Genomic DNA, 133787 nt, shown 5'->3' with positions numbered 1-133787 from the left:
TACCAGAGAAACCCTGTCTCAAACAAAACAAAACAAACAAACTGAAAGAATTGTCTACAGTTTTCAGAATAATATGCTACGTAGTTTTGCATACCATAGGTATGACATAGGCTGTACCATCTAGATTTGTGTACATTCATTCAGGATGTTTGCACAATAATGAAAATAAATAATTGTTTCCCAGACCATATCCCTGAGTGACTGGCACATCACAGAAAGACTACACAGGGCAGGGGCAGGAGATGGCTCAGGGGTTGAGAGTACTGGCTACGCTTGAAGAGGAGCAAGGTCAGACTCCAGCACCCATATGGAGGCTAACAGCTCTCTTCTGGCCTCCCATGGCGCTGCACACACATGCTGCACAGACATACACATAGGCAAAACCGTTCTACACACATAGAAAGGAGTACCCAGAGTGACCTGTGTAGACAATCAATGCTCAGAATTCATGGCTTGCTATTACTTTACACTTTTCCCAGCCTCTTTTTGTTATTGTTGTTTGTCTGTTTTTGAGACAGAGTCTCACTATGAGGGCCTGGTTAGCCTGGAATTTGCTATGTAGATCTGAATGGTATAGAATTTGCAGCAATCCTCCTGCCTCTGCCACATAAATACTGAGATTAAAGACATGTAGCATTTACTCTAGTTTCTTTTTTTTTTTCCCCTTAGGATTTATTTTTGTATTCTGAAGTATGTCTGTACAAGCGGGTCTGTGTGTTAGAGCATGCGTGAGCCAGATTGCCTGGAGCTGGAGTTAGGCAGTTAGGAGTTCTGGGAATTAAACTCAGCTCTTCTGCAAGAACAATGAGTGTTGGCTTTGTTGTTATTATTGTTTGTTTGTTTGTTTTTGACACAGAATTTCTGTGTGTAGTCCTGGCTGTTCTGGAGCTCGCTCTGTAGACTAGGCTGGCCTAGAACTCACAGAGATCATCCTGCCTCTGCCTCCCGAGTGCTAGGATTAAAGGGGTGCACCACTATGCTCGGCCTCTTTTACTATTTTAAGATTTATTTTTATTACTTGTATACGTGCATGTGTATGTCTGCAGATGTTCTTGGATCCTTTGGAGCTGGAGTTAAAGGCAGTTGCGAGTCACCAAACTGGGTGCTGGGAATCTAACTCAGGTCCTCTCCCAGAGCAGCACATGCTCTTAACCACTGAGCCATCTTCCAGCCCTTCCACTCGCCCTTCCACCCTGTTTTCTCTCACTCTCACGTGCTTCAGGAGGTCAGGTCTGCTGATCAGAATAGAGGGACAGCGATAGCAACTGAAGGGCTGTTTAAAGGTTGCATCTGAAGACTAGCTGGGCTTGTGGTCATGGAGAAGTAATGCCAAGCCTGTTTCACTTACTGTGAGTGTGGTGCTTTTATGATGACCCCTTGTGGTGATGGGAGAGGCACAGGACCAATGCTGGCACACAGTCCACACTCAGCACAGAATGGTCAATGTGTGGTAATGTGGACATAGTCACTTTAGACCCAACAGCCACCCAGAAATGTAGGCAAGGCTCTTGAGACCAAGAGGGACTCGAAAAGACTTTAAGGAGCCAATGCAATGGCCCATGTATGTGATGCCTGCACTTGAGAGGTAGAGGCAGGAGGATTGCTGCAAATTTGAGGTCAGCCTTGTCCATATGCTAGGCTGGGTGTACTGGCACAGGTCTGTAGTTCCAGCACTTAGGGGGCAGAATGGAGGCGGGGGATCTCCCACTAGTTTGAGGCTAGCCTGTTATACATAGTTCCAGTCATGTAGGCTTATTTAAAAAAAATAAATAAATGAAAGAGTATAAAACCCAATGAGGGAGCGAGTTAGGCAGACACACAGAGGCAGAGAGGTAGTTCTTCAGAGGCAGCTCTCCCCAGCTGCTTTTGTTTCTACACAGCTCCCCAAAGAGTCTTAATGAGCCCCAGTACAGAACCCAGATGGTCTCCATGCTCATAGTTCACGCTTATGCTCATTTCTAAGTAAATCACAATAGCCCCAGAGATAGAATATTCTTTTATAAATTAAATTAAATGTACACGTATTGGGGGACTTGTGCTACAGACAGCATGTGCTTGAAGTCAAAAGACAACTCTAGAGTCAGTTCTCTCCTCTCTCTCTCTCTCTTTATTTTTTTAGGGGTTTTCAAGAAAGGGTTTCTCTGTATAGCCTTGGTTATACTGGAGCTCACTCTATAGACCAAGCTAGAATTCAGAGACATCCACCTGCCTCTGCCTCTCAAGGCATGTGCCACCAGTGCCTGGCTTCTCCTTTAAGTGGGTTCTGGGGATCAAGTGCAGCTCATCCGACTTGGGATCAAGCGCCTTTATCCCCTGAGCCACCTTGCTGCCTCCCCTTTCTTTCTTTTTCTCTTTATCCAGGTGGCACACACCTTTAATCCCAGCATTTAGGAGGCAGAGGCAGGAAGATCTCTGTGAGTTTCAGACAAGACTGGTCTACAGAGTGAGTCCCAGACCAGTAAGGGCTACATGGTGAGACACTGTCCCCTCAAAAAAGGCAAACAGATACAAAACAACAACAAAAAAAAGATGTATTTATATATATGGGTGTTTTTGCTTGTATTATGTATGTGTACTATATGTGTGCCTGCTGCCAGGGAGGCCAGAAGAAGGCATAGGCGCCTCTGGAACTAGAGTTATTGATGCCTGATGGTCATGTGGGTGCTGGGAATTGAACTCTGTGGGTGTTCTTAACCCAGGAACCATCTTCCAGCACCCTCCTTTTTTGTTGTTGTTGTTGTTTGTTTGTTTTTTGAGACAGGGTTTCTCTGTGTAGCCCTGGTTATCCCGAACTCTCTTTGTAGACCAGTCTGGCCTTGAACTCAGAGACCTACCTGACTCTGCCTCCCAAGTGCTGGGATTAAAAGGTTTGAGCCACTGGGCATGGTGGCATCCTGGACTTTCCCCAGATGTTCACCCCTAAGCCTCCCAACCATTCCTGACTGTACATCTGGGCCCATGTGTCTCTCTGGTAACTAGAGACCCTCAGTCTTCTGCTGGTGCCCGAGTCCTCCTGAACTTACAGTCCATGGGAGTCTACTCCTGGTCTGCTGTGGAGGACATGTGTCCTAAACCAGCCAGGTAGCTTTGGCTGTCCTGCACTCGCTTTGTAGACCAGGCTGGCCTCGAACTCACAGCGATCTGCCTGTCTCTGCCTCCCGAGTGCTGGGATTAAATGCGTGCACCACCACCACCCAGTAAGACTCTTACTTAGTGGTAGAGCTCTATTTTTTCTCCATGAGATCCTTTTAGTCAGGCCACTGGAAGGTCCTCACTCCAGCTGGCATCCCTGAGTCAGAATCTGAGAGAGAAGGTGGCTGTCATGACATTTACTTGGACATAACTTCAGGAACCACACTCTGATCATTTAAAACATATTTTTTTAGATGTAATTATTTTATTTTTATCTATAAGAACATTTTGCCCACGTTTGTATGTATATCATGCGGTGTTGGCTCTGTTTTTTAATAATTAAACTTTATTATACAACCCAGCTAGCTTACACAGAAGGAAAAAAGGTTAAAGGGACAAAAGAGTGAACCTTCTGGTATCCGGGTCCTTAGGTGTTTCTCTGGCCCGTGTGTTGGTCCAGCCTGTCCGCTGCTCTACAGGCACTCAAGCCCGGGCTGAACCTGTTGTTCTCTCCTCCCCACCTGTCTGAGTCATGTGGGAAGGGCGGTCTCCTTCTCCTGTTGAGGGTCCATTAGAAAAACAACAGCCCAAGTGGGGTTCCCAGGTCTGTTTCCTGAATTCTAGGCCCAGGATAGCTCCACTCAGTCTGTCACAAGGTATTTATGGGGTGCTCCAAGGGTAAAGCCCATCAAGACTGTTTTCACCTGTGACAAAGCTTAATCTTTTCCACATATCCCCCTTCTCTTTTAAAAAAATTAAGAACTATATACACACATATACATATATACATAATTATCAGGTATTAAGTATATAACCAAGTCTTTTTATACTTGTTAACTTGAGAGAAAGTATTTTACTATCTTATCAAAGAGAGTACTTCTTTTTTTATGAGAAATTGTAATTATTAATCTATAAATGTGTTTTTAATTTTTAAACTAAAGCTTTTAGTAACACTGTGATTATTTAGTTTTTAATCTCATTAGAGACTTAAGAAGGAAAATCTATCTAATAAAGGAAGTGTTGGTGAGCAACTTCTAAGTTGCATAGGACAGAGAGAGCAGACTGCTTGGACAGTTACCGGACTTTTTTTTTTTTAATTGGGGTAATCAGTTTTTAGCCTTATCGGCCCAAAACATCTAACAAACTGTTTCTTGAAGCAGGAAATTTGACGGTCTGGTCTATCTAGTCTCTTTAAAGCTGGACAGTCAACTTTTTAGCATCACTGTTGATCATTGTAGACAGTCAGTCTGTCATCAGCAGTAGAGATAAGAGCAGTTTTTTAGTCTAGTGACCACTTTGTCACCCACGTCTCTTGAAGCCCCCATCTTCAATGATGTAAATGGAGAAGCGGCCAGGAGCGGATGTCTCTCTCTGTCAGGAAAGCCCTCATCCTTAAATGTCATATTTTGTGGATCTCTGAAGAGTTTGAAGACCAACTCTATCTATTTTTATGGTTATCAATCTATTTTTTGGAAGACATATACAAGAAATTAAACAACCCTGTTTTATGACAAAGTAAGTTAGTATCTAGTAGGATTTTTATATAACTAAATACCAACTTTTATCTCTGATCTTTTTGAACAGATTATTAATAGTTTTTTTATAAGACATTAGTGGTACATGAATAATACATTAAATAAACATTGAACAAAATGAACTTAAGTTTTTAACATACAATATATAATATTTTGTCAACATATAACATACAATACATAAGGAAAAAATGAATGACAATATATAATTTAACTTCTTATCAATGTGAAGCAAAAGTTGAAGTCTTAAATTTTTATCAATTAAAAGTCTTAAATTTTTATTAATTTATAATACCAATGTAGGATTTTTGGAGTTAGTAGATTTAATAATCTACCTTTTATTTTAAAAACCTGTATCTTTTCTTTTTTTTCCTTTTTTTTAATATTAAAAGGGATAGAAAGTAAGAGAGAAAGAAAGATAGAAGAAAGAAATCTTTAAATGAACTTTTATTAATTGTAACTAACCCTGTTAGGCAAAAATGAGCATTGGTAACCCACCAAAAACACCCATCTCACCTACTGGGAATGGGGGCATCGTGTTTTTAAAATTACTTTATGAGCCGGGCGTGGTGGCGCATGCCTTTAATCCCAGCACTCGGGAGGCAGAGGCAGGCGGATCGCTGTGAGTTCGAGGCCAGCCTGGTCTACAAAGTGAGTCCAGGATGGCCAAGGCTACACAGAGAAACCCTGTCTCAATAAATAAATAAATAAATAAATAAAATAAAATTACTTTATGTTGTTTAGGAGAAACATTTTTATCAGGTACCTTAGAAAAATAATATATTGGCCAAGCACTGGAAAAGCTAGCTGGTTTTGTCCAGTCTTTTTGGGATCGATCTTTTTGGCTAGCCGATTTATTGTTAATATGTATGCAATTTTTGGAAGAAGCAGTAGTGCCAGAGGCAGAAGTTCGATCTTTATAATTGTCTTGTTTTTTTGTTTTGAAAGTAAGCAGACTTTTGAAATCATTAGTACAGGTATGTTTATATATAATTTTTTAAGGAAACATCAGTTGAGGCACCTTGCTCGAGGTGCCAGAGGCATGTTTTTTGGGTTAAATCACCCATGTTGTCTGTTTTGTTTTTAGCATTGTCCTGTTTTTTGTAAATAATACAGGGCTCTACCTGTATATTTACCAACAGGACAGAAGAGGGCATTAGTTTTTTAAGCTGTAAGAAACAATGACAAGTTGTTAAGAACCAGGTAGTTCTTAAGATTTACTTGTTATATGGTCAGCTCTAATTTTTATAAGTTTAGTTGGTAGTCATATTTTTTTACTTTTTGTGGAAACATATGCATACCCACGACCCCATCTCAAAACTACTGTAGGTTTTTATTTTATATTTGACAAGTCTTTGTAGAATATTGGTTGTTTCAACTTTTTAGTTTTTTTTTATCACTCAATGTTTCTCTGTAGCTGACGTCTCTTTATCATTTATATTAAGAAAATTTAGAGTCAACAAAGCATTATTTAATCTGTCTCTGGGTGTCTTTACTCTTTTTTTTTGTTTAATAAGCATTTTTTTTTAAGGTACGATTAGTTCTTTTCACAACTGTTTGTTTTGTGGGGTTGTGAGGTATACCAGTAACATGTTTTATATTATAATACATAAAGAAGTTTTTTATCTTAAGGGACACATATGCAGGAGCATTGTCAGTCTTAATTTGTACAGGTATTTCCATAAATGCCATTATTTCCAGCAAATGAGTAATCACACAGTCAGCCCTTTCAGAACTTACGGCAGTTGTCCATTGAAAACTTGAATATGTATCGATGGTATGATGCACCTACTTCATTTTTCAAAATTCTGCAAAATGAAACACATCTATCTGCCAAATTTTATTTCTTTTGTTACTTCTAGGGTTAATTTCAGCAGGTAATGGCAGTTGACTATATAAGGAACATGTAGGACACTTATTAATTATTTTTCTGGCTTGTTGTCAAGTGATAGAGAATCTTTTTTTTAACCCCTTACCATTGACATGATGTTTTTTATGAAATTTTGAGGCTTTGAATACATTACCTATCAATAGTTTGTCGATCTCTTTATTTTTTTGTGTCAATGGGCCTGGTAAACCTGTATGGGATTGAATATGAGTAATATACAAGGGATAATTTTTGGTTTTGATGACCTGTTGCAGTTCTATAAATAAGGTAGTCAGTTTTGTGTTCTTAGGAGTAAATTTAACAGATTTTATATGTAAAACAACTCTTTCAGCATATTGAGAGTCAGTAATTAGATTTAGAGATTCAGAGAAATCTAACAATACCATAAAGATTATATATAATTTTGATTTTTGAACTGATGTAAATGGACTTTTTATCACCTTAGTTATTTTTTCAGATTTATAACCAACCATACCTGATTTATTTGTATCAGTGAAAAAGGTGGGTGTCCCTGAGATTGGTGACCTCTTTACAATATTTGGAAGGATCCAAATAGTTTTTTTATAAATTGTATACATTTGTTTTTTGGGTATCTATTGTTAATGTCTCTTAAATAGTTACTACAAGCTTTTTGTCAATCATCATTAATTACCCATAATGACATAATCTCAGAATTAGTAAGAGGCACTACAATTTTTGCTGGGTCCATCCCTGACAGTTGGTGCAACCTTATTTCTTTCTTTGTAATCAATTTAGAAATTTTTTCTATGTATGTTTTAAATTTTTTGTTTTGTTTATTTGTCAGGAATATCCATTTTATGATCCTGTCTTTTTTTTTGTATAAGAAGCCCAGTAGGAGAATGTTTTGAAGGCAAAATAATCAGAATGTAACCAAGTTCAGGATCAATTTTATCTACATATGTCTTTTGAAGTTTTTGTTCTACCAGAATTAACTCTTTTTTTGTCTCAGCGGTTAGACATCTAGGACTGTTTAAATCTGAATCCCCTGGTAATGTTTGAAACAAGTTACTTAACTCATAGGTAGCTAACCCAATTGTAGGCCTTAACCAGTTAATATTTTTCAATAATCTTTGAAAGTCATTAAGAGTTTGTAATTGATCTGTACCTTTTGTGGTCGAATTTTTTGTTTAGTTATTTTATAGCCTAAATAGGTAATTGAATCTCTTCTTTGTATTTTTTTCACAGCAATCTGTAATCCCCAGCATGGTAGAATTTTTTGTGCTTTTTGAAACATTTTTTTTTACAACACTAGGATCAGAATCAGCTAGCAGAATATCATCCATGTAGCCGGGCGTGGTGGCTCACGCCTTTAATCCCACTCGGGAGGCAGAGGCAGGCAGATCACTGTGAGTTCGAGGTCAGCCTGGTCTACAAAGTGAGTCCAGGATGGCCAAGGCTACACAGATAAACCCTGTCTCAAAAAACCAAAAAAAAAAAAAAAAAAAAAGAATATCATCCATGTAATGGTATATGATTGATTGAGGAAACTGTCTACGAATTATTTTTAAAGGTTGTTGCACAAAATACTGGCATAAAGTTGGGCTATTTAACATTTCCTGTGGAAGTACCTTTCAATGATAATCTCTTTATTGGAGAATTACTGTTTAGAGTAGGTACTGAGAAAGCAAACCTTTTTTTGTCCTTTTCATGTAGAGGTATGGTGAAAAAACAATCTTTTAAATTAATTGTAATTATATGTCAAGACCTAGGTAGCAAGGAAGGCAAAGGAATTTCAGGTTGAAGCGAACTCATGGGTTGAATCACCTTGTTTATGGCCCTCAAATCTGTTATCATTTTTTATCTACTTGATTTTTTTTTTTTTTTTTTTTTTACCACAAACACAGGGGAATTCCAGGGACTGGAAGATTCTTTGATGTGTTGAGCCCCTAGCTGTTTTTTTGCTAAACTGTGAAGCGCCTGTAATTTTTTTTTTGTTAAGGGCCACTGCTCCTGTCATACAGGTCTGTTTGAAATCTATTTTAGGGGCAAGGCGGTTGGTATCTTAGCAGTGGCCCCTCTTATAAATTTTGACACTCTAAACCTGAAGAGTTCTGAGGTTGGACAATGGGCATAGCTTGTGGTTGCCCCTGATCACTTACATGAATCTCTTTTCCAGAAGCAGGTACCAATTCACCCATAGTTTCAACCTTGTTTATTTCAGTATTTGTAGGAATAGTAATCTGAGTACCCCATTGTTGTAAGAGGTCTCTTCCCCATAGATTTATGGGAATGTCAGCCACATAGGGTTTCAGCCTCTCTATCTGTCTGTCTGGTCTCACACACTCAAGCCACTGTACACTTTGTTTTATTTGAGATAACTTATCAATTTCTATACTTTTTGTATAAACCTTTTTAAGTGGCCAATTTTGGTTCCAAGACTTTCAGCAAATGATGGAGACATCAGCTCCACTGTCTACCAAGCCTTTTATTTTAACACCATTTAATTGTATAATTAACTTAGGTCTCTGATCATTAATTACTGTTTGTCAGAACACACGTGTCCCTGTGCTTTCGAATGCACTAGTCCTTACACTGGATCGGCTTTGTCCTTAATGTAAGGAAACAGTAGGAGTTGAGCAATTCTATCCTGGCATCGATTTTCATCTCTTTTTTCACACATGCCATGATTTTTATTTCCTCTTTAGAATCTTTATCTGTAATACTGGGATGCACAATAAAACCATGAGAAGTCAGCCCATTTTTTTCCAGAACCACTTCTACTGTGCCTGAAGGCAAAGGTCCGAAAACACCAGTATTTAATTTGTAACATTCAACCTGGGGAGATAGAGTAAGAGACACATTTGAAGCCAGATCCAAGGCTGCACTGCCTTCAGTAGCATGTATTAGATCACTAACACTCAGTTCCCGTTTTTTCTGTGGGTTTGTCACTTCTTGACTGGCCAAAGGAATTCGGCTGGCATTATTTACGGGGCTTGAGCTGATGGCCCCCTCCTGCAGTATTTTTGTCAGCAGGATATTGCCTTGTGTATTTTTTTTAGACTGACAATCTCGAGACCAATGTTTCTCTTTTTTACAGCGACTACAGTACCCTGGGAGTCTTGGTACCTCATTACCATCATAACCAGAACCTCCTTGTTCTCTCTTATGAGTTACATTTTTTCCTGGGTTATTGCATCTTCTATCTCTACAGTTTCTTTGCACATGACCAATTTTATCACAATTGAAGCACCAAGTATTATGATATCTGGGCTCTCTGGCTCAAGCTTGTCCCACAATATTATTTTGATACTCCTGAGAGTTGATATTAACTGTCTCTTTTACCCAGTCATCTAGTGGAGTGCCTTTTTTTTTTTTTAATGGTCTAAGCACCCTCTTACATTCAGTATTTGTATTCTCATAAGCCATGATAAGTTTTAATGCCTGTTTGTTGTCAGAATCTGGCATCACCTTATCCATAGCCGATCCTAATCTCTGCAAAAATTCTGTAAAGGGCTCCAGAGGTCCTTGGAACACTTTAGTAAATGGAATGGTTGTTTTCCCAGATTCTTCTATCAGCTCCCAAGCTTTCAAGGCTGCCTTACGACATTGTTCAATCACTCTATCTTTAGCTTGAATCTGTTCCCTAATGTTAGTAGATTGTCCTTTACCAAGCAATTGATCTCTATTAATATTTATTCCCTGTGTCGTATTTTTTTATTTTATTTTTATAGTCTCTGTTCACTACCATGATAACCACTGTAACTGTTGTGCTGCTTCCAATACCGCTGAAACTAAATTTTTTCAATCTTGAGGAACAAGTCTATTCTGAGTGGCCCAGCTGTTTAACATTTGTTTAATGAAGGTAGAGTGCATACCATATTTGACGACGGATTTCTTAAAATGTTTTAAATCTATCATGTCTACAGGACGCCAGGCCATTTCGTCATAACCCTCAGCACCATTTTGCGCGGGGACATGTCTTACAGTGACTGGAAAAGCTGAAGGTGTCTGGGCGACTGTGGAGGTGTCCTCCACTGGGACATTTATTTCCAAAGACCTTTTGGTCGGTCTGGCTTCTTTCGCCTTTAGTTTTTAACCTTTTTCATCCTTTTTAACCAAAGGTGCCTTCTGCTTTTCCAGCCCTTCCAGTTTTTTTTTTTTTTTTTTTTTTTTTTTTTTTTTTTTTTTTGCATTTTTCCCATTTGTTCAGTCAAGTCAGTAATTCTTTCTAAAAGGATAGAGATTATTGACTCTTCCGGTTTTTTTTTTTTTTTTTTTTTTTTTTTTTTTTGGCTTTCCAGTCTCTCTATTTTCTGTCCTTTATCACTCCCAATTATCAAAAATTTTATCCGCTTTCCCATCCCTTCATTTTCTTTCCTCAGCCTTTTTATCTGTCCAGTCAAATCTGTAATCTTTTCTAAAAGAATAGAACTTACTGACCCTTCCAGCTTTTCTATGTCATTAGCCTTTTTTCTAATCTTTCTAAGCATGAAATATTGTAATAAAAGGACAATGAAAAAACAGAGAATTCCCTCTAAGTATAAGGCAGGAAAGAGTTTTGCAATAGCAGTTGCAATTTTGTTGGTATCCTGAAACAGCATTTCTGTACCTTCGAATACTGAATCTTCCCTCATACCATTAGGGACTGCGGAACCCATTGGGCCCCACGTTGAGCGCCAGATGTTGGCTCTGTTTTTTAATAATTAAACTTTATTATACAACCCAACTAGCTTACACAAGAAGGAAAAAAGGTTAAAGGGACAAAAGAGTGAACCTTCCTGTATCCGTTCCATGGGACGGGTCCTTAGGTGTCTCTCTGGCCCGCGTGCTGGTGCAGCCTGTCCGCTGCTCCACAAGCGCTCAAGCCCGGGCTGAACCTGTTGTTCTCTCCTCCCCACCTGTCTGAGTCATGTGGGAAGGGCGGTCTCCTTCTCCCGTTGAGGGTCCATTAGAAAAACAATAGCCCAGTTGGGGTTCCCAGGTCCGCTTCCTGAATTCCAGGCCCAGGATGGCTCCACTCAGTCTGTCACAAGGTATTCATGGGGTGCCCCAAGGGTAAAGCCTGCCAAGATTGCTTCCACCTGTGACAAAGCTTAATCTTTCCCACAATGCGGATGCCTGGGGAAGTCAGAAGGTACCAGATGATCTGGAACTTGAGATCTGAAGCTACAGGTGGTTGTGAGCCACCTTGTGGGTTCTGGAACCAAACTCAGCTCCTCTAGAAAAACAACAAATGCTGTTCACCTCTGAGCCTTTGTCCAGCCCAGTCAAAACAGTCTGGTCCTTTATGCCATACTCTATTTGTTAGAAACGAGTCAACTGTTATAAAATGTTAAGTCTGGGGCTGGAGAGCACTGGCTGCTCTTCCAAAGGTCCTGAGTTCAATTCCCAGCAACCACATAATGGCTCACAACCATCTATAATAAGATCTGGTGTCCTCTTCTGGCCTGCAAGTGTTAAATAAATAAATCTTTTTTTAAAAAAAGATGTTAAATTTGACATCTTGAAAAGAAGGATCTAGAGCAGGGCCAAGCGTGGTGGTGCACACCTGTAAGCACTGGGGTGGCAGAGGCAGACGGCATCACTGTGCGTTCGAGGCCAACCTGGTCCACAAAGGGAGTTCCAGGACAGCCAGGGCTATTACACAGAGAAACTCTATCTCAGGGGGCAAGGGGTGGGGAAGAGAAAAAAAGAAAAGAAGGATCTAAAAAACATTGTGAGGGGTTGGGATGTAGCTAACACACAAGAAGCTCTGGGTTAGAGTTCATCACCTGCAAAAATTAAAATAAAAGGGTTAGGGCTGGGGGGCTGGGAGTATTGGCACACACCTTTAGTCCCAGCACTTGGGAGGCAGAGGCAGGCAGATTGCTGTGACTTTGAGGCCAGCCTGGTCTACAAAGTGACTCCAAGACAGCCAAGGCTACACAGAGAAACTCTGTCTTGAAAAAACAAACAAACAAACAAACAAACAAAAACAAACAAACAAACAAAAGAGCCGGGTGTGGTAGCGCACATCTGTAAGCCCAGCACTTGGGAGGCAGAGGCAGGTGGCTCACTGTGAGTTTGAGGCCAGCCTAGTCTATAAAGTGAGTCCAGAACATCCAAATCTACACAGAGAAATTGTCTTAAAAAAAAAACACACAAACAAAAACAAAAAACAAACAAAAACAAACAAACAAACAAACAAAAAAGGCACACATTTAGGCAACATGGCTCACTCTCTGAGATCTGAGCACCTGGGGGCCTGGGCCAGAAGGTTCCTCATGAATCTAGCCTGCCCAGCCTGGGATACCATCTCAGAGAAAAGGAAGGAAGGAAGGGAAGGAGGGAAGGAGAGAGGAAGAAGAAAGGAAAGAAAAAGGAGGAAGGATGGAAGGAGGAAGAAAAGGAAGAAGAAAAGGATAAGTATGTAGGCATTATCATTTTTTAAAAAGATTTATTATGTATAGTGTTTTGTCCGCATGTACGCCTGCCCACCAGGAGAGGGCACCAGATCTCATTATAGATGGCTGTAAGACACAATGTGGTTTCTGGGAATTGAACTCAGGATCTTTGGAAGAGCAGCCAGTCCTCTTAGCCTCTGAGCCATCTCTCCAGCTTTGCGTCTTTTTTTTTTTTTTTTTTTTTAATTTTTTAAAAAATATATGTGAGTGCTTTATCTGCATAACTACCTGCAGGCCAGAAGAGGGCATCACATTATAGATGGTTGTGAGCCACCATGTGGTTGCTGTGAATTGAACTCAGGACCACTGGAAAAACAAACAGTGCTCTTAACCACTGAGCCATATCTGCAGCCTTCTGGGCATCATCTTTAAGGCTCACTCTTACCTAAGTTTATAGCAACCTATAGATGGGCGTGTGTGCTCTGAAACCTTTTCTAGGCTTGAAGGGCATGCTCTGTGGCAGAGTTCACCTTTCAAAGTAGAAGCTGGAAATTCTAGTCATACGCCACCTCCTCTTCCCGGTGAAGTATGTGCTCAGCCAGCGGACAACGTCCAACCCAGAGAGCCGGTGATGCTGGGAACAGCGCTAGGGAGACCCAGAAGGAATATCCCCCGGTGGATCCCACCTTAAGAAAACTGAGCTCCTGAGGCACAGGGCCCTGGTGCTGCATATCTTACTGAGTGTCCTGCCTGGGGGCGGGGCATAGTGTTGGTGGGGGCAGAGCTGCCCATCTTGCAGCTGTTCTGGGATGTGAAGTATTTCTAAAACTCCTTTCCAGAGGGAGACACAACAGTATCTCCCCTTCTCCACCAAAGTTCACTCTGGGGAACCAGGTGAGTTTATTGGGCTTTCTTACTGAGAACAGGTAAGGGGCTACTTACAGCAGTGTGGGTGCTGCTTCTCCTAGCAGGGATGAAGGCTGCATAGATGGAGCCTCCTCCCTTAGTCTTTCTTGGCCTCCTCCCTTAGTCTTTCGTAGCCTATACTCTGGACCAAAGCACTTAAAGCCTCATTACATACGCTCAGTAGTCGGGAGCGGTTGGGTGGCCAGGTTAGGGTCTTGTGACTCCCCTTACCCCACCAGGAGGGGATGTAAGGATCAACGAGGCCAGCTGGGACAATTCTTCTGCAAAGGAGGACAGCTGGACTGCGTGAAACATTTAGGATCCTTCCTGGTCATGTAGCCTGAGCCCTGTCCCTCAGTGGCCCACACTGTTGCCTGAACTTAAAGCTCCTGGTTTGTCCCTGATGCTTACTGCTTCTAAAAATGTATTTATTGTTTAATTACATGTTGCAGGGTAAAGGTGGGAGGGGAGAAGGCGTGTGTGACAGTCAGACAACCTTGGGTGTCAGTCCTGGTGCCACCACTTTAGGTTTTTACATGGATTCCTACAGTCTAAACTTAGGCCGTCAGGCTGTGTGGCAAGCACTGTTACATGCTCACATGGCCCTACTAGCTGACCTGGCCTTTACATGCTGACCTGGCCCCTATGTGCTCACCTGGCCCCTACATGCTTACCTGGCCCCTACGTGCTCACCTGACCCCTACGTGCTGACCTGGCCCCTATGTGTTCACATGGCCCCACATGCTGACCTGGCCCCTACGTACTCACATGGCCCTACATGCTGACCTGACCCTACGTACTCACATGGCCCCACATGCTGACCTGGCCCCTATGTGCTCATCTGGCTCCTACGTGCTCACCTGGCCACTACTGGTGTAGTCTTGGCTCATCTGTCCTGAAGGACTTGACTCTCATCAGCCTCCCTTCATCTGGCAGCACACTTTGCTTCCCAAGGGACAGTGCTTTTGTGCCTGGGGAGCTTGGCAGGTGCTGATCAACCTGTCTGGGATTTCCCCTGTACTCTTTCTGATATGGCACTCCTGCTAATTACTCTCAGCTTCCCACCTGTTTGTTGTATTAGGAATGGAACCAGGGCCTTGGATGTGCCAAGTGGCCCGTTGTCACTGAATTACACCCCCAGACTACTCCTGCTTCATTCAATGAATTAGTTAATCTGAGATAGGGTCTCACTATCTGTCTCAGCCTGGCCTAGAACTTGTTATATATAGGTCAGGCTTGTTTTAAACTGGAGTTGCTCCTGGCTCAGTCTCCTGAGTGCTAGGATTATGGTATACAAGACAATGCATGGTGTAGTTTGCTGTATCTTATTTTGTGTCAGTTTTTGAGACAGGGTCTATAGCCCAATCTGGCATGTGTTCACTACGTACCTGAGGATAGCCTTGGCCTTCCAAATGCTGGCATTATAGGCTCGTGCCCCCACAGCTAGTTTATGTGGTACTGGTGATTGAACTCAGGGCTTTGTTCACGCTCGGTGAGCACTCTACCAAGTGAACTACACCCCAGCCCAGTTTATTTATTTATTTATTTTTTTGGTTTTTCGAGACAGGGTTTCTCTGTGTAGCCTTGGTCATTCTGGACTCACTTTGTAGATCAGGCTGGCCTCGAACTCACAGCGATCCGCTTGCCTCTGCCTCCTGAGTGCTGGGATTAAAGGTGTGCACCACCACGCCCGGCCTTCCCAGCCCAGTTTAAACATCACTTCCTGGGCTGGGATGTAGCTCAGTGTCAGAACGGAGGCCTGATGCTCAAGGCCTTGGAGTTGATCCACATCCTCAGAAAACAGGAGTTAATTCCCCAAGGAGACCCATCCCGTCCCAGCCCCGAATGAGCCCTGACTCCTGTCACACACTCTGGGTACACTGGGGTCTCCTTTGTACCGCTTTATTACCATTGTAGGCAGGAGTTGGAGGCCCTGTTTCAGGGCCTTGGCTGGGCATACGGCAGGTGCTGAGGTAAGAGAGATTCTCCATTTCACACTTAAGACCTTCCTCCCATCCCTCAAACTTTTAGTCAATTGCAAGCAACAGATAACTCTTATCTGCTCCAGGGAAACTGCGAAAGCGCTGGCGGCCCAGCGGGCTTTTATTGTCCAGCTGTGGCTCAGGGTTCAGGACGTGCAGGATCCGGGAGCCTGACAGTGTGGTCAAGATGCATTCTCTAGTTGGGTGTGGTGGCCCACACCTGTAATCCCATCACTCAGGAAGTAGAGGTGGGAGGATTATCACACATTTGAAGCAGGTCTACAGAAAGAGTTCCAGGCCAAGCATGGCTGAATAATGATACCCTGTCACAACGTTTGAACTGCAAAGACTCATTTTCTGTTCTGTTTCTTTCTTATAGTTCTGCTACTGGGCATCAGTCAGGAACTCCAGAAAGGTGAGAAAGAAAGGTAATAAACTCCAACAGCTCTAGGCCCAGGCTGTGAGCTACCACGCGCCAGCTCTGGTCTCAGTGCTTTAATCACAGCAAAAGAAACCCTAAAGCAGTGACTTTAACCACCTTTGTTTGATTTGCAGTTGTGTGGATTAGCTAGGGTCAGCTCCTTACTTCTTGGGGTCTCATGAAGGTGGCGTATACTGCGATTGTCTGTGCTAAGGGTCCAAGATGACCTCCTTGGGCAAGGGTTATTAATTCAGTGGTAAAGCATTTGTCTAGCATGAATAAGGCCCCAGGTTCAATCCTTAAACCCACTACAAACAAAACAACAATAAAGCACACCTTACTCCTAACCCCAGCTAAGTGGCTTGAAGCCAGAGTTTCTCTGTCACAATAGGTAGGTGCTGTATCTCTGAGGTGTGCCTCCAGCCCCTAGGCAGAACTCTTCACTGAAAGCATCTAGGCACAAACAGATTCAGGGAAAAGTCACAATTAGCAGATTCTGGGGCTATTAGCGTTGGGCCTGGCTAGATAGGGTACTCATCAGAAATCTGCTTTTCACTTATTTCCTTCGAGACAGGGTTTCTCTGTGTAGCCTTGGCTGGCCTTGACTCACTTTGTAGATCAGGCTGTCCTTAAACTCACAGAGATCCCCCTGCCTCTGCCTCCCTTAAAGCTGTGCATCACCACACCCGGCTTCTTCTCACTTGTTAGCTGTTTTCCTTTGTGTTGCTTTCATTCTCAGGCAGATTTCCCTACACATTGGGAAGGGTAGTCACTAAGAGCTCCAAATTTATGTCCTGATTGCCTGGGTTGGGCAACAGGCTTACTCTCAGGAATAGAGTGGGAACACTCCCCTGAACCACAAGGTGTAAGAATGAAGCAGAGATGTGGGGTGGGGGGTGGGGCAGGGCAGGGCAGGGCAGAGAACAAGAGGGTATGGAAGACTGTGTGGTGGCTCAGTACAGGAATTCCAGTACTTAGAAGCCAACATGGGCTACATAATGAATTCAAGGCCAGCCTGGGCTACATAGTGATACCCTATGTCAAAGGAAACAAAAAAATAAAAGCAAAATATAATGTGGTGGCACGTCCTCATTATCCCAGCATCTGGGAGGTAGCCCAGGGTACATGAGACTCAATCATAACCTGAAGTAAAATAAGAAAAGCATCCCAAGCCAGTCAAACATCAGGTTACTCCTAGTTAGGTGGCTAATTTTGCAGCCCTTCAAGTGTAATGGTGGCAGGGTGAGGCAGCCTTTCAAGTACAGGCGGCAGCTTACGTAAAGAAAGACCTAGAAGCTAGCTTGTGATGATTCAGGGAGCTTAAAATCCCAATGACCTGAGCTCAACCTCTGAATCTCATGGAAGAAGAGAACTCTGCAAGTTGTGCCCTGGCCTCCACATATGCCCAGGGGCATGCATGTGCCCAAATAACCGTAATAATAGTAATAAGTAAAAACAATATTTAACACTTGGGAGGCAGAGGCAGATGGATCTCTGTGAGTTCGAGGCCTGCCTGGTCTACAAAGTGAGTCCAGGATAGCCAAGGCTACACAGAGAAACCCTGTCTCAAAACAAAACAAAACAAAACAGAACAATATTTAAAAAGAAAATAATTGGGAGCATGGGGTCAGATTTTTCCAAGACTGCTTGATAGATCGCCTGAGACATGCTCGTGTATTTCCTGTCTTGAGAGTTAAGTGAATTACTGAACACAGAGATTTAGGAGAAATCTACCTAATTCTCTTTGGCATTAAATTAACACTAAGGTACTGGGGTTGGTGTTCCCTGTCCAATAAATTTAAAAAGAAAAAAATGCCGGACGTGGTGGCGCATGCCTTTAATTCCAGCACTTGGGAGGCAGAGGCAGGCAGATCGCTGTGGGTTCAAGGCCAGCCTGGACTACAAAGTGAGTCCAGGACAGTCAAGACTACACAGAGAGACCCTGTCTCGAAAAACCAAAAAAAGAAAAGAAAAGAGGAAAAAAAAAAAAAAAAAAAGGGAGAGGGATGGCGTGTCTTCCACCTAGTGGCCAGCATGGGTTACTGCACTATAAAGTTGGCCCACTTTCATCATGGTTGACCTGGAGAGTGCTCAAAGCAGGATGTATGGTCTTTGTACTTAAGGCTGGGTGTACGCAGAGACTCTGAGGTAGCATGGTTTCACATGTGGGTGGATGCTAACTAACCTAGACCACAGGGCCCTGTGGGCACAGACCAGGTATATGAACGCTGACTGGTTCCGGAGCCTGAGCTCCTTGCTACTGCCTCTGGGAGACCTTCCTGGGCCACTGGAGCCGTGGGCAGGAGCTCTGTCTGATGCTCATCTGCTGTGTGTGGCCCTAGGCTAGTGAATTCCACATGTGGTCTTAAAAAGAATGCTGAAAGTAGGCGGGGTATGGTAATGCACGCCTTTAATCCCAATATCAGGAAGCAGAGGCAGATGGATGGATGTCTGTGAGTCTGAGGCCAGGCTGGTCTACATAGCAACAGCCAGTTTTGCTGTGGCTGTTTTGTTTTAATGCTGGAAGGAAGAGTGCCCTCTATTAGGGGACTGGGCCCCTGGTACAACTTCCGGGATGCCATCAGAGCCACCAGCTTTAAGGGACAGTAACACTCAGGACAGATAAGAAGTGGGACAACTGGGGCCTTTATACACCAAAGGGAAGAACACCAACCATTTTGGCTAAAAACTTGTGCCAATCCCTTCATCCCACTTCTGAGTGGAGGAGTGCACTCGCCAAGTGACACAGAGTCTCTACAGCAGCTTTATTTGGGATAACCTTCAAGGAGAAAGGCATACTCATCCAACAGCACAAAGGCTCCGTTGTGACGGATTTGAATAAAGGACTACTGAATAGCACTAAAAAATGAACTTCTCGCGGTGGCGCACGCCTTTAATCCCAGCACTTGGGAGGCAGAGGCAAGCGATCTCCGAGTTTGAGGCCAGCTTGGTCTACAGAGTAAGTTCCAGGATAGACAGGGCTACATAGTGAGACCCTGTCCTGAAAAAAACAAATCAAACAGCCAAACAAAACTTCTCACATACACAACAACATGGATGAAACTGGATGTGGTGGCACAGGCCTATTGTCCAGGAACAAGGGAGGTAGAGGCAGGAGGATCAGCAGTTTAGAGCTAGCCTTTCAAGTCTGAGACCAGCCTGGGCTACATGAAACAAACTAGAAAACAAAACCTCAAAAGTTATACAGACCAGACGTTCATTTCTCAGTCTTCTCACACTCCAGGCTGTTAGTGTTTGCAATTTTCAAGTGTGTGAGCTCCCAAAGGGCAAGAGTGAGCTGCTTCTGGGGTTTTCACACCAGCAGTGCTGAACATGCAGCTGGAGACTCCTGAAACTAGACAAAGAAGTCTTACAGGACAAGGGCTCATGTCCTTTGTGGGCCCAATCATGACCTTACCCTTCACTTCCTTACCTGTCATCTTTACTAATTCTGACAGACTGGGATGCATAGAGTTCTAAGAAGACCGTTAAGGTGGCCCACAGTTGGGAAGCCAAAAGCTGAGAGCCTACTCTCAGAGTTAAAAGCCTCTCACAGCAGGCTAGGGGTGGTGTGCTGCAGTGAGCTGGGGCTGGGGCTGTGTGGCTGGCCCACCTGCATCAGTTTCCAAGGCTGTAGTTACGTGCTTCCCCCGTCACTTCTGAGCCATGGAAAAGGCTCTCTCAAGGACCACAAGGTCTATGAGAAATTCTGTGGAAACTACAATAGCTCTTTAAAGCGAGCAAGAAAAGGACACTTGTCTTTAAGCAATGCCACCCAACCACTCACATAACCAGACCTTAAGACACAGCATCCTGACATGAGGTTAATGGAGAGCTACCCTGAAGGGCATGCCCTGGAGAGAGCCTTATGGACACAGCTTTCAGCCTGGCCTCCCCGCAGTCCTCCACTCGGAAGTTAGATCGAGTATCTCAAGAATAAACGGGGCCCTGTGTAAAAGACTGGGCTGGGCTTAGGGCACCAGGGAGACTTTTCCTGGGGTGAGATCACTACTGAGGGCACTGGGGCTGACTGTGTAGAGATATCTATCATAGTAATGTCAACATGGCTGTAAACCCCAGGGCTGAGGCAACAGCCTGCCTCATGGAAGAAATTCTTGGATGGCAGAGTGACCAAAGGACAAATGGTTAAGCTCTATCCCGTCCCTATATGTATCCAACAGCATTAACAAGTGACGCCATTTTATCTCCATGACAAGGAGTGTCAGGGTACTTCCTGGAAGTTATGTGAAAAACCCACTCCTAGTTGTGTCCCAGTGGATTCCCAGGACACAGAACAGCAGTAGGGAACAGTCAGCTCAGGGCCTGGGGACCCTTTTCTTTGCTGTGGAACCTGCACCACTTCTACATTCCTCCTCAGGGCCCCCTGGCTCCTGGGTCCCTCAGAATTTCCTTGAAGATGACAAAGGAAGGACAGCACCACAGCGACCTGGGTGGGACAGCCCACTACACAAGGGTGCAAAACTAGTCAGGTACCCTTTGCATAGGTGGGCAGGAGGCAGTTTGTCAGGACACAGAATCATCAAGGAACATAGCAGGTGGGAGGCTTTCTCGTATGACCCTGGGCAGAGCACCTCTTGATGAAGGGCAAAGGTCCCCTTTGGTGCTTCCCAGGATTCCACTGGGCACTTAGGTCTCCTTAAGCCCCAGCTGCTGTAAACACCTAGCACCACTTGGGAACTGGAGAGAGGAACAGCAGAGATGGCAGTGCTCTGCCAGGAGACATTACGGTTGGCAGGATCTATATCAGGCAAGCCTGCACATTTGAGGTTCGGAGAGTGACACAGTAGCGCCAAGTTTCTACAGGCAGCCACTCCTGTCTGCTGTGTGCTGTCCTGGCAAAGCCTCCAGGAAAGCTCCAGTTTCCCAGGGGTGGCAGGAAGGTGCTCCCAACTGACCTTGAGAGGAAACACAGACACCAGGAGTGCAACACAGACACCAGGAGTGCAGCACATCCACCCAGAGGGGTTGGGAAGGCTAACCACTAAACCACCACCTCAGGTCTTCTCAAAGCCCTGTCCCCTGTCATGACCTGTAGGGCCACGCTAACGAGGAAGGGCAGGAGGAGTTTCATCTGGGCCCAGTCAAAGGCTGGCTGCAGCCCAGTCTGGTCCCATGCCTCCATATTCTTCTGATATAAGAAAGGAGAAGGAGGGGGCCAAGGGTCACTGGGAGCTGTGGCTGTCCCAACAGGGCTGACCAGGCACAAACACTTCTAGTCTTCCACTGTGCTTGAGTCCTTTGGAGTGGATTGGGTTTGCACTGCCATCTGGCTCGTGGGTGACACCACTGTTTTGGGTGACCTGTGATTTGGGAAGAAGGAAGACACACGGTGAGTGTGTGTGGCATGCCTGTGACAGTACACCCAGGAGCTTGTTCTAAAGGCACTACGGTTTTCCTCCTATATTGGGACAATGAGCAGGGTGACACCCCTTCAGTGAGGGCTACCAAATGCTAGGGTGTTGTCCCACTTCAGCCTCTTGTTAATTCTGCACAGCAGGAGCAGCGACCTCATTTCACATACAAAGCCGGACTTCAAAACAAATGACTTAAAATGTTGCCTTAGAAATTTGTGAAATTTAGGATACACAAAGGAGAAAAACAACCCATGATTTTTCTATTTGTTTCCCAGAACTTGGCTTGTTTTATTTTATATGATGATCCTAAGTTGCACTTACTTTTCTTTTTTTTTTTGTTTTTGCTTTTATTTTGCTTTGTTTTGTTTTTTTGAGACAGGGTTTCTCTGTGTAGCCTTGGCTGCCCAAGACTCACTTTGTAGACCAGGCTGGCCTCGAACTCACAGTGATCTGCCTGCCTCTGCCTCCCGAGTGCTGGGATTAAAGGTGTGCGCCACCATGCCCGGCTGCATTTACTTTTCGTCAACCATAATTTCCTTTGTGTGTGTGTAGGTCAGAGGATGGCCCTGGGGGTCATTCCTTAGTGCTTCACATCTTTTAGACACAAGGTTCTGTGTCATCCTCCCCACTCCCACCCCTGATTGGCCTAGAACTTGCTAAGTAGGCTACATGGGCTGGCCAATGAGCTCCAGGGATCCCCCTTTCTGCCTTTCCAGTGCTGGGATTACAAGCATATAACCCCACATCTGGCTTTATTTTTGTTTGTGTTTTTGAGACAGATTTGCAAGTTGTCCAGGTTGACTTGAATTCCTGATCCTCCTGCCTCTACCTCCCAACTGCTGGGATCACAGGTGTTTACCATGCCTGACTGTTTGGCTCCCGACTTTTTTTTTAGACACGGTTTCTCTGTGTAGCCGTGACTGCTGGAACTTACTCTGTAGACCAACCTGGGCTTGTACTCAGAGATCCAGCTGCCTCTGCCTCTTTTTCCCCCCTTCTTTTTCAATTTTCAGAGACAGGATCTCATGAACCCATATTGACATCCAATTCCCTACAGGGTCAAGGCTGGCCTTAAACTTCTGGTTCTCCTGACTTCACTTCTCAAGAGCTGGGATTACAGGCACCTGCCATCCAGCCCACATTATTTCTTTAAAACCATTCTGTGGGCTGGAGAGATGGCTCAGAGGCTAAGAAGATTGGCTGCTCTTCCAAAGGTCCTGAGTTCAATTCCCAGCAGCCACATGGTGATGTACAGCCATCTGTATAGTAAGACCCATTTCTTTTCTTTGGTGTGCATGTGCACATGCAGACAGAACATTGTATATGCACATAAAGAAATAAAAAGCAACAAACAAAAAATCATCCTGCTTATACAAAGTAAGGTTATTTTGTTGTTGTTGTTGTTTTTCTGAGACAGGGTTTCTCTGTGTAGCCTTGGCTGTCCTCGACTCAGTTTGTAGACCAGGCGGCCTCGAATTCACAGCAATCCACCTACCTCTGCCTCCTGAGTGCTGGGATTAAAGGCGTGCACCACCATGCCTGGCTGCAAAGTATATTTTTTATGTGTTTGTTTTTAGACAGGGTCACATCTGACTCAGGCTAGCCTTTAGCTTGTTATGTAGCTGAGGATGATACTAAGTATTGATTCTTCTGTCTCCATCTCTCACATGCCAGGATTATAGGCATGCACCAACATGCTTGGCAAAGTATGCTAACAACAAACAAACAACAAACAACAACAAAGGCAGGGTCTCACTGTGTAGCCCTGACTGGAATTGTGGGCTAGGCTAGTGCTGAACTCCCAGAGATCAGTCTGCATCTGCCTCCTGAGTGCCTGGTGAAAAATAAGATTTTTTGTTGTTGTTGGTTTTGTTTGTTTGTTTGTTTGTTTTCCGAGACAGGGTTTCGAAAAATAAGATTTTAACTGCTAAAGTGGTGCATGTCTTTAATCCTAGCACCTGGGAGGCAGAGGCAGGTGGATTGTTATGAGTTTGAAGCCAGCCTGGACTAAAAAGTGAGTCCAGGACAGCCAAGGCTACAAACCTTGTCTCGCAAAACAAAACAAAAGAAAACAAAAACAAACAAACAAAAAACACCAAAACCCCCAACAACAACAGAAAAAACTAAAAACAGTAACAGAAAAAAACCCCAAACTAACCATCCAACCAATCAACCAACCAACCAACAACCCATCCTTCCCCTGCTTCCCTCCTCCCAAAAAAAAAAAAAACCAAACAGAGAAAAGAAAATAATTTAATTGTTAAGTTTCCAAGACTGAGGGCCTCTACTACAAAGTTCACTCTGCCCATAGGGTCCTGTTGTCCCTGAAAGATTCTCGCCTCTGTAGCTTCTCTACAGTGGAAAGTGACTCTTCTGACTCTAACCCACCGCTGGAGACCTGACACTGTCTGACAATATGGATGCTTGGTCTGCTTCCATGTCTACAAAAGGGCTCAGTGCACTAGGGACATTACTCTTGGTTCCTATTGTGGCCTGCACATAATATGAGCAAATATTTGTTTGAGAAAGTCTCATTATATGGCCCGGGGTGGACTAGAACTTACCTAGCTGAACCTGGCCTCAAGTGTGCTACAATTCTAGGAAAGAGCCACTGTGCTCAGCTTATGCATCTGTTGGCTGAGTGAACAATTATCTTTGGGGCTGGAACATTTATCTTTGGCTTAGAGGCTAAGCATGTGTTCCGCTCTTGCAGAGAACCCATGTCTGGTGGGCTCACCAATGACTATACCTCAAATTCCAGGGGATTTGATACCTTCTTATGGTGTGCATTCATACACACACTCACATACACACATACACGTACACAAACATACATATATACAATTAAAAATATAGTAAAAAGAAAATGTATCTTTTTTTAAATGGAGGAAATGTTTTCTTTTTAAATATTTATTTATTATGTATACAGTGTTGTGTCTCCACGTACACCTGCAGGCCAGAAGATTAGAGATGGTTGTGAGCCACCATGTGGTTGTTGTGAATTGAACTCAGGACCTCTGGAGGAGCAGTCAGAGCTCTTAACCTCTGAGCCACCTCTCCAGCCCCCAGGAAAATGTATCCTAACAGTAAACTTATTACAGCACACCTCAGCTGCTGACGCTGCTCCTTACTCCATGTAGTAGTAGGAGAGAAAATGAACAGCTGGGGACCAAAAGGGTGCAAACTCTTGTTTAACCTGGAGTTAGGGCCCCAATAAATTGTAGTTTTAAAGAAATAGTAGAGGCTGGACGAGATTTATCGATTCCCAAAGGTCACAATAGTAAACAAACACACACACACAAAGTATCAGCTCTGTCTCCCTTCCATCCAGACTTGCCTGGCTTGTTACATGGCTTATGCTGGCTTCCATTTCTCAGTCTTTCTTTTTAGCTTCCCAAATACTGGGCATGCGTGCGTGCGTGCGTGCGTGCGTGCGTGTGTGCGTGCGACTGTGAGCGGACAACACAAATTTAAAGTCTGAATAGCTCCTAAATTCTGGCTGGCTCCAGACTGTAGAAATTAAACTGCTCAAGTGTGTTGAAACACTGAGCACAATGGTGGCACTCACCAATTCCCTTGTGAGGGCTGTCACAGCTCTTTTTCTGACAGGATCTCATGCATCCCAGACTGGCCTCAAAATTGCATTATTTGAGGGTAATCTTGGACTTCTGGTCCTCCTTCCAATCCCTAAGTGCTAGCATTACAGGTATGTACTACCACACCCAAAGCAGCTTTTATTGGCACGTTGCCTGTTTAGTGTCTGCTGCCAGAGCGTAAGGAGTGAGAGCAGGACTTGGTCTGCTTTGTCCAGAATTTGGGTGTTACATCGCATCTGACAGTAAGCTGAGGAGGGAGTGCCTGCACACACTGCTGATTGAAAAAGAGGCCTCAAAAAAATAAAATAAAAAATAAAAAAAAAGAAAAAGAGGCCTCGGGCCAGGTGTGGTGGCACATGCCTTTAATCCCAGCACTTGGGAGGTGGAGGCCCGCCTAGTCTATGAAGCAAGTCCAGGACAGCCAAGGCTACACAGAGAAGCCCCTGTCTGGAAAAACAAAAGACAAAAACAAAAAACAAACAAACAAAAAACCCCAAAACCCAAACAAACAAACAAACAAACAAAAAACCGAAAAGGAAAGAAAGAAAACGAGGCCTTAGACCAGCTGGGAAAACCACACTTCCCTACTCAGGCTGCTGCAGGCCAGGAAATCCAGGCATTCTTTGAAACCACAAAGCAAATCATCTCTGCATCTCTACTGAAACTTTCAGTATAGCCAGTCCAAATGCTAGGAGAAAGCTGTCCCTAACCAAGGGAACCCGGGATGGAGAAAAGGCTCCTGCATTCCATTTAAGCAGGGAACTACCTGACTCAGAACCCCAGACTCCTGCTGGAGACTCATCAACTTCAAAGGATGTTACTCACTGGTTCTTGTGTTTGAAGCCACTGACGTGAGCTTGGTACTGTTCTATGGAGTTCAGCACTATTTTACACGTCTTGCAGGGATAGCCTTTCCCAGCTGAAACACAGCAAAAGGAAGAGAGCTGGTTACCAGCAGGAGGGATGGAGGAGCGCTGCTTAGCACAGAGCATGCAGAGAACTCCTGCGGACTGATGGCTGGTCTGAGCAGCCCTGATGGAATCCCCGAGGCCTGCTGTTCTAGAGGCAAGACTGCGGCAGGGTGGGCGGGCTGAGTGGAGAACACAGCTCAGTGGTAGAGGATTTGCTTAATACGCACTCTGAATTTCATGTCCAGCATTGAAACCAAGGCAATAATAATGATAATAAATCACAGGAAACACCTACACAAAGCTGGCTTTCCATTGTCTTTTTTGTTTCTTTTTCTTTTTCTTTTTTTGGGGAGAGGATTAAAGGCGTGTGTCTGGTTTTTTTTTTTTTTTTTTTTTTTTTTTGGAGACAGGGTCTATGTAGTCTTGGCTGTCCTGAAGCTTGTTATGTAGACAAGGCTAGCCTCACACTCACAGAAATCTACCTGACTCTATCTCCTTAGTACTGAGTTAAAGGCATGTGCCACCCTGCCTGGCTTCCACAGTATTTTGAAAACCAAGAGCAGCAACAACAGTATAGGCTTGCAGTGGCACACAACTCTGCCGCTGAGCGTGGCCTTCTGTAGATGTTAGCATTACATGTGCTGCTTGTTCCCTGCATCCTCTCAGCACAGGCCCTACCATGCAGTCCAGACAGCCCTTGACCTTGAGATCGCTTGGCTTCAGCTTCCCGAGTGTTGGGTTACAGTGCACAGCACCAAGCCTGGGTTGGGTTACAGTGCACAGCACCAAGCCTGGGTTGGGTTACAGTGCACAGCACCAAGCCTGGGTTGGGTTACAGTGCACAGCACCAAGCCTGGGTTGCAAACCTTGCTTTAGAAGATGAAAGAAATCTACTCCTCAACTTGAGGCCTTAATTGTTACTCACAATAGGGTTAATTTTGATTCATTGATATAGAAATTTTAAAAAAGATTTATTTATTTAATTCATTATGTATATAGTGCTCTGCCTGCCAGTACAGCTGCAGACCAGAAGAGGGCACCAGACCTCATTATAGATGGCTGTGAGCCACCATGTACTTGCTGGGAATTGAACTCAGGACCTCTGGAGGAGCAGTCAGTGCTCTTAACCTCTGAGCCATCCCTCCAGCTCCGATACAGAATTTTGTATATTGATACAAAGTAGGTTTGATTTTTATACATTAAAATAAAATTCAAATTTAATATTATCTTCACGTATTACATTTCTACTCTATTATGAGGTATTGTACGTATACAACTCAATTCCTACATGGTTGCTATTGTAGACTGTTTAGGATAATTAAGTAATACAAGCCAATTGTTGATCTATTATAGTCCTATCAAGTATAAAAATATACATGCTAGGTTTAATAAATATGATTCTATAGGTAGATATGGTAAAATAGTTACATAAGGTCTTCAAAAATCTCAGAGACCTACAAAATATGACATTTAAAAATATTTTTATTATTTTAAGAATTCTTTTTTTTTTTTTTTTTTTTTTTTTTTTTTTTGGTTTCTTCGAGACAGGGTTCTCTGTGTAGCCTTGGCCATCCTGGACTCACTTTGTAGACCAGGCTGGCCTCGAACTCACAGCGATCCGCCTGCCTCTGCCTCCCGAGTGCTGGGATTAAAGGCGTGCGCCACCACGCCCGGCCACTTAAGAATTCTTTAACAATAAAACAGATTAACTCCTGAAGCACCCAGCCTCCATAAAAAAGATGATGAACATTAAAGAACCTCCTTGTGGAAATGGCTTTGAGTGTGACAAAACAGCCACTGGACAAAAATGTCCTTGTTTCTCCCAAAGACAGAATTCTGCCTAAAATGGCCAAGCTTATATACAGACAAAGTCGACGGCCAGCCTCTGCCAAGACAGGGTAAACAAGTCTTCAATAGTTCCTACTTCACAAATATGTCTGTCTGGGCCAAAAGGCTAAAGATGATGCTCCAACATTATAGAGAGTTTTAGGTGATTAGTCAGACAACAAACTGTCTCTGTCTTTTTTTCATTTTGGAAGCTGCTAACCTGCACTTCCCTTTTACTCAGGGAGTTAAATTCATCCCTTCTCAAGTTTTTTATGGGGTTCAAGACCAGATAGTTAATTTTAGTTTTGTTTTTTGTTTTTTGAGACAGGTTCTCTCTGTGTAGCCTTGGCTGTCCTGGACTTGCTTTGTAGACCAGGCTGGCCTCAAACTCACAAAGATCCACCTGCCTCTGCCTCCCAAGTGCTGGGATTAAAGCAGTGGGCTACCACGCCTGGCACAGATAGTTAATTTTAAAATTAAACAGTTGTTTAGAAATTAAAAAGATACTTTTAAATCTAGACAGATACTTTTAGGTTAATAGGTTTAAACTTTAATAGATGTTGATTTAGGTTCAAAACTTTAGATTTACCAAGATAAAATAGATAATATTTTCTACAAGGCTGCCAAATTCATTTTGATTAAAAATTATGTATGTAGGTCTTACCTATTGGTTTTCATAATTTTTCACAATTGTACTTACTGTATATAAAAAATGGCCTTTTTTATTTAGACAGAAAAGGGGAGATGTTGGGGGATGGCCTGATGTATTTTGATGCTAATTACTACTTGCTACCTGTGTGACCCACCTTTTGCTCAATAAAAAGCCATCCCACCTGGGCAGGGCAAAGGAGATAGGTGAGGCTAGGAGAGAGAGGAATTCTGGGAAGAAGAAGAGAGACCACCACAAGGAGGAAGAAGAAAGGATGGCCAGGAGGAGAAAGAGACACCTGAAGGGAAGAGAGAGGAAAACCGCCATGGGTTAGATAGAGGAAAAACACATGGCCTGTGTGGATAGAGAATCCGACCCAGATAAAGAACATTAACAAGTATTTGGGGCTGGGCGTGGTGGCACACGCCTTTAATCCCAGCACTTGGGAGGCAGAGGCAGGCAATCACTGTGAGTTCGAGGCCAGCCTGGTCTACCAAGCAAGTCTAGAATAGGCAAGGATACACAGAGAAACCCTGTCTCAAAAAAACAAAAAAAGTAAAAAAAAAAAAAAAAAAAAAAAAAAAACCAAGTATTTGGGATTATGGATGGGAGGTAACTTGATAAAAGTTATTAGAAACAGATGGCATGGGATTGAGGCAGGGATCCCATGCCTGCCCGCCACAGGAGGTAGTTTAGAGGATTGATATCTGCCCTGCCCCAGGTTAACTAAGGCTATTTTAAAATATAACAAGTGTCTGTGTCTTAACTGATCACTAGCCGGGCCTACAGATAATACAGGTAATACAAATAATTTTAAAAACAATAGCACACACCTGGGTAGTCCAGGGAACTCTAGTGCTCAGTCCCTGGTCCAGTTCTGCCTGTGAGCTGGGCCTTCTTACCTGGTAAGTCAGAGACAGCAGGGTCCGCCAGCCGCCCATAGTGCGCCATGAGTTTGAGCTTCGTCTCCTGCTTCCTGTGTCTCTTGCCCATATAATGTTGTTGAGCCATGGCAGGGTCGTTGAATGTTGAGTGGCAGAGGCTGCAGAATTTGTCTGGGTCTAGCATCTCTCTATTCTGGTGCAAGGCTAAGGTGGAGGCCACAAGGAAAGGTATTGTAAGGTGTTTCAACAAAGCTGTGGTGAGAGAGTCCAAACAGAAACAATGAAGAGACAACCCAGAAGGTACCAGACTTTTGAGTATACTTGAAGTGAAAGAGGCAGTGTCACCCATTATACTTGGAGATGTGGCACTGGCTGTAAGCTCTCTAATTGGAAAGGTGGTGAGATCCGCGTGAGTACAATGGACAACTATTTGTTTGACATTGTTAGGCACATGAGCCCTAATGTTTTCACACTCTGAAGAGGCTCTGAACTTGTGCTATCCAGTTGCCAAATTGTAACAGGCCAGGTGTGCATACTTGCAATCTCTTTGCCCTCAGAAATCCTTGGAATTTCAAAGTGTTAAGAAATGTGACTATTTCATTTCCATCCTCAAAACACCTCAGTTACAGAGCTGAAGTAGAGACAGGCAAGCAGAGTAAGAATGCTTTTTATGGGCTGGAGAGATGGCTCAGAGGTTAAGAGCACTGGCTGTTCTTCTAAAGGTCGTGAGTTCAATTCCCGCCAACCACATGGTGGCTCACAACCATCTATACATGAGGTCTGATGTGTTCTTCTGACACTCAAGCAGAAAGTGAATAAATAATAACTAAATATATATATAAAAAAGAAAGATTTACTAAAAAAAAAAGGATTCCTTTTATTATGTATTTGTTTGTTTTTGTTATTTGAGAAAGGGTCTCGCTATGTAGTTCTCTGGATGCACTAAAATTTAAGATATAAATGCATCTGGGATTAAAGTGTGCGCCACCACACACTGAAGTCTAGGTAATGAGAGAGGGAGATGGCAGTAACAATCACACATTTTGTATATACATTTTCTTTTAGGGCTCAGAAGCACTCCAATGCAGTAGCATCATTTTGCCACATTAAAGAGAAGACTGAAGCTTAGACAGTAAAACTGATTTGCTCAAGATCATCAAGTTAGTGGGAGAACCCTGAACTGTGTGGCCCTGCCACATCGTTTTATGCAGCAAGTAGATCTGAAGGCCAGTACTGATGCTTTGCTCTTCAGGAAATGCTCCTGACTCTGCTCAAAGAAGCCAATCGGTCAAGGGTTAAAGAGTTGGCTCAGCAGTTAGTTAAGAATGCCTCCTGTAGCCGGGAGGTGGTGGCGCACGCCTTTAATCCCAGCACTCGGGAAGCAGAGGCAAGCGGATCGCTGTGAGTTCGAGGCCAGCCTGGTCTACAAAGTGAGCCCAGGACAGCCAAGGCTACACAGAGAGACCCTGTCTCGGGGAGCGGGGGGGGGGACGGGGGAGGGGGCAGAAGAATGCCTCCTGTTCTTCCAGAGGATCTGAGCTCAATTCCCAGCATCCTTGTCAGGTGGCTCACAAATGCCTTCAACTTCAGTTTCAGGGGCATCCACTGGTTGCGGATGCGTGTGCATGTGTGCACGCGCGCGCACACACACACACACACACACACACACACACACACACACACACGCTTTAAAAAAGGAACACTAGAAGCCGGGCGTGGTGGCGCACGCCTTTAATCCCAGCACTCGGGAGGCAGAGGCAGGCGGATCGCTGTGAGTTCGAGGCCAGCCTGGTCTACAAAGTGAGTCCAGGATGGCCAAGGCTACACAGAGAAACCCTGCCTCAAAAAACAAAAAAAAAAAAAAAAAAAGGAAAACTAATCTTTTCTTAAAAAAAGAAACCAGCCAGTCAGAGGCTGGTGTGTGTGTGTGCATGCGCATCTCCCACAGGTCATCATGGGTGCTGATGCTGACTGTTAGCCATGACTCGCTAACAGTTCATATGGTCAGTTGGAATGGTATTGACCTAGCAGCCACTACTGCAGACAAAAACCTGACCCAGTCCCAGCTGTGGGAGACGGGTGGGGTTGGGGTCGGCAGAGCTCACGGAGGATGGTGTCTACATCCTCCTCCATCTCTTACCAGTTCCATTGGACCCTGAGGATCTGTAGCCAGCCAGACAACATTCACTAGTCACACTTTCTCTGGCCACGGGCTTTGTTTCAGCAAGTCATTCAGAAAGTGAAGTACATGTAAAATAGTTTATGAAAATCGTCAGTCTGTGGGATTGAGTGAGAAAACAGATGACAAAACTTTGTATTTCCTTTTTCTTTCTTTCTTTCTTTTTTTTTTTTTTTTTTCCTTTCTGAGACAGGGTTTCTCTGTGTAGCCCTGGCTGTCCTGGGCTCACTTTATAGACCAGGCTGGCCTCAAACTCAGAGATCTGACTGTCTCTGCCTCTTGAGTGCTAGGATTAAAGGTGTGCGCCACCACGCCCAGCTTGTCTACTCTATTCTTACAAACTAAAGAAAAAGGGAGAGAAAAACATAAGAATTCAAAATTAGAAGAACCATTAAGTGTTTTGTATGATGGTTAAATTATGTACAAAAACTCTGTGATACCCTGGGGGGATGTGTTTTTCCTTTATGTGTAGGTTAGTGTACATGGAGCAGGGTCTAGAGAAGCCAGAGCGAGGGATCCTCTGGAGCTAAGGTTCCCAGGGGTTGTGAGCTGCCCCCATGGGCGCTGGGAACCAAACTTGGGACCTCTGCAAGAGGAGCACACACTTGTAACTGCTGAGCCATTTCTGTAGCCCCAACATGAGGAAATGTTATTAAATGAAGAAATATATATGGAGGTTGAATATATTATGTAATATGGTCATGTCAGTGTTTTTGTGTAATCTGTATAAATATACTAGAGTTTTAAATTGTCACACACACATACATATACATTCACACATAGATACATGTATGTCAGCATGTCATGTAACATAGACATATTTATTTGCTTTTTTTTTGGAGACAGGGTTTCTTGGTGTAGCCCTGGCTGTCCTGGAACTTGCTATGTAGACCAGGCTGGCCTCGAATTCACAGAGATCTGCCTGCCTCTGCCTCCCAAGTGCTGGGCTTAAAGGTGTGCACCACCACTGCCCTGCAACAGTGCCCCCTTATAAGTCAGACTTGGGTGGCATTTTACTTGCTTCTTTGAATGTTTTGCACATTGGGATTGGAATTATTCACATATGTGCATCACTTTTACAGAAACAGAAATTATGTATTGTATGTACATATGCGGATTCAACCTGGATGAACATAAAACAAATATAAAACAAGCAGATATAGACATACACATACTATACAGGTTTATAAGAATAATAGGATGTTAAAGGTTAATAGCACTTAACTTGGAATGGTAAAATTATGGAAATTCCTTTTCAATTTATCTAGTTTTCTACAGCATGCTTGTTTCACTTTTACATTAGGTAAATGCTTAACTTCAGGAACAGAGTTATAATAAACTCACAAAGTATTATGGACATATCTTTAAATTATAAGGCTTAATGAAAAGTAACAGCAGAATACAAATGTTTGATGCACTAATTGCAACACAGATTTCCATGTGGCAAAGGCTCAAAGTGAGTATGGGAATAGCTTATGGTTTAGAGCAGAAGGACTGGGAGAAGGCGTGAGCCACAGAATCCTCCCACTTGTGGGAAGGTAAGCCGTGACATTTTAAAGTCAGTTCTTAAGATACGTTTCCTTGGCCTAATGCTTTGTGTTCTATTGTTATTAGTGGCACGCACTTCTGACAAAATGAATCAATACTCATCTAAGTCAGTAAATCAACCATAAGCAAGGTCAACGCTATGCTCTAGAGCAGTGACTCTCACCTTGTGGGCTGAGACTCCTTTGGGTGTCAAATGGCCCTTCCACAGGGGTCACTTAAGACCATCAGAAAACACAGATATTTACATTATGACTCATAACAGTAGAAAATTAGTTATGAAGTAGCAATGAAAATAGTTGTAAGGTTGGGGTCTCCACGGCATGAGGATCTACACTAAAGGGTCTCAGCATTACAAAGGCTGAGACCCACTGCTCTAGATATGCCTTCCTGACTACTGGCTGCATTTATGAGGAGTTCCAATCACACTTGGTGACAATAATGATGATAACTGTTGTTTACTGACTACCTGCTAGATCCTAGATTTGGGGGGGGGTGCCCTTTATTTTTTTGGTGCCATACAGGCCAGGCTGGTGTCAAATTTGTAGCCCAAGACAGCACTGAACCCCTCACCACCCTGCCTCCACTCCCAAGTGCTGGGGCTGAAAGTGTGTGCCGCTTTATCTGCCTGTGGTTTTGTTTTGCTTTGTTTTGGTTTTTTGAGACAGGGTTTCTCTGTGTAGCCTTGGCTGTTCTGGACTTGCTTTGTAGACCAGGCTGGCCTCGAACTCACAATGATCTGCCTGCCTCTGCCTCCCACGTGCTGGGATTAAAGGTGTGTGCTACCATGCCTGGCTGCCTGTCCATGTTTTTAGTAATTGTCTTCACAAGCTCCAAGCAGGTGACACTGATGCTTTACAGGTGCAGAAATTCACACACAAACGGTAAATACAAGTGCCAGGAAGTAAATCTGTGCTGTTCTGACTTCAAAATCTATATTCTATTTCTATTGTTTCACACCATTTGGGTATGGTAAGAGGGTAAAACTTAGGGGCAGCTAAGAGCACTGGCTGCTCTTCCAGAGGACCCAGGTTAAATTACCAGCACCCACATGGCAGCTCACAACTGTCTGTAACTCCAGTTCCATGGGATCCAACACTCTTACACAAACAAACACATGCAGGTGAAATATCAATAAACATGAAATAAAAATAAAACATTAAAAAAAAAAGGGGGGGGGGTGCTGGAGAGATGGCTCAGAGGTTAAGAGCACTGTCTACTCTTCCAAAGTTCCTGAGTTCAATTCCCAGCAACCACATGGTGGCTCACAACCATCTATAATGAGATCTAGTTCCCTCTTCTGGCCTGCAGGTGTACATGTAGGCAGACTACAGTATAAATAATAAATTAGAAAAAAAAAAAGAGGGCATAACTATGAGTAGATTTTCCCATCGTATTTTCAAAACCTTCTAAACCACTATTGTGTTGTTTCAATGATGAAGTAAAACAGAAGGATCAAAAGTTCTATCAATAGTGTGGTCTTGGTCCAAAATAAAACACACACACACACACACACACACACACACACACACACACACACGCACACACACAGAGTGAAACAGAAATCAAAGACATCTCACTCTTGACTAATTGCTGTTAGTCTAGGTTAAAAACCTCAGGATGCAGGGTTAACAGGATACAAGTGAAGACAAGGTCCATGGTGACAGAATAAAGAAGGCTAATTGTGATATTGGTGCTGGGTGGATTTGCTGCAGCTGTGACAGCTTGCCAGCCTGCCCTGCTTTGAAGCCACACCCCTGCCTTTAGAACAGGCAGCTTTGGTGGGTCAAAATGAGCATAACCTGAGCCCATAAAAAAAGCTCAGGATTAGCTGCCAACTGGCAACACTTAGTAGTAGGAGCAGGTGGGCGGGGAGGAAAGGGAGATTAAGTGGGAGAGGCAAGCGACAGAATGCTCAAGGTTTGCACAGGCCTTTGGCACTCCTGAGTTATAATTACTGGTCAGGACAAAAGCTTGGGCTAAGAAACCTCTATAGAAGATCTGATAGACCCATACAAAGGAAAAAAAGTAAAGCGGACACAAGTAGGAGGCCAAATTTCAATGAAGGAGGGTCTAATATGGTGCATATGTATTTTGAGTCAGGGTCTCATGTAGCCCAGGTTGGCCTTAAACTCACTGTGGTAGCTGCCTCCACCTTCTTCTGAGTGCTGGGATTACATACAGGTGGCACCACATCTGGTTTATGCAAGGTTGGAGACGAAAGCCAGACCTTTGTGCACACCAGGGAAGCACTCTACCAACTGACTGACATCACCAACTCTTACTTGGACTTTTCAGGGCTCTCAAAAGCCTGAAAAATCTGAGGCTCCAGACTGCATTCTGAGGCCCCAGTGAGCATTCTGGAAGCACCTGGCAATGGTGCCCTGAGGACAGGAGGGGATCCCCAAAGCACTAGTCAGGAAAACCAGTACCTGCCCCCTTAGTGGACTGCTGCTTCAGCTTTAAGTTCTTTGCGTGGGTCTTCCCCAGGTAGTGCGACTGCGCCACAACAGGGGAGGAAAAGGTCATGTTACAGACGGGGCAGCAGAGGTTCTTGTCTTTGCTCCTGCTGCTCTTCTGGTTGGGAGAGAGAACACAGGTCTGAGCATGCCACTGCCCATCCAGAAAATCTCCAGTGGTTCCCCAGTGCCCACGGGCTGGTGGCCATTTAAGATCCCCTTCCCATGTTAACCACAGCATACCTGTACAGACTTCATGCCAGGCTCTATGCATAATTCCCCATTTTATTCTGCTACTTCCTTGCTTTGCTTGTGTTCTTCCTACTGTCTAGAATGTTCCTCTTCATTCCTGGCTGGCATTAATCATGTCTGCTATCAGCCACTCAATGACTGAACAACAGTCACCAAGCCCCTTCCTATGTACATATCCAGAAGACTCAACCCTGCTCCTCACCTGTGTTCCCCGAGGGCATCACTTCTACTACACCCTTGTCACCCTAAACTGACAGCATTATAGCTTAGAGGACATTTATGTGCAATGTTGGGTGTGGACAACTTATCTTTGCTTCCTGTTCTTGCACCTGCTGTGCCTAGCACACAGTTTTGAGCCCAGGGTTCCATGTGTTACTATAGCTATGCTAGAAAGTGTATTTCAATCTTCCCAAGAAAGTCTGCCCTCTGAATAAGGTGTTGCTTCAACATTTCTCAGTCTTCATACTGCAGACTTTTGTTTTTCAAGACAGGGTTTTTCTGTGTAGCTTTGGTTGTCCTGGACTCGCTTTGCAGACCAGGCTGGCCTCAAAATCACAGTGATCTGCCTGCCTCTGTCTCCCAAGTGCTGGGACTAAAGGTGTGCGCCACCACCGCCCAGCTCGCTGCAGACATTTTGTGGTTGCTGATTCCTAGCTGGGGTGGGGGCTGGGGTCTCATCTGAGGAACTGGTGTGCCTGAAGTGCAGGAGGCGAAATGACCTTGTCGTTCTGGGTGACCAGGAGGTGAGTTCTGGAAGGGACAAGCAGGCCCCTTTAACCACTGGCTACTGTAACAGGAGCAGCTGTCTGGACCGTGAGCTCTTATGGAGTGAGCATTCACTGGGGACTGAAGTTTTATCTCATGACAGTAGAGAGGCAGGATCACCTCCACTTTAGGTGTGAATTTCAGACAGGTTAAGTGACTTTGTCAAGGCTATCCATCTAAGTCAGAGCCATGTCCACTGACTTCTCACCCACGATGTGCATAATTTGTGTGCACGATTTCCACAGTTTGAAAGTCACACTACACTCAAGGAATTGGGGCTTATGTCAGCTTTTTTGTTTTGTTTTGGGGGTGGAGGGTTTTCGAGACAGGGTCTCTCTGTGTAGCCTTGGCTGTCCTAGACTCACTTTGTAGACCAGGCTGGCCTCGAACTCACAGTGATCCGCCTGCCTCTGCCTCTGCCTCCTGAGTGCTGGGGTTAAAGGCGTGTGCCACCACGCCCAGCTGGTAATTTTTATACTAATTTTGAGATTAAAAAAAAATAAATGTAATTGCCTCATAATCAGAGAGGCACTGATTTTGCTCATTTGTTCAGGTCAAATGCTAAAAGTTTGTTTTCCCCCACAGCTCAAGAAAATTAGCTTCACCTGCTTCCCTGAACCTCTGGGTGGTAAGATCTATTTCCCGACCCGCTACTGTTCAACAGGTTCTCGACCCGCTACTGTTCAACAGGTTCTCGACCCGCTACTGTTCAACAGGTTCTCGACCCGCTACTGTTCAACAGGTTCTGAGTTTGGTGCTGTTTTATAAGTGTTTTCTTGAGTTAGAAAAAATCCTAGAAGGTAGCTATATTTTTTTTTTTTAAAGACAGTTTCTCATGTAGCCCAGGCTGGCCCCAAACTTGCTATGTAGCCAAAGATAACCTTGAACTACTTATCTTGCTGCCGTCACCTTCATGTGCTTCTGTTACATGTGCACAGCACTGTGCTTGGAAGTAGTCTAGCTTCTAACAGAAGAAGAAATCAAGGCTTGGAGTTAAGAGACTTGCTGGGGTCTGCAGCCAAGTCAGTCTGAATCACAGCCCATGCTCACAGCACACCCATCTGCTTGGCAAGCAAGCAACAGTCCCAGCAAGGCCGCTGCCTTACCTGGTCTGAGTCTAGTCTCCTCACGTCCCCCTTTAGTGTCTCCATCCCGTGGATTGCTAGGTATCTCTTCACTTTGTTGGCATGTTTTTTGCTCTGCAGGAACCCAGGAGAAAGATCAAAGATAAAAAATGTCATTTCTAGCCGGGCATGGTGGCGCACCTCTTTAATCCTAGCACTTGGGAGGCAGAGGCAGGTGGATCTCTGTGAGTTCAAGGCCAGCCTGGACTACAAAGTGAGTCTAGGACAGCCAAAGCTACACAGAGAAACCTTCTCTTGAAAAACCCAAAAAAAAAAAAAAAAAAAAAAGAAAAAAAAAAAGAAAAGAAAAAAGTCATTTCTTAATCCTAGCACTTGGGAGGCAGAGGCAGGTGGATCTCTGTGAGTTCAAGGCCAGCCTGGACTACAGAGCGAGTTCCAGAGAAATCCTGCCCCGAAAAACCAAAAGAAGTAGAAGAAGAAGGAGGAGGAAGAGGAGGAGGAGGAGGAGAAAAAAAAAAGTCATTTCATAGAGAAGGTGCTCAGGCCATGCCAGATTCTCACTTGATTCATCCTCACAAAAACTTCAGAGAAAGAGAAAATGGGGGAAGGGAACCTGGGTAACTGAGTTCCTGCTGTGTGCTAGACCCTTGGCATGCTATTAAATTTAACCTTCAACACCGGGTGTGGTGGTAGCACACACTTTTAATCCCAGGAGGCAAGTGGATCACTGTGAGTTTGAGGCCAGCTTGGTCTACAAAGTGAGTCTAGGACAGCCATGGCTACACAGAAAAACCTTGTCTCAAAAAAACCAAAACTAAAATAATAAAATAAAATAAAGCCGGGCTTGGTGGTGCATGCCTTTAATCTGAGCACTCGGGAGGCAGAGGCAGGCGGATCGCTGTGAGTTCGAGGCCAGCCTGGTCTACAAAGTGAGTCCAGGAAAGCCAAGGCTACACAGAGAAACCCTGTCTCCAAAAACTTAAAAAACAAAAAGTAAATTAATTAATTAATTAATATTCGACAATCTATGAGGATACTGTGATTTTTTTTTTTTATTTTATTTTTCGAGACAGGGTTTCTCTGTGTAGCCTTGGCTGTCCTGGACTCACTATGTAGACCAGGCTGGCTTTGAATTCACAGCAATTCACCTGCCTCTGCCTCCTGAGTGCTCAGATTAAAGGCATGCACCACCATCGCCCAGCTGATACTGTGATCTTACACATGAGGAAGCAGAGGCCAAGCATAGTTAAATTTCTTGCCTATCATGAGTAAGAGTTGGATTCAAACTCAGGTCTACATAAAGCCAAAACTCATACTTCCTGCTGTATCAAGCTGTACAGAAAGATCTACATATAATGATTGTGAATTTGGATGGGAAAGATAAGATTCACAGAAAAAGTCAATCTTCAAGTCACAAGCAAACATGCATGAAAGAAGCCATCTGGTAGCTGTGGAAGAATGAGCCTTCACAGTGCAAGACAGACCCAGAAAGTAAATGCAAGGCTACAGCAGAATGGACCACTGGAGCTGGGGAGATGGCTCAGAGGTTAAGAGCACTCACTGCTCTTCTAGAGGTTCTGAGTTCAATTCCCAGCAAGCACATAGTGGCTCACAACCATTTGTAATGTGATATAATGCCCTCTTCTGGCAGGTAGGCATACATGCAAGCAGAGCACTATATAAATAATAAATAAATCTTTTTTAAAAAGAGAGAGAGAGAGAGAGAGAGAGAGAGAGAGAGAGAGAGAGAGAGAGAGAGAAAGAAATGGCCTACCTGGTAATGTGCCAGCTTCTGAGACTCAGATATCAGCATGGCGCAGCAAACTTTACACTGGGTGTTGGTGAAGAGACACTGGTTCTTCTGGATCATGTGCTCCACTACAGAGGGAAAAGAAAGCATGCAAACTGACAGATGTGACTTCAACAGCACTGTCTCTAATCTGTCTCAAACATAGGCACCAAGTAACAGGGTCCATACTAACTCATGTGCAGATCTCTATCCTTCATGTCCACCGTGCTGTGACTCACGCTATGCTTGCAAGCCACCTGCATTGTGACTTTTTGCTTGTTTGTTTGTTTTTTTGGTTTCTCGTGACAGGGTTTCTCTGTGTAACAGCTCTGGCTGCTCCAGAACTTGCTCTGTAGTCCAGGCTGTCTTGAATTCATGGAGATCCACCTGCCTCTGCCTCTGCCTCCCAAGTGCTGGGATTAAAGGCGTGTGCCACCAACACCGTGTGACTTATTTTATATAGGCCAATGTTCTTTACCTAGTCACATATCGCTGATGTGAGATTAGATTGCTCCATCCTACCCATAAATTGCCGGCTGAAGGGATCCTTCTGCCTCAGTACATGTGATGACTATCGTGCCCGTACCATCATGCACTGTAATCTTTTAAAGAAGTGTAGCTGGGGACTTATGAAGCAATTTAAAGCAGGATGTGGAGAGTTCCACCTTTAATAAAAGCACTCAAGTGGCGCAGGTGGATCTCTGAGTTCAGGGCCAGCCTAGTCTACATAGTAAGTTGCACACTGTGCAGGGCTATACAGTAAGATCCCATCTCAAATGATGACAACATCAACAACATTTTTAATGTACACTTAAACATTAGGGGAGAGATAGGTAGGTAGGAAAAGGACAGTGCTGCCCAAGACATGGGTATGCGTTCCTTATGAGATAGTTGCACAATTGAGTTAACCATTATTTAGCCGGGCGGTGGTGGCACATGCCTTTAATCCCAGCACTTGGGAAGCAGAGGCAGGAGGATCGCTGTGAGTTCGAAGCCAGCCTGGTCTACAAAGCAAGTCCAGGATAGTCAAGGCTACACAGAGAAACCCTCTCTCAAAAAACCAAAAACCAAAATAAATAAATAAATAAAAATTACTTTATTCATGCGAATGAGTATTTTGCTTTCACGCATGCCTGTGCAGCATGGAGGCCAGAAGAGGGTATTGGATCCCAGGAAAATGGAGTTAGAGATAGTTGTGAATTGCTAAGTGGGTTCTAGAAATCAAACCTGGATACTTTGCGAGAGCAGCCAATGCTTTTAACTGCTGGGCCAACTTTCCACCCCATTATGTAGCCCTAAAACTTACTATGTAGATCAGGCTGGCTTGAACTCACAGAGATCTGCTGGCTTCTGCCTGCACGTGGGATTAAAGACATGGGGCCCCAAGCCTGGCTGTAGTAACCATTTCAAGTAATTGCAGCGTGTGGAAGCAGCAATGCAATTCCTTTTCACATTTAGATGGTACCTCTCAGCCTAGTGTATACTGCCCTCCACAGAGGAAGAACACAAGCATGGGTCTGCAGTACTGAGAGCCAGTAGAGCCTAGGAAAAGCTCCCACTATGGGAAACCTTGCTGCTCTGTACAGAGTTCTAGCCGACAGGAAGGGTCTTTAGGAAGCTGGCCCAACCTAAAAATAGCACCCAGATGTGAAGGCTTTGAGTTTTAGGTATCTTCGAAAAGCTTCATCTTTACTTTTTTCCATCAGACGTGATCAAGTCAAGATGGTTAGACCAGTTGACACCCCCATCTCCCAACACCTAGGGCCTTGCGAATGCTAAGTGAGCTTTCTGCCCTTTAGCCCCAGCTCTGAGACAAAACTTGCCTCCTCTCTACCTCCCTCCCTGCTTACAAACTGGAACATGTGCTCCTTAATGCCGAGGGGTCCACTTGGTGCTCTCCTTCTTCTGAGCCAGCCAGCCAGCTAGCCAATGCAACACAGCAACACTCTTCCCCACAAGAAAATAATTTTAACAAAACAAAACAAGAAGTGAAGACAAGTTTCAAAGAAAGCATACATGTGGATATCATATCTATAATATAGAATTTGTGCCCAGATTATAAAATGGCTTATAGGGCTGGGTGTGGTGGTGCATGCCTTTAATCCCAGCACTTGGGAGGCAGAGGCAGGTGGATCTCTTTGAGTTCAAGGCCAGCCAGGTCTACAAAATGAGTCCAGGACAGCCAGTGCTACACAGAGAAATGCTGTTTCGAAAAACTAAAAACCAAAAACCAAACCCAACCCAAACAAATATAACATACCCATAATCAGAGTTCTGTTTAGCAGTAAAAGGGAACACACACTGACTTGGCAAACCCCAAAAACATGCAGAGAGAGGATAAACACAAAAGACCACATACTCTGCGGTTCTGTGTTCTTGAGATGCTGATGAAAGGAGACAGAAAGCCCATTACCTGCTGTAGCTGTGAGTGGCAATTCAATGGGAAGGACCAGAGCTGGAGATGTTCTAAAGCTGGACTGTTATAGCTATGCAGCTGTCTACTTTTACTAAGGATGTCTCGCTAGGGGCTGGTGAGATGGTTTGCTGGCTAAGCGTACTTGCCACTAAGCCTCAAGGCCTGAGTATGATCCTTAGGACCCACATGGGGGAAGGAGATTCACACACCAGGTACATGTATGCGCATGCATAGCACACACTATAAGTTCATGTAAGACAAAGATGACAAACCACGGAGTTGGAGGCTGCAGAGACAGGTAGCCATTAAGAGCATGTACTGCTCTTCCAGAGGACCTGAGTTTGGTTCACTCCCAGTGTTGGTTCACAATTGCTTCTCACCCCAGTCCCAAGGGATCCAACACATCTGTATGTACTCTGGCATGGACACATGTGTGGCCAGGAAACCATGGGAATTGGGGAAGCAAGATGTGTCTAAACCCTGGAAACACTGTCCTGAGATAAGCAGTAGGACCAACCCCCAATCCCAGCCTGCATGTCCCAGTGCCCCACCTTTGCCGCCTGCCAGGAAGTCACATAGCCTGGTAGCCAGGTTAAACTTCCTCTCCCCTTAAAAGGCCATGTATGGCAGCACCTGGAATTCCTCCTTCTGCAAATGAGACATCCCCAAGTGCCCTGCCTCCCAATGGTGTACACTCACCAGGAAAGTGGATGGAATGTAAATGTCGCAGGTATCTAAGTGTGACTACAGAACTGATGACGGGAAGGGGGACGGATAAACTGGGTTGTAACTGTTAATAGATTATGTAGCTTTTTATTAATTCTTTTTGAGTTTCACATCACCCCAGTCCCACTCACCTCCCATCCCGTCATGTCTCTTGCAACCTCTCTTCCAAAATAAGGAACACACACACACACACACACACACACACACAAAGACAGCATGGAACCACATCACATCGTGGAAGCCGTAGCGTGTCACAGCATGTCCCACAGTATATCCCTCAGTCCACACATCTTCACTTGCAAAGGTTCATTGCAGTTAAGTCACTGGTCTGGTTTGCGGCCTCTGGCTTCTGTGAAACCATCAATACTGGATCCTCACTGGGACTCTTCCCAATTATCCTGTTGCTGCCCTGTGTCATGGAGACCCTGCAGCTTTGGATCTGCAGGACAGTCCTTTCAGAGTCCCAACTGTTTGCAGATTATATAGATTTTCCGGTGGGCCAACTGAGAGCCCTGGGTCTGGGCACGGGTGGTGGCTGGGCGGATTAGTGTTCCAGATCTTCTTTATCTGTACCACCAGGGGGAGTTCTCCAACACTGCTTTGGCTAGGCCACCCATTTCAGGCACAAGCAGGAGGCAGGATCAGCTCTCTTGCTCTCCTGCCCTCAGGGCCCACTTACAGGCACCCATGATTCTACAGCCAGCTCCACTGTGCTGCCCAGTCAAGCCCAGGGTCCAATTTCCCAAGTGCTGCAGCCTGTGAGGGGCTGGCTCACCCCTGCCTTCACCATCTTGGCCAGCTCCATTGTGTTGCCCAGGTTAGGTGTGGGGCGCATTCTCCTGAGTGCTATAGTGAAGAGGCAGGGCTCACTCCCCTGCCCTCCAAGCCAACTCTCCCAGCTACTGAAGGGGGCCAAGGGGGAAGGGCATCACCCCTGCCACTTTACAGCAGACAAGTGCCATGGCCAGCTCTCCTGTGCTCACTCTCCGTGCTGGCTCATCTGCGCCCCTCCACCAGGGTGAGCTCTACTGTGCTGCTCAGGCAAGGTACAGGGCCAGTAATTATTATCCTCAAATATATGTAAGCAAATAGTTCATTAAGCAGCTGCTGTGTTCTCTGCTTCAAGGTCCAGGGCATGCTCTTCCCATCTCCTTTTAGTGTAGGCCCAGTTCTGAGGCACCCCTCTTCAGTTCTTCCCTTACATTATATGGTAACCGTTTTAGTGTCTGCCTCCTGGACTGACTGCATGCCACTCCAGGGTAAGGACAAGATCTTCATTCCTGAGGCTTTGAGGTCCAGTTGGCCCTGGGAACAGGGCAGACATTAGGGAACGTCAAATTAATGAAAGGAAAACTGGGAGGGGGGGGGCAACTTTGTACTAAACTTTTTTGAGGCAGGAGTCTTGTATAGCACAAGCTACCCTCAAACTCCTCCCACCTCCCCAGACAAGGTTTCTCTGTGTAGCCTTGACTGTTCTGGACTCCAGCTATAGATCAGAGATCCACCTGCCCCTGCCTCCTGTACTGGGATTAAAGGTGTTTGCCGCCACCACCACCCCTACCAGCACCTAGCTCAGATTTATATAGATGAAGTTGGCTTGAATTCCTGATCCTCTGTCTCTACCACCTGAGTGCTGGGAATGACATGTATGTGCTACCATATCTGGCTCAAAAAAAATGTTTAAAAGTACAAAAGAAATAGTCGCTCAGAAACGGTATATAAATTTATTCAGGAACCAGGCTTAACAGTGTTAGATTGGAGATACACTTAGAGAGATGGCTAGGTAGTTAAGAGTGCTTACTGCTTTTGTAGAGAAGCAGGGTTTGGTTCCCAACACCTACATGGTAGTTCATAATGGTAACTCTAGATTCTGGGGATGCGATGCCTTCCTCTGATATCCTTGGGTTCTTGGTATGCGCGCACATGCATGCATGCATGCACGCACGCACGCACGCACGCACGCAAGCAAGCAAGCAAAACCACCCACCACACAAAATAAAAACATATCTCCCTTAAGTATGGTCAAAATTTTCAATTTTATCCAGGACAAGCAGTTCACGACCACACCAAACATTACAGGATTAGTCAGCTCCGTCAAGCAAACCAACCAGCACAGAGATCCTGTTTCTCTGCAGCGATCTGACAGATTAGCACAGAAACCCAGATACAGGGCTTGTGCATTTGGGTTAGCACTAAGTAGCTAGCTTTGGAAAGGACCCTTTCCAGACAGATGCAGAGGCCATCTCTTCCTGCGCTCCTCTATCTCCCTTGTTAACCACTCAGTCTTGGGCGAAACAAGGCCGTCGGTTAGGTTGCAGCCCAGAAGTGAAGCCCTGCTGGGTAAACTGCTCACCACAACTTTGCATCCAATGTGAGATGAGGGGTTGGAGACAAGGCGAATACCTAGACACATTTCTCTGGCTCCCTGACCTCCTCTCTGGAATAAGGTCTTGGCAATAGAGACACAGAAGTACAGTACTGCAGGGTATGGTGGTGCAAGCCAGTAATAATGTTTACACTAACTGAGGAGGCCGAGGCTGGAGGACCCATGCAAGTTCAAGGCCAGCCTGGTCTACCAAGGAAGGAATACGGAAAGCCAGGGCACAGTCATCAAGCCCAGGAGGAAGCCGGGATTCAGAAAAAAAAACCTCCCAAAGCTCACACCTGTCATCCTCGCACTTGGAAGGGTGAGGGCAGGAGGTCCACTACGAGTTTCAGGAGTGAGGAGCATAGCAAAATAAATTTAAAAAATAAAGTAAGTTAAACAAAGCTATCCAGAACTGTAGGGTTTTGAGAGGGAAGAGAAGCAATATGCAGATGTGGAGTTAAGGACAGATGTGGAGTTAAGGACTCGTAGCTGGCTCTGCCACGGGTCAGGTGGGAAAGTCCTGTCGCTCTCCAAGAGGATAAGACCTATAATTCGTGGGAAACTGTTCTCACGTGGATGCCCTCGAAAGGAGGACGGAAAAATTCCGCACAGTAACGCGTACTGAGGTCCTGCACCCTTCACGAGAGCAAGTTCGGAGTTCGGGGACGTCGTGCGGAGGTTGGCCGGCCCCAGGGGAGTGACAGGCGGCAGGCCATCCGGCCTCGGTCCAGCCGCGATCCCCGGAGCCCCCGACTCACCTTCCTCCCTCCCCGCCGGCTGCGCACCGGACACAGCTTCCCACAGGCGGCGCGCCCTCTCGCGGTCGAAGCGCACTGCGTCCGGTTCCCGACCCTCCGGCTCCTCGGAGCTGTTGTACGGTCCGGCCCCTCCAGGGTCCGCAGCCTCCGTAGCACCAGGCGCAGCACACTCCATCTTTCCCGCAAGCCTCGCCGTTGACGAGCTGCGCATGCGGCCCTGCTACTGCGAACAGTAGGTGGGAGGGGACTTGACCCGGTCAGCAAATCTCGCGAGGTTTGGGCTCTGCAGCCCACGCTGAGGCGGAGCCCTGAGGTTCATTTTGTTTTGGTGCCACTGGAACCTTGTGATGAATGCAGTGAGTTGCAAAAACCGTGGATGTTGAGTACTACGTCAAGGCTTCTTCGTTCCTGGCAGTTCTTGGCTCAGGGCTATCATCTTTGCTCGCGGTGAGCCACTGACTGACACGTCTTCCTTTTGTTATATGTGGAGAAATTACTCCTATTTTTAAAAATAGAGAACCAAAGGCCCAAGATTCTAGAAATGCTGTGCTTAGGAGTTCGATAAAGCAGAGTAATGGCACAGGGCCTTCGTCTAAGCACGTGGGAGGTGGAGGCCGTAAGATTAGGAGCTCGAAGCCATCCAAGGCTACCCGAGACCCTGTCTAATAAGCAAAAAGTGGTTAATAGGTGAGCCAGGTGGCTCATACTTGCAATCTCAAAATTTGTGAGATTAAGTCTAGAGAAATGCCAATTTGAGGTCAGCCTAAATTACATATAGAAACTTTGTTGGGCCGGGCATGGTAGCGCACCCCTGTAATCCCAGCACACGGGAGGCAGAGGCTGACAGATCACTGTGAGTTTGAGGGCAGCCTGATCCACAAAGCGAGTCTAGGACAGCCAGGGCTAAAACAGGGCCAAAAAAGAGAAGAGTAGCCGGGTGCAGTGGCGCACACTGATAGTACCAGCACTCAGGGAGGCAGAGGCAGGCGAGTCTCTGTGAGTTCAAGCCAGCCTGATCTACAAAGCGAGTCCAGGACAGTCAAGATAACATAGAGAAACCCTGTCTGGAAAAGGGAAAAAAAAAAAAAAAAAAAAAAAAAAGGTTAAAGCTTGTAATCAAGCCGGGCGTGGTGGTGCACACCTTTAATCCCAGCACTTGGGAGGCAGAGGCAGGCGAGTTGTTTTGAGTTCGAGGCCAGCCTGGTCTAAAAAGTGAGTTCAGGACAGCCAAGGCTGTACAGAGAAACCCTGTCTCAAAAAATGAAAAAACAAAACAAAACTTGTGATCAAAGAACTGTGGAGGATGCAGGATTGTTGGGAGTTGAGGGCAAGCCTCTGCTACAATAACATCTAAAGGTAAAAAGGTAGTGTGTGGTACATGCCTGTAATCGCATCACTCTGGAGGCTGAGGCAGGATGATTGCCAGTCTGGGGGCCATAGCCATCTCAGTGTTAGCCACTTTATAGGGTCCAGATGAGGATGTTAGACCCTCTCCTTTGCCTGCAGTGTCTGATAAGTTCTTGGACCTGCTTTCCCGAATAAGATTTTTTTTTTTTTTTTCCGAGACAGGGTTTCTCTGTCCTAATAAGATTTTAATACACCATTTGTCCTTAGAGTGTCAATTCACTACAGTTAAACTTGTAGGGTAGCATCTTTTCTGTTCTCAGGAAAAAGTCATGGATCAACCTGTGCTGGTAAAGTGGTGCCAAACAGATAGTAGTTTGGGTCCACTGAGAAGTACAGTCAATTTCCACCCTCAAAATGGAGTCTCTCAAGGCGCAACACAGTCCCCTCCTCCCCCAAACTCCCACTGTTTTCCATCATAATGGAGTAAAGCAGGCCACAGACTGGTCTTACATTACTATAATATTAGGTGTCGGTTGTTGCTGTTGTTGTTGTTATTATTATTATTATTATTTTGAGACGGCCTATGTAGCCCTGATTATCATGGAACTTATGATATAGACCAGACTGTCCTTGAATTCACAAAGATCCTCCTGCTTTGCCTCCTGCGTGCTGAGACTAAGACTGAAGGTGTGCACTACCATGCCTGGCTTTAGGTATCATTTTAGGCACTAAAAGACCAAGGAAGATTGAGAAGACATTGAAGTGGCAGAAGCCTTTGACCGATGGATCTACTTTACTTGCTGACTGAGAGTTGAGTAATTTCAAAATAACCAAAGAAGCCAAAGATGCTTACTGAGATAGTGCTTATCTTCGCAAAGACATCTCAAAGGAGGAGGTTAGAGAACAGTAGACTGAGCTGGTGGGGCATCCTGTAATCCTACAATTTGGGGCATAGAGTTGGAAGGTCAGGAGTTCAAAGCCAACCTGAGATACATGAGTCACTGACTCAAAACCAGAGAAGGGCTGGATGGCTCAGCCTGGGAAGGTGCCATCACTGGGACTCGTGTATGGTATAGGCAATGCTAGCAGTTGGAGTTGCACGGACTTGGGCAAGGTTGGATGTTTCTGTGTTTGTAGCCTCTTATCCAAAGAATTAAATATCAGGTGTGACCTTTCTGGTGGCTGAGATGAGACTAGCATTGACTTACAGAAAGAAGGGTTTCTTTTCTCTCACAGTCCATAGTGGGAAGGAGGTGTGGTAACAAGTGCCCAGCCAGATCAGGACACTTAGAGATCACAGCCACTTGCAGAAGCAGAAAGTGGGGACTGGGGTCGGACAAGGCTGTAAGCGCTCAAAGCTCACCCTGAGTGATGTACTTCCTGGGGCAAAGCTCCAGCCACTCAAGGTTCTGCTACCTGCCCACCAGCTCCACCAGCTAGGGAAGGAGTGTGAGCCTGTGGGAGATGTTTCTCACTCAAACCAGGAGCTAAGGGCTCCTGCTGACTTACAAAAGAAAAAAAGTGACTTTTATTTGGAGCAAAGAAACAATATGTTTTATAGAGGGACACGTGGTTACAATTGGCAGCAGGTCACATGAGTGGAGGCACTCAGGGACCCTGGTTGCACCCCTCTGTCTTTAAAGGACAGACAGATGGCGAGGTGGCTACTGAGGGCTGTTTGGGTTGGTTTCGTGCTTTGATTGGTGGATTAGTCTATCCATTGACTTCCTAGTGCACATGTCCCTTTCCATATGTATCTGATTGTAATATGCACACCCAACTGTGCATAGGCATAAGATGGTAAATAGGGAGTTCTCCCTAAAAGCTTTCTAGATAGTCTGCTTTGCTGCACATCACCCCAAACCAGCGGAGACTGTATTGGCCCTTCTCTTCCTCATCTCTGAATACATTGGGCGCACCTTTAAATAGAAACTGTCTAAATTTGATTGTTACTGAAGTGAGGAAGCTCCTGTGAAGCCTGGTGCCTGCTGGGTGGGGGTTTTGATACTGCTGTGTATATTGGGGAGGAACATGTGGCATGCTAGTACATGCTAGTGAAGGAGCTAGGGAGCCAAGTGGAATACAGCCCTGCTTGGCTTATACTTGCTGTGTAGCTCAGGCCAGACTCAAACTTGTGGCCGTCCTCCTGTCTCAGATTATTGAGTGCTTGGACTGTTGGCGTATGCAGTCCCTCCTGGTCTTGACATCTATCTGAAGTCCTGTTCGTTACCATTTCATTTTTACTTCTCCTCCCATTTCCATATTATTACTATCATGTGTACCCATCTACCTATCTGGTCCATTAATCTATGCTTTCAAAACATACTGTTTTCAGCCGGGTGGTGGCGGCACACGCCTGTAATCCCAGCACTCGGGAGGCAGAGGCAGGTGGATCCCTGTGAGTTCGAGGCCAGCCTGGTCTACAATGCGAGTCCAGGACAGCCAAGGATACACAGAGAAACCCTATCTTGAAAAACAAAAACAAAACAAAATAAAACATACTTTTCAAGCTGGGCGTTAATCCCAGCACTTGGGAGGCAGAGGCAGGTGGATCAATGTGAGTTCAAGGCTAGCCTGGTCTACAAAGAGAGTCTAGGCCAGCCAAAGCTACACAGAGAAACCTTGTCTTGAAAAAACAAAAGCAATAACAACAACAAAAATATACTGTTTTCCATAAATTATTAACTACAGTATATATATGAACTATTTATACAGTTATATAGCTGTATAAATAAATATTTATATATACTGTTAAATGTAGTTTTTCCTAAGTTTGTGAAAATCATTTAAGAGTGATTATATTTGTTGGCTTGCTATTATTTCAGTCAGACTACCATCTCTACCACCACCATCACCTTCTTTTGTGGGGTGGGAGAAACTCGCCTACCAGTGTCTTCTCAGTTCTGGGGTTAAAGGCCTGGCTTTAGTAAGGTTTGCTAGGAGCTACAAAACTTGAGTTTTATTTGTTGTAGAATTTTACTGTATGACTATTTCATGTTTTAGTCATCTTTGTCATACTAGATATTTCTGCTGTTGCCATTTTCCTCCAAGGAAATGGGCTTCTTGGAACATTTCTTCTTCTTCTTCTTCTTCTTCTTCTTCTTCTTCTTCTTCTTCTTCTTCTTCTTCTTCCTCCCCCTCTTCCTCCTCCTTTGGTTTTTCTTTTTTGGTTTTTCGAGACAGGGTTTCTCTGTGTAGCCTTGACCATCCTGGACTCACTTTGTAGACCAGGCTGGCCTCGAACTCAAAGCGATCCGCCTGCCTCTGCCTCCCGAGTGCTGGGATTAAAGGCGTGCGCCACCACGCCCAGCTTCTCCTTTGGTTTTTCAAGACAGGGTTTCTCTGTGTAGCCTTGACTGTCCTGGGCTCACTTTGTAGACAGGTTGGCCTCAAACTCAGGGATCCACCTGCCTCTGCCTCCCACGTGCTGGGATTAAAGATGAGCACCACCACTGCCTGGCTGTGGAACGCATCTTCTTATGCACACTTGTATAAGTTTCAGTGCTTTATTTTATTTTATTTTTTAACTTTTTATTGATTCTTTGTGAATTTTGCATCCTGCACCCCAATCCACTCATCTCCCCAATCCCACTCTTCTCTCCCTTCCCTCACACTCATGGTCCATCCTTGCAACCTCCCCTACAACAGATAAGAAGTTTCAGGGTTTTTTGTTTTTTGTTTTGTTTTTTGGTTTTTCGAGGCAGGGTTTTTCTGTGTAGCCTTGGCTGTCCTGGGCTCTCTTTGTAGACCAGACTGGCCTTAAACTCACAGTGATCCTCCATCCTCTGCCTCCCGGGTGCGGGGATTAAAGGTGTGCGCCACCACGCCCGGCTCTAAATTTCAATATTTTTAAGCTGAGTTTTAGGATGCTTGATTTCCACTGAAATGAATTATCAGACATTAACATTTTACCATCTCAGAGTTTTTAAGTAGTTATGTGAAATTTTAACTTTAATGTAATTCTCAAATCACGCAAATAAAGCACCAGAGGAAGCTTGCTGTGGCAGAGCTGAATTTGAATGGTATTTGGGGACCCTATTGGCTTTCCTTGGTTTCTCTGGGCAAGTTCTAGCAAAGCACCCTGGCCAACCCCGGCCGTTCCGGGTGGTTAGTTGTCCCACAGTGCCTCGCGCCTGCGCCTGCGCGCCCCGCCCCCGCCGATTCGCGCCGCCTCCCTCCCGGGTTCTCCACTTCTTGAGTGGCGGCCGCTCGCGACCCCCAGCGTTCGAGAGGCGCTCGGCGGAGCGGCCGGGACCGTGGTGAGTATGCATCGCCCCGGCAGGCTGCGGCCGTCGGCGGCCGCCTGCTTCGCGCTCTCTGCGGGCCGAGGCCGCTCCACCGGAGGCGCACTTCGCAGCGAGTAGGCCGCTCGGCCCCGCGGGAGCCCGGGCCAGGTCGCTCTCGGCGCTTCCAGGCGTCCCTCGCGCTCAAGCCCCTGTCGTCCCCCTCCCCGCGTGGGCCGCCGTAGCCCTCCTAGGCCCGGTGCCTTCCGCACTCCGAGTCTGGGGGAGGGAGGTAGCCTAGTCGTCGCCGGCCTGGCTAACGGATCTCGGAGGACAGGCGATTAGCCCCGCCCCCCGTGTTACTATGGTTTATGGTAGTTGGTTTCACTAGTTCTTTGCCTAAGAAACCGTCCCCACTGGGTCCCTCTGTGTAGCCCTGGCTGAACTCATTGGGCACCCAAGATGGCTTCTAACTCGCCAACCTCCTGCCTCAGCCTCCTGAGAATGAGTTCCCCTGGAAATCTTCGTCATTTACCACTTACCGTTGTTCCCCTGTCGAAGATGACAGGCTGTGCGTCAGCGCCCTGTGAGAACAGAGCGTTGGTCTCCTCAGTGGTGGAGCTGGGTGTGAATCTGGACTCCTTCATGCCATTCTTCTTGCTTTAGTCATCCTATTGTATATGGGCAACGCTGAGGAAAAAGTGAACTCAATTTGTAGGATTTTGTTTGTTATGAGAGACAGTTCTTTGCAGTTGAGTCAGAATAGGTCTAATTTTGGAATCAAATGCATCGAGTGTCGTTTCCCAGCCATAGCCACTTGCACTGTTTTTTTTTTTTTTAACTGTTTATTAGAGTTCTTGAGAGCAATAACCTCTGTGTTGGGTGTAAGATACCTAGAAAAATGTTGTTGATTCCGTCAGTGATAACTATTATTGCTCAAGGTGTGTTTCAAATCTTTTATTTTTGCACGCTTGTGGTCCCACGTGGGTTTGGGCACACACCCCCAATCCCCTTTCTGTGGGTGTCTTCCTAAGCATCTCTCCACCTTATTCACAGGGGCAGGGTTTCTTGGAGCTGGTTGGTATGTCTAGTTTAGCTAGCTTCCTCAGGGATCACCCAACTCACCATCCAACTGCTGGAATTTGCCCGATGAATTCTGTTGTTAAAACATGTCTTAAACAGGCTGAGTATACGCTAGAAGTGTAGCATTTGTGTTTGTGCATGTCTGGATATGCATCCTACCCCATAGTCAAGCTCATTGCTTGGGAAAGAGAATTGGATACATTGTTTATATGTATGTATGCGTGTGTTTATAGGCATCCATTTACTTCCCTCAGTTACAAAAATAATCTTATTGTAATCAATTGATAAAGGAAGAATGTTCTATCAAGCTCCCCCTCTCCATTTTTATGCTAGAGATCAATCTCAAGAGCCTTGTGCATTTATGAGTTTTTATTTCTTGGGACAAAGTCTCACTATGACTGGTCTGGAAATTGTGTAGACCAGCCTGGTCTCAAAGTGCTGGCATTAAAGGCATGTGCCACCATGCCTGGCTTGCTTGGCTAAAATCAGTGACCTCCAAGTAGAGTGAAAATGCTATTTTGAGATAAAATGAATCTCATTGTTATGTACTTGTTTCATACTTGTTGATTTTTCTAAAGACATTTCTTCTCACTGTGATGATTAAAAACTTATTGTTGGAGCCAGTCTCATTTTTCAATTATTTTTGATAGGCTATGGTCACTTATTCTGTAGCTTCAATTAAAGTAAGTGAAGATAAGCCATTATATTTATTTTTAAATACTTTATTTTTATTTTTTATTTTAAAATTATGTGCATATGAATCACTATGGGGGTTTGTGCACATGCTGGTGAGGATGTGGATGAGCATTGCTGGTGGGAATGCAAACTTGTACAACCATTTTGGAAATCTGTCTGGTGCTATCTCAGAAAACTGGGAATAGGGCTTCCTCAAGACCCAGCTATTCCACTCCTGGGAATATACCCAGAAGATGCTCCAGCACACAACAAGGACATATGCTCAACGATGTTCATAGCTGCCTTATTCATAATAACCAGAACATGGAAACAGCCTAAGTCCCTCAGTAGAAGAATGGATAAAGAAACTGTTGTACATTTACACTATGGAATACTACTCAGCTGTTAAAAACAGGAATTCCCGAAATTTGTGGACAAATGAATGGAACTAGAAATGATCATACTGAGTGAGTTAACCCAGAAGCAGAGAGACTCACATGGTATATACTAACATAATTGGACACTAGCCCAAGGGGCATGTCCCACAAAAGTCTTCACTTACCAGGAGATTGGGATAGTTGTGAGGACATCCTGTTGGGACTCTAGGTGAGAAAAGTATGAAAGAATGGGGAAATAGAAGGATCCAGAGGGTCCTAGAAACCTACAAGAAGAACACTATGCTGGGCGGATCTGGGCCCAAGGGTTCTCTCTGCTCATGCACCAACCAAGGACAATACATGGAGTAAACATCGAACCCCTATTCAGATCTAGTCAATGGACAGGACATTCTCCACAGTAATGTGGAGAGTGGGGACTGACTCAGACATGTAACTCTGGTGCCCCATAGTTGACCACTTCCCCATGGTGGGGAGGCCTGATAGCACTCATAATAAGCAGGCTATCAAGATGAGACTTGATAGCCTATGACCATAGGTTCCCCCTCGAGTCACAGATGTAGGGGAGGGGAATAGGGTGAAAGTGGGAGGGAGGGAGGAATGGGAGGATACAAAGGATGGGATAACAATTGAGATGTAATCGGAATAAATAAATAAATTAATTAATTAAAAAATAAAATGTAAAACATCTTTTTAAAATTAAAAAAAATTATGTGCATATGAATCATGGGGGTTTGTGCTCACAGAGGCTAGAAGAGGGCATTGGACCTTTGGAACTGCTGGATGAGGGTGCTGGAAACAGAACTAGGGTCTTCCACAAAAGCAGCAAATACTTTTAATACTATCTCCTCAAACTCTATGTTGTTATAGGGTAGCTAGTGGCCAAAAGAAGAAGAAGGAAGAAAGAAGAAAGAAGAAGAGGAAGAAGAAGAAGAAACAGCAGCAGCAGCTATATATTATATGCTGGCTTTTTTAATTGGCTGATGACTGAACTTTTTTTTTTTAGATTCATTTCTTTATTATTATGTATACAGTGCTCTGCTTGCATGTACACCTGTAGGCCAGAAGAGGGCATCTGATCACATTATAGATGGTTGTGAGCCACCATGTGGTTGCTGGGAGCTGAACTCAGGACAGAAGAGCAGTCAGTGCTCTTAACCTCTGAATCATCTCTCCAGCTCTGAGCTTTTTTATTTTTATTTTTTAAACTCTTAGAAATACTATTATAACAGTAATTTTATTGTGGTCAATATCATGGAGCATGGAAATTTTTGAATTTTTATCTGTAGAATACCTATATTTCAGGCTCCTTATTGACTCCACATTTGCCAGTTTTCGTTGAAAACTCATATTGAGCCTAGTGTCTTGGCACGCAACTGTAATCCTGGCAACGGGGAAGCCAAGGAGTGTGGATCTCTCTCTTGGGTTTGAGGCTATCTTGATCTACACTTCAAGTTCCAAATCAGCCAGGGGTACATAATGAGACCCAGTTTCAAAAACAGCAGCGCATAAGCCAGGAGTGGTGATGCCTTTAACCCCAGCAAGCAAGAGGTAGAGGCAGGTGAATTTCTTGTGAGTTTGAGGCCAGCCTGGTCTACAAAGAGAGTTCCAGGCATCCAGGCCTATTACACAGAGAAACCCTCTTTTTTTTTTTTTTTAAGTTTTTGAGACAGGGCTTCTCTGTGTACCTTGGCTGTCCTGGACTTGCTTTTGTAGATGAGTCTGGCCTGGAACTCACAGCACTCCACCTGCCTCTGCCTCCTGAGTGCTGAATTAAAGGCATGCGCCACCATGCTCGATGAGAAACTCTGTCTTGAAAAACAAAGTAAAAAAACAAAAAACCTTACAGATTTTCACTAGGCATGGTGGCGCATGCCTTTAATTCCAGCACTCCAGAGGCAGAGGCAGGCAGATCTCTGTGAGTTCGAGGCCAGCCTGGTCTACAAAGCGAGTCCAGGACAACGAAGGCTACACAGAGAAACCCTGTTTGAAAAACAAAAACAAATCAAAAACAGCAACACATATTGAGTCTGTAGTGATTGTGTACTAAAGAGATATGCATTTACATGCCTTTTAGAAACTATGAGGCCAGCTTGGTCTATATAGTGAGTTCTAGAACAGCCAGAGCTATATAATAAACCCTGCCTTGAAAAAAACCCATATATGTATATGTAAATACCTATATATGTATATATATTTGGAGAGGTGGCTTGTATACTAAAAATGTATAATGCTTTTGAGGGCCACTGTTAGATTTCCATCTTCCACAATGGGTGGCTTGAAACCAGCTGTGTCTCCATCTTTCGAGGATCTAACACCCTTTTCCGACACCTGTTGGCATTTGTACTCTTGTACTTTAATGCACATGTGCATATTTAAAAATAAGAAAGTTTAAAAAGTTGTCAGGTATAGATATCATAAATTACAGAATTCAGAAAAATTACTTGTATTTGAAGATATAAATGCTATTGGCAAACTGTTCTAAATAATACAACAGAATAGGAAATGTTTATAAGTGAGATTTTCCTAGGGTCCTAATTGATTCCTCCAGGCTTCTCCTATACTAATTCCTACTTTCATGTCATATGCTTTTCTAGATGTAAAGGTTACTTCTTTGTTTTTGATGTTGTGGTGGTACCGTATCAAACCCAGAACCTTGTCGTGCCAGGTAGGCTAGTTACTGAGCTATGTCTCCAGTCCTTTACAGTGTTCTGTACACCCCCTATACACACATACCTGCCTTCAGTTAATATTCTCCTGTGTCTTGTCTTTCTGTACCTTATTCATTTATGTAACTGCTGGGGATTGAAACCAAAGCCTTTGTACATGATAATAACATGTTCTACTACTGAGCTATACCCCAGTCCTTTTAATAAAACACTTAGTAATTTAAATATCTGTTTTATGCTACTGATTCAGCAAATATTTATTTGTGCATGTGTTTAGTAGAAGTTGTTAGAGGTGGTATCATGGTAACGGAGCCAGGCATGGTGGGGCACACCTTTATTTAATTCTAGCACTTGGAAGGCAGAGGCAGGCTCTGTGAGGTCCAGGCCAGTGTGGTCTGCATAGTAAGTTTCAGGCCACCCAGAGCTATGTAGAGAGACCCTGTCTTGAAAAAAACAAAACAATAAGAAAAAAGATCATGGAATGTTGGAGTTACTTTTGGGGGTTAGAAGGTAAAAAAAAGGAAGTGCTTTACTTGTTTGGGCTAGTTACCTTCCTGAAGTTGTTTTCTCATAATAACAACGTATTTTTCAGATTTCTTATAATGACTTGACATACTCACTCATCAAATATATATTACTACTTACAATGGTGTATTAAGATATCATTGCATGCAGTGAGGTGAGCCACTGTTAACTGTGACTTAGTGTACATATGCGACTACTACCCAAATGGCTATAATACATTTTCAGCAACCCAGAAGGTTTCCTAATGTCCTTCCCAGAGGGTTTCAGTAGACCTAGGGTTTTGATTTAGATCATTAGAAGTTAGTTTTTTGCGGGTGTGGTGGCACACGCCTTTAATCCCAGCACTTAGGAGGCAGAGGCAGGCACTGTGAGTTTGAGGCTATCCTGGTCTACAAAGCGAGTCTAGGACAGCCAGGGCTACACAGAGAAACCCTATCTCGAAAAACCAAATAAATAAATAAATAAATAAAAGTTAATTTTTAAACAGCTTTATTGAGATATAATGTATATACAGTGCATCTACCTTTAGTCACCAGTTATATGTTTTATTAGTATATTCTCAGTATTGTGTAGTTATCACAATTCAGAGTATTTTAATTATTTTAAAAGAAAAATTCCACCCATTCAGTCATACCACTCTCTACTTTACTAATCCCCTACAACTCAGTCCTAAATATTTATTTATGGGTTTGTGGTCTAGGACTAGCGTCTTTCAGTTATGTTTTCAAGCTTCATATAATAAGTGTTTTATTCTTTTTTATGGTTTAGTCATACACCATTTTTTTTCATATACCTTATTTTATCAGTTAGTGGACGTTTGAATTGCTACCATGTCAGAGCACTGTTAAATATGCCTCTAGCAACATTTCTGTAGGTTTTTTTTTTTTTTTTGGTTGGTTGGTTTTTTTTTTTTTGAAAGATTTATTTATTTATTTATTATACAGTATTCTGCCTGAATGTGTGCCTGCAGGCCAGAAGAGGCCACCAGATCTCATTATAGATGGTTGTGAGCCACCATGCGGTTGCTGGGAATTGAACTCAGGACCCTTGGAAGAAGAGACTAACCTCTGAGCCATCTCTCCAGCCCCAGTTTTTTTGTTTTGTTTTGTTTTTCTGTTTGTTTGTTTTTTGGAAGGTATTTGTTTTCAGATTACAAATTTCATGTTCCTTTTTCATTAAAGCTGTACCTAATTTTGTTTTGTTTTGTTTTTTGTTTTTCTGTGTAGCTTTGACTGTCCTGGATTCGCTTTGTAGACCAGGCTGGACTCAAACTCAGGGAGATTGCCTGCCTCTACCTCCCTGAGTTCTGGGATTACAGGGGTGCACCACTGTGCCAGGCTAAGCTGTATTTAATTTTATGGTTTGGACCACAAGCTTTAATTTAGTTCTAATCTTTCTATTTCCTTATAGCTTATGCTTTGATATTTCATATTTAACATAGAATTGTTTATTATCTTAGGTGAGAAGACTCTGTCTATGGCTATATTTATGCCTTGTTCTGTTATTTGTTTAGCTCTTTGACTCATTTCATGACCACCCCTCCTACCCCCCCCCCCCACCCAGTGTTTCTCTGTGTTAGCCATGGCTGTCCTAGACTCACTTTGTAGACCAAGCTGGTCTCTAACTCACAGTGCTCCAACTGCCTCTGCCTCCCGAGTGCTGGGATGAAAGACATGCAACACCATGCCTGGCTCATTTCATGAAACTTTTGTGTAGATGTGTAGCAATGGTTTAATCTAATTTATTTTATTATTTATTTATTTATTTATTTTTGATTTTTTTCGAGACAGAGTTTCTTTGTGTAGCTTTGGCTGTCTTGGACTCACTTTATAGGCCAGGCTGGCCTTGAACTCACAGAGATATGCCTGCCTCTGCCTCCTAAGTGCTGGGATTAAAGGTGTGTGCCACCACCGCCAGGCTCTAATTTTATTTTATTTATTTTGGGAGGGTGTCTAATTTTATCTTTTTTTTTAAAAAAAATTATTTATTTATTTATTATGCATACAGTGCCTGCATGTATACCTGTAGACCAGAAGAGGACATCAGATCACATTATAGGTGGTTGTCAGCCACCGTGTGGTTGCTGGGAATTGAACTCAGGAACTCTGGAGGAACAGTCAGTGCCCTTAACCTCTGAGCCATCTCTCCAGCCCTAATTTTATCTTTTAAATGTGTACTTCCAGTTGTTGTAGTATCATTTTTTTTTTTTTTGAAGGGGAAAGACCATAGTTCACTGAATTATATTAACACCTCTATATAATTAGTTGTTAGGATAAGTAGGTGTTTTTTTTTTTTTTTAGATCTATTTCATTGGTCTATGTGTGTATTTTTGGTCAGTGCTATGATGTTTTGGTAACTGTTGCTTTCTTTGTCTATATTTTGAAATTGGAGTCTTTGAATTTTTCAAATTTGTTCTTCTTTCTTTCTTTTTTTCATGTTTTGAGACAGGGTTTCTCTGCATAGCCCCAACTGTTGTCCTGGGTTCACTTTGTAGACCAGGCTGGCCTTGAACTCACAGAGATCTGCCTGCCTCTGCCTCCCAAGTGCTGGGATCACAGTTGTGTGCCTAGCTCAAATTTGTTCTTTTACTGGTCAGTATTGTTTTATCTATTTTGGGACCCTTACATTTAGGATCAGCTTGTTTACTTCTTCAGGAAGGCTAACTAGGATTTTATTGGAGATTATATCTATATAGCAGTTGGAACATATTACCGTATTAAAGATATTTAAGTCTTCTACTTTATGAATTAGAGAGGTCTATACATTTGTGTAGATTTCCTTTAATTTCTTTTATGTACACACAGACACCTTCCACTGAGTTTAATCTCTCCTTTTAAGGACTACTGTAAATTTTTAGTTGTAAGTTTTATATGCTTTATTAAATTTACTCATAAGGATATTATTATTATTATTATTATTATTATTATTATTATTATTATTATTATTTTATATTTCAAGACAGAGTTTCTCTTTGTGGTCTTGGCTATCTAGAACTCTGTCTGTAGACCAGGCTGGACCAAGCTGGCTTCAAACCCAGAGATCCACTTCTCTCTGCCTTCTGAGTGCTGGGGTTTAAAGAGATGTGCCACCACTACTGGCTAGGATGATGATGATTTTAATGAGCTTTATTTTATTTTTCAAGATTTATTTATTATTTATACAGTATTCTACCCACATGTGTGCCTGCATGCCAGAAGAGGGCACCAGATGTCATTATAGATGGTTGCGAGCCACCATATGTTGCTGGGAATTGAACCCGGGACCTTTGGAAGAACAGACAATGCTTAATCTCTGAGCCGTCTCTCCAGCCTGGATTTTATTATTTTTGATGCTGTTAAAAGTAGAATTTAGGGAAGAAAACAAAAAAGGCTGGGTGTGGTGTCAGAGGCCTTTAATCCCAGCACTCGGGAGGCAGAGGCAGGCAGATCGCTATGAGTTCAAGTCCAGCCTGGTCTACAAAGCGAGTCCATGACAGCCAAGGCTACACAGAGAAACTCTGTTTCGGAAAACAAAACAAAACAAACAAATAACAAAGTAGAATTTAGAATATAAAGCAGTGGTTCTCAAACTGTGAGTTGTGACCTCTTTGGGGTTAATAGACCCTCTCTCAGGGTCACCACAACATGGGGGACTTTATTAGAGGGTTGTAGTATTAGGAAGGTGGAGACCCACTGATGATTCAGCACTTACTGCTCTCATAAAGGACTAAGGTGTGTTTCTCAGCATCTGTTCATAACTGCAGTTCCAGATGATCAGGCATCCTCTTCTGTTCTCTGAAGGCACTAGGCACACAATTGGTACACATAAATAATATGCAGGCAAAACACTGATACACATAAACTTAAATAAATCTTTAAGTAGTATCGTGGATGGAAAGATGTGTCAGTGGTTAACAGCATTGGCTGCTTTTCCAGAAGATACTGGTTAAATTACCAGCACTGTAACTCCAGTTTCAGGGGCCACCATCTTCTGGCCTTCAAGACACCAGGTACACAAGTGATACAGAGATACACATGCAGGTAAAACATCCATGCACGCCTGGTGGTGGTGCATGCCTTTAATCCTAGCACTTGGGACACAGAGGTAGGTGGATCTCTGAGTTTGAGGCCAGCCTGGTCTAGAGAGCAAGTTCCAGGACAGCCAAGACTGTCCTGTTTCAAAAAAACAAACCAACCAAACAGCAACAACAAAACGCATCTATACACATAAAGTAAATAACATTTTGAAACAGGAAAATTAATTTACATCTATTTATCTATTTTGTGTGTGTGTTGTGCTACAGAGGCCCAAAGACAACTTGTGGGAGTCAACCCTCTCACTATGTGTGTTCCAGTAACTGAATTCTCTCATCCTCAGGCTTGGTAACAAGTGCCTTTTCCTTGAAGGGGCAGAAAGAAAAACATAAAAAACTTAAAAAAAAAATTATGTGTGTGTGTGAATGTATTCAGTGCTGTGTGTGTGTGTCTGGTACCCAGGGAGGCTGGAAGAGAGCATCAAATTCCCTGTGGCTGGTTTACAGATGCTGTGAGGCGCTATGTATTTACTGGGGATGGACCTAAATCCTTTGGAAAAGCAGCTAGTACTACTTCCTAACCACTGGGTCATCTCTTCAGCCCTGGAAGGAATTTTATGAAAATTTAGGCTTGTTTACTGCTAGTGTATAGCACTGATTGGTTTTTATATATCGGCACTGTGTCCTACCTTGATGAGCTTTCTTATATAGTTTTTTAGTGGATCCCTTATTCTTTTTGAAGTGGTAGTTTATTTATTATTTCTAATTTTTTGTTTCTTTCCCTTAACCTACCTAGAACCTCCTGTATAATTTTTCGTGATGAAAAGCAAATGTTTTCTTTTTCTGAGGCATGACTTCACTATTTTGCTTGTGTTGCTTCCAGCTTGCATTCCTCTTGCTTCAGTAAGCTGTTATTACAGGCACGTGGCACAGCCAAAGCAGACATGCTTGTCCTGTTAATTGTCTTGAAGAGAAATAATTGAGTATTTTATCTTTAAACGTTGTGTTAGTTAGCATTTCTATTGCTGTGAAAAGACACCATGACAACTCCTGTAAACATTTCATTGGGGCTGGCTTATAGTTCTGAGATTTAGTCTATTAGCATCATGCTAGAAGCATGGTAGTGTGCAGGCAGACATGGTGCTGGAAAGGAGCTTAGACTTCTACATCTGGATCAGTAGCAGCAGGAACAGAGAGTGCTGCTGGGCCATGCTTGAGCATCTAAAACCGCAAAGCCTGCCCCCACCCCTAGTATGGCCACACCTACTCCAGCAAGGCCACACCTCCTAATAGTGCCATTCCCTACCCACAAATGTGTTGCTATCTAATTTATTACATAAATATATAAACATTAACTATGGAATTTTGGGAGATTCTGTTATCAGATTGAGTCATTGATTTTTTTTGTTGTTGTTGTTTTTGTTATTAAAATTTGGACACAGTAGTTATGTTGGCTGGGTTGGCTTCTACCTTGTGATATTTCTGCCTCTGCTTGTGATGTGCTAAGAACCACTGGACCTAATTAAGAGTATTAGTACTTTTTACATTTTTAAAAAAGGATTTCTTTATTATGTATACAATGTTCTGCCTGCATGTACACCTGCATTCCAGAAGAGGGCATCAGATCACATTATAGATGGTTGTGAGCCACCATCCAGTGGCTGGGAATTGAACTCAGGAGCTCTGGAAGAGCAGTCAGTGCTCTTAACCTCTGAGCCATCTCTCCAGCCCCAGTATTAGTACTTTTAAAAAAAGATTTTTTAGATAAATTACTACTGTATAATTGATGAAACCATTTGTATAAATTAATATATAAGGAACTGAGATAAATTTTTGTTTGTTTGTTTGTTTGTTTGTTTTTGAGACAAAGTTTCACTATGTAGCCTTGGCTGTCCTGGACTTGCTTTGTAGACCAGGCTGGCCTTGAACTCACAGTGATCTACCTGCCTCTGCTGGGATTAAAGGCGTGTGCCACCACGCCTTGCAAGAGTGAGATTTGTATATGTATGTATGGATACATATATGTCCACCTATATAGAAATCTATATAAATACATGTATATATTACTTTAAGAAATAAGTAAAAATTCTAATGTAGTAGAGAAGTTCTAAAGTCTATATTTGTTTTAAGTGTTTGTTATTTGCTTTTATATGACCAAATTGAATAACTTCTAGATTGGAAACTTTGAGTAAATTATTGAACTTGTTTCAGGCAAAAAGATGCCACGAAGAAAGAAAAAAACTAAAGATGCCTCTGAATACCAGAACTTGGAGAAGAAGGACCCGGAAAGCACCAGCTCTGTCAGTGTAAAGAAGAAGCGCAGGCTTGAGGACTTACTCATCGTGATATCTGATAGTGATGGAGAGGTCAGCACTGACATGGCATTGCAGGCCTCCAGCTAGGCCTCTTTGTCCACGAGCACTTGTTTTAACTGTACCTTCATACTAGCTTGCTGACTTCATGCAGCTCTTACTTGATTTTCTTTTGATTTTTAAGTGGAATTATGGATTATTTAAAAGAAAGTAGCCATGCTGTTTGGCTGGGGATGAATTACAGTTTTTCCTTTTTGTAATATACTAACCCAATGTGATATTTTAGGACTGTTAGAATAAATTAAGCCAAATAGAAAGTGTAATTTTTATGCATTCAGAAAGTAAAAGAAAATGTGAATGTTGCCTGGAATGGAACCCAGGCTTTGTACATGCTAGGGAGGCACGCTACTAATTGAGCCAAGAAAATTATGTTTCTGTGGAAAGGCTTCTAGGAGAGAGATTTTCTAGATTTTAAACCTTCTCCTTTAAGCTGGGTGTGATGGGGCATGCCTGTAATCCCAGCACTCAGGGAGGTAGAAGCAGTTCCAGGCCAGACACGGCTATACAGAGAGAAATCCTGTCTTAACCAAACCAACCAACCAACCAACCAAACAAACAAACAAAAAATCATGCTGTTATTTACTATTTCTCTTTCTTTTATCTTGGTGTTAGATCAGATCCAGTGACTAATGAATCAAACCATTGTGTCTTTTTTTTTTTTTCTTTTCTTTTTTGGTTTTTCGAGACAGGGTTTCTCTGTGTAGCCTTGACTACGCTGGGCTCGCTTTGTAGACCAGGCTGGCCTCTAAGTCACAGTGATCCGCCTCCCTCTGCCTCCCAAGTGCTGGGATTAAAGGTGTGCGTCACCACCTCCCAGCTACTATTGTGTCTTATATCCTTCATTTTCTCAATGGAGAAGCATTCATCTGACTATAAAGTTCAGAATCACCTTTAACTCTTGCATCTTTTTCATCCTGATTGGTCACCACACATGCTTAAGGCTTAATCTCTTAAGTGATACACAGATTTGTTTCCATTTCTATGCCTGCTCATCTGTTACGTAGATTTTTGCAGTATACTCTCTAAAATGTCTCTTCTGCTTTGTTTTTCCTTTCAACATTTCACTTCCCTTATTGCAACTATTTATTTAGATATGTATCTGTTTGTGTAGATGGGTGGGTGGGGTGTGTATGCCCCTATTCACATATATGGGAATCATAACCTGAGTATTTTGTGCTTATCACTGCAGAAAGTGTCATATTTTAAATATGAGTGTTCTTCTATTGTTTTCCTTCCTACCCATTGCTGTGTTTGCTTTACTTTCCTTTGTTTTCTTTTTAGATTTTATTTTTTTAAATTGGAAATAGATTTTTTTTTTCATACACTATATTCTGATTTTGGTTTCTGCTCCCCCAGCTCTTCTCAGATCCTCTCCAACTCCTCACCTACCCAAATCCACACCCTTTGTCTCTCATTAGAATGCAAGTTGGCATCTAAAAAATAGTAAGATAAAATAATAACAAACTGGAATAGGACAAAACAACCAGAAGAAAAGGAACCAAAGAAAAAGCCCAAGAAACACATGTAGCTTCCAAGACACATGTTCACACACAGAAATTCATAAAAACATGCACTAGAAACCATAATATATACCCAAATGACCTGTAAGGAGAAAAGGAAAATAGTGCCCAGACAAAGCATTATGAGACAGACAAGAGTACCTCCCAGGATGCCACAGAGGTTGTTTTGTGTTAGTCCTCTACTGCTAGGCGTGGGCTCTGTATACCTAGTGAGACTCAGCTGGAGGAAACTAGTTTTTCCTTTGTGAATAGTTAATTGGAAATAGCTTCTGGGTTAGGAATGGACACTTTTCCTCTGATCACTGGGACCCGATCTGGCTTATACCTGTGCAGGCCTTGTGCGCTCATCTGTATGCCTTTCCTGCTGTGTTTTAAAGGCTTTGTTTTCTTGGTGTTCCCTATCCCCTCTGGCTCTTACAGTCTTTTCTCCTCTTTTTGGGCAGGGTTCCCTGAGCTCTGAGGGAAGGGATTTTGATGAGATGGGACTGGGTGTTCCTAGGTCTCTTACTCTCTGCACATTGTCCATCATGAGTTTGTGTTTTTATTCCCATCTACTGTAGAAGGAAGCTTCTCTGATGATAGCAAGCAAGACACTGATCTTGCTGGTGTGGCCCTTTTCCTTACTTTCTGTGTGTATACCATGTGCGTGTAGGTATCTGAGAAAGCCAGGAGCGTGTGTCAGATCCCAAGTTGGCTGTTGTGAGCCACCTGATGTGGGTGCTGAGAACTAAACTGTAGAAGATCAGGAAGTACTTTCAACCACTCAGACATCTCTCTGTCCTTCTTACTCTCGCCATTTAGCGTTTGTGCATTTTAAAAAATAACTAAACGTTTCAGAGCTGGTGTGGTGGCATGTGGTGGTGCATGCCTATAATCCCAGCACTGGTGAGCTTGAAGCCACCCAGGGCAACATAGAGATGCTATCTCAAAAACAAAACAAAGAAACCCAAAACAAAACAAACGAACAAAAAATCTGTTTTAGAATATTAAGCAGTTGTTATTAGGAAAAACAGTATGATTTATTCCATATGACTTTTATATTTCCAACAATGCTTTTCAGCTGTTTTTCAGCTTTGGTATCAGTTCTGGTTTCCACTGTAGATTTTCTAAGGTCAGTTTGCTGATCTTGTGTGGTTCCATAGAACTTGTAGTTATTTCTGTGGTATTATATATATGTCACTCTTGGTAATGCCACTGTATTAAAATTTTCTTAAATGACATTTTAATTAAATTTGTGTGAATGTGCTTGTGGAGACTAGAGAACAATGTTTTGGAGTTGGCTCTCCCACCATGTGGGTTCATGGATGGAATTCAGATCATCTGGCTTGGTAGCAACCATGTTTACTTCTGAGCCATCTTGGCGGGCCCGTCATGACATTTTGTAACCTCTATTATTGGACTATGCTTTTCTGTAGGGTAGTAATTTTTTTATGTTGAATATCTATCAGTAGTGCTTAGCTTTCAGCATTTATAGAAAACCCTACATTAGGCTTTTCTTTATTTAAAAAAAAAAACACATTATTTTATATATCAACGTATTCTTGTATGAGTTTATGTTTACTACATGTCTGCAGGTGCCTGTAGAGTCCAGGTGTCAGATCCTTTGGAACTGGAGTTGCAGGCACCTGTGAGACCTGACATGGGTGCTGGGAACCAGTCTTTGGTCTTTTGTTTTTGTTTTTGGGGCTTTTTTTGGTTTTTTGAGACAGAGAGACAGAGATAGGGTTTCTCGGTGTAGCCTTGGCTGTCCTAGACTCACTTTGTAGACCAGGCTGTCCTCGAACTCATAGCGATCTGTCTGCTTCTGCCTTCTGAGTGCTGGGATTAAAGGCGTGCGCCACCATGCCTGTCTGACTTTTTCTTTCAATCTGTGCAAGAGTTGATGAATTTATTTTATGTATGCTTGTTTTTTTAAAATTTAACATAATTTCTGCATTATTAGAAGATAGAATTGGAGGAGGAGTGGATCTGGGGTGAGGGGAGGTATGGAGGGTGGGATGGACTGGGAAGAATGAAGGGAGGAGAAACTGCAGTTGGGATTATTAAAGACAAAAAAAAAAAAAAAAGATAGAAGGGCCTGGAGAGATGGCTCAGCGGTTAAGAGCACCATCTGCTCTCCCAAAGACACTGAGTTTAATTCCCAGCAACCACATAGTGGCCTATGACCGTGTGTAATGAGATCTGGTGCCCTTTTCTGGCGGGCAGGTGCACTGCGGGCAGAATACTGTATAAATAATAAACACATCTTTTAAAAAAGTTTTAAAAAAGATAGAAACACTCACACATTTTAGTGTAAAAAACAGTTCTCACTTGGAAAAGGATAAGAGTTTATACTGGAGTCATATATGTGTTATATGGCCTGGGAGCACAGATTGAAGTTACCCCAAGTTCATTGTTCCAGTGTAGTAGCAGTTTCATGGCATTTGTTTGATAACAAAGAAAGTCATATATCAAGTTCTAGAGATTTGACAGAGGTCATCAGGCTTGCATGATAAGTGCTTTACTTGCTGAGCCATCTCACTGGCTCTTTTGCCTTTTTTTTTTTTCCCTCAGAGCTGAGGACGGAACCCAGGGCCTTGTACTTGCTAGGCAAGTGCTCTATCACTGAGCTAAATCCCCAACCCCTCACTATTTGTCCTTAATTTTGTTGTATTTTTAAATATTCTTAAATATTTATTGTCAGTTTTTTCCCCAATGTTCCTCTAATCACTTTTGGTTGGATGTTGCTGGTCTACTATATTTGTTGAAAAGGTATTTCAAGTATAACACTTCCTGAATTATTATTATTATTTTTTTAAGATTTATTTATTTATTAAGTATACAGTGTTTTGCTTGCATGCCAGAAGAGGGCATCAGATCTCATTATAGATGCTTGTGAGCTACTGTGTGGTTGCTAGGAATTGAACTCAGGACCTTTGGAAGAGCAAACAGTGCTCTTGACCTCTGTGCCATCTCTCCAGCCTCGAATGTTTAACGCTGTTGTTCTGTAGTCTTAGTACTGTTTGTACATTTTGCCTTGTAATTCTTTTATTTTTAAGATTTTATTTATTTATTATGTATACAGTGCTTTGCTTGCATGTACACCTGCAGGCCAGAAGAGGGCATTAGATCACATTATAGATGGTTGTGAGTCACCATCTGGTTGCTGGTAATTGAACTCACCACTTCTGGAAGAGCAGTCAGTGCTCTTAACCTCTGAGCCAAGTCTCTAGCCCCTGTAATTCTTTAGTACCCTGCCTTTGGTTTTTTTGTTTGTTTTTGCTTTTGTAAGCTGATATCTTACATCTTAAGATATCTAACTTTCTTTCCTATTTTCCCCCCTTTCTGAGACAGGGTTTCCCTGTATAGCCTTATCTGCCTTGGAATTCACTATGTATACCAGGCTGGCCTTGAACTCACAGATGTCCACCTGCCTCTGCCTCCTGAGTGCTGGGATTAAAGATGTGTGCCATCACTGCTGGCCCAGTGTCAGTTATTTTGTTTGTTTGTCAATCTGAACATTTTAGGAATTTTTCTTTCTAGTTGCTTACCATTTACTACGGGATATGTCTGGGAATTAATTGCTCAGGCTATTAGAGAATGGTAGACACTTTTGTGATTTTTCGTTCTCTCCACCTGAAAATTTTCTTGGGAAACAAAAATATTTTGTTTCCTTCTTCAGGATCCCCAACTATACATAAATTAAATCATCTTTGCCTGTATTCTCTCTTATCTGCTTTGTCCTAGCTATTTTTTTTCCTTTCTGTTTCTCTTTTCTTTCTTTCTTTCTCTCTTTCTTTCTTTCTTTTTTTGTTATCTTGATTATTATTTGGTCTTTTTTCAGTGCTACTTATTAAGTTTTGTTTTTCTTGTTTCAAGACAGGGTCTCTCCACAGGGCTCTGGCTGTCCTGGAACTTACTGTATAGACCAGGCTGGCTTTAGATTCCTAGAGATTCACATTTTCTGCCTCTCAACTGCTACTTACTTAGTTTTGAGGTGGAGTGGGGTTGGTATATTGGTTTTTTTTTATTAACTTTGTAGAATCCTTTTACTTTCTTTCACCAACCAATCAGTGGCCAAAGAATGATTTACAGCCAGGTGTGGTGATGCATGTCTTTAATCCTAGCGCTTGGGAGGCAGAGGCAGGCATATTGCTGTGAGTTCGAGGCCAGCCTGGTCTGCAAAGAGTCCAGGACAGCTGGGGCTGTTACACAGAGAAACCCTGCCTCAAAGGGGGCGGGGGGGAGAATGTTTACAATAAATGAGTATATTGGATTGAAACACTTATTGAATCAAGTGTCTCTGATCTTGGGTGGATGTCAACTACTGTTTTGGAGATTGGCCAATTTTTATGTGATTCTGTGTATGTGATAGGTACATTTTTATTTTTATGGTTTAGGTTTTAGATCTTGCATGCTTTTTTTTTTTTAACTAAGAAAAGGATGTTCTGATGTCTTGCGTATACCATTATTAACAATCACTGATAATTCAAAGGCTTCTACTAATGAAAAGGAAATATAGAAGATATGGAGAAATTACTATTTTTAATGTCGCTTAATCTGATCGTATTTCTTGTTTACAACAGGAAACAAAAGAGGAAAACGGATTGCAGAAAATGAAGACAAAACAGTCGAACAGATCAAAATGTTTGGCTAAAAGAAAAATTGCACGTACGTTTTCATTTTTTAATTGAATTGATAAATGTTTTTATTAGGAAAAAGTAATTCTCTAGGGGTTTCTGTTTGTTCTGAATCTTTTTTAAACTTTTGCCAGTTTCTTAGTTATTTTCTGCTTGTACATTTGACTTGCTAGTGGAGGACTTTTGAAATGATAAATGTGCTCTTCATGCCTAGGACTCTTACTAGAGCCCTGGTTTCTCTGCCCACCCTTTAAAAGCTTTATTTTTGTGCTTGCTTATGTTCCTAGTACCAGACGAGGGAGTAACTCTCCTGGAACTGGAGGTACAAGTGATTTTGAGCTACTGCCTGAGTGTTGGGAACTGAACCCAGATGCAGCAAGTACTCTTAGCCATCCAGCCATCTTTCCAGCCCTCTATTCTCTTCCTTTACTATGTAGATCTTAGGTAAATTTCAGATTTCAGTTGACTTTTTTTTTTTTTTTTTTTTTTCTTCAGTAAAAGGTGTGATCTTACTCTTTTGTGTTGAGAAAAAAAAATTAAGTTTAATGTGGACTGGTCAAAATTATTAGCTTAGCTTAGATGGGTAATTTTGCCATGGGTGGTATTATTGCAGCAAAGCTGAAATCCACAGGGCTTTGTTAAGACGCAAAGCTTAAATCTGCATGTTGTCTCTGTCCAGGAATGACTGTGCTGGAACAGTACAAATGGACCATGTCATGGAAGTGGAGGCAGGAGAATCAGTTCAAAATCATCCCAAGTTACATACTGAGTGGTCCACACTGACTGTACTACATATCCGGATACATGTCCCCACTTAGGACCACAGGAAGTTGTGTTTTGATTAGAGTTAGGTGTGCAGTAGGGTGGCCGAGATGTGTGTTGATGCTAAAATAGTTTTCTCAACTTTTTGGAGAAACTTATGTAGGGAACTCTATGCTTCAGCTCTTGGACAGAAATGGGGCCAGAGGTTGGGCTTCTAGCTGGCCCATCGAAACATATTGGGTAGTCCTTGGCAAGGGCATCCTCAAGTAGTTGTACAGATGTATAGCCAGAGGCAGACGCTCAGGGTCATCCTCAGGGCTGGCCTGGACTACATCAGTCAGACCCATCTTAAAACACAACCACTCTGAAGAGTAAAGTTGTTCTGTTTAAATGTTGAACATAAAACAGTGGTGGTATTTAGTAAAAAGAGAAAAAAGCTCTATGGTTGTTTCTGTTTGTTCATTCAACAGACACTTATTGCCAGGCACTCTTATGTGCTAGAGATGCAATAATGAACAGTATAGGCTTATGTTCCAGTTAACCTAGAGTTCTTGTAACTGCTACTGATTTTGTTTTTGCTTTTCAAGACAGGGTTTGTCTGTGTAGCTTTGACTGTCCTGGAACATGTTGGCCTCAAGCTCACAGATACCTCTCTGCCTCTGCCTGTCATCTTTTTTTTGTGAGTGGGGAGGGTTAAAGACAGGGTTTAAGACAGGATAGCTTTGCCTGTCCTGAACTTGAGACCAGGCTGGCTTTGAACTCACAGTGATCCGCTTGCCTTTGCCTCCCTGAGTGCTGGGATAAAAGGCCTGCACCACCACGCCTGGCATGCTATTAACAATCTTGACCACACCTTACCTTGTATGACTTTCTTTATTAGAGTACAAATCATACTAAATGGTTTACAGTATTATCAGTTGACAGCTTAATGATTCTGTTTTTTTTTGTTTTGTTTTGTTTTTTTCCTAAATGCTAACTTGCTGTTTGTGATATTCTTTTCTTCCCTACATTTTTACAGAGATGTCAGAAGAAGAACAGTTTGCTTTGGCTCTCAAAATGAGTGAGCAGGAAGCTAGGGAGGTCAACAACCAGGAGGAGAAGGAGGAGGAGCTCTTGAGGAAAGCCATTGCTGAAAGCCTGAATGTAAATATGCTGTGTTGAAAGTTTGTGGGATTTATTAATAACGTTCTTAGTTATGTAGTGGTTGGTAGAGTTGTTTTAGAAACAAGCTGTGGCAGTGTGTGGCGTTTTTCAACTAATAACTGTATCTCAGTACTTTTTTTGTTAAAGTCTATGTTATCGAATTGCTGGTTAATCCAGTTTGAAGTATTTTGTTACTATATGAATTTGTTTCCACTCCTCAGATTTTTCAGTCAGAGACTTAAAGAATCATAGAAATTGGGCAGCCTCTGAAGGGTTGTAGGACACCAAGAGCTTCAGGGTCAGATGTTTATCTCTCTCACTTGTGAGGGCAGCAAAGAAAATGAGAGAAAGAATGGGCAGTTTTAAAAATAATCAAATAGCTGTGTGGGGCTGGTGCATGCCTGTAATCCTAACACTCAGAAGGAAAAGGTAGGAAGATTTCGGAGTTCAAGGCTGAATTCAACCTGGTCTCCGGAGTAAGTCCCAGATCAGCCAGGGCTACACAGAGAAGCCTTGTTTCAAGAAACCAAAACCAATCCAAACCAAACCAACCAACCAAACAAACAAACAAACAAACCTCAAACAATACTAAATTATGATGTGAATATATGCAGTAGAAATTATTCTAAATCATTAGGATAATTGCCAGTGGCAGATTCTGGCCCATCCTTGATTCTGTTTGCTTGTTAGCTTGTTTGTTTGAGCTGGAGTCTTTTAGAATTGAAAGGGCTGGCTTTCAACTTAGAAGTTCAAGCAGTCGCCCTACTGCATCCTTCTGAAAACTTTAGGACTACAGGCATATATCACTGTGCAAATGTATAGCTCTAATCTGAACCGTTCTTTACACTGAATATACACTCTATATTAGAAATGGTATAGTAAATAATATATAGGTATTCTTTTTACATTGGGGAATCCATTTGAATTGAGTATCTATATTTTGAAGAGGAGAAACTCCTAGGGACAATGGCCTCCCATTTTGTCCTTCCTGTGACGCTTCATATACAGCTATTTTAATAATAAACCTGGTCTGGTACGGGATCACTTGTTTCAGAGTTGCTGGTCTTCTGATGCTTCTGCTACCAGATCGCGACCTCTGGCTACTGGACCATCTTCACATTCCCATCAAGAGAACACCAAAGACTCTGGAGCCCCTGAAGGCATGTCTTCCTGTTCTGAGTCCTTCTGCTCATCAAGTATAACTATACCACAGGGCTCTTCTGCTGAGAGTAGAGACAGACATGCCCCAAGTCCCTGTTATGTTAAAGAGGTTCAAACAGAAATAGTTGAAATTTCATTAATATTCAACAAACATACTTTTATCTCCAAGGAAAAACCAACCTTTGGCTAAAGCCAGAGAAGGGCTTTTCATAACCACATTTTGTAATTCTTGGTAAGTGATAGCTTACCAAGCTGTCTTAATTTAAAAAAAAAAATTTGTCCTTAGCCCTACTTTTTCTCAAATACCTACAGGCATATGGCAGCTGGTACCTCCATCACTGTTTAAAGACTCACATATCAGTCAGGGAAACGAGGCTGAGGAAAGAAAGGAGCCCTGGGACCACAATGAAAACACTGAAGAGGAGCCGGTCTCTGGCAGCTCAGGAAGCTGGGACCAGTCAAGCCAGCCAGTGTTTGAGAATGAGAACGTTAAATGTTTTGACAGATGTACTGGCCACTTGGCTGAGCACACACAGTGTGGGAAGCCACAGGAAAGTACTGGGAGTGGTTATGCTTTTCCCAAAGCTGTCCAGGGCAGGGGGGACACATCTAGGCAATGTCTTCCTATCCCAGCAGACACCAAAGGTCTCCAGGACACTGGGGGCACTGTGCACTATTACTGGGGTATTCCATTCTGCCCTGCTGGAGTAGATCCTAATCAATATACCAACGTCATTCTCTGCCAGTTGGAGGTTTATCAGAAGAGCCTGAAGATGGCTCAGAGGCAGCTTTTTAAAAAAAGAGGGTTTGGGGAACCAGTGTTACCTAGACCTCCTTTTCTGATCCAGAATGAAAGTGGCCAAGAAGATCAGACTAGTGAAAAAAATGAAGGCATCTCAGAAGATACGGGAGATGAAGAGGGAAGGCAGGAATCTAGGGCATCTGTCTGGCACTCAAAAACCAAGGATTTTCAAAAAAGCCCAATTAAAAGCTTGAAACAGAAACTTTTGTTGGAGGAAGAACCAACAACCAGTCATGGTCAGGTAAGGGTCAGTGATGCTATAATTAAGGGTTATTTATTTACAGATAAAATAAGGATTATTTTAATTATTTTTTTGTGGTTTTCCTTTTATCTGCTTATTAAAATAATATATGCTTACTGTATAAAATGAGAAAAGTTTAAAAAAAAAAAAAAAGAAAAGAAAAGAAAGGAACTTGGGTGTGGTAGTACATTCAGGAGGCTGAGGCAGCCTGGCCAGCCTTGGCTACATTGTGAGACTTTGTATCGAAAAAGAAAAAAAAAAAAGAAAAGAAAAGAAAAGAAAATTACAGTAGTTATCTGCAAAAGGGAATTACCACCAAAAGGTAATCATCATCATTTTTATACATACAAAACACATTTTTATTTTAAGTTTTTGAGCAAAATGGAAACTCTCTGCACAAGCTTTGTTCATTTCTTTTACTTTACAATTTATCAGAGATCTTTCTCTACTTATCAGATACATATTTAAATGTTATTCCATCTTGTTCATGTATACCATATTTTCCTTTTCAAACTCTTTATTTTTAAAATGTTTTTCTATAGATGATGTTTTAAAATATTCAAGGAATGCAAATTAAAAATATATTTGTCGGGCTGGAGAGATGACTCAGCGGTTAAGAGCACCGTCTGCTCTTCCAGAGGTCCTGAGTTCAATTCTCAGCAACCACATGGTGGTTCACAACCATCTATGATGTGATCTGGTGCCCTCTTCTGTCCTGCAGGTGTACATGCAGACAGAACATTGTATATGTAATAAACAAATAAATCTTTAAAAAAAAAAAAAAAAAATATATATATATATATATATATATATTCGTCTTTTATCTACATCTTCTAGCCAGATATTTCCCCTTTCTGGATTCAGTTCACTCTACTGATCTTTAGTGTATCCTTCCATGATATCTTATATAATTTTTTTAAAATGCATATTCTTTTCCCCATTTTGTTTGACAAGTGTCAATGCAAAAAATACAGATCTCATTTTGGAAAGCATAAGCATTAGTTTACTCTGCAGCCAAATAAGATTTGCTGTGGCCTGGGAACACAGATTAGGTTACCTCAAATTCATGTTCCACCAAGCTATCTGTTTTATGAAGGGTTTATAACAACTGAACAAATAAAAGTTCTAGATCAAAATACTTTTCAAGGGGCCTAGAGAGATGACTCAGTGGTTCAGAGCGGCTGCTGCTCTCCCAGAGGGCGAGGATGTGATTCCCAGCCAGAACTGTCACTCTAGCTTCACCCAGGTGCAGAACACCTCTGTCCTCTGAGGGCACCAGCACTCAGGGTGCACATGCCACACACTGTTACATAGTTACGAATAATAAAAATAGCCGGGCGTACACCTTTAATCCCAGCACTGAGGAGGCCGAGGTAGGCAGATCTCTGTGAGTTCGGGCCAGCCTGGTCTACAAAGAATGTTAAGTCACACAGACAGGTGAGCAATAAATGGCTCCTTTGTGCTAAGAAAGTTTCATTCCAGACGTGCAACATTTACAATCTTTTCACAGTCGTGGAGGTTGTGAGTAATCAGCCGTGTAGACTGTTCAATGTAGATGTGGCTTTTTTCTGGGAACTTAGTTCCTATAGGTTCTCAGGTAGCCCCAGGCTGGCCTCAGACTTGCTAAGTAACAAGGATGTCCTTGAACTTGCGATCCTCCTGCTTCCACCTCCAGAGTACTGGGGTTACAGGCAGATGTTGTTGGGCTGTGCTGTATATAGTGCGGGGACGGCATGTGGGACTTCATGCGTGCTAGACAAGCATTGCCAACTGAGTTACATCCTTAGCTCCCTGCCTTTCATTTACTTAAATGATAGTTTACTGTATGCGTTATTTTGCCCTTTTTTATTTAGTAATTCTGAGCTCATTCTATAATGATACTCATTTGCCCTCCTCCCCTTTATTTGGAGGTATGGGATATACTGAATTGGATAAACCATAGCTTATTTAGTAGCCAACTGGTGAACATGTAAATTGTCTCTACCATTTTTTATCCCAAGTAGGACTGTATTATTACCCTGAACAGAGAGCATTTCATCTACATGGGAGATATTTGGAGGATATTTTCTTACAGCTACAGTGGTGGATCAGAGGATGCTACATTTTCAGTTTTGTTAACTATTACAAGTTGCATTTCCATCAGAGATGTATGAATACTAGCTTCTCAAACCTGTACCAGTATGGTATTCAGATTGACTGATATTTCCTGATATAAGAGATGAAAAGATCTCTATGTAGTGTTTTTCAAGTTACAGTTTGTGTGTGTGTGCACGCGCTCCCTCTCTCCTGGGTGCATGAATGCCATAGTAGGTGCAAGGTCAGAAGATGACTTGCAGTGGCTGGTTTCCTCCTTCCACTTTGTCAGTCCAAGGGGCAGTCTGTGACAGAAGTTCAGGCAGCTGCCCAGTTGATTCTTTTGCAACATGGCATGTTTCTAACTGTGCCTCTGGGGGCTTTCTCTACTGAAACCAATTTCCATTTTCGGACATGTTGTTGTATTGGTCTGTTTCTAATATATCTAGATAGTGTAATGTATGGACATGTGTATCTTGTTTCTTTCCCTTCCTTTAAAACTATTTAAAGATAGAAATTGTTACTCCCATTTTACGGAGTGAAAATTGAGATTAAATAGCTTGCTAACAACACAAAATTACTAAAATTAAAACTATACTGTTAGGGATACTTCTAAGAGCTATCATTTCATACATCTTTATTATAAGGAAAACCAAATAAATATGGTAACAAGAGAAACTAAAAAATTCAAAGTCTAATACCAGGGGCCTGCAGAGATGGCTCGAGGTTAAGAGCTTGCCTGCTCTTCCAAAGGTCCTGAGTTCAAGTCCCAGCAACCACATGATGGCTCACAACCATCTACAATGAGATCTGGTGCCCTCTTCTGGCCTGTGTTACTAAATAAATAAAGTAAGTAAATAAATATATTTTTTAAAAGTCTAATACCAGAAATAGCAATAAGAACACTTAAATCATAAAACAGGATACTCTAAAAATTATACTTGATAATGAGTTTGTAGTTATACAGTGCTTTATAGCATTCAAAAGGAAGTTAGGGATGGATGGGAGCTGCCACGTCAGTGCTGAGATCTGAATCTGGGTCCTCGCTAGAGCGGCAAGTGTTCTTAATTGTTGAGCCATCTCTTCAGCCTTATCTTTATGTAGTTGTAAGGATTAAAGTGCAATACTTAGGGGCTGCCATAGGGACCACTCTTCTTTAACAGTGCTTTCTGGTTTTGGGTGTGTATGTGTGTGTGCATGTTAGAGGTTGGAGGCCAGCGGTTGACATTGTCTTTGTTACTTTCCATTTTACTTAGGAAGGTGTTTCAGAGAACAACTTGTGGGAATCAGTTTCTTTTGTCAGGTGCTTGACTTAGGGGACTCCAGCAGTGCCTGCTCTTCACTTCTCAGCTGCCTCCCCAGTTCCCCATATCAGTACAGTTCTATCAGCTGGACACTAGGTGTCAGTGTTTCCTTTTTTCCAAAGGGGGGAAAAATTCATTAGAGTGTAGAGTTCATTGTTTATTGTTTCTTTTCCGGACAGCGTGTCTCTGTGTAGCCCTGGCTGTCCTGGACTTGCTTTGTAGACCAGGCTGGCCGCAAACTCACAGCAATTTGCCTGATTCTGCCTCCCACGTGCTGGGATTACAGGCATGTACCACCGAGGGTACATTATTTTTGCTATATTTTAATGGAAAGGTTTTTTAGAAAATTTATATTTATTTGTGTGTGTGTGTGTGTGTGTGTGTGTGTGTGTGTGTGTGTGCGTGTGTGTGTGTGTAGGTCAGAGGGTTACTTGTAGGGAGTCAGTTCTTTCCTTTTGCTATTTGAGTCCTAGAGCTGGAATTAAGGTTGTCAGGCTTAGTAGCCAAGTGACCTTTTCCACTGAGCCATCTTGCTGGCCCATTGCTGCTATATATTAATTCATATAGCATTGTTCAACTTTGATTTGTCATGACTACATTTCCAGTCATTGTACAGTTTTCCTTTTGATTATAGATTCAGTTTTCCTCTTTCTTACCCCCTTCCGTTCTTCCTTTCCTTTTATTTTTATTTATTTAAACTTTTAAAAAAGATTTATTTATTTTTATGTATATGAGTGTGCTATCTGTATGTACATTTGCATACCAGAAGAAGGTATCAGATCCCAGTATAGATGGTTATAAGTCATGTGGTTGCTGGGAATTGAACTCAGGACCTCTGGAAGAACAGACAGTCCTCTTAACCACTGAGCCATCTTTCTAGCAGTGCCCCCTCCCATTTTAAATTTCATAATTTATTGGAATTGTAGAGGGATGCCTAACTTGTTTAGGGTATTTTTAACATGTTGAGAAACCCTGAAAATTTTATTGAGTAGCCAGAAAAGCTTTTCCTGGAAGAAGATTCATAGCCAAGTTACTTTATTTTTTCCCTGTTGGTTTTTTGAGACAGGGTTTCTCTGTGTAATAATAGCTCTAGCTGCCCTGGAACTCTCTCTCTGTAGACCAGGCTGGCATTGAATTCACAGAGATCCTTCTGCCTCTGCCTCCCAAGTGCTGGGATTAAAGACTTGTACCACCCCCACCACCCGGCATAGCCAAGGTACTTTATCAGAAAGCCCACTTAAGGTAGCATTCGTTGCTTACTTCATGGCACTCACTATGTAGACCAGGCTAGCCACACTCTCACAGAGATCTACCTACCTTTGCCTCCAAAGTGCTGGCATTAAGTTACAGTGCCATTATGTTTTGTTTATTTTTTTATTTTGAGAGAGGGTTTCTACATAGCTATGACTATCCAGGAACTTAATATATAGAACAGGCTGGCCTTGAGCGCCCAGATATCTGCTTGCCTCTGCCTCACAAGTGCCAGGATGGATAAAAAGCATGGGCCACTATGCCTGACCTTTCCTTCATTTTTTTAAAAGATTTATTACATATACAGTCTTCTGCCTGCATGTATACCTGCCACCAGAGAGTATGCCCCAGATTTCATTATAGATGGTTGTGAACCACCATGTGGTTGCTGGGAATTGAACTCAGGACCTTTGGAAGAGCAGGCAATGCTCTTAACCTTTGAACCATCTCTCCAGCTTCCTGCTTTATTCTTATTACTAACTATTAAATGGTAATTCTGAACAATTAATTTTTTTAAAGGAAGAAACTGAGGCTAAGGAGAACACTCAGTTGGAACTGATTGCCATGCAAGCATGAGGATCTGAGTTCCATCCCCAGAACCCAAGTAATAAGAGGCTGGATGTGGTGGCTGGCATATACATTTAAGTCTAGCACTGGAGATAAGTGGTTACTAGCCAGCTCAGTCAGTGAGGAAGGCTGCCTTTTTTTCTATCTTTTTTTTTTTTTTTTTTTTTTTCGGGGGGTGGGGTTTCGAGACAGAGTTTTTCTGTGTAGCTTTGGCTCTCCTGGACTCGCTTTGTAGACCAGGCTGACCTGCCTCTGCCTCCTAGAGTGCTGGGATTACAGGCGTGCGCCACCTTGTCTGGCTGATGAAGGCTGTCTTAAGAAACAAGGTGCTTGTCACTACCAAGAAAGAGGACCTCATGACCTGAATTTGATCCTCAGAACCCACGTGGTGGAAAGTGAGAACTGATTCCTGCAACTTGTCCTTGACCTCCACATGTGCACTCCTTCCCCCAAAGTTAAACTAATGCAAAAACAAAACAAAACAAAACCACAAAGTGGATATGGCTTAGTGTGATGCTCTGTACCTTTAATCCCAGAAGAAGATCTCTGTGAACTCAAGGCCAACCTGAACTCCATATAGTGAGACTGTTACAAAGACACAAAAAACCCAAGGCAGATAGCTTCTGAGGAATGACATCCAAGGTTGAACTCTGGCTTCCACATGTACATATAAACATGCACTAAATAAATAACAAAGGAAGGAATTATTTTATCTGTGTATTCAGGTTTTTTCCTGTTTCTTTATAGTCTTCCCAAGGCCTATTTGTTGAAGAAACTTCTGAAGAAGTTCTGAAGAGCTCTGAAGGAGATGACTCTGTGCCTGCCTCACAAAGGTGAGGCTATATTCTACCGTGCGTCTCAGGTCTCCTCCTGTGCGGTCTAAGCATAGGAAGGTGAACCCCTTGAAAGAGACTATACACATAGAAAATATGCCAGGGAACTGTTATCTCCTTTATGTGCCAAGAGTGGAAACCATTTTTAACTTGAAGTTTGCAAATGTGCATCCCTTAGAAACCTAAACTACTAAGTGTAGAAGAGATCATAAAGGTTTTCTTACCCTCTCTAGTCACTATGGTGTCAGTCTCACATAGTTTATTACTTGCTGTTCTCTAATCTACCCTAGCTTCCTAGATTCATTCATTCTTTCTTTTTTTGGTTTTTTGAGACAGGGTTTCTCTGTGTAGCCTTGGCTGTTCTGGACTCGCTTTGTAGACCAGGCTGGCCTTGAACTCACAGGGATCCACCTGCCTCTGCTTCCCAATTGCTGAGATTAAAGGCGTGCCCCACCACTGCCCGGCCCTTTTTTTTGTTTTGTTTTGCTTTTTAAGATTTATTTATTTATTATATTTATAGTGTTCTGCCTCCATGTACACCTGCACACCAGAAGAAGGCACCAGATCTCGTTATAGATGGTTGTGAGCCACCATGTGGTTGCTGGGAATTGAACTCAGGATCTTTGAAAGAACAGCCAGTGCTCTTAACCTCTGAGCCATCTCTCCAGCCCCCTAGACTCTTTCCTTAAGCTTATCTTCCTGTCTTCTTTCTTTGTTTCTTTCTGGTTATGTTACTTTTTTCTTTCAGATTAGCATACAGGATAATATGCTTCATGTCATCTTCTTATTATTTGTTCCATTGTTCTCATTCGCTTGCCTTCCTCAGTGTCTTCTCTGTGTCCCCTCCCCTGTCCAGCTATTTCCCCTTTCTTCTAGTTAGTCCATAATTCTCTTTATTTCTCCCCCCCCCCCAAAGATTTATTTATTTATTACTTATATGCATGTGAGCCAGAAGAGGGCATCAGATCACATTATAGATGTGAGCCACCATGTGGTTGCTGGGAATTGAACTCAGGACCTTTGGAAGAACAGCCAGTGCTCTTAACATCTGAGCCCTCTTTCCAGCCCTGATACCATTTTTTTTTTTTTATAGCTGTATAGAATTCCATTGTGTGTATTTATCATGTTTACCCATTTACTGATGGGAATCTGATTCCATTTCCTGGTTATTGTGAATAGTGTGGCTTTAACATGATATGTAAGTATCTCTGTGGTGTGTTGATTTAGAGTTCTTAAGGTGCATATGCTGGTGTGGTGTAATGTAGCTGGGTTGTGTATAATTCTGTTGTCTTCTTTCTCCCTCCCTCCCCCCCTACCTTCCCTCCATACCTTCTGTCTCTCTTTTAATCTTTCTTTCTTGGAACCTCCATACTAATAGTGGCTATAAAAATTAAATTTCCCTGCATCCTTACTAGCATTTGTGTTTAGCTTTCTTAGTAGCCATTCTGGCTGGAGTGAGATAGAATTGAAAGGAACCCCACCCCCACCCCTTTTCTTTCCTTTCCTCTCTTTCCTTCCTTTCTTCTTTCTTCTTTATTTTTCTTCTTTCTTCCTTCTTTCTTTCCTCCCTCCTTCCTCCCTCCCTCCCTCCCTCCCTTCTTTCTCTTTCTTCCTTCCTTCTTTCCTTCCTTCCTTCCTTCCTTCCTTCCTTTCTTTCTTTTCCAGACAGGGTCTCTCAAAATAGCTTAGGCTGTCCTGGCACTTACTACATAGCCCAGGCTAGCCTTGGACTCAGAGAGATCCACCTGCCTCTGTCTCCCAAGTGCTAGGATTAAAGATGTGCTCCACCATGCCTGGTAAGTTGTTTTAACATGTTTAACATGGTTTGAAGTCTACTTTATCAAATATCAGAATAGGCCTACAACCTTGTTTTTGGTTTCTGATTGTGAGTTTTTCATCTCTTGGCTTTTCCTGGAAACAGCAGAAGGTTGGAATACGTCAGTCAGTCTGCATTTCTTTATTGGTAATTTGAGGCCATTTATATTTAACATTATAATAATGAGATATTTATTAATGCGTATAAATTTTCTTGGTTGTTTTGTGGTTGGTTGGATTGCTGTTTGTTCTTGCTTCCCTATTGGAATCATGGGTTTGCTGGTTTATAGTGTTGGCCATGGTAGTTTTTTTTTCCCTAGATCTTTTTTGTTTAGCCATCCATCTCCTAAAATTGATTCTTTCCTATGTTCTTGTAATTGAGACTGCTTTTCTTCTTCCCCTGTGTATAATATTCATTTAAGTATCTTTTTAAAAGAGATTTATTTATTTATTATATATACAGTACTCTGCCTGCATGTATACCTGCAGAACATTAGATCACATTATTGAGATTGTGAGCTACCATGTGGTTGCTGGCAATTGAACTCAGGACCTCTGGAAGAGCAATAAGTACCCTTAACCTCTGAGCCATCTCTCCAGCCCCATTTAAGTATCTTCTGCCGTGCTGGCTTGATGGTGTTGAATGGCCTTAGTTTGTGCGTTCCTTCAAATGCCATTATTTTTCTTCAGGTTTATTTATTTATATTCAGTTTTATTTATTTATTTTATATTTTTATAATTATTAATTTATTTATATATAGGTGCTCTGTCTGCATGGACAGCTGCATGCCTAAAGTGGTTATGAGCCATTTTGTGGGTCTGGGAATTAAACTCAGGACCTCTGGAAAGGCAGCCAGTGCTCTTAACCTCTGAGCCATCTCTCCAGCCCCTATATTCAGTTTTTGTTTGTATTGTTTTTTGTTTTTTTTTCTGAGACAGGGTTTCTCTGTGTAGCCTTGACTGTCCTGGACTCACTTTGTAGACCAGGCTGTCCTCGAACTCACAGTGATCCACCAGCCTCTGCCTCCTAAGTGCTGGAATTAAAGGCGTGCGCCACCACTGCCCAGCCCTATATTCAGTTTTAAAAGATATGTGTGGTGGATATAGCTAACATTCTTGTGTGGCAGTTATCTACTTTCAGTGCTTAAAATATGTCTTTCCATGAACAGTGCTAATGAGAGACTGATATTATTTTGATGTTTTGCCTTTGTAGGTGAGTTGATGTTTTTCTTTATAGTTTTTAAGTGTTGTTTCTTTGCTCTGTATTTTTTCATCTGTGTATATATTCATGTTTTTACATGTGTGTGGGTATGTGCATGTGGAAGCCCAAGATGGTTGTACAACACTTTCTTGATCACTTTTCAACCTTATTCATTGAGACAAAGTGTGTTAGCTCACCCCAGAGCTTGCCAGTATGGCTGGTCTTGATAGCTAGCCAGCTCTGGGGCCTAGACTTATTTTTGCCTTCTGATACTGGAAGTACAGGTCCCTGCCACACCCACTGAGCATTTAAGGGGGTTTCTGTGGATCTGAACTCTGGTTCTTAGGCTTGTATGTCAAACACTTGAATGTCTGAGCCATCTCCTCAGCCCCAGCATTGTATGTTTGACTTCTTGACTATAACATGTACAGAGATTCTTCTCTGGCCGAGTCTGTGTTCTACACGCCTCTTGTTTGAATGCCTGCTTCTTTGTATAGGTTTGGGAAACGTTCTGTCGTAGTTTCATTGAGTAGTTTATGCTTTTAGTGTCCATAGTAGCTCTGTGTTCTTTTCTATTGATTCTTTTTTTATTTGTTTTTTCAAGACAGAATCTCATTTGCCTATATAGCTCTGGGTGTCCTGAAACTCACTATGTAGATCAGGCTGGCCTCTTTAATGCTGGGACTAAAGGTTTGCACCATCATGTCTAGTTATCCCAGAATTCTTAGATGTTGTGGTGATGCTCATTTATTTTTTTCCTAATAATTGAATGTAGTATTTGATTCACTTTGTCCTCTATCTCTGATACTCTTCATTCTGCTTATAGTTAAGTCTAATGGTGATGCTCCCCACTTTACTTAAAGCGTCTTGTGCCTGGGATCCTCTGAAACTAGAGTTTCATGTGTGATTGCAAGATGTATGGCCTCTGGGAACCTAACCCATGTCCTCTGAAGAGGCAGTGAGTGCTCTTAACTACTGAGCCTTTCCAGCATCTCTACTTTGTTTTTTATTTATTCAACTTTTCAATTCCTTCTTCCCTCTCTTCCTCTCTCCCTTGTTCCCTTCCTTTTCTTCTTTCCTTTCTCTCCCTTGCTTCTTCCTCCTTTCTTCCTTCCTCTCTACCTTTCAAAAATCTTGATTTTCTTTCTGAAATTTTCTTTTGTGTTGCTTTTCATCTATATTGCTGATTTTCTCCTCAGTTTTGTTGACTTTTCACCCTTATTTGCTGACTTCCGTTCCTGGATTAAGCCTGCTTTGCGTGCTATGTTAGGTAGAGGCCATTCTTACCAGAGAACAATGTGTGAAAGCTTCGTCTTCATTTTACTTTAGGGTTTTTAGTTCCACGGTTGAGGATTATGGCCGTTTAGAGGAGTTGTATTGTTCTGACTTTTTATATTTCCTGCATTTCATTGTTGTGATTTATGTATATGCTGGTTTGGCTAGCTCTTCTGGATGTTGCGGGTGGATCATCTTCCTGAGCAGCCTACGCTTGAATGTGTGCACCCAGGAGGAGGCACACTGCTATAGCATCAGCAGCATCAAGCTGTCTGAGCTACAGAGATATGCGTGCAGCCAATTACAGCTCATAATATACAGTCACCAGTAACGAGGTAACCCAAAGACTAGGCTGTTGTAGAATGTGGTATGAAGTTAAGTATGCTTTAAATTAAGTGTGGAAATAGCAAGTGAATGACATAAAAGAAGGAGACTGGAAAGGGGGAGAAAAGTGGGACGCAGGGTTAAATAGATGAAAGGAAAAATAAATGAAGTAGAGAAAAACTTAGTGGGCGGGGAGAGACAAGAGCAGGAAAGTAAGAAAGCATCACTAAATAGAAAACTTCAAAAGTGCCAGTCTGGCTCCAAAGCAAGTCCAGGACAGCCAAGGCTACACAGAGAAACTCTGTTTCCAAACTCCCCTCCCCCCAAAAGAACAAAAGTTAAATAAATAAATAAATAGAAAAGCCAATAAGGTAAACGTAAGACATTAAATGTAGAGAACAGGTGGAAAAGAAGGAATCATGGCAGGGGGAGTGAAAAAGAAAGCTAGGTACTGAGGTGCATGCCTTTAATCCTTTCTCTTCCATGGCAGGCCAGCCTAGTCTATATAAATGAGTTCCACGCCAGTTAGGGATACACAATGAATTCCTGTTTTAAGAAAATAAACTCAGGCCTGGTGCTATGGCGCATGCCTATAATCCCAGCACTCTGAGAGGCAGAGGCAGGTGGATCTCTGAGAGTTCCAGGTCAGCCTTACCTACAAAACAAGCCCAGGATAGCCAAGGCTACACAGAGAAACCCTGTCTCAAAAAACCAAAAAGAAAAAAAAGAAAAGAAACTTGATAGAAAAAAATGGATAAACAAAATTAGATAAAAATTTGAAGAGAAATAAGTAAAAACATTTAAAAATATTTAAATATAATACCCAAAAAGAAAAAATCCTTTACTAGGGTGGCAATGACAGGATGATCTCTGTACGTGTGAGTCCAGTCTGGTCTACATAGCGTGTTTTAGTCCATGTAGGCCTACATAGAGAGACTCTATCTCAAAAAGCAAACAAAACAAAATCTTGGATAACAGAGCTCAGTGGGTAAAGATGCTTGCTGCACAAGCCTGATGACCTGAGTTTGAGTCCCAGACCCCATGGTGGAAGGAGAGATCTGACCTGAAAAAATTGTCCTCTCATCCTAGTGCCTGTGCACGTACACACAAACACATACAAACAAATAATACAAAGAAAACACATAGGGGAAAAGAACAAAATGTAAATAGAAAGAAGAAAAGATAAGGTGCTGCAGCAGCTTCCTTCTGGATCCTTGAATAACACTACGGAGTCAGCAAGAGGAGGGTCAGCTTGACTGTGGACTATTGCTGTGCTCAGCTTGATGTGTACGTGGTATGCCTTTGTTCTTGCTCTTTTCTAGTATGCTTTTGTTTACTTTGTAGATTTTCTTTTCTATTTTTGCTTTTTGTTTTTTCAAGACAGGATTTCTCTGTGTAGCCTTGGCTGTCCTGGACTTGCTTTGTAGACCAGACTGTCCTCAAACTCACAGCGATCTGTCTGCCTCTGGCTCCCGAGTGTTGGGATTAAAGGTGTGTGCCACCATGCCTGGCTTTACTTTGTAGATTTTCAAAGTTTTTCCCTCTTACCTTTTGGTGTAATCTGATTTTTCTTATTCTGATGGTCTCCTTTACTGGCTTTCATAGAGGCAGCTATCTTATTGGTCTGTTTATGCTTCTTATATGCATGTCCAAATCTTACTTCTTTTTTAAAAAAATGATTTGTTTATTTTTATGTGCTTTGGTGTTTTGTTTGCATATATGTTTGTGTGACAATGTTGCATCCCCAGGATCTGGAACTACAGACAGTTGTGAGTTGCCATGTAGGTGCTGGGAATTGAACTCAGATCCTTTGGAAGAGCAACCAGTTTTCTTAACTGCTGAGCTCCAGCCCTCCAAATCCTACTTCTTAAGCCTATGTATTTTTCAGTCCACACAGATTCTGTACCGCCTTCACTCTGTTTCTCTGCTATAGTGTCTGATTAGTGTCTTCATCTGATACTGCAGCTGAGTGTGCTCACATTACTTTTCCCATTCTTGATGGTTAGTTGGTGAGGCTGTCTTCCAGATCTTTCCTTCTTTAATAATAGATAATGGCTAATTGGTTATTAACTGGGTCAGATTTACAACCACTTTTTCTAGTCTGACAGTTGAGTTTTGGGGATTTCTCAGGAGCTGATCTTTGTATCAAGTGACTGTCATCTCTTATATGGAGTAAGGCCCAGTTGCCATTACTGTTATTTAGGCAGTGGTCTTTGTTAAGATTTGTCCCTAAGCTGAAGAATATGGGGATAATTTTATTTTTCTGCTGTTAAGATGTTTTTGGAAATATTTTAAACTAACGTTGGTCTTCTGCTCTCTGTTTTATTGTGGTGAGCCTTTGCAGAGCAGATGTAGGCTTTAATAAATGATCACATACTTTGTCACCAGGAGAGAGTTGAAATCACATACAATGTGGTTTGACTTCAAATTGATTAGCTCATTTTATAAATGTCAGCAAATTGTCTTGTGATAGACTTTTTGAATAGAGTCCTAATGTTACATGCAGAATAAACTGTGTCTGGCTTGGGTTTATAACAAATGTTCTGAAATGTTTTATTTAGAGGGAGAAATCACTTGTGGTTTCCTGTCATGATTCAGTTATTTATCATGAGTCTCAGTGGTGGCTAGTCTCTCTTCTCTGTGGCTCTTGGTTGACATGAGGATTTGTGTTTTTAAGTGTCTTCTTGCATACTTGATCAAACTAATGGTAAAATTCTGTGCAGCATGAGCGGAATACTTCAGATCCTCAGATCTCTCAGCCATGTGCTCTGGTGTCAGGAAGAGATCACACTCCATGAACAAACAGGGAAAACCAGAAGGTTGGATAAGGGAAGCCATTCATAATTAAGTTTTTCTCAGAAGAGATATTCAGCTTGTGTGGGCAGATTTTTTTTTTTTTTTTTTGCTATAGGACAATTTGGGATTTTATTTTACCGTATTTTTGTTGCTTGGAAAGCTGTATCTCTAGATAAAGAAAAACTTTACCTGCAAGGTGACAGAAAAAGACTGTGCTGTCAGGAGAATCTCCATGTTCTCTGAGTTTATATGTCTCTTGCCTTCAGGAGGCTGTAACTGGTAGCCAGACTGCAAAACACCTTTGACGTTTTTATATTGGAGTGTAATTTTGTCTTCTCTGATAGTCCCTGGCAGTTCTTACCCTTCAACCCCCCCTTGTGAAGACTACAAAAGGGGGCTTCTTTTTATCCAGTGATTTCACTGGAAACCCAGTTGTAAGCATGCTTATTTTCCCTATTTCTGGCCTACTTACGCTATGGATACTTTGCTTTCAGATTGTGAAACTGTACAGAATATATCAGTTTACTTGAAGTTTTGTAAATGACCCACCATTGCTTGTGGACCTGACCTCTGCTTTATTCTATGAGGAGTTCATTTGCGTTATTCTGTTTTTAGCATTGCAGCTTTGACTAGTAAGAGAAGAAGCTTAGTCCTTATGCCAGAGAGTTCTGCAGAAGAGATCACTGTCTGCCCTGGTAAGTACCCATGGCTTCACTGAATTTCTAACATCACTTAATTTACCTTTTCATTCCTAGTCATTTTTCTCACTGTGCAAACCATGCTCAGGAGGGTTATGTGTGATTTGTGTGTGTATGTTTGTCATTAGTACACAGACACACGCACATACTTGTTTCTAAGTGGACACAGGCTCCGGTCATCAACATTATCTTCTGCTTAGTGGTAATTTGGTTTTGAAATTAATGTGGCTCTTTCTCTGCTTGCTTATTATCTACCATGTGATCTGAAGAAGCAACAAACACTCAAGAATTATCCTTACTTAACGGTGAATCCAGAATCAAAGGGACTTGAATGTTTGATTTATGTGTTCTCCATGTTGGGCTGTTGTCAGGGCACCTTCATTATTAGGCAGAGCCCTTTAGTTAGTTTTGATGCTTCTGTTCATTTAGGTTTTATGAATTCAGAAATTGAATTTTTGTGCAGTTTTGTGACTGGCATAGTTTTAATCATAGACAAGACCTGGTTAAATGCTTTAGTGTATAATTATAAAGATGGAGATATATACCTTGATTAGTCATAAGTCATACTAGTTATGAGTTTCATGTGGATGGCCTTAGATATTTAAAACAATGAGTACAGCCACTGTCTAAGGGAGCTCTTTGATGAGTCACTGTAGGCAGTGTGAAGAATCACTTTGCTAAATGAACCACTTTCATTTGCTAAGGAATTTGTGTTAGCTTATCTTTCTTTTATTTTTAAAAGTAGAGCCCATTTATTAGGAATGTCACTCACATGAGGTTACCTACTAATATTTAAACTCACTAGGAAATAAGTACTGTATAAATGTTACTCAAAGTCATATTTGGGTTTCCTTTAGCCTGTCAAAGAATTCATAGTTTTCTTATTTTAATTTCTTTCCAGTTTTTTCCACAAAGACTAAAACTTAGTTAACATGTACTCTAGGAAAAATTCTATAAATACTTTAAAACACTTGGCAGCCTATCAGAAAGGTTTTTATTGTTTTAAAAATGTAAGTAATGTTGGTTTTTAATGAAAGTGGTTTCTTAATACATTTGAAATATATTTGGATTACTGCCTAATGATACCTACTGAGAGACCGCATTACCAGAGCACTCTGGCAAGGAACTTAAGAATGTGGTGCTGGACTGGAGAGATGGCTCAGAGGTTAAGAGCACTGTCTGTTCTTCCAAAGGTACTGAGTTCAATTCCCAGCAACCACATGGTGGCTCACAACCATTTATAATGAGATCTGGTGCCCTCTTCTGGCCTGCTGGCACACATGCGGGCAGAATACTTACTGTACAAATAATAAATAAATAAATTAAAAAAAAAAAAAGAATGTGGTGCTGTCTTTGTAAAAGGAAAACTTTATCTCCTTCTTTGCCTGGAACTGATGAATTTTGCCATCCTTCTGGGAAGTCACTTAGTCTACCTGTTTTATATGGTGTCATTGTAGCATTTTTCAGGAAGAACCTGCAAATACAGTAATCATGAAAGTCTTAGCTAATAGATTTAATTTTTTACATCTGTGTAAGGGGATGTGGGATAGGTTATAAAAGGGACCATGGGAACAGCAAAAGATTTCCTAAGGAAAAATAAGATAACGGAATACGGGTGACCTGAAAATGCAAAGACAACTACCTAGGAAAGGAAGAGTATGAGTAGGGGAGGGGGATGGGAAAGGAGTGAGGGAGGAGGGTCATTAAAAACAAGTATGTGGGGGCTGGAGAGATGGCTCCGCTAAGCTGCACTGTTGGCTGTTCCAGAGTTCCTGAGTTAATGCCCTGGCAACCACATGGTGACTCACAGCCATCTGTACTGGGATATGATGCCCTCTTCTGGCTTACATGCAGATAGAGCATTCATATATACATAAAATAAGTAAAAACAAAACAAAACAAGTGTGTATGAAATGTAATAATAAAAGCCATTGTTTTGTATGCTAATTTAAAAAATAAACAGAAAGTCCTAGGGGCTGAAGAAATGGTTTAGAAGTACCGTCTACTCTTCCAGAGAAGTCAACTTTGAATCCCAGCACACACATGGAAGTGGCTTAGTTTAGCAAACAGTTGGATTCAATCTGTAAATGAATAATAGGAAGTTATGATCATAAAGGTTACCTCACCTCAGGAAGGGCTTACTTTTCCCCTCTCTCATTAGTTAGCACTGTTTGTTTGAGTGTGTACAGAATGTTTTGCTTACATGTATATCTATGTGCCATGTTTATGTAGTTGCCATGGAGGCTGGAAGAGGGCACTGGATCCCCTGGAACTGTTGTGACAAATAGTTGTGACATGGATGCTGGGAATTAACTCCAGATCCTCTGGAAGAGCAGCCAGTGCTCTTAACCACTGACCATCTCTCCAGTCTCAAGATTTACTTTGATTCGTTGTTTCATGGGGTTTAGTCAGAACTTGCTTATCTCCCTGCACTTGAGCAGAACATAATCCTGGTGGAATGTATGGCAGAGAAGCTTTCTCACCTCATGCTATACAAGAAGCAGTGAAAAGATAAATAACAGAAAGATTCGAGCAAGATACTGCCCTCAGAACATAATATCAATGGCTGATGTTCTTCAGCCAGGCGTCACCTCTTCCATTTACCACCTAATAAAGCCATCATTGTGAATCTCCAAGAGATTACCTCATTCACTGGGTTCGAAACCTCACGACCTAATTATCTCTGGAAACACTGTCACAGACACACCCATTTGTACTTTACTAATCTTCCAGGTTTCTTAAATCAGTCAAGTTGACATTCATGCTTAACTGTCACAGCATGCTACCAGCATTGTTTGTTTCTGAGGCACCAACACTCTCTTAAGTCCTGTCATAGTTAGACCACTCATCTGTTCATACTTTTTATTACTGCAGTAGTTGATGGTGATTCTTATCTTTGAACAATGTATTTGGAGGAAAAGCTCTTTCAGGGAAATTTAATACAGAAGATTTTTGCAGTTTTTGAGCCTTTTACCACCAACATGGATAAAGTGTTATGTGTCCAGTTTCCAAATACTATAAATGTATTTAATTTTTTAATCATTTCAAAGATAGTTTACAATCTTATAGATTGTTTATTTGTCCAATGTTGGTAATTTATTGTATGTGTAAGGCATTCAGAGGTGTAGTGCCAAACAACTGAGAACTTACAGGGTTTACTTTCTGGGATTATTTTTTCATTTTATTTACATTTATAATAGGAAAACATTGGAGCTAGAGAGATGGCTCTCAGAGGTTAAGAGCATTGACTGCTCTGGCTCACAGTCATCTGTAACAACAGTTCTAGGGGCTCCAGTCCTCTCTTCAGTCCTTTATGGCCAACAGGCACACATGTGGTGGCCAGATACACATGCAGACAAATATTAAAAAAACAAAAAAAATTGTAAAACATTTTTTAAAAAGAAAAAGGGAACACTATAGTGATGAATGTATATTAAAGTTGGCAGTTTTTTGTTTTTGTTTTTGTTTTTTTCTTAAAGATTTATTTTTATGTCTATGCCTACAGTCAGAAGAAGACACCAGATCTCATTGTAGATGGTTGTGAGCCACCATGTGGGTGCTGGGAATTGAACTCAGGACCTTTGAAAGAGCAGCCAGTGCTCTTAACCCCTGAGCCATCTCTCCAGCCCTCATCCCATATTTTTTATTTCTTTACTGTTTACAACCTAATTACTTCCCAGAGGCCTCCCACGTGCTGGTACCCATCATTGGGATTATGATTTCATCATAAAGTTTGAATGGGACGTAGACATTGAGTTTATAACAGTTCTTTGCTAGATTTATTGTCATTTGAAATACAACTATCATTCTTTTTTATATTGATAGGTGTTTAGTACTTCCAGTTAGCAACCTTAAAAAAAATCTTTTTATTAATTAACAAAACCTTCCCCAAACATTTTTCTTTAAGATTAGTAAATATTTTAAGCTCTTTTTTTTTTTTTTCCGAGACAGGGTTTCTCTGTGTGGCCTTGGTTGTCCTGGACTCACTTTGTAGACCAGGCTGGCCTCGAACTCAGTGATCTGCCTGCCTCTGCCTCCCGAGTGCTGGGATTAAAGGCGTGCACCACCACGCACGGCATATTTTAGGCTCTTTAGGCTAGATATTTTGTTAAAGCTCTCATCTCTATTTTACTGCAAAAGCAGCCATACACAGCTGAATAAATATGGCTTTGTTCCAATAAGGCCTTATTTGCAAAATCGGGCAGCTAGGCAGATTGGCCCCAGAGGGTAACTATAGTTTCTGCTCCTGATCTACACTGTATCTTTGTGTTAGTAGTAGGCAGTACAGTGCCTGGGACTTGTTATTCCATTAGCATTTGTTGCGCTAATAGACATTGCTGAAAGAACACATTGAAGAATGATGTATCTTTGTATAGAATGTATGTTCTTATTTTTCTGTCCTACTTTCTGTTCTTCCTGTTTATCCCTTTAATCTTAGAGCTAACCAAGGCAGTTTCTGGCTTCTGTCAAAATAAGTAGATTTTGAAACTACAACTAAAATAAAATAAGCCAAGTGTTTTAATTGGTAAGTAGATAAGTAAACACTGATTAATTCATTCAGTAGAGTACTAATTACCAGAAAAAAAGGATGAATCACTGATACATCTGACAGCATTGCTGCCTTCAGTTGTATGATACTAAGTAAAAGATGATACCAAAGACGATACACTGTGTGTGTGGTTCTTTTTTTAAAGACAGGCCTCACTATCTTGTCCCAGGTTTGAACTTGAATTCTGTCTCGGCCTCCTGAATAGCTAGTATTATAGGTGTGTGCCCATATTCTGACTGATTCCGTTTAGATGATATTCTAGAAAAGACGAAATGGCAGGAAGATTTTAATGGGATGCTGCAAACATGATTTTTCTTTGTTTGTTTTGTGATGGGGTATATATTAGTCAAAATCAATCAATTACAAACTGAAAAAATGGTAAGGTGTTATATGTAAATTATGTCATAGTAAAGCTTCAAGAATAAACACACGAGGTCTGTATTGTCAGTGTAGTATTATCATGCTCTTCAACTGTAGAGGGAAATCTGCAAAATGAAAATTATTGGTATTTACTTTTTTTAAAATTAGAGACACAATTAAGTTCCCCTGGGCCCCTTGACCTCAATAAAGAAGACTCTCCAGATAGCAGAGAGGTCCCCATTGAAGTAGCAGTGACAGTGAGCGATGAGCAGGTGAGTAATCTTCTGTGGCTGTTCGCATTCATTTGCTTCTGCTTCTGCTCTTCTGTATGATAGAGTTCACCTTGGCGTAAAAGATTTTGGTGTTAATAAGGTTTTAACTTTGGGGGTACTTAGAAATTTTTATAGTTAAATTATCAATTTAGCACTGTTTATAAAAATATCTCATTTCTTTTTTGTTTGTTTTTTGAGACAGTTTCTACATAGCTCTGGTTGTCCTAGAACTCACTCTGTAGACCAGGCTGGCCTCAAACTCACAGATCCACTTGCCTTGGTCTCCGAAATGCTGAGATTCTGCCCGGCCACTTACCATTTCTTGAGTACTTTTATTATTTCTGTTAAAGATGGGAAAAGAAAGATTTAGAATGTTTACGTAATTTGCTATTACATGTTACTATTAATGATAGAAATAGAACCTGAACATAGATTTGTCTCTAAATCTATGCAAACATTTTCTATTACATACAGATAAGTAGCAGATATGAACAATGGTAGGGGGGGAGATCACTGAATAACAAACATATATTCAGCCTTAACTTATAAATGTTATCAGAAATACAAAGAGAAGACACATAATATGAGTCTCTCTTTGCATCATTAACTCTCCCTGACCACATATGCCTGACCATAACCATAAAGTTGATATTCTTAGAGAGACCCAGGTATGGCGGCACAGCCCTGTGATCCTAGCATTAGAGAGGCAGAGGCACGTGGGTCTCTGAGTTTGAGGTTAGTCTGGTTTACATACTGAGTTCAAGGACAGCCAGGACTGCACAAAGGGAAGAAAAAAAGAAAAAAGATTCTGTGTGTGTGTGTGTGTGTGTGTTTATATACGTGTACACATTTTTTAAAATGTGCATTCACCTGTTTGTGCAGATTGGTATCTTCCTCCATCAATTTCTACCTTTTTGAGGCAGAGTCTGTCTCACTGCATCTGAATTTTGGCTAATCTGGCTGGCCAAGGAAACCCTGGGTTCTTCCCATTTCGGGCTTCCCCTCCCTGTCCCCTAGTGCAGGAGTTACAGGTGTGCACTAGTGTTTTTCTCTCATTGCTCAGGTTCTCATGCTCGAGTAAAAAGTACCTTACCCACTTAGCCATCTCTCCAGCCCCTTTATTGTTTATTTTTCATGTTGGGTTTGACTAAGTAATTTCCAGGGATTCTGTTTTTATAAAAAGCAATTTGAGGATTGAGTAAATTTTTCTATAGAAATAAAAATCTTGTATTTATGTTTATGGTTCTGAACACTTTTTTAAAAACTTAATTTTCCCATTCCTTTTTATACTGTAAAGGGATTTTTGGAAACAACTTTAACAGTAGTTGTTAGATCCCTTTCCTAGTCTTTGCACTGCAGGTAGTTGGTTTAAAACTCTGCTTTCATGAGTCATAGACAGATTTCTTGGAACCTGGTGTGTCACAAGTAACAGACTGGGATTTCCTTATGTCAGTGCAGAAAAAATTAGCTTCTGGAGCATATCTGCTGAGGATAGAACCTGCTAGATGTCAAAATGGTCTCGGGGCTTCTTCCCAGTGACAATACAGAACCTTCTAAATGGAACTTGGAGAGCAGAGTATTGGTGTTATAGTTATTCTGACATAGGAAGAAGCCTTACAAGCCATTAGTTCTCAAGGCTGCTTTCTTATCCATCCATGACTACCAAGGATACTGTTCTATGGGCCAAAGAACTTAAACCTAAGTAAAACTACTTAGAATTTATAACGTGCATGTATACACTGTTGCTTATGAAATGAGTGCTTTTCACTGTTGCTGTTTATGTATGCTTCTAAGTAATCTTGAGAGTTTTTATTAAGAGAAGTTGAAGGAGTCCCGTGTGGTGGCGCGCACCTTTAATCCCAGCACTCGGGAGGCAGAGGCAGGCGGATCGCTGTGAGTTAGAGGCCAGCCTGGTCTATAGAGTGAGTCCAGGACAGCCAAGGCTACACAGAGAAAGAAACGCTGTCTCAACAAACAAAAAAACAAAAAAAAAAAAAAAGAAGAAGAAGAAGAAGAAGAAGAAGAAGAAGAAGAAGAAGAAGAAGAAGAAGAAGTTGTTGAAGGAGGCCTCCAAGTTACTGTGATCCACCTGTCTCTCTCTCTTGAGCATGTACCATACCTTGTTTTTTGAGATAGGTTCCTTTGTTTGTTTCTTTGTGTGGCCTTGACTGTCCTGGAACTCACTCTGTGGCCTGGAATTCAGAGATCTGTGTGTCTCCGCCTCCCAAGTGCTGGAATTAATGGCATGTGCCACCGCTGTTTGCTTCCCCAGTGCAAACAGTGGGGAAGCACTTTTCTTTCTTTCTTTCTTTCCTTTTCTGTTTTTGGTTTTTGGTTTTTCAAGACAGGGTTTCTCTGTACAGCCTTGGCTGTCCCAGACTCACTTTGTAGACCAGGCTGGACTTGAATTCTGAGATCCACCTGCCTCTGCCTCTCTGAGTGCTGGCCTTACAGGTGTGTGCCACCTTGCCCATCTTCAAACAAATTTTTAAAATTTTTTTTTTATTTTTATTGTTTGGTTATTCGAGACAGGGTTTCTCTGTGTAGCCTTGGCCATCCTGGATTCGCTTTGTACACCAGGCTGGCCTCGAACTCACAGCGATCCGCCTGCCTCTGCCTACCGAGTGCTGGGATTAAAGACGTGCGCCACCACGCCCAGCTCCAAACAAATTTTTTAAAAGTTGGGTTTCTTAATATACTAGACAGTGTACAAAATATATAGATGATTAGGTACAAGTAGAAGTATGATTATAGAAATAATTTTTCTGAGCCAGGCGCAGTGGTGCACTCAGGAGGCAGAGGCAGGTAGACCTCTGAGTTTGAGGTCAGCCTGGTCTACAAAGTAGGTTCCAGGGTGGCCAAGACTACACAGAGAAACCCTGTCTGAAAGGGGAAAAAGCCTTTTCTGCTTTGAAAATTTTGTGACTGTTCAGTGATATTAGCTTGTTAATGGGGGTAACTGCTTGGTAGTACTGACTTATGCAGAGCATTCTTGTTATAACTGCTTTCTTTCTCTCCCTCCCCACCCCCTCTTGGTTTTTCGAGACAGGGTTTCTCGGTGTAGCCTTGACTATACTGGACTCACTTTGTAGACCAGGCTGTCCTGGAACTCACAGAGATCTGCCTGTTTCTGCCTCCTGAGTGCTGGGATTACAGGCATTACAGGATTACAGCCCACCACATTGGGCTCTATGTGACTCTTTTGTTGTTGTTTTCTTTTTTCTATATGACTCTTAATTCACATAAAAGCTTAGTAAACTATCTATTTGGCTTGAAACAACTTCTATTAACTAACCTGAAAATAGAGTATCTGTATGACACTGCATCTCAAGAAAATTCTCAGGAGCTGGGCACTGACCTTCAGTCCCAGCACTCAGAAGGCCAACCTGTTCTACAAATTGAGTTCCAGGACAGCCAGAGTTGTTACACAGAGAAACCCTGTCTCAATTATTTAAAAAAAAAAAAAAAACTGTTTAAGAAATCAAATCAAGAGAGACTACAGTGCCAGCACACCTGTAATCTCAACACTCAGGGAGGCAGAAGCAGGTGGATCCCTGAGTCTGAGGCCAGCCTGGTCTACAGAGTGAGTTCCAGGACAGCCAAGGCTACACAGAGAAACCCTGTCTTGGAAAACAACAACAACCCCCCCCCCCCCGCCGCCAAAAAAAAATTAGAGGTTTACAGATTTTGACCTAGTGATATGATATTGTCATCTATAAATATAGTAGGTAGAATTTACAGCTCCCCTGGGATGTAGCCTAAGAGCCAAAGATTAGACATACTTACAGTGGATTCTGTGTCTGAGTACCACTTTTGATATCTCATTGTGTAGTGTTTTATACATACAGTGTGTGTGTGTGTGTGTGTGTGTGTGTGTGTGTGTGTGTGTGTGTGTGTGTAAGTCAGAAGATAAGTTGCAGGAGAGTTTTTTTCATGTATTCTAGGGATTGAATTGAAGTCATCAGAGTTGGTGTCAAATACCCTTGCCCACTGAGCCATCCATCTTACCTGTATGGTCATTTTGTTGTTGTTGTTTGAGACAGTGTTTCTCTGTGTAGCCTTCCTTGGCTCTTCTGGACTCACGCTGTAGACCAGGCTGGCCTCGAACTCACAAAGATCCGCCTGCCTCTGCTTCCTGAGTGCTGGGATTAAAGGTGTGTGCCCCCATGCCTGGCTGCCTGTATGGTATTTTAAAACAAAAGAAACAGCTCTGAGTACAAAGCAATATAGTGTTTTTGTGAGCACTGGTGACATTCCTTTTGAATCACATTTTAGTGCTTAGTGAACTTTAGAATGCCAAGTAGCTTCTCAGTAACCATTAACCTTGAGTAACTCAAGACTACTTGCAACTTTAGGGTGTATTTGCTTCCTCTCTTTGTTCAAATAGCTTTGCATGCACAATACAGTATTTTCTTGTAAGATCTGTGAACAATAGAATCCGGATTTGTAAGAAGTCAATGACTAGCTTTGGAGTAATATTATCTAGAACTCTCAGGCCCACTTTAATCTTCTGACTTCTACAGAATAATTAGTTTGGGCCAGCAAAATGGCTCAGCAGGTAAAAGTGCTTGCTGTACAAGCATGGTGCCTGAGTTGGCTCCCTGAAACCCATATTAAAGTCTGGGTGATACACATTCTTAATCCCAGTACTCCTATGTCAAGATGTGCGTGGAGACAGGAGAATTTCCTGGAAGCTTGAGAGCTGGCTAGTTTCATGTCAATCATTGCAAGCTATAGTCATCTGAGAAGAGGAAATCTTAAGAAAATACCTTCAGGTATTTTGTAGGATAAGCTTGTAGGCAAGGTTGTAAGGTATTTTCTTAATTAGTAAATGATGTGGTGGATAGCCTAGCCCATTGTGGGTGACTCCAGCCCTAGACTGGTGGTCCGGGGCTCTGTAAGAAAGCAGGTTGAGCAAGTCATGAGAACAAGCCAGTAAGCAGCACCCTCTCCATGGCCTCTTCATCAGGTCTTGCCTCTGGGTTCTTGCCCTGTTTGAGTTCCTGCTCTCACTGTCTTCCATGATGAACTGTGATAGGGAATTATAAACAAAGTAAATCCTTTTCTCCCCAAGTTGTTTTTGGTCTGGTGTTTCATCACAACAATAGAAACCTTAACTAAGACAGACAGACAGACAGCCTGGAATGAGAAGTGTGGCAGAAATGAGAGACTTTACCTCAACAAAACTTCCACATGTATGTATGTGGCATGGACAGGGACACCCACACACACGGGGACACGGGGACACACACACACACACACACACACACACACACACACACACACACACAAGACAAACAAACAAAACCAAGCCACATATAGACTAAATAAGCAACATTTGAAAACTAACTACCTATGTGAGATACTGGCAGCTATAGGAGCAAGAGAGAAGACTTAAAAGGCTTTAATAAAATTGATTGTCTTAACTAATGAGTTCTTTAGGTCTTCAAATAATTAAGTCTTTGCTTTCAATCCTTGGTTTTGGATCAGGTATAAACTGATAGGTATTGTTTCATTGAAAGTAAATGAAATGTATCTTGTTCTTTGGGGGGAAAGACGTAAACTAAAGTTATTGCTTACAGTTGCCATTTGCCTACTCTTTAGGTTGGTAATAGGGAAGACGGTGAGAAAGAAGATCCTCCCCCTGCCTTCTCATCTAGTACCCAGGTGTCCTGCCCACTGTGTGACCGTGACTTTCCTCCCACAAAGATTGAGCAACATGCTATGTACTGCAATGGTCTGATAGAGCAAGAAACAGGTAAAAACTCACCAGGATGGCCTAACTGGCTTTTGTTGTTTTGAGACAAGGTTTCACTATGTAGCCTTGCCTGGCCTGGAACTTACTGGCCTTGTACTGGTAGAGATCCCTCTGCCTCTGTGTTCTGAGGCTGGAGTTAAAGGTGTGAACCACCATACCCAGCTGACAGCATAACTGTTAACCTTTTTGCATGGTCCTTTAGTAATCCTGTATAATACAGTGCAGGAGAAATAGTTCTTTTTTTTTTTAGAGTTGCTATTGTGTCTGTGTAGATAGTTTCCTAGTACATTTGTGCTCTTTGTCTTTAGTAAGTGTATTACCTTGTACCAAGTTCCTCAGGAGAAGATAAAGGGAAAAGCCTTTTCTTTTAGTGTTCCATTTGCTCTTTACTGTTCACAGTTGAAAAGCTGTTCACAGTTGCAGTAGACTGTGTATTTCAACTTACATATTTAAATATTGAGACTCCTAAGGAACTTGAGAAACTTAAGTTCTAGAGTGGTCCATTTTTTACTTAAACTAAATGTCTTATGGTTTATTTCAACAGACATCCTACTTAGAGACAGCTGTTAAAAATATCCCTAATTTAGCCGGGCGTGGTGGCGCACGCCTTTGATCCCAGCACTCGGGAGGCAGAGGCAGGCGGATCGCTGTGAGTTCGAGGCCAGCCTGGTCTACAAAGTGAGTCCAGGACGGCCAGGGCTACACAGAGAAACCCTGTCTCGAAAAACCAAAAAAAAAAAAAAAAAAAAATCCCTAATTTATATTTCTATCCTGTATGTTCTATCTGCTGAGTTACACTAAAACTATTGGGTTACCTTTCTAAGAGTACACCAGAGCCATAGTTGTGATATAGTGTGAGCTCTTGACCAAGAAAATATTTTTGTTAATCATACCTCTTGATACACCAGCCTGAGTCTGATTTTCTGTCTATGGTCTATGATCTAGTGTCAGCATAGCTAGCTTTCCATGAGCCTACATACAAATAAAATGTAAGCCTTAGGTAATTGGAAGTGTTGCAACCTTCTTTGTGCTAGTTAATTTTTATAGCTTAAATGTATTTACATTTGAAATTGTATATTTGTGTGGTATTTTGTAAGTTAAAATTATCGGAAAGGACCACTTGGCTCACCCACAGTGGTGGTACATGAGTTGGCAGTTTAGCCAACTGAAGATTCAGGAGTGCCCATCCCTAAAGATACTGGAGTAGCTGGGCATGGTGGCTCATGCCTTTAATGCCAGCACTTGGAAGCAGGCAGATCTCTGAGTTCGAGGCCAGCCTGGTCTGCAAATCCAGTTCAGGACATTCAGGGCTCTGTTATACAAAGAGAAAGGGGAAAAAAATAACTGGAGTAGGCTAGTATTCTGTTGGATTTCTCTGCTTATCACCTCTGTCATACCTGTCAGAGATCCCTGGGCAGGTGAAATGGCTCAGTGGGTAAGGGCATCTGCCACCAAACCTGGTAACCTAACCCTGACCCCTGAACCCCACTTGTGTCGGGGCGAGGAGAGGGCATTGAGTGTCCTTCTCTAGTGCCCTTCACCTGTTCCTTTTGGCAAGGTGTCTCTCTGAACATGGGGCTCACACTTTCTCAGACTTTAGCATGCTCCACTGATCTTCTGTCTTCAACCTTGCTCCGAGATGGACTTACAGGCATGTGTAGGATGCCCAGCTTGTTACATGGATACTCTGTACTGGTCTTCAGGATTGTGCAGCAAACACTTTTAATCACCAAGCCATTGTCAGCCCCTGGAACACTTAAAGAAATTGGTGGTAAACCTTTTATGTTGGGTACTAGAGAAGTTTTTGTTGTAGTTGTTGGTTTTGTTTTGTTTTTTCGAGACAGGGTTTCTTTGTGTAACAGCCCTGGCTGTTCTGGAACTCTCTTTGTAGACCAGGCTGGCCTCGAACTCAGAGATCTGCCTGCCTCTGCCTCCCGGGTACTGTGATTACAGGGAGGAGCCACCATGCCTGGCTGCTAGAGACATTTTAAAACAAGGTTTCTGCTACCAAGGGGTTTGTGGTCTTGCTGCAAAAGTAAACTTTTACTCAGGAAAGTAATTACAATTGTTTATAATGAATGTCCATGTAAAAATGAGTACAGTGGACCATGAAAACTGGCAATTTAGACCTTTTAGGAGATTTTTGGCATAGGGAATTCTGACTGGAACCATCCCATAGTCTACTTATTCCTATTTTCTTTGAAACCATTTGGGTATCTAGGTAGGGTTGGTATGTCAGGAATTTTGTGAAACATTTTTTAGTATATGTGACCTTTACTTGGTTCTCAGCAAATCTGACCTCTTATTTTTCATGAGTTTGCCTGTGCTTACATCTTTCTTGTAAGGGATAAAAATTTTAGTGATTGTTGTTTCTTTCAACATAATTTACTTTTAAAATTTTGGATAGCAGACTTCTCATACCAAGGAGGGAAAGTTTCCCATCTTGAGAATGGGACTAATCCACCTAACCAAGCCTGGAGACCATTGTCTAATTCCAGGAGTAGAGTAAGAGAGTTCTCCCCTCTCAGAGTTAAATACCAAGTTTCTCCCTCCTGTCTGTGTCTCCCTCAAGCTGATCCTAGACATGCTTGGTTTGGTTGTATAACAGGAATAGTAATTAGCATCATTTACATGGAATGTCTACCATTTATGCCTAGTTACCGTGCAGCACAATAACAATTATGCATGTCATTAAAGATGTGTCTGATTAACTTTGCTGTAAGTTTTATTTGATTACAGTACTACATTGTGGTTAAGCTGGCTTGTGTGCTCAGTTTATTCAGTGACATGGCTATCTGATCAGAACTATAAAAAAATAGAATGTTTTTTAAAAGTATTGTTTGTGGGGGATAAGATTCACTACATTCTTCTAGATTAGAACAAAAACCAACTGCCTTTGTATTTTTCTGGAAAATACATTGGAGATCATTTTTATGTAAAACATAGGAAAATTAAAGTTCCCTACTTACTCATTCAGTAAGTATATATTAATACCTACTGTACAGCAGATGCATTGAATTAATATAAAAAGTCACTACTCTTCTGGAGTGTACATTCTAGTGGTGGAAGATAAACCATGAAAAAGTAAGTGAAAAAATTATGAAAAAGTAACATGTCAAGTGGTGATAAATTTTTAAGATGTGTTTTGTGTAGGTGTGCATGTGCTATGTGTGTGCATATGTATGGAGGCCATAGGTCAACCTCAGCTGCTATACCTTGGGAGCCATCCACTTTGCTTTTTTAGACAAGATCTCTGGACCTGGGGCTCGATAGTTAAGATTAGCTTGGCTAGCCAGTAAACTGCAGGAATCCTCTTGTTTTCACCTCCCTAATGATAGAATTACAAGCATACACCATCAGACTCAACTTTTTATGGCTTCTGAACATTAAACTCATGTTCTCAGGCTTGTGGCACTTAACTGCCTAAACCATCTCTCTTGCCTGGTGATAAATAATGTGTGTGTGTGTGTGTGTGTGTGTGTGTGTGTGTGTGTGTCAGGAGGAGTACAAAGCACAAGAAGGGAATAGAGAGTAACAATGTAACAATTTAAAATAGCTGTCAGATAGGTCCCCTTTAAGATGGTGACAGTTGGGACCGGAGAGGTAGCTTAGCAGTTAAGAGTACTTGCTGGACTTGCAGAGGACCTCTATTTGATCTTCAGCACCCACATAGTGGCTTATAACCATCCAGTTCCAACACTGTCTTTGACCTCTGAAGTCACATGCATACATTCAAGCAAGCAATCATATAAAATAAAAAATAATATAAAAAAAGATTATGGCATTTGAGTAGAGACCTAAAGGAAGTGAGGGAAGTTTAAGGTGAATATTTGTTCGGTTCACAAGGATGGATATCTCAATTGGTCTTCAATATATATGTTGGAATCCTGAAGAAGTAGGCTCTAAATGCCAGTGAAGAATGCTTTTGCTAGCAAGGCAAGGGCAAGCAGGCAAAGAGCCAAAACTTCTTTGCCTTTATATAGACTTGCAGAAGGTCTGGTCTAGATTAAAAGTGTATTTTCCCTCAAGATCCAGATTAAAGGTATGTGTCTTCCTTTCTCAAAGGTCCAGATTAGAAATGGATTCACTCTCTTCAATCCAACCCCCCCCCCCCAAAAAAAAAAAACCTCTCACAGGTGTGCCCTCCATTTCTGGGTTGTAGTTCATTCCAGATGTAGTCAAGTTGACAACTAGTAGTAGCCATCACAGGAAGAGAATATGTTACCATGCTAGCTAGTTTTATGTCAGCTTGACAAAAGCTAAAGTTATTTGGGAAGAGGGAATCTTAGTTGAGAAAATGTCCCCACCAGATTGGTCTGTGGGCGTGTCTGTGGTACATTTTCTTAATCAGTGATTGATGTGGGAGGGCCTAGCTTACTCTGGGCAATACCAACCCTATGCTGGTTATCCTGGATGCTATAAGAAAGCAGGCTGAGCAAGGCATGAAGAGTAAGCTAGTAGGCAGCATTCCTCCAAGGCCTTTCGACCAGCTCCTGCCACCAGGTTCCTGCCCTGACTTCTTTCAGTGATGTGGAGCTATAAGCTGTAATAAATCCTTCCCTCCCAAGTTGCTTTAGGTCATGGTGTCTTTTATCACAGCAATAGAAACCCTAAGTAAGACAGAGACAGAGAGGAAAAAATAGTAGCTTTGAAGACCCTTGCATGTGAACAGAGTTGAGTACAGCTGGAGTGGAGCAAATAAGAGAGATAAAATAAGAGAATAGAGACATATATAATTGGGAAGGGCAGGTGGGTAGATCACAGAACTCTTGGCTATAATAAGGACTTTGACTTTTCCTCTTGAGAGTAATCCTTGGAAAGACTTGAGCAAAGAGTGTATGTTTAAGCAGAGGATGGCCATTTTAAGAAAAGGGTCACTCAGGTTGCTGTAAGATAATAGATTATTAGAATGTGGAACAAAGGTAGAGCTGGGAGAACAAAGTTAACATTTTGTATATCAATAATATTTGCCAGATAAGTAATATTTACCTCTTTCAGAATCAGGCTCCTCATCTATAAAATTAGTCCAGTAGTAGGGTCATGAGGATCTGAGGCACTTTACATTGTGCATAGGTAGACATGCAAAGCATTATGCTTAGACATTTAATAAATGGTCTCTGCATTTATGAAGTACTTTTTTCTAGGGTCAGTGTTTCTAATAATTAGATAAGCTGTCGGTTGGGTATAAGTAAGGGAAGATAGACAGCAAGGCCTAAGAGTCAAAGTGGTAAGACTTGGAAGGCAGGTGGATCCCTGTGAGTTCAAGGCCAGCCTGGTCTACAAAATGAGTCCAGAACAGCCAGGGCTCTGTTGCACAGAAAATCCTGTTTGGGAAAACCAGAGCCAGAAAGAGAGGGGGTGTGAGGTGGGGTAGGGTTGGGGAGGAGGGGAGGGGACGGGAGGGATATCTCCAGGATAACTGCGGCTACATAGAGAGTCCAAAAAACAAAACAAAACCAACAAAAAAGAGTAAGGTAGTAAAAAATACATAGTAGCATGGTTTAGGAAGCTACAGACATTAACTGAGTTTACTTTTTGCCTAGGTAGAGGGTTATAGCATAGAATCATACATGATCCTGCTTAGAATTGATTTTCTTTTTTTTTTTTCTTCTTCTTTTTGTTGTTGGTTTGGTTTTGTTTTGTTTTGTTTTTTGTTTTTTGTTGTTGTTGTTAATTGGGGTTTGTTTGTTTATTTTTTGAGACAGGGTTTCTCTGTGTATCGTTGGCTGTCCTGGCTCACTTTGTAGACCATGCTGGCCTCAAACTCACAGACATCTGCCTGGCTCTGCCTCCTGAGTGCTAGGATTAAAGGCATGTGCCACCACGCCCAGCCTTTAAAGTTTTTGGTCGTCCCGCGCCCCCCTGACCCCACCTGCCGCCAGACAGGGTTTCTCTGTGTAGCCTTGGATGTCCTGGACTGGCTTTGTAGACCAGGCTGACCTCAATCTCACAGAGATCCCCCTGCCTCTACCTCCCAAGTGCTGGGATTACAGGCATGCGCCACTACTGACTGCCGGTGAGTTGATTTTCTTTTCAGGGATATCTCAAAAAAATAATGATAAATGGGTGAGTGGATTGAAGGAGATGGAGACTTTCTTATGATAATAAAGATAGTAAAGGACTTGGAGATATTAAAGTACTGAGGCTTAAAGCAGGCTTGACTTAGGCAATGGTAGTAGCATAAATCAGCAAGGCCTCAGACTCATTACTCAAGTTAGACAAAGTTGAACCTTTTTTGTTTTATATACCTATTAGAAGCGAATCTTAATGTAATTTGTAAAGCTCTCTAGTCTTCTCTCTTGTATTAGTGTAGTGTTTGTAGTACTCAGGATTCTTAGATTAGCTCTGTTGCTATTAGTACCTATTGTGAAGTGTTTACAGTTGTGAAATGGAATAGGTTTAATAGAAAAAAATGTGGATTTAGGAGGCAAGGTGGTGTGAGAAGATACACAAATCAGATATAGGCTCTGGTCTCATAGAAATCATGGTTTAGTTGGACAGATGATAAATGCATAAACAGCTGTAACACAGTGCTAAAACTACTCAGGGAACCATATAAAGAAGATCTTGGTGGGCTAGAGAGATGGCTCAGGTTGATAGCACTGTCTGCTTTTCCAAGGGTCCTGAGTTGAATTTCCAGTATCCACATGGTGGGTGGCTCACAACCATCTGTAATGAGATCTGGTGCTCTCTTCTGGCATGCAGGTGTTTGTTACATGGAGGCAGAACACTATAATAAGTTAAAGAAAAAAAAAGATCCTGTACTGTTTCAGAGGCAAATGCTTTTGGAGTCTTAAAAGGTCACTAATGTAAGATAACATAAATTGCTTAAATACAAACATGTGCAAAAAAGAGCAACAATTAAATGTGATGGTGTTGCCATAAGGTTATTGTGTAATTCAGATGTTGATTTCTGTATCCCCCATATCTGGTGACAAGCCTTATTCTAAGAATTTCCTGTCTAAATGTTGTATAAACTCTGCTCCCCAATTGTCCCCTGATACGCCAGTAAAGCAGCTTACAGCCAATCACTGAGCAAGGGGAGAAAATAGGGTTGGACTTCCTGGCAGGCTGGGGAAGAGGAATTAGAAGAGGAAGTTCAGCCATAAGGAGAGGTGCAAGAGAGATGCAGAAGATAACAGCTGGAGCAAAGAAAGAACTAAAAAGCAACTAATTTAGGGATTTTAGCAAAGATGGAATCAGTATAACATAGAGAGTTAAGAACAGACTTAAACTGATCAAGATTGTGTTGTAAAGCCTTATAAACAAATATAAAAGAGTCTCAATTATTTGTATGATAGCTGGGTTAAGAAATAAGTGGGGCTGGAGAGATAGCTCAGAGGTTTAGAGCACTGGTTGCTCTTCCAAAGGTCCTGAGTTCAATTCCCAGCAACCACATGGTGGCTTACAACCATCTATAATGAGATCTGGTGCCTTCTTCTGGTGTGCAGGTATACTTGCAGACAGAGCACTGTATAATAAATAAATAAATCTTTTTTTTTTTTTTTAAAGAAATAAGCTCAGAGAAACACTGTTTTATAAGGCTTTACAACACAATCTTGAGCAGGTCAAGTCTATTTTTAACCCTCTGTGTTATTTTTGTCTTACTGTTAGGAAACATCCCAGTAATACTTGAATTTTGTAGCTTTCCTCCGCTCCAGCTCCTTTTCTGTTCTCTCCCCTGCTCAGGTAGTATAGGCAATGTAAAAGGCAATAGGAGAATGACACATGTAACTTGAGCTAATGGGTTCATAATGGGAGAAGGCTTTTTAGCTTTGAACGTTATTTGTATATTTATTTTTGTTCTGTATATTGTACTCTCTAGTTGCAAGTGTTAAAAATACATTTTAAGTCGAGCGTGGTGGTGCACACCTTTAATCTAAGCACTCAGGAGGCAGAGGCAGAGGCAGGTGGATCGTTGTGAGTTTGAGGCCAGCCTGGTCTACAAAGTGAGTCCAGGACAGCCAAGATAGCATTGAGAAACCTATCTTGGGGAAAAAAAAAAAAAAAAAGGAAGAAAAAGAAAGAAAGAAAGAAAAGAAAATACATTTTAGCTGACTGTGGAGGCTGACGTAGCAGAACTGCTGGTTTGAAGTCTGGCTGGCCTTGAACCTGTGGCAGTTCTCCTGTCTCAGACTTCTGAGTGGATTATAAGCTTGTACCATTAAATTGGTGTTTGATGTGTGTGGAATGATTGTCTGGCCAGGTGTGGTACTGTATACCTGTAATAACAGTATTTTGGAGGCAGAGGCAAGAGGATCAAGAGTTCATAGTCATACTCGACAACATAGAGACTGAGCCTGGGCTGCATGAGGGGTGTGTGTGTGTGTGTGTCTGTCTGTCTGTCTGTCTGTCTGTATCAAACTACATAAGTTGTCTGACTGCAGTCATATCCACTAGAATCTCAAGCATCTTCTCATCTTGCTTTTCGTGCTGACCCATTTTGTTATAGGTATTCCTACTCGTTGTGCCTTGGTGTTGAAGAGCCAGTGTTGTGTGACTTTTCTTTCCTTGGTAAACATCTTTTTACTTCAGATAGGGCATCAACATCAGCCAAAGTGATCACTCAAGTTAGGCGAACAGTGAGTTTGGAGGGTTACTTAATAGTGCGTGGGTGACTCTTATGCAGTTGCATCATGGAACATTCTACCCCCAAATGGATGACCACCTACAGAATCTTCATCCACGGAGCTCTGTATTCAGTTTGTTGGCAGTTTCACCTTGTTACTGCTTACCTAACCTCTGGGAGGCCTTTTCAGTCCTATACGTCTCTGAACATCGTGAGCCTCTCAGCTTTTCGGGCTTCCCTCCTCCTTCCAAGAGAGAATAGCTATACAGCAGCCAGGCCTCAGGATTTCCTTTGTCAATTTTCCTCTGTCAGCTGTGCTTATTCCTCCCTTGAAAGATAAAATTGCCCTTTTAACACCGGACTCAATACTCAAAAATACTATGTACAGAAGGGTTATCAACAGGTAAACTGTTTTACTTTAGGATCTAGTCACACTTTTTATGACATTGAAGCTGTATAAATATCCTACTCCAAAAAATATCTACTCGTCCCTGTTTAAAATTTTTTATGTTACATCTATTTACTAGGGGAAGAGCCACTAACTACCACAGTGCAGCTGTGGAGATCAGAGGGCAGCTCATGGAGTGATTTCCTTTTCCCTACTATGTGGGTGCCCAGGACTTACCACCCACTGGTACTGTCACTTAGGTTCTTTATCACTGTGGCAATGATGGCTCCTGCCACTTCTCCATTGATTAGCTGACATTGTTTGTAAAGATTTTTACCTCCTCCTTTACTATTTCTCTTTTGTTTTGTTTTGTTTTTCTTTTTTTATTAATTTAAAAAAAATTTTACATTACACATTTAAATTATTACACACATATAAAATAAGCTGTCTACAGCAAGAAGAACCATGAGACAACCAAGAATTATATAAATGTTATATTCTTAGTGTTTTGGCTATTTGTATTTGGTAGCCTTGAAGAAAATATCTTTCCTGTCTTGGTTCATATAAAAATTTGAAGGTAAATCAATCTCCATCACATCTTGTCATTATCAACTTAAAACATCTATCTAGCCCTAAAAACATCTTAACCACTAAACTATCTGGTCTTCAGCTCCATCAGAGACTTGAGAAGGAATAAACTTGATTACCTGAGTATACCTGGAGTGCAGGTTAGTGGCTTTCCAAATGAGAAGATGACAGAGACAGTTTTCTACCTGAACAGTCACTCAAACCTCTATAATGTTGGAGCATCATCTTCAGCCTTCTGGCCCAATATATCTGACAGACATATTTGTGAGGCAGGAACTATTGAGGACTTGCTTACCCTGTCGAGGCAGAGTTTGGCTGTCGACTCTGCCTGCAACTGTTTCTTTTTAACATATTATGGGCTTATAGATTTATTTTTTGGTTTAATGTTTCATTTTTAAAATTAGTACATCTTTATTATAGAAAATTTGAGGAAACTTAGAAAAAATTCTACCCATGATCCAGTCTAATATGTACTGTTTGATATGTACCCTTTTCTCTTTTTCTTTGTCTTTAGTTAGCTTTTAAGCAGATTTTACCTAAAATCATTTAATTTTTATTTTCTTAAAAATATGATGAATTCATATAAACACATCTCCTAACTTCAGAAGACCAAACTGTTTTTATATGTACTCTGATCTCTCACCCCCTTCTCCCCTAAAGCATTTTGAAGCAGTTTTCTAGCATTATTTTTTTTTTTCATCTACAAACATTTCAGTGTTCATGTGTAAAGGATTAAGGAATATTTATAAAAATACAGCCTGTGGTAGTATATACTTTAAATCCCTGCATCTGAGAGGCAGAAATTCAGCCTGTTCTAGATAGAGTTCCAGGCCAGCCAGCAGAACATAATGAGAGAGAGAGAGAGAGAGAGAGAGAGAGAGAGAGAGAGAGAGAGAGAGAGAAAAGAAGAAGAAGGAGGAGGAGGAGGAAGAGGAGAAGGAGAGAGTGAGGGAGGGGGAGAGGAAAGGAAGAGAAGAGAAGAGAGTGTTTTAGAGCATCCTCCCTGGGATCAGTTCAAGTAATTCTCATATATAGTGAGCTTGATGCCAGCTTGGGATATGTGAGATCTTAGTTCCAAAAAAAAAAAACAAAAAAAAACAGAAAAAAAACCAAAAACCATAATTTTTTTCCTTACTGTATTTTGCCAAGTGTATTTTAATGTTTCTTGGTTCTAGAGTATAATTTCTGAAAATGTTTGAGGCTTGGTCAGATTCACCTCAGGTGTTTTTATTTTCTTTCAAGTGTGCTTCATAGATGATATTGTAAATCTCACATTGAATTAAGATAGGAAGCACAGACGATCTGGTTGTCTTTTTATGATTTTAAGATTAACTGATGCTTGCCAGTGCTGGTGCACGCCTTTAGTCCCAGCAGGAAGGCACACCTTTAATCCCAGCAGGAAGGCAGAGGCTGGCGGATCTCTATGAGTTCAAGGCCAGCTAGTACTAGGATAGCCAAAGCGACACAGAGAAACTCTCTCAAAAAACCAAAAAACCTAATAGTTCTGGTAACATTTCAATACTGGTTTTGGTGTTTATCAGACTTTAAATCATCCTCCAGAGGAGTAATTTACAAACTTGAGACCTCTAAGCTTTTTAAACGTGCTTATTGTTAAAATGGACCCAATGAGGTCTGGTTTTTGTTTTTTGTTTTTTGTTTTTTGTTTTTTTTCTGGTTATAAGGACTTATATTTAGGAACTATCATCATGAATATGTGAGTGTTCTGAGTTAGAAATTATTAATAAAATAAAATTATTGGGGCTGGAGAGATGGCTCAGTGGTTAAGAGCACTGGCTGCTCTTCCAGAGGACCTGGGTTCAATCTCCAGCATCCACAACTGTCTGTAACTGCAGTACCAAGATATCTGACACCTACATACCAGTGCACATAAAATAAAATTTAAAAACTATTAAAAAATTATTGAGACTAGCACCTGAGAGAACAAGAGTTTATTTATTAAATGAGAATCTTCTGGTGAGAAAAATCACTTTGTGAATGAATGTGGGTCCTGTGGTAGATTCTAGGGCTCTAACACAGGTCGTCTTTTTTGCAGGTAGAATCTCTTGTTGGGTCCCAGATCTTGCTGATTAGAACAGGCTGGCTGGCCAGCAGCCCTCAGAGATCCTCTTGTCTCTGTCTCTCCATAATGGAGATAACAAAAGCCTGCTACCATATCCTGGTTTTACTTGGGTACTAGGATTAAACTCAGGTCCTTAGGCTTGTGTGGCAAGTACTTAGCTGCAACCTAATTGATATTTATTCAATACCTGGTATAATCCAGATTGTATAAGCTGAAGATTCAAGTAATTTACAGGATAGACTATTTCATGAATCAGTAACTTTTCTAAATTCTCTGTGTTGTGTTAAGTGTAAGGAAGGCATGTTTTGAGAGAAATGTTTAGTTTTTGTTATGGCAAAGACTAGAAAACACTTGATTACATAACCTGCAAGGTCATTAAGAGGGACGATGGTTTTATAAGCAGATATGTTTTGATGTGAGACAGGTATTTATATCACCTGTACTAAAACCATTAATACCCAATAGAAGTTGAAGGTAGTCCTATTGTAGTAGAAGAGACCAGTTGTGCTTACTGTTCTAGCCTTCCTCACTTATAAAATAGAACACTAAGGAATTCTGTAAAGAATCGGTGGGAGGGGCTGGAGAGATGGTTCAGTGGTTAAGAGCACTGCCTGCTCTTCCAAAGGACCCGGGTTCAATTCCCAGCACCCACATGGCAACTCACGACTGTCTGTAACTCCAAGATCTGACATCCTCACACCAATGCACATAAATTAAATAAAAATATTAAAAAAAAAAAAAAAAAAAAAAGAATTGGTGGGAACAGGTCCTAGAGTTCCCACTGTCTCCCATCATGTGTCCGACTATCGTCAGTGCGGAGACAAGCTTTGGCAGTGGCAGGGCTTCTGCAGAACTAACTACCTTGTCCAGGTCACCCCAGACACCACCCCTGCTTCCACGTGCGGGACCTGAGCCTTTGCTGCTCTCTCTCTCTGGAGAGTGCGGCTCAGGGTCTGCTCCTCCTATCCTGGAGGTCACCTGGAGTTGTGTGGTCACCAAGAGGCTTGAGGACACAGTAACCCTGAGCTGGGCTCATCTTCCAGGGAGCAAACCTAAAGGCATCAGTCAGCGCCCCCCAGCTAAAGCCATGCGGGGGTGGGGTGGGGTGAGCAGAAAGTGTCTTCAAGGTAGAAAGCCTTGTACCTGGCCACAGCCCCTCCCTTTAGGCTACAGTTCCCACCTGAGCTTTCCCACAGGGAAACTTAGAGCAGGAGGAAGGTGGGAACCACTCTGGTAGCCCGTGGGTTCCTGAAGTTTTCTAGTCATCCACAGAGGGTAGTATGAAGGGAGCAGATGAGGATGGTGGGATTCAGTTGAAGGTGCCTGGTTTAGTGCTCTTAATTGTCTCATTCATATATATATATATATATTTCTTGGAGTAAACATTTTAAATAAATGGCATCATTGTTTAAAAAAAAAAAGATTGGGGCTTGTATAGGTACTCATCTGAAGCTAGCTAGCATTACTGCATTTCATAGAGTACTTCATTGAGATGTGTTGTAACAGACAGAATTTTGGTAGGGAGTGTATATGTTCCTTAATTGCTGCAAGTACAGGTAGAACACAGAAACCTTCCTTGGAATGAACTAGATTTTTGATCTCATGGGTTGGTGGCAAACAGGGAATAATACTTTGTGGCTGGCAGTTTTGTTCATAGTGTTATTTTCAATATTAGGTTATAGTTTCCTGGTCAGTGGACTTCTTCCCTAAGAACCGTTTTAGATTGATGCTTCTTACAAACACTGCCTTTTATATCATAAGTCTATTGCCAGCTAACTTTTTTTTTTTTTTTTTTTTAATGGGGAAGTGTTGACTAGGAGACGAAGAGAGGCCAAGAACAAAAGTGACAGTAGGACAGCTATGCAGACTGCGCCGGACATCGGCAAGTAAGTAGCCACACTGCATTCATTGAATTCCCATCTAACACACCCTCTCTTGGACCAAGTGCTCCCTGCATTGTTTGCAAGCCTGAATTCTTTCTTTCTTTCTTTTTTGTTTTTGTTTTTGTTAGTTTGTTTGTTTGCTTTTAGGTTTTTTGAGACAGGGTTTCTCTTTGTAGCCTTGGCTGTCCTAGACTCGCCTTGTAGACCAGGCTGGCCTCAAACTCACAGCGATCTGCCTGTCTCTGCCTCCTAAGTGCTGGGATTAAAGGTGTGTGCCACCACTGCCCAGCTTGTTTTTTGTTTTTTGAGACAGGGTTTCTCTGTGTGTATCCCTGGCTGTCCTGGACTCACATTGTAGACCAGGCTGGCCTCAAATTCACAGGGATCCACCTGCCTCTGCCTCCCAAGTGTTAGAATTAAAGGTGTGAGCCACCATGCCTGGTAAATTTCTTTTTCTTATTAATAGTTTATTTCAGTGTACATTGTTCATCTGTTCCTTTTTAAAAATGATCCTGCTGAAAGGGATTACCTCCCCTTGTATATGCTCATAGGGTATCAAGTCTCTTCTTGGCAACCTGCTGTCCTTCCTCTGAGTGCCACCAGGTCTCCCCCTCCAGGGGACATGGTCAAATGTGAGCAAGTCATATCCCACTCTCCACTCAACTGTGGAGAATGTTCTGACCGTTGACTAGATCTGGGTAGGGGCTTAAATACCGCCTGTATTGTCCTTAGGGGAGGGGAATAATGGGAAAATGCGCGGGGGGGAGGGAAGAATGGGATGGGATAAACATTGAGATGTAACAAGAATAAATTAATAAAAAAATTAAAAAAAAAAAAAAGAAAATACTCAATAAAGTTAATGGAAAGAGAAAAAAAAATGATCCTGTTACTGTACTGTTCTTAGGTTTCTGTTTTCTTTGAATTTATAAATTGGTGTTTGGTGCTTTGGGGAAGCAGTGAGCATTTTGCAATGTCATAATATAGAAACTGAGTTGCAAGAGGTTGAGCAATATGGAAGACTTCCTTGTGATATGGGTTATAGCTTGCCTAAGAGCAATTCTGAGAGTCAGGTAAGATTGCTGCCTCCTGAAAACAAAGCCATCTCCAACAGTTACAATGGTGAGGTATTGGGTGGGAACTTTTGTCCTCAATGGTTCCTGCTTCACAAATATGTCTGTCAGATATACTGTGCCAAAAGGCTGAAGATGATGCTCCAGTGTTTTAGAGAGTGTTGGGTGTCTGTTCAGACAGTAAACCGTCTCTGTCATTTTTTCATTTTGGAAGCTGCTAACCTGCACTTCCCTTTTACTCAGGTAGTTAAATTTATTCCTTCTCAAGTCTCTGATGGGGTTGAAGACCAGATAGCTAATTTAAAAATTTTAAGATTAGTTGTTGAGGAATTAAAAAGATATTTTTAAGTCTAGATAGATACTTTTAGGTTGATGGATTTGAGCTTTAACAGATGTTGATTTAGGTTAAAAACTTTAGATTTACCAAGATAGAATAGATAATATTTTCTACAAAGTGGCCAAATACATTTTGGTTAAAAATTATGTGTGTAAGTCTTACCTATTGGTTTTTATAATTTTTCATAATTGTACTTTATATAAAAATTGGCCTTTTTATTTAAACAGAAAAGGAAAAATGTTGGGGGATGTATTTTGATGTTAATTACAGCTTTCTGTCTGTGACCCACCTTTTGCTTAATAAAAAGCCATCCCACCTGGTCAGGGCAGAAGAGATAGATGTGAAGTGAAGAGGGGAAGGCCGCCATGGGTTAGCTGGAGAAGCACATGGCCTGCGGCATGGATGGAGAATCCAGCCCAGATGAAGAACATTAACAAGTATATGGGATTATGGATGGGAGGTGGCTTGAAAGAAGTTATTAGAAGCAGATGGCATGGGATTGAGACGGGGACCCCATGCCTGCCCCACTATGGGAGGCAATTTAGAGGATTGATACCTGCCCTGCCCCAGGTTAACTAAGGCTACCTTAAAATATATAACAAGTGTCTGTGTCTTGATTGATTGCTAGTCGGGCCTACAGATACTGATAGATAATACAGATAAATTTTAAAAACAATAGGGTTTTGTTGTTGTTGTTGTTTTTATTGGTTTTTATTTTCATTAAAGCTTACTTTTCTCTTTTAGACTGCAAATTTATGTTTAATTGATTATCCTGTTTTTCTCCCTATTTCCCATTTGAAACCTCCCACATTCCTACCCTCCACCAGATGGCTAGCATTCTGTCCTAAGTTAGAAACTCAGTTGATAAAGATATAGTTATTGAGTATTGTGGGCAGTATCATTTCCATATATTGATTTTTTTTTTTACTTGCTTGAGTAGTTACATCATGAAGCAAATTGGCAACTGAAGTGACCATACAGTGACACTGTGTTCCAGTTACTTCCACATCACAGATGTGTAACCAGACCTCATAAAGAAACGACCAAATTAGCTTGATCTACTCTGTCCCCTATTTGATGATCTTGGTTAGTGGAACAGCAGAGATGTACTGTACAATGTAACTGAGCTTTCAGAGCATTCTTTTAGACTGTTTGAGTAACTCAGTGGCAGAACAGTGTGTGTGTGTGTGTGTTTGTGCATGTGTGTGTTTGTATATATGTGTGTGTGTATTCACTTTATATCCCAAATGCAGCCCCTTCCCTCCCTCCTCTAAAACTTTATTTTCATTAAAATATAATTTTTCTCTCCCTTCCCCTTTCCAACTCCTCTCATGACCCCTTCTCACTACTTCTCAAATTCATATTCTCTTTTCTTTATTATTGTGCATGCAAGCATAGTAACATAGCACACACACATATAAATAACAACCTGCTGAGAATTTCAGGGTTAACTTGTATGTACATAATTTTCGAGCTGACCACTGGTATTGGATGGCCAATTAGGGGGCTTATCCCTGGGAGAGACTAATTCTTCATCTCTCAGTAGTTATTAGTTGATTAGATTAGTTCTTTGTGTAGGAGCAAAGGTCCTTGTGAGATGTTCCCTTTACATGTTAACATGTTTGTTGGTGGTGTCTTATTGTTGAGATATAGTAGATAAAGCTTTGAGGAGACACATTTTCACAGCAAAATTCTTTACTGTAGTTCTTAAAAATCTTTCTGCCTCTGGGCGGTGGTGGCGCACACCTTTAATCCCAGCACTCGGGAGGCAGAGGCAGGCGGATCATTGGGAGTTCGAAGTCAGCCTGGTCTACAAAGTAAGTCCAGGACAGCCAAGGCTACACAGAGAAACTCTCTCAAAAAAAAATTTTTTTTTTTTCTTTTTGTCCCCTCTTCTATGATGTTCCCTGAGCCTTAGGTTCAGGAGTTTGGTGCTGGGCTCCCACAATTAATTCTTCTCTGTAGTTTGACTAGTTATGATTTTCTGTAATGATCTCCATTTAAAAACTAATGTGTGAAAACTTTAAGCTTATACATATTACAGAAGTCCCATATAATGTTTGGTTTATTTATACATTGTGTAACATTAAAAACCCTTTCTTCTAGCTTGTTAAAATGTAACCACCTCACTATATAATAGTAAACCAGAATTCCCTACTGCTATCTGTCTGTAACTTAGTTACAGTCAACAACTTTTTCCTGTTCTTCCTTCTCTGATCTTACTTTAGTATGGATTGTAAAAGTAACTTATTCTCCTAACTAAGTTGTTGTCTGGGAGGCTCACTGCCTCCTTCTGCTAACCCAGTCCTAGTCCTGGGAGCTTCTAGCCTCCGTACAATCTAATCTAGACCTAGAATGTTTTCAGCCTCTATGACTTACTGTTTAATAAGCTCACCCTTTCTTGTTCTTTCTGAGCTCTGGGCTGGGTGGTTCAACTCAGCTGTTCTGGCTCAAATTCTTCTCCCAGCTGACTAATTTAATCTGGCTTCCTTCTGTGCCCAGAATTCCTTTTCTTGGCCTCAAACTAACTCAACCTCTGCTCTAATCTGGCTTCTTCTCATGTTCTGGCTCGTTTGCTTTTCACTGGAGTTCTCTCTTTGCAACCCATCTCTCTATTACTGTCCTGGTAAAAACTGCCTCCTCCCTCTGAAAAACTGCCTCTTAAATAGCTTCCCTTTTTTCTCTTTTCTCTCATGGGAGTTGGGCATATCCTATTCTGTCAAATCTTCTCTGATTCTTCACTTTTTCTGCTAGTCAGTTAAACATCACTTTCAAGCATGGATGTTTCCTTCTACAAACTAACTTTGCCTTTGCTTGGGATTAAAGGCATGTATCACCACGCCTGGATCTAAGCTCTTCTATACCTGATATTTGCTCTGTACCAGGCTGGCCTAGAATTTAGATCTGTTTGCCTCTGTCTCCTGGATAAAGGTGTGTTTGTATTCCAGCCAGATCACACAGACCTAGAAGATCTTTGGATATGATCTCTTGCCAGAACAGCCATGTTCTGAATTAACATTTCTCTATAATAGACCTTCCTTTTGGCCTATATCCCTCACATTGCTGCAGTCTGTGTTAACATCTCTGTGTTCTTGGACAAGCTATTAGGATGCAGACACTTGTTTTCATTTTTGTTTATATTTAGACTCTAGTAAGATGTGTCTGAGATAGCACTAGCAGTATTAGCTGTATAATGAGCACCTGATATCATATGCCAGTCATTATTGTAGAGACTCCACCTATTTTATAATAGTGGAGTGACATTGTTTTTTTCTCTTCTCCCCACCACCCTTTCAAGTGCTGGAAATTGAATCCAGGACCTTATATGTATTAAGCAAGCAGTTAACCACCAAACTATGCCCTCAACCCCTTTTCGCTCTCTCTCTTTCTTTCCTTTTCCAAATAACACTAAATTATATGTAACTGAGTCATGTAGCCAACAGTAACAAAGTCAAACTCTGCCTGACTTTAAATGTCCAGGCCTTCCTAAAGTGCTGCCATCTCTTATACATTAGGTTAGTCCAAAGATTTTAGCCTATGAATTCTTAATGATGGCTAGTTTCAAACACACTTTATTAATCAAAATAGTAACCATTATAGTCAGTGCATTTTTGCTAATGAAAAGTATTTATTCCTATAGTGTAAAAATTCATGCTTCGGGACTTGAGGAACTTTGAAAAAGTATCTCTCTTCTTCTCCTCCCCCTGCCCCTCATCCCCACTTCCTCCAATTCCCAAATACTTAATGCATTGTGTGAAGGTCAGCAGATAACTTGTAGCAGTTGAGTCTTCTACCACATGGGTTCCAGGGATTGAACTCAGGTCATTGAGAGCATTTTCCTTCAAAAAAGGTGGTCATGATGCTTGAAGAAGTGGTAGTTGATTGGTGGGAGGTCAATTAAGTAAATAAAGCTGAGTTTTGTAGCCCAGTGTGTTCAACCTTTGAATGTTGGCTGTATAGTGTGTGATCTGTTGTTCTAAAGGTGAACTCGGGCTCTTTCTGTTAACCAGTGCTGGCTGGAGGCATTACAGCTCACAGTGCTGCATCTCATTAATTTGCTGAGCACAAATCTCAGATATAATGGTCTCACTGAATAAGAAGCTACAGTGGATAAAACCAGCAGCAGACCACCAGACAGTGACCAGGACCTTGTTTTGGTACAAGCTTGGCTTTAGGAAGTGCTCTGGAGCTTCTTGGTCCAGCCATCACTAGTTGTCTTGGTCCAGCATCACTAGTTGTCTTGGTCTAGCCGTCACTAGTTGTCTTGGTCCAGCCGTCACTAGTTGTCTTGGTCCAGCCGTCACTAGTTGTCTTGCACAGTTGACTTTCTGTCGCATGTCACAATCTTAGTAAGAAATGGTTTTGTTGTTCTGTAGAGGAAGAAGAATGAGGATTCAAAACAACTTTAACTATTTTTTCTTTTGCCTCAGTCACAAGGCACCTACTCATCAAACTTTTTGTTTGTTTGTTTTTTGAGACAGGGTTTCTCTGTGTAGCCTTGGCTGACCTAGACTCACTTTGTAGACCAGGCTGGCCTCGAACTCACAGTGATCTGCCTGCCTCTGCCTCCTGAGTGCTGGGATTAAAGGCATGAGCCACCACACCCAGCTTTTATCAAACTTTTTTACCTTGCAATTTGGTTTCAAATGCTTCAACAACTTGCATGATCCACACTGAGTTCTTTGTCAACTTCTTGAGTCAAATAAGAGAATCCGCTTCATTGAGTGCTCTCTGGTGCTCACTGTCAGCTTCTTGTAGCTGGCCAGCCAGTAAGCTTCAAAGCTCTTGTCTTCTTTGCAGACTGTCTTGAACCACCATAGTACTGCATGCTCATTATCAGTTCCTGTTGATGCTGTAAAATGCCTCAGCTGTTTTACCACCTATTTTGCCAAATAAGAAAACTATTTAGTTTTGTTTTTTGTTTCACATCATTTCCATAGTCTAAAGTAAATATAAATAGTAAATAATAAGTAATTACCAAAAGAAATAGTGAAAAATGTGCATTAAAATGATGTATATAGCATAACAACATTTACTTAAGAATGTATTCTAGTATCAAATGATAAATTTCAACAGTGTAGAAAACAAAATCACTAACTGATAAACTATGAAGATACACTAATCTAACTTTTCTCATAAGGTAGAGTTTTACTTGCTTTCTTGTAGATAATTGAGTAGTCTGAGATGTTATTACTGTTATTTTAATGTCGTTTAGAGAAAATGTTCCATAGAATTCTTCTGTTGCCATAGTTACTGAGTAATAATGGTCAGAAAAGGAAGTTTAAGATAGCATGTTTCAGAAAGTTTACAATGAACTTATGTATCAGCTGTGAGTTTTGATATTAATTAGCTGCAAGGCGAATAGGTCTTTTCTAATGGGGCTAAAGAAGTAATTGAGAAATTATGTTGAAAGGTACTAATCCAAGAGGAAGTAGTTAATAAGCATTCTTCACCAGCTCCCACATTTTGTGGTTTCATTGACACTTTAAGAACACAATTTTTTTTTCTTTCTCCAAACAATTTTGTTATAAAAAGATGAAAATAACTGTTATATGCAAAAGCTTCTGGCAGAGCCACATGTTTTAGTAACTTCCTACTTGATGTGTCAGGTTATAGAGTTAAGGCAGTTAGCATATAGACAGACTTGATTTACTAATCAAACAAATTCATCCACTATGGTAAAACTGTCATTATTGATTTAATGCTTTCTGTGCTCCCTTTTCTGTCAAAATTTTAGCTTCTCTTTGAAGAAATGATTACACTTAATTTCAGAAGAGTTTGACAGACTGCTTCATGTCTGAGGAGCAATCAGCATTGTTTGAGATAGTTAGAGGAGCTGATTCCATTACCATCCCACTGCTGCAACAGCAGGGTACAAAGACACAGCTAGGGAAGCTGCTAATCACTTAGTCCTTAGGATTGGCACAGGGTTAGTTTTATTGGTGATCCTACTGAGTGAATCTGCATTGGTTGACAAGTCTCCTCTGCAGATATTTTTGAGATGTAAAAAGACAATTTGAGACATTCCAAGAGCCCAGAGGCAAAAGCAAATCTTAAAATTGCCTCTCTCCCCCTCCCCCTCTTCTGATTACCCAGGAAGGAGAAGTGTTATCTATGTAAGTCCCTGGTTCCACTGGGAGAGTATCACTGTCATGTAGAGGCCTGTCTCCAGCTTGCAAGGGTGGACAGAGGAGATGAGACTGGAGGAAGTAGGAGAGCAACAGCGCGTGCAGCTGTGGAGGGGAAACAGCAGCAGCGACTAAGGAAGTCAAAGGTAAGTGTGCAGTGTTTTAGGAAAAGCAATAATTCTGTTCTGACTTTTTCCTCCTTTCCCTCTCCCTCCCCTCTTTTCTATTTGTCTTGATACAAGGTTTGTGCTTGTAAAGGTTTGTGTGTGTGTGTGTGTGTGTGTGTGTGTGTAGCGTGCGCGCATGCTGCATGCATTATTTATGGAGGCCAGAGGCAGACTTGGGTGTTATTCCTCAGGAGTCATCCACCTAGATCTGTCACTGGATTTGGGGTTTGTAGATTAAGGATACTGCCTGAAACTCTTCTACCCAGATCCAAGACTATGGCAGTTATGAATTGCTGTGCTTTTTACAGTACATATAAAGTGTTCTACTCTTAGCCAGATGTGGTGGCGCATGCCTATAATCCCAGTACTTGGGAGGCAGAGGCAGGAGGATCTCTGAGTTCAAGACCAACCTGGTCTACAGAGTTGAGTTCCAGGACAGCCAGGACTACAAGAGAACCCTGCCTCAAAAAACCAAAAATAAATAAAGTTTTCTTCTTTCTTAGGAAAACATAATGGTTTAATTATGGGAAGCATAACTTTTAATATGATTTTTATCATCCAAGTATCATGAATTTGTCAGGTGCCCACCTTATCTTTTGAGACCAGGTCTTTTACTGAACCTGGTGTTCATTGACCAGATAAACTGGCTAGTCAGTTAGCTCTGGGAATCTACCTTTATCTGTCCCAACCCTCATATTAGGGCTATAGCTACTTGAGATCATGCCATGTTTTTTTTTTTTTTTTTTTTGTTTTTTTTCCTCAAAGACAGGGTTTCTCTGTGTAGCCTTGGCTGCCCTAGACTCGCTTTGTAGACCAGACTGGCCTTGAACTCACATCAATCCACCTGCCTCTGCCTCCAGAGTGCTGGGATTAAAGGCATGCGCCACCACGCCCAGCTTCATGCCATCTTTTTTACATTTGTCTTGGGATTCAAACTCAGGTCCCTGTTTTACACAGCAGTCACTTTTGTAACACCCAGCCCCAAATTAGTATATCTTTTGGTTGTGTTCTGTAAGGATGTTTGACTTTTAAAATTGCTATTTGAGTTACTGATATGAGTTGTTTAAAAATTAGTAATGAATTTTGCCTTGGGATTAAGACAGAAATTTCCAACAATTTCTGAAATGGCCCTAAACATATACCTGCCAATTTGTAGTATGCATTTGTGTGAGGTAGTGTTTTAGCATTGATGATAATAAAATCAAAATATCAGTCAACTTTCAGAAGCACTGAAGATGCTCTGCTTTGTTTGTTTGTTTGTTTGTTTTGTTTTTTGAGGGCTTCATTGTGTAGCCTTGGCTGTCCTGGAACTCACTGTGTAGATCAGGCTGGCCTCAAACTCACTGAAATCTGCCTGCCTCTGTCTCTGGAGTACTGGGACTACAGGTGTGCACCACTGTGCCCGGCAATGCTCTGCTTCTTGCAGTGTCAAATATTAAGCCAGGATTTAGTTCTCATGTAAAAATAAACAAGTATGGCTGGAGGTTTGGTTTAGAAGGTAGAATGGTTGCCTGGCCTGAAAGAAACCCTTGGAACATGTAATACTGAGCACAGTGATGCACACTTATAATTATGGCACTTGGGAGATAGAAACAGGAGGATCAGAAGTTCAGTCATCTCCAACTATATTCAAGTTCAAGGCCAATTTGGGTTACATGAGACCCTATCTTAAAAACTAAAGCAACAAAAACTAAATTATACCACAGACACATCTGCTTCATTAGTATGCACATTTGCTATTTACTTATTTATTTATTTATTGTGTGTGTGTGGTTTTTCAAGACAAGGTTTCTCTGTGTTAGCCTTGACTGTCCTGGACTCATTTTGTAGACCAGGCTGGCCTCGAATTCACAGTGATCCATTTGCCTCTGCCTCCCAAGTGCTGGGATTAGCACATTTGCTCTTATCTTTAGTAGATAGTAAAATTATATATATATTTCAAAGAATTGTTCTTAAATAATTTTCATTATGATTTATTGTCAATACATGTTTCATTTTATTGATTTTATATACCTATATATCCAAGGTTGTGTTTAAATCTGTCTATGATGTAATCCTTCTTGTCTATTTTTCTCTGTCACAGGAAAAAGGCCACAGTCAAGGCCGATTCCTCAGTCTTTTGGAGCAGTCTGAGCACAAGACTACAGGTGAAGACTCCAAGACCAGTTCAGGGTTTCTGTCTAGGCCTTCCAATGAAGACAGCAACTGTTGACCTTCAGCTGAGTGTTGGGGATAGATGGGTGAATTTTTTGGAGCCAGTCAGCCTGCCTTTGAGATTTAATCTAGATCATCTTTTCCCCACAAAGGATGGGAAGATACCCTGTCTTACTCATCATGTGCTTAATGTGGCTTTATAATGCCTAGAGTCAGGACTGTCTGTTAAACTGGGGAGTGGTTCCAAATTGCAAAAAGTAGCACATGCCAGAAAGTAGATCTTCTGAAGGAACCGTTATGGGCATAGAGCCTATAACTGCCTCTTCTGAATGTTTGCAAATCATTCATATGTTCCCTTTAGTTTAGTGTTCCAGTTTACCTTCCTAAGGAATTGTAGGAGGTAATTCCTCTTTATGTCTCGAGTATTCAGGGAGCATTAGAGTAGATTAATCAGGAACATTAGTAATAGTAACTTTACAGATGGCAAGGATTGTTAACTAATAAAGCACTAAACATATTCCCTGGCTTTTGATGGGTGTTAGATGCTATTGCTACTGTTGTTCCTATTAATTGCTATTGTTAAAATTTACCAAATGCAAATGGAACAATAACTTTTTGTTCATTGTCTGTTTATAATAGTTTATTACCACCAAACAAATCTGTTTTGCCTTGTGATGACTGTAAAAAGAGCCTATCTTGTCAGGTGTGGTGGCACATGCCTTTAATCCCAGCACTCGGGAGGCAGGGGTAGGCAGATCTCTGTGAGTTTGAGGCCAGTGTGGTCTACAAAGTGAGTCCAGACCAACCAAGGCTACACAGAGAAAACCTGTCTCTAAAACAAACAACCAAACCAAACAAAAAAAGAGCCTATCTTATATCCTGCCTCTAGATCACCAGGTTGTGAATCTCTTGGGTGGCAGATTTCCCCTGGCAGCCCTTATTGCCTGAGTCTAGATCTGAAGTAGAGTTAGTCAGAAATGATCCATTCATGAGTGCTTACCTGCAGCTGAGCCTGTTGGATGTTAATACTCACATCCCATGGGTCTGAGATTGGAGATCTGAACTTCTTCAATAGGCCTGATGAAAAACACCAGACAGTGAGAAGCTATGACTGCTAATGTTAGTACTTTTATCCCTCCAGGTGTAGAGAAAAAACCCAGGTCTTCAGAAGCAAGAACCTTCAGGTAAGTTGAGATATGCACTGAAATGTAGCTGTCAGCAGCTCTGGGAAGTGTGAGGGAGTTTCTTTGTGTAGAATGATAGTTAAATAGAAGTCACTATGGAACTAAAGCAGTTCTTTAACTTGATGATCCTGCTATGTCTGGGCTAAGAATTGGTTGGATAGCTGTATTAATGTTAAAGTAAGCAGAGTTATGTCTTACTTCTTTCTTCTTTTCTATTCTTATCCAAACCTGAATTCTAGCAGATTTTGGGCCGTTTGGGCATTTGGATCTGACTCCACAGTTTGCTCGTGTTTCCATGGCTTTAGGTTACATAGTTTACTCAGTATACTCATCTGTGAGAGCAGAGTGTTTGTACTTACCCTGCTAGAGCATCACAGAAATTATTTATACTAATATAACTTAAAGTTCCCACTATGGTGTATAATTGCTCATGCTTGGTACTTAGTTGGCTAATATTGAACTTGAAACTAGACATGGTGGAACACATCTTTAATCCCAGTACACATAGGTAGAGGCAGATTGATCTCTGAGTTCATGGCCAGCTGGGTCTACATACTAAGAATTTGTTTTTGTTTTTTATTTTATTTTTTTATTTTATTTATTTATTTATTTATTTGGTTTTTTGAGACAGGGTTTCTCTGTATAGCCTTGGCCATCCTGGACTCACTTTGTAGACCAGGCTGGCCTCGAACTCACAGCGATCCACCTGCCTCTGCGTCCCGAGTGCTGGGATTAAAGGCGTGCGCCACCACGCCTGGCTCAAGAATTTGTTTTTTAAATAAAGGCTGGGAACTGGAGAGATGGCTCAGTGGTTAAGAGCACTAAATGCTTTTCCAGAGGACCCAGGCTCAATTCCCAGCATCTACAGAAAACACACACACACACACAAAATCTCACTTGAATTTTTCTTTCTGTCTAGGATACCTTCACCAGAGGTGGAAGAGGCTGGCTGCAGCAGAGAGATGCAGAGTTCACTCTCGCAGCTCAACTTAAATGAGTCTCCCATCAAGTCTTTTGTTCCTGTTTCAGAAGCTACAAATTGCCTCGTGGACTTTAAAGACCAATTTGCTTTCCGGTCGCGGACCAAATCAGGCCGAGGAAGGAGGAGAAAATCTTGAATTTCTTGGGATTGGCAGTTGACCAGAACCTGTGTTCATTAAATATAGTGGTCCCTAGTTTGCTGTGAGAGTTTTGACCCTGCTGTTTTCACCTCCAGCACCCATTCAGCATCCTGGTTTTTATGCTTTATAAGATCTGTTTAGACAACTGTGAATAGTATTCTGTTTTATAATAATCTGTTTGAATTTGCTTATAGTTAAAGTTTAAATATATTTATCTTTGTATGAAATCTGATTTCAGTAGATGGAGATTTTTCTTCTTATTTCTGTTACAAGCTTTGGGGTGGGGATATTTCAATTGAAGAGGTAGTTTTTTACTCATAAGCTATGTGTTCCTGAATGAATTTCATTCCTAATCCTTGACAGACTACTCAACGTTCATTTAAATTGCACTGCACAATTCTGAACATTGACTGAACCTGGCATCACTGGATGTGCCAAAGGTATTGAATCCCACTACTATTATCCCTTTCATTCAGTGACCCATGAGTTCATCTGGCTGTAGTCACCGAGTTAGGAATTCTCAGCCAGGGCCTGTGACCTTATAGAAATGTGACCTGCTATTCTTCCCTTGGAATTTTTAAGTGAACTTCGTTGTATTAGTTTCTATGCGGGTTTTTTTTTTTTTTTTTTTTTTTTTTTCTTCAAAGCACATTTACCAGTGGGAATGCCAGGCACAGTTACCTGTTTAAACCAAAAATGTTCTTTTGCTGCCAAAGGTCACATAGCAGTAGGCGCTTCTGTTTGGTGGTAGTACTGAACAGTACACATTCTTGGCAGTGTGGCCTGAGCCTTTACATTGCAGAGTAAAGATGTGCTTTATCCATAGTGCCCAGCTGGTCGCCAGAGTGAGAGACTCAAATAGCAGAAGTAATTGCCCAAGGGAGACAAGCAAGGGTGTAAAAGAGACAGCTTTGGCTCTAGCCGATAAACAGTTTAATGAACGAGACTATAGGAGGTAGGTGTTGACCATTACAGGCTCTTAGACCAGGAAAAATTAATATATTAACTTAGATGATTAACTTCTGATTTATCATATCTAAAGATCTTCTAAAAAGAAGATCTTATCTTTTTATTTTAAAATGAAAGTGAGTGTGTACCACACTGGGATAATTCATAAGTAGCTCAATTGGAAGATCCAGTACAGAATTAAAACACTATGTCATAACCTTTGTATATAAACTCTTTGAGTTACTGTCAGGATGGAAAATATCTGTTTGCACCACAGATAATGTCTTGCTCTTGGATGATATTGACGTTGTGACCAGTATCATACATATAATATCTCTTTTTTTTTCCTTTGATCAATCACCATAGTCTAGCCAATATGTGTACCATCATTTGATCGTTATATAAACTCATTATAACTAACTTTCAGATAAGGAAACAGATCAAGAAGAACAAGTAAAAGCACTCCATTCATGGCAGTGAGACCACAGTCATGTACTCTTTACTTCTGAAGAAAATGTTGCTGCCAGCTGTGGTGGCGCACGCCTTTAATCCCAGCACTTGAAAGGCAGAGGCAGGTGGATCGCTGTGAGTTTGAGGCCAGCCTGGTCTACAAAGTGAGTCCAGGACAGCCAAGGCCACACAGAGAAGCCCTGCCTCAAAAAAACAAAAAAGGTTGTACTTTTGACATCAGTATTGATAATTTGTTTTTCTTTGTTTTCCTTCTAATGAAATGTGTACGATCTGTCCCATCACTATAACCCTCACTCATATCTCTCATTAGGAGGGAGATCTCTATAAGTAGTAGTGTTTATGTTTCTTATATGGTGTCAGGGAAAGCTGCTTCTAAAGAAAGATTAGCTTACAGTTAAGCACGCTCTAGAGAATGTGGGCCAGTAGCTAAGGGTATGGATTAGCTAGACCAGGAGTTCTCAGCCTAAATGGGACTCAAAGAAAGAGAAGACCCCAAACCCCCAGAGCTGCCTTCAGGGGGGGCTGCTTGTTTTGTCTAATCTTCTGTCCTTGCTATAGTCTGATGGGAGGTGCATTAGTATAAGAGCGAAGAGATAAATGAAGATTATGTCAGATCAACCCAGGTCTGCACCCTGTTTCTGGTATAAGTTAGCCTCTCTGGGACTTAGCTTACTTGTCTGTAAAAAGGAAAACAAACAAACAAACAAAAAACCTTTAAGTCTTTTAAGGATTGACAAAATGTTTATAAAGACTCCAAACATTGCTACAAATGTAGTGGCAGCAACTGTTGCTAAGGTTACTCTGTTTTTGTATATCCTAAGTATTTGAGGGGTGGAAGGCCCAGAGAGGTGGTTTGCAGCTGCAAGAGGATACATTTATTTTAGGAGTGAGCATCCTGGCATCTACCCAAGCAAGACCTGTGAGGACAGGAAGCCTGGGTCTTAGACATTTAGCTCTCCTGGGGCCTCTGATTCTAAAAGATTGCCAGCTCATGTATAATTTTAAACTATTGCTGTAAAGTTTGGAAGGGAGAGACTTCTGTTTAAGAACAGTCATAGTTGTGAACCTTCCTTTTGTCCTTACAGAGCTTTTATCAGAGGCTGAGCACTTAACCTTCTAAGGGCTTTATTGCAAGCACTTGTAACTGTGTGAGGAGGTGTCTCTTGACTCGTGTTGGTACAAGCTGGAAGTGCCAAGAACTAGTGCTCTGGTGCAGATCTTGGACAATGAAAACAGCAATTGGGCCAGTTGTGGTGGCACACACCGGTAGGATTTGCTGAAAGAGGCAAAGGCAGGAGGATCATGAGTTCGAGGCCAGCCTGGACTACACATTTAAAAAAAGAAAATAGAAGTTGGAGTGTGTAAGTAACCCATTTTCTTCATGTCTCAGATAGAACAACTGGGACACAGTCTACCATTTTCTCAGGGATCCTCTTGTAGAGTTAAACTACCATAGCACCCATAACAGCCTAAATATGTGTGCTGTCTTGTCTTCTTTTTCTTGCTATCTCCCTTCCAATCCCCTCATGACTAGGAATGAGGCTTGTGTAAGTGCTTGTCTTGTGTAAGTGCAGGGTTAGCCCTTACAGGAGCCTGAGAGGACTCTACACCAGCAGTCTGTCTAGTTCACTGTCATCACCCTAATCCCAGCCCGAATGGAACCTTCTGAAGTACAGTATGTGGTTAGGTCTAATTCTGGGAAACCAAACCTGGAAATAGACATCTTGGATCTACTTAAAAAGATAAAAATATGAGGGTATTGGCACAAACCTTTAATCCCAACTCTGGGGAGGTAGAAGCAGGTGGGTTTTATAAGTTCTAGGCCAAGCCAGCCTCGGTATTGAGTTCCAGGACAGCCAGGCCTATGTAGGGAGACACAGTCTTAAACAAGACAAAGATAAGCATTGGATCACCCAGAAGTAGATCTAAGGAGTCTGGCAGCTCTTGTCATTAGTATGAAGTAAGCTGGGCCTTTCACATCATCTTTTACTTCTCTCTTACTGCCTGCAAGGCTGGTTGGGATCCAATAAATTTACAGCAAGGGTGATGTCTTCCATGTTTATGGGTCTAAAGCAAATCCCATGGAGCAATTATATGTTTTATACATGGAAAATTCGGACTCAGGGCCAGCAAGATGGGTCATCAGGTAAAGTGCTTGCTACGTAAGCATAATGACCTTGGTTGGGTCAATCCACAAAGTCCTCTGACCTCCACATGTTCACCCTGGCATATACATCCCCCTACACACTGTATCATATACACAGTATTAACGACATCAAAACCCCACCCAAACCTTCCACTCAGAAAAGTGGAAATGTTTTATAAATCAGTTGGGGAAATGGATTGAGTTTGAACCTAGGTCTGTTTTATGTCAAAGTTTATCCTGTCTGTATTGTCTCACAGACTGATTGATGACTCTGAAATTTTGAGTTTGGGATGGGCTTGTTGCCTGTGAGGCAAGGCAGCTTTGACTTTAGGTTGATTTTAGCTAATGGGAGTTTGGGAGAGAAGGCAGGTAGTAACTTGATGGAAAGTTGATTACTAGTGGGAAGATGGAACATCAGCACTCCGGAAGAGTGCTGAAAGCATGTGCACTAGAAGCAGGTAAGAAGTTACTTTCTTGCTGTTTCCAAAGCCCTGAACTGTTGGGGTTGAGGGAGGGCTCTTCGGTTTAGCAGAAATTAACTGATACTCCATATCAGATCTAGAATGTGTTCCCAAGGCACTAAAGGTATATAAGAAACATAAGAGCCCACAGTTGAGCAGGTAAGGTAAACAGATGATTTTAATAAACATAGTTGCGGGGTCAGGGGAGGACCTCACTGCTGCTGCTAACTTCTCTGCAATTTAAAGATGAAGGTGGAATAGATAAAACAAGTTGGAGAGGCCAGTGGTATCGGTAGGTCATTATAGACAAATGAACAGGAACAGAGATACAACAGAAGCAGTGCAGTGCCTGTGAGAGCTGTGAGGCATATCGAAAGCATAAAGGGTATGGGAGACGATGGGGGAGCTGGCTCAAAGTAGGGAGGGTCTGACCTTCCAGTCCAGCAGTGATATTCTAGTTTTGCTATGTTGGACTCTCCCATTCCACGGTTCCTTCTGGATGGCTGGAGACTGCACTAAGAAGTGTTGAGGGAACCTTGTCAGGATTTGACTTTTCCTCATTGGCCAGTGGCCATTGCTGGTAAGTGCTGTGCCTCTGCTACAGACAGGACTGGACCAAGTATTTGCAGACCTCCAACCCTGCAGCCTTCTCCTTCACTGGCCTTGACTTTAGAAGGTCGCTGAGGCACATGCTTTTAATCCCAGGCAGAGGCAGGAGGATCTCTGTGAGTTTGAGGCCAGCCTGGTCTACAAAGAGTCCAGGACAGCCAGAGCTGTTACACAGAGAAACCCTGTCTTGAAAAACCAAAAAAAAAAAAAAGTGCTGGGCATGGTGGCACATGCCTTTAATTGCAGCACTTGGGAGGCAGAGGCTGGCGCATCTCAGAGTTTGAAGCCAGCCTGGTCTACGAAGTGAATCCAGGACAGCCAAGGCTACACAGAGAAACCTTGTCTACAAAAACAAAAAACAAACCCAACCAAACAAAAAGTAAGAAAGAAATAAAAGAAAAAAGAAAAACCAAGAAAAAAAAAAAAAGGACACCGAGACTAGAGCTAGGATACCCGCTTCCAGGACCTTCAGAATCATGGACAAAGTCATGAAAATAACTTGCTAACATGCTGACTGCAACTGTCATGAACCACAGTTGGCCTTTCATTTTCAGTTCCGTATTCACTCAAAAAAGCTAAGGGTCTGGAGCCTCAGACTCAGCACAGCCCTGTTGTAGATGATGGTCAGTTTGCTTTCCTCAACATCGTTCTTGACTTCCCTATCTTTCATAGCCTCTATGTCTGGTTGGTAACCAGGAAACTGCAGGTAGGGGCTCTATCTGCCATGTTTATAGGTCTAATCACACCAAAGCTGCTACAGGAGCCGCCACTGCTTGCTGTGTCCTGTGGAGGCCTTCACTAATTGGGTAATAGCATGACTCTAAGCAGCCTTAAGTTTTAATGTACCTCCCAATTTGCCTGAGTTGTAACAGGCACTTAGAAGCTGCTTTTGTTAGGCATTGTGTCTGACTCCTGCTTGCTCTGCATGGACATGCTAACCACTCAAGAGGGTATGTCTCACTAACCTATCTCTTTCTTCACAGCTGAAGTCACAAAGTTAAGTCATTGTTCTAAATCTTGGGTCATCTTGTATTCCAGGAACAGCAAAGTCTGTCAGGATAACACCTCTCAAATAATAATTATGATATCCAGACTAGCCTCCTTTGGATGCTAGACTACCTTATTAGACTACCTTGCAGATAAGAGCTGAGAGTGATGGGGAGAACCACACCTTGATCAAGACTGCTAAATTATGCATATCTCTTGACTGCCCAATTCTTCCACCATTTGAGCATAAAATTCTTCTAAGTACCCTAAAGAGAATTCTCAGGTCACTAGACACTTTCCTAATGCACACAGCTTTTCCTTATTACTTGTTTCTTTAATTGGTATATTGGGCGTAGACGCACACACGCACGCACGCACGCACGCACACACCTGTGGTTACAAAGTAGAGATTGCTGCAGTGTACCTAGTTTCCTATATTAGTGCCCCAAGACTGCATTTCAGAACAGTTAGATGGAAAAACAATGTAGTGACCAGTAGATCCACAGAAGCTTAAGAACTTCCATCTTTAGAACGGAAGCCTTCCAGACAAACCACTCACCCCACCTTGCCTTACAGACTGAAGGCTAGAACCCTTGATCTGGCTGTCTCTTCTTCTACCATGTCCCCCCATGGGCATCTTCATTAGGTCCTGAGAGACGTACCCAAGTCTATGAAGACATCTGAATATATGACTTTTGGCTGCATACATGCTGTCTTCTTTGTGGAAGGACTTTGCCAACTTGCCTTGCCCACTCTTCTGCAGAGTCATGATGGACCTTCCTCTTTGGTTCCCACATTGCTTCTTGCACACTTCTACTTACTACATTCTGACAAGTTGCCTATTGCAACCACATATTTCCAGGTTAGTCTCTACTTCTTTCCAAAGCACGTAGCTCTTCAAAACTTAAGTGTTTATAAAACAGACAGAGCTCCTAGCATTGCAGAGAGAATATTTTGGAATTCCTAACCCAATTGGGGCCTCCAACTTTCCTGATCATCTTGCTTGTTTGTACCATGGCCTGCCCATTCTGGGCTCCTCTTAGGGCGTACTTGTAGGGAAGTACACTTTACTGAATTAGCATATGTCTGGTAAGTGGTGGCTGGAGAAGAAGGTGGAGCTTGGGGAGCTTATAACAAGTCAACCCTGAGTTTCACTTTTGAGTTCAGTCCAGGATCACTGTGGTCCTCATATTTGGGAGAAGAGCTGAGACCTGAGGAAGGTGATCAACTTCTGTATCTCCCAGGTAAGCATCTCCCTCTAATACCTGCATGCCTCATCTCAGGCCCTGGCCCTTGGCTTATCCTTTGGCTAATGGAGGCTAACAAGACTATGCCACTAGTCCTCAATAGTGATGCAAGGATGCAGCCTTGGGGGGCGGGGGGGCTCTAGGACACCATTCAGAAGGAACACTCATTCCATGTCACTGATTGAGCTAAGGAAAGACAAGACACCTTGTCGACCTAATTTTAAATCATAGGACTCCTTGCAGGAAGCTTCACAGTCTGGCATGTGCTGAGTAAATGTTGAGTGAGTGAATGATTATGCTAGCTGGGCCTTGAACAAAGATCATTGTTTCAGTTACCTCATTGTATCCTTTAACAAGACTACCAGGACGTATGTCCTCTTCTGACAGACTTGGAAACTAAGCGGGGTGTGTGTGTGTGTGTGTGTGTGTGTGTGTGTGTGTGTGTGTGTGTGTGTGTTTGTTTAGGGGAGATTTGTCAGAAATGAATTTCTTGGCTTACAAAATTACTGCCTCCTTTTGAGACAGACAGGGCCTTACTCAGACTCATGATACTCCTACCTCAGCCAACCAAGTACTGGGTTTACAGGCATAAGCCTCAGGTCTAAATTTGCCTAATCTTATACTGGCATCAAATCTGCTGAGGTGACTCAGAGTTCACAAGGTTATGAGGCTAGCCCTTTGGACTGGGGAACAACTTGAGTGAAGACCAGAAAGTAGAAGACAGGGAGTCAGTGTGTCTGGAATTTGGAGGAAGAAGCCTGGGTGAGGGCAGATGAGTTCTGCTCTGCCATGGGAGGAGCCATCATAGTGTGAGCAGGGCAAGAGTCAATCTGAGGAAGCAGAGTGATCTCTCAGGGGACTGTTGAGAAGACAGGGAAGAGATGACAGACAAGAACATCCTTTGTTGGAGCCCAGTTAGGTCATAAGTGACTGCTCCCTTCCAAGCAGAGCTCTTGATGCTTCTAGTCAAGGTAGAGGGCAGGAGATATGGAGAAGAGTGGAGAAATGAAACTGCCTTTGCTGAGTTCAAGGGACCTCTCCACTGGGATGGTGGGATCTAAGAGTCTGTCGGGACCAGCACTGAGCTTTGGTTAGTGGTTGCTTTGAGAACCCTAACATAGAAGTTTTAATAGTGAAAAGGGGGGTGTAGAAGAAGGTACAATTGGAGGCTTGGAAATCTTCCTATGTGGTTAAAGGCAGAGGAGAAGAGTTACTGACAAAGGGCTGGGGCCAAGGAATGCAGACACAGAGGGACTCTGAAGGCTTAGGTTTGGGCAGAAGGGAAAAAGTGGGTAGAAAATGCAGGGGCCAAGCGATGATGCTCTTGGTTTTGTTTTTGCAGTGGAGGTGGAGACCATTCTGGTCTGTCTACTGGCTTTTCCTCCTCTTTCAAATCTGAGCTGCGTCTGAACTATACTTACTGTGGGTTCCTCTGGGACTAGCTGTAACAGTAGTGGCAATAGCGTGGCTCAGCTGACACCTGGCATTTATACAAACTCTTACAGTGTGACAAGGTTCCTATCATCCTTTATAACTTTTTCATGTATTTATGAGAGAACTGCGGATAATAGAGTTTCAGTTCAGATTCTGATAAATAAATGTAAGCCTACGCTTTAAGCAACATCATTTTGCCTACTTTTGTTTCATGTAGCCTTCTGTCACATTGATCCCTATCTCACAGATGAGGAAAATGAGACCTCAAGTTTGGAAGGCCTGAGCACTTGCTCTTCCACTCTGACTCACTGTACTTTCCAAAACCCACCCATGGGTTGAGGTTTTTGTTACACACTGAATTTCACAAAGTATCTCCCAGGCTTTGTGCTGTTTGGTACAACAGCCCTGTAAGGGTGGACACCATCTCTTCCTGCTTTACAGATGGTGACACTGAAGTTCAAGGTAACCAATGACTCTCCCAAGTTCATGCCTTTAGTACATCCCTTTTCTAAAGCACAGATTCAATTTCTAAAGCACAAGCCCCGTTCCACATCTCTCTGTCTCATGTCTTTCTACCTCAGGATGAGATGTATGTGCTTAAGCTTGTCCTAAAAGGCAGCCTGCTTGAGTTTTGGTCCCTTCTTACTCTACAGTCACCTCTTCCAGTCATAGCATACCTATTGATGTGTTCTCTGTCACTGCCTGTGCCAACCCTACTGTGATGTTTGGTAAAGCTCTGAAATCCCTGAGGGCAGGGCCAGCATCTGCTTAACAGCATCGCTCATGGTGGGCATGCGGAACCAGAGGATCTGAGTGGATGAACATTTTGAACTTGGAATTAACCTTCCCAGTGCTCCCTTGTTACCCATGCTTCTAGAGAATAACTGCCTCCTGGTGCACTGCTGAAGGGTCTTTACAGAAGTTTTTATTTTTACTTTTTGGTTTTTCAAGACAGGATTTCTCTGTGTAGCCTTGGCTGTCCTGGACTTGCTTTGCAGACCAGGCTGGCCTCGACCTCACAGCATTCCACCTGCCTCTTTCTCCCAAGTGCTGGGATTAAAGGCGTGCGCCTCCACACTCGGCTACAGAAGTTTTTAATTCTGTTTATAACTCCCTTTGTGGTTCCTTTTGGAAGGAAGCTATGGGTTTGAGTTATTGCCTCTTGGAGCCTGTAGACTAAATGCTCTTGAATCTAGCTATCCCCCTTTTTCCTATAGGTAGTCAATATCCGTGTGGAAGCATGGACATCATTGGGCCTTCTGCTTTGCAGCCTGGAGAAAGAGCCTCAAGCTGCCTACAGGAGGCCATGCCAAGGCCCTCAGATAGCTTACAACTGGTAAGCTTAACACCGGCCATCAATTCTGTGCTTATTTAAGGCTATCAAGGATAGGATGACTAGAG

The 133787-nt window shown here is 42.1% G+C and overlaps 3 protein-coding genes across 6 annotated transcripts in view; 2 read left to right on the top strand and 1 right to left on the bottom strand.

Moving 5' to 3' along the window:
* Positions 1 to 21157: 21157 nt before the first annotated feature.
* Znf346 (zinc finger protein 346) lies at positions 21158 to 46050 on the bottom strand. 3 transcript variants are annotated; one of them, XM_051171836.1, is made up of 7 exons: positions 45790 to 46050; positions 39507 to 39610; positions 37754 to 37846; positions 35604 to 35748; positions 29466 to 29699; positions 26002 to 26095; positions 21158 to 21526 (listed from the first exon to the last, which is right to left on the bottom strand). In XM_051171836.1, exons 1-7 carry the CDS (start codon positions 45998 to 46000, stop codon positions 21439 to 21441), a joined length of 969 nt encoding a protein of 322 aa, XP_051027793.1. In that variant the 5' UTR covers positions 46001 to 46050; the 3' UTR covers positions 21158 to 21438. The 3 variants fall into 3 exon arrangements, with proteins under 3 accessions (XP_051027793.1, XP_051027811.1, XP_051027803.1); XM_051171854.1 differs by having other exon boundaries at positions 29466 to 29651; positions 45790 to 46048; XM_051171846.1 differs by lacking the exon at positions 21158 to 21526 and adding an exon at positions 23330 to 23414.
* A 36-nt stretch (positions 46051 to 46086) lies between these two features.
* On the top strand, positions 46087 to 124110 carry Uimc1 (ubiquitin interaction motif containing 1). Its single transcript, XM_051171864.1, has 15 exons — positions 46087 to 46236; positions 62930 to 63084; positions 69176 to 69260; positions 71010 to 71134; positions 72189 to 72294; positions 72608 to 73338; positions 79281 to 79366; positions 87393 to 87472; positions 92553 to 92656; positions 98261 to 98414; positions 111847 to 111925; positions 119426 to 119603; positions 121708 to 121771; positions 122920 to 122962; positions 123882 to 124110. Exons 2-15 carry the CDS (start codon positions 62938 to 62940, stop codon positions 124078 to 124080), a joined length of 2181 nt encoding a protein of 726 aa, XP_051027821.1. The 5' UTR covers positions 46087 to 46236; positions 62930 to 62937; the 3' UTR covers positions 124081 to 124110.
* Positions 124111 to 130598: 6488 nt separating this feature from the next.
* The window catches only part of Hk3 (hexokinase 3), a 16069-nt gene continuing 12880 nt past the window's right edge, over positions 130599 to 133787 (top strand). For both annotated transcript variants that reach the window (XM_051171806.1, XM_051171797.1), the window contains exons 1-2: positions 130599 to 130949; positions 133604 to 133722. In XM_051171806.1, the coding sequence (XP_051027763.1) occupies positions 133627 to 133722 (96 nt within the window). In that variant the 5' untranslated portion in view covers positions 130599 to 130949; positions 133604 to 133626. The remainder of the gene's footprint in view (positions 130950 to 133603; positions 133723 to 133787) is intronic.

The sequence above is a fragment of the Acomys russatus genome, chromosome 3 (genome assembly GCF_903995435.1).
Source record: "Acomys russatus chromosome 3, mAcoRus1.1, whole genome shotgun sequence".
In the NCBI taxonomy this organism is placed as follows: Eukaryota; Metazoa; Chordata; class Mammalia; order Rodentia; family Muridae; genus Acomys; species Acomys russatus.
The sequence above is the reverse complement of the archived record's forward strand: the minus strand, read 5'-3'. Positions and strand labels throughout refer to the sequence as shown.

Bases quoted from the DNA above. Each gene is read 5' to 3' on its own strand.
- Uimc1 (XM_051171864.1), top strand. From the start codon at position 62,938: ATGCCACGAAGAAAGAAAAAAACTAAAGATGCCTCTGAATACCAGAAC. The intron at 72,295-72,607 runs GCATGTCTTCCT...AAATACCTACAG, and splicing joins AGACTCTGGAGCCCCTGAAG to GCATATGGCAGCTGGTACCT. The intron at 111,926-119,425 runs GTAAGTAGCCAC...CTGATTACCCAG, and splicing joins ACTGCGCCGGACATCGGCAA to GAAGGAGAAGTGTTATCTAT.
- Znf346 (XM_051171836.1), bottom strand. From the start codon at position 46,000: ATGCGCAGCTCGTCAACGGCGAGGCTTGCGGGAAAGATGGAGTGTGCT. The intron at 37,847-39,506 runs GTAGGCCATTTC...GGGTTCCTGCAG, and splicing joins AGAAGCTGGCACATTACCAG to AGCAAAAAACATGCCAACAA. The intron at 35,749-37,753 runs GTAAGGCAGCGG...TCTCCCAACCAG, and splicing joins GGAGACTAGACTCAGACCAG to AAGAGCAGCAGGAGCAAAGA.